General features: G+C 38.7%; 1 protein-coding gene across 1 annotated transcript; it reads left to right on the forward strand.

Moving 5' to 3' along the window:
• Nucleotides 1–1014: 1014 nt before the first annotated feature.
• LOC118651782 (sucrase-isomaltase, intestinal-like) lies at nt 1015–91968 on the forward strand. Its single transcript, XM_036301330.1, has 23 exons — nt 1015–1087; nt 6001–6520; nt 9407–9509; nt 9739–9887; nt 20487–20655; nt 20981–21077; nt 21452–21564; nt 52165–52290; nt 53088–53219; nt 54886–54999; nt 56535–56651; nt 59101–59185; nt 74876–74993; nt 79181–79349; nt 80849–80965; nt 81899–82047; nt 82778–82862; nt 84224–84280; nt 86028–86158; nt 87681–87769; nt 89725–89774; nt 89964–90122; nt 91853–91968. Exons 1-23 carry the CDS (start codon nt 1015–1017, stop codon nt 91913–91915), a joined length of 2985 nt encoding a protein of 994 aa, XP_036157223.1. The 3' UTR covers nt 91916–91968.
• The last annotated feature ends 28094 nt before the right edge of the window (nt 91969–120062 follow it).

A 120062-nucleotide genomic window follows, 5' to 3' on the forward strand; every position in this document is an offset into this window, starting at 1 on the left:
GTCTACGCCTTTGGGGACCCCTGGACCCGCTGGGGTTGGACCCCAGCACCTCCTTACTAGAATCCAGGCTTCTCCTTCTGATAATTAACTAGTCCAGTCAATTGTTGTGACAGACTGATGAAGGTCTTTTGCCTTCTCCTCCCAGGATCCTTCCTTTCCACTTAGAAGAAAAGTTAAACTATTCCTTTCCACTTTATTAAGTTAAAATTACTTCCAGTAAAAATACAGCTCTTAGCCTTGATAACCCTAAAGCTGAGACTTTGTGGTTGGGAGAAAATGTCACGTGCTGTGGTTTGTTAGTGAGGGAAAGAATACTGGAAGATACTTTTCTATATTTCACCGCATATGGAGTTGCCCATTTGCTTATACGTAAGGTAAAGCACTGTTGAATACTGATGAGTTATACAATCTTATGGCTTTGGTTTAACTTGAGTTGTTTTCTACATAAACTCTTTCTCCCAATACTTTTATGCTGACCCTTAAAGTACAGTGATTGAAATTTTTGCTCAACTAGGAATAACTTAAAAAACCACAGAATTGGAAATTTTGAGGTTTAGAAAGAAAAAAAAAATGTAATTCATTGGCAAATTCTCTTACCTAGTCCTTAATTCCTTCAGTAGGTCAAGGGACCTAGGACATGTCAAAAAGAGAAGGTGACTTTTCACTGACATTGGTCTTCTTGTGGATGGTAATGTTATAGCTATAACATTATATATAGATCTTCATTCTAACTCCATGAAATAGTCAGGGCAGGTGTTGTATCCATCTTACATTGGAAGAAACCTTGACTCCTAGAAGGTAAATGACACCCATTACCACAGCCACCAGAGAGCTAGAATAAACTCCAGGCCACCTGCATGCTAGTCTCATGTCTTTCCATTACACAGTAGTGCTAGCCACTGGTAACCTTGTGGGAAGACTTTCAAGGACTTGTTTTTGGCCTCATTGCTCTGTAGAAAAAATTCAAGGCTAAACAATTTATTCAAATTGTTCCATATAAATACGTCACATGCCATGAGCAAGTGTCACTTTTCTCGGACCATGAGGGCCATAAGGTTTCTCCGTGTTTGTTCCATGGTTCTGGCAGGTAAGGAACGTACCTTTTGAAAATGTTTCTTTTAACAAATTTTTAATCAACACTTAATATAATAAGAGTGTTAAATAAACCTATCTAATCTGTAATATATCATATCTCTTATCCTTGATGGGTTTCCAAAAGAAATTTAAGGGTTTTCTATTTATTAATGATAACCTAATTCATTAATTAGATATTTTTTAGCATATGCCTGTTTCTAACCACTGAGAACACCAGCCAGGGCTGGTATTTAGTTAAAAAAAAAAACACAAATTTTCATCATCAACTACTTGGCAATCCTGTAATAGAGTTTATGTGAGAATCGCAGGATAATGTATGATTCCTTCTCTCAGTTCTCAATTTTCAGTGTAATCAATATTCAGTTTTTTTCTGGGCAATCATGCATAAACACTATTTATCTATCTGTGTGTTTATCCATTGAAGTGTCCTTTGTCCTGTGGATTGTTCCATCTAATGCCACTGAAAACCACTTCAAGTTGGTGCCAGTAAGGTGTGGTGCTTTTCTTTATTTCTTGAATATAAAGATGTCCCAGCCTCCTCTTAAACATTCCTTACCCTCAAGGGAGTCATTTTCCCTAAGGAATGAGTCTTTCTTTTTAATGAGGTGTGGCAGCTAAAAGTCATGTTGTTGATGGTAGAGAAGCTTCTTATTGATGGGTTGTCATTGCTTCTAGTTTTCTCAGTGGTCAGTGGTTGGAAACATGCCTGTTTATAAAAGAGTATGATTAATCATTATTTCATGCTAATATTTTCAAGTCAAATTATGCTTAGTGTTTTGAATTATTTAAAAAATTATATAGTTACAGTTTCTTATGCTGAAATATTGTTTCATAGAAACATAACATAATTACTCATTTGCTTTAGGCAGCAATATATTCAATATATTCTTAGGTTCCAAAATTAAAATATCAGTATTAATATTAACAATGTGACCACTGGGATTCATGTTACAATTTCTTTGTGGTTTTCCCTTTAAGTATAAGTATACCATTAGAAATATAAAAATATTTGCTTTAAAATCATGAGGTAATTCCTTTTGTGTGTGTGGACATGTTACCAACAGAATAAAATAAGCAAATGCATCTGTTTTAGCATGTGTCAATTTTTTAAAACACTTCTTTTAAAATCAATTTTGTTTTCCTGAAAATTCAATTAAAACATTGGCATGTTTTCAAGAAAAACTATATGACAAGATACAGCTAAAGAGTGATCCTTTTCTTCCTCACCCTGTTTCTTTTTTTCTCCAATATGTAATTATTCTTATTTATTTTATCCTTCCATTGTTTCTATTTGAAATTATAAAGAGATGCATATATATATATATATATATATATATATATATATATATAGTATCTCCTACCACATTTTTACAGAAAAGGTTTCATTCAGAAACACTATCCTGAACCTTGTTTTTTTCTACTAAATATACTCTGGAAATCAGTCTGTATAATATATGCAAGTTTCTCATTCCATTTTATGATTTATGTGCCCATCATTTAATTATTCCTCTATTGAAGGATATTTTATATATTAGTTGCCATTACAAATGATGTTTCACTAAATATCTTTGTGTATCTTTGGGATAAATTCCTAAAAAATAGTATTTGGTCAAAAAGTGAAAGCATGCATAATATGTTAGGTATTGTCAAATTCTGTCAATAGCATTGTGCAATTTTGTATCCACACGCCAGCCATGTACTGATGATAAGGCTCATTTTCCAAAAAGTATGTTTACTGATTTGAAGGCAGTTCTGAGGCAAGTTTTCCATGGGCCTCACTTGCAAAAACATAGTTTAAAAATTATCCTATACTAGAGGCCCATTGCAGGAAGATTTCTGCAAGAATAGGGCTTCCTGTGGCCTCAGGGAAGCAGAGGAAAGAGCGAAACCACCGAGGCGGGCTTCGCTCCCGCCTCCGCCGCCCCTCTTGCTTCCCTCCCATCCTAGTTGTCTTCAATTTTTGCTCCGTGCCTGCATATGCAAATTAACCGCCATCTTTGTTGGGTTAATTTGCATACTCATCTGATTGGCTGGTGGGTGTAGCAGAGTGACACCAACTTGCATGTTTCTCTTTTATTACTGTAGATAATAAAAGGATAACATGCAAATAGACCTAACGGCAGAACAACCAATCAAAGCATAATATGCTAATAACTAGGGTCCCAGTGCACAAATTTGGGCACATTGAAAGGAACTGTGGGCAGCAAGACTGTGGTAGGCACAGGGGCAGGTCTCGGCCCATCCTCTGCGTCCCCGCCTGCCCCCTTCCATCGCAGTCCTGGTCCCGTCTGCCGGCAGCCCCACTCCAGCTGCCACCGTTCCCATGCACTGATGGCGCCGGCCCTGCTTGCACCCACTGACGGTGTGGAGCAATTGGGGCCAGTGCCAGCAGCGGGTGCAAGTGGGGCCAGCACTGTCAGTGGGTGCAAGCAGCAGTGGATGCCCCGATTGCCCCTCAGGAGCAGGGGGAGGTGGAGAAACACTCAGGAGCAATCAGGGCTGGCAGCTGCCACTTGCACCTGATGATAGCACCAAGTGATCAGGACCAGCACTGGGTGCCAGCAGAGGTGCGAGTGGAGCAGGCACCAGCAGCAGGTGTGAGCGACTGGCAAGACCATGGTGCATGAGAGCAAAGAATTTTCAGTCATCACCAGAGGCTCACCCCAATGACAACGACTGGCACCCTGCCTTGGTCTGGTGCTCCCGCTCACCTGCTCCACCATCCCGCCGCAGCCAATGCCCACCATGTTCTGCACTCTGCTGCCTGCTGCCAATGCCTGCCATGTTCCACACGCCCCCTGGTGGTCAGCGCATGTCACAGCAACCATGTTGTTCAGTTGTTCAGTTGTTTGGTTGTTCCATCGTTTGGTCTCCTTGCATATTAGGGTTTTATATATATAGATGCATATTAGGGTCTTATATATAGAGATATGCTAAGGCTGCTCAACAGCTCACTGGATGTGCACTGACCACCAGAAGGCAGACAGTCGATTGGTCGACCAGTTGCTATGACATGCACTGACTACCAGGGGGCAGATGCTATGACCGATAGGTTAGCTTGCTGCTGGGGTCTGGCCGATGGGGACTGAGTGAGATGGGCCGGACATGCCCTGGAACCCTCCCGTGGTCCCTCCCCAGCCTGGTTGTGCACCGGTGGGGTCCCTCAGCCTTGTCTATGCTCTCTCACAATCCGGGACCCCTCGGGGGATGTCAGAGAGCTGGTTTCAGCCTGATCACATATCACCCTTGGAAGGGTGTCAGACGCAGGGCTCATGGCTGGTGAGTACTGCTGTGGGACTGATTGGGCAGGAGCCCGCAGCAGGCACAGTAGGGCCAGGATGAGTGGGAGTGGCAGGTAGGAGCTGCAGGCAGCATTGGACTGCAGGTTTTGGCCTGATCCCTGCAGGCCACCCAGAGGGACCCCACCCATGCATGAATTTGTGCACCAGGCCTCTAGTTTATGATAAAAGACATCAGAATGAAGAGGTGAATTGTATCTGTGTTTAGATGTTTTATCCGATTTATGGAGAAAAAGATTTATAATCCATGACATTTATTGTATTAGTACAGTAAAACTCTCACAGATACCCAAAGTGATGAAAGCATCCCCGTCTCCAACACAACCCTAGGACTTTTAAAAATAGCAAGCCACAAAAGAAAGGATGAGAAAGTACAGCAGTATTGTGGCATTCTTGTGGGGTCCAATATCTGATAGGAAAAAAATTGATTCATTTGAAATATGGTATTGGAGGAGAGTACCCTGGACCACAAGAAAGATGACCAGGTGAGTCCTAGAGCAAAATAAGCCTGAAATATCACTGGAGGCACAAATGACAAAACTGAAGCTGTCCTACTTCAGGCACATCCTGAGAAGGCAGGGTTCTTTCGAAAAGACAATAATGCTGAGAAAAATTGAAGGCAGCAGGAAAAGAAGACCAAATATGAGGTGGGTAGACTCTGTAAAAGAAACCACAAGAATGAGTCCATAGGAGCTCAGCAGGGCTATGGAGGACAGGACACAGTGGACATCTCCCATTCATAGGGTTGCCAGGAGTTGGAATTGACTCAACGACACATAACACACGATACCTTGTTAGTTTAGAGGAAACATGTATTGATATTTCTGCACTATTATTATTGAAGACGGACAACTGCTATCTAGACTATAAATGAAGGAAAGTATAGCAAACAGAACAGGCAAGTTTACTGCCTTCTGTGAAATTCATTTGGTAACATTTAGAAGATGATGATGGGTAGATGCCTAAAATTGTGGAGATAGTGAAGAATGTGCACACTGAGAATATTAGGAGCGATAAAGTAAAATGTTAGTGCTTAATTTTTAAGGGACAAGGTTTTTTTGTTTTGTTTTGTTTTTGTTTTTTTTTGCTTTGCTTGCTTTTACCGAGGCTGATAAATTTATAGTACATACTGTTTTTTGTTTGTTTGTTTTTTGTGTGTTTTTTTAAAGTAAGCGTTTTTTATTAAGTGGTTCATTTTCTTCAACCAGGTTTTTCATATCATTCATTTTTTTATTATTTATTTATTGATTGATTTTTTACAGAGAGGAAGAGAGAGGGATAGAGAGTTAGAAACATTGATGAGAGAGAAACATCGATCAGCTGCCTCCTGCACACCCCCTACTGGGGATGTGCCCGCAACCCAGGTACATGCCCTTGAATGGAATCAAACCTGGGACCTTTCAGTCCGCAGGCCAACGCTCTATCCACTGAGCCAAACCGGTTAGGGCTATAGTACATACTGTTTAAATCCAGTAACTATTCCACTCATAATCTAAGCACTTTGACTTTTTTTTTTTTTAAAGTTCCACCAAAGTATCTTAATGATAATTATGTTGTCTAGATATTTTTTTGCACTTACGTTGCCCTGTTTTCCTTCTTGATTCAGCTCTAGTCCAGTCTGTGAGTTCAAGTTCATGCTTGGCACCTCTAGCCCCCCAACTCCGTAAAGACTGTCACCCTGATCCCGGAGCTTCCGAAGCCAGTTGTCTGGCCAGGAATTGCTGTTGGTCTCCATGGAAAACCCCAGGCATCCCTTGGTGCTTTGAGAAGGTGGATTCGTGTTCTGTAGTACCTGAACCGCAACGAATTGATTGTCATCCCGAGTCAGGAGCCAACGAAGCGGCCTGTATGAGCCGCGGATGTCACTGGTGTGCCTCCGACAACACCACCGTTCCGTTTTGTTTCTATAACTCCGAAGAAGAAGCCGCTTGTTCCATGAAATTCCCCATTCAGAACCGCGTTGATTGCCATCCTCAACCAGGAGCTTCTCGAGAAGTCTGTGAAGCTAAAGGCTGTGTCTGGTGTTCTACAACCGTCGCCAATGTGCCCTGGTGCTTCTACCCTGCCGATGGTCCACATGGTTACACCATCAAAGATGTGCCTCAAAAAACAGCTCAAGGATGGAGGTATACACCTTCCAGAGCTTTTAACAGCCACTTCTACCATCAGAACTTTCTGATGCAGCCTCATGGGTTTCTTTGGTACACATATCACCTCAGAGATTTCATTCTATTTGTATTGGCTCTATCCTGAGAACTCTGAGCCTTCATGGTGAATCAGAAAGCCTAAAAGACATCATGGCTTTTTGCTTCCTAATTGTTTTTACTTCGAAATCACTGTCAGAGTCCCCTGTCGAAGAGTAGGTTACGCCTCTCTTTCTTGTTTCTCAATCAGTTGTGTGGGCTCTGCCAAATAGCCGGGAACACTCATTATTTTGTGGGCTGGGATGATTCCTTGCAAATAGGTTAGGCTATGGTAAAACTCTTGTCTTTTGTGCGATCCTGTCAATCTTTTCCTCTTTTTGTTGCCTATCTTTTGTGAAGCATGACACAGCACTTAATTTTCGGTGAAATGATATAGAAAGTCAGAATGAAAAATTGCCCTGCACAGCCACTATTCCAGAACATCAGAAATTATACTTTCACATCATAAGAGTACTTCCTCTCATTAATAAGTGCAAAAATAACTCAATTACAAGCGATAGGCTTAACTTTTATAAGGAGAACAGAATAAATTGTCGTTTTCCTTTCATCAAGATTCTTAAGAGAAAAGCCACATTTAGTAGGTTAAGTCTCACTTAAAAAACTCATTCCTATACTGATTTTCAGAGGCTAGATCTTGATTTTGAAGATACTTTTTGGGCAGTGTATAGAATGTATAGAATTCTGGCATTTACTCAGTTGGACCTCCACAGAGCGTTATGAAAGTTGACTTTACTTCAATTTCCATTTGGAATTTATGAGCTATTTTCTCTTTACATCGCTAGACCAAGGCTTGAAACTGTCAAAATGTATTTTCCATTTCTGTTTTTCACCAGGCAGTGATAGAAAATGTAGTGATGGTGGTTTGGAGTAGGGATTTGGAGAACCATTCTCTTTAAAGACAAAGACAAGAAATGACAGTTAAGACTCTAGCTCGGTGGTTCTCAACCTTGGCTGCACATTAGAATCACCTGGGAATCTTCTTAAAATCCTGATTTCTGGGCCTCATCCTCTGGAAATTCTGTTTCTTTGTTACTAATGTTGTGGCCTCACCCCATAACAAAGAAACAGAATTTCCGGAGGATGAGGCCCAGAAATCAGGATTTTAAAAAGATTCCCAGGTGATTCTAATGTGCAGCCAAGGTTGAGAACCACTGCGTCTAGCTCAGTGGTTCTCAACCTTCCTAATGCCGCGACCCTTTAATACAGTTCCTCATGTTGTGGTGACCCCCAACCATAAAATTATTTTTGTTGCTACTTCATAACTGTAATTTTGCTACTGTTATGAATCATAATGTAAATATCTGATATGCTGGATGTATTTTCATTGTTACAAATTGAACATAATTAAAGCAGAGTGATTAATCACAAAAACAATATGTAATTATATATGTGTTTCCTGATGGTCTTAGGCAACCCCGGTGAAAGGGTCGTTCGACCCCTAAAGGGGTTGCAACCCACAGCTTGAGAACAGCCGGTCTAGCTGGAAGCAGAAGGGTGAGGTCTGGGCTGAGAGGAACTGGTTTATGTCAGAGTGGGACAGGGTAATCTTGGAAATATAATGAATTCTAAATTGAAAGTAGAGAAAAAAATATCATCACATTTTGATTTTATTGCTTCTGGACCTTGAAAATGCTCTACAATGAATACACCAGCCTATTATATGGGCTCAAATATAACTTGATTGAGCTAACTTACATTATATGTTATTTTCTCTTATTCTAAGTTAGCCTTGGTTTGAGTTTTTGCAGATTTTAGCAGAGACCATCATGGGAAATTTTTCGAAAACAGTTTAAAATCTGAAATTAAAATAATAAGAGCTCAGGATGAGTAAGAGCAGTGAACCATAAAATAAACTAAATGTCAGATAAATTAAATTATAACTATATTAAATTCTGACTTGAAACAAAGATTATCCAGAAAGGGGAATTGTAAGAGAAGCAGAAACACTGAGCAATTCACAAAGGCTCCAAATGTCAGTGTCTTCACTGTCTGGGCAGCCTTTGGCTTATTGGTAATGTGTGCCTAGCCTTGCACTTGACTCTGGGCCTGGGAGATCTTGTTATGTCTCGATTTGACCATCAGATCATTTTGCTGAATTTATACAACATCTCAAATATTAATGGATTCTTTGTAAGTCAGGACAGAATGTTCCACAGCAAAACAATGTCAGTAAGTGGTCCTTTTCCATGATAGACCTAAAATAGTGTACCTAACCAAGAATGTACCTGAGCCTTCTCTCCCTGAACCTAACATTGGAAAGCTGGGTTAGAGTGAGTGATAGTGGTGACGGCACTGAATTGGAGATTCTAGTAGCTGGACATGTGTAGTTGTTTCACACACATTTGTATGCAGGATGAGGAGAGAGGACAGAACTGGGAGGAGAGGGGCTGTGCCCAGGGCTTTGGGTACATGACTGCCCATTAATTACTTCTAAGCCTGGCTTTTAGAAGTCATGGACAGCCATCCCAATTGAACATGACAAGAGATTTCATTCTACTACAGGGCAGATTGTATCAATATCAACTAAGTCAGGTGGCCATGTTTTTTATTTTGTCGTTGAAGTTTTTCCTATTCTTAGAGATGTATCAGGAAGAAAATCAGTTGATTTATTTCCATTTCAGTGTTTCACATTTACTCTTCAGTGTTTCTTCTCTGAGTAAAACATTTCTCATCTGAATTTTTGTTTTCTTTGAAAGGATAAGTTGTTTACCTCCCTGTTTATCAACATTTATTTTAACTGAGGAATTCCACTCATCTATAAAAATAAATGTGCTTCATTTGGGTTAATAAAAGTGGTTTGTCTTATAGGGTAACATTAATCAAACGTGGTACTATATCCCTGTTTGGAAATGATATTTCCCCAATTGTAATGGATGTAGAATTTCAAACTAAGGATCGTCTTCGATTCAAGGTAAGTATAACTGCTAGTCTGTATTTATCATGAATACAAACCTTGTTAATGGGAAGTTTTAAATGTCATAACATTATTTGATTGAGTACCTCACATAATATCTTGTTTTGGAGGTAACTACAATTTACTATTTCACTTATTTGTAGCATTGCAATTAGATCATTTAAAAAATTAATACAATTATTTGATTATTAAAAAATTAATAAAGATTCTATTTAACTTGTTTTAGGTTTATGATCCTAATAATAAACGATTTGAAGTTCCACTAAATATTGAATCTTCCTCAAATGTGTCTTTTGAACCCAACTATGATGTTGAATTTATAAATGATACAACCCTTCAATTCAGAGTAATAAGAAAGAAGACAAGAACCATATTGTAAGTACTACTTACATGAATATGCTCTTAGTTTTGTTCCCAGAAACAATGCATGGAAAAGTTATGGAGGATATGGGATTAACAAGCTGAGAATATTAGAAATATAAAGTTTAACTTAATGCTATGTTTTAGGGTAAGATAGGGTAGGAAAATATTCATGTAGCCTCCTGTTAAATTATGTATTCAGAATTAAATTATGAGGAATTGAATTATAAACTACTTACAGCATTAAAATTATGTGTTCCCTTCCAAAATTGAATTTATTTGGACTGGTACATGGTACACATTCTGTTAATATCAGCTGTTATAATTTTTACTGGTTTTACTATTCATCAGCGGTGTTATTTTTGAGCACATGATAATAAAAACACATGCCTACTAATCTAAAGTAATATTAGTAATTTTTTATTGATTTGGGGCTTGTCATCTTTATGCAAAATAATATAGTGCCAATTTTTGCTTTGAATTTCTAGGTATATCTATGTCATCTTGACCATTCACTTCCTTTTTTTAAAAATATATTTTATTGATTTTTTTACAGAGAGGAAGGGAGAGGGATAGAGAGTTAGAAACATCGATGAGAGAGAAACATCAATCAGCTGCCTCCTGCACACTCCCTGCTAGGGATGTGCCTGCAACCCAGGTACATGCCCTTGACCTGAATCGAACCTGGGACCCTTCAGTCCGCAGGCCGACGCTCTATCCACTGAGCCAAACCAGTTAGGGCCATTCACTTCCTTTTAATATATACTGGCCTTGAATTAACATGAATTGTAATGTGGTTATACCTATACAGAAAGTAAAGCTATCCTTGGTTCAGTAACTCAGATAATCAGCTTCTGGTTCTAATAGTGCTGCAGCTTTCAATGTTTATGCTGCCCACTTAGCCATTCTTATTCTATGAGGCCGTGCTGAGTTCCTAAGTGTGGTGGATTTTAAATGACCACAAATACTTTACATGTCCTCCTGGTCAAGAAGGGAAGTCTATTTCCTCACCTCTTGATTCTGGGCTGGTCCTATTTATGCTTTGATCAATAGAATGCAAAAGAAATGACATGTGACTTCTAAGATCTGGCCTCAAGAGGCCTTACACCCTCTTGAACCATTTTTCGCATCATGTGATAAAAGTCTACATAGAAAGGGAGGCCCAGACATTTCACTTAGACCAGCCATTCCATGTGAATCCCCTGTCTTATGAGTGAGACCTTTGTATGCCATCCAACCACAGCTAAGCTGACAGCTGGTTTCTTTCTGACCACAAGGTGCACCAATCCCAATTTATGTCCATATTAGAGGTAAGACCAGAATCATTGCCTACTAAAGGTTTACACTAAATTTTGGGGTGGTTTGATATGTAGAAATTGATAACTAGGAAAATTTGTTACAGTGGCACTCCCTAAAAACGGGCTGTCATTGGTAACAAAAACATAAATCATTTGTTGTTCCCTGGCTTTAGGACCTAATGACAAGCAGAGGCTGGAAAATGGTGAAGAGGCTGGTGGGATGGTGAACAAACTATTAATAGAAGCTGAAAGGATGGTTACCCACGTTGCTTATATCTGCCTACAATAATTTGGAAGTTAGAAAACGTATCTAATGAACTTGTGTATCTGACACAGATTTCTAGGCATAATCTTGAAAATATTAATTGACCTCTTTTAACTGTGCATAATGTTATAGGAAGAGAGAAATAAACTAAACAAAAAACCATACAAATTTTAAGCAGGATTTAGAAAAAAAAACACATCAAGAGCTTTTGGATCTGTTGATTGGAATATGAAATTCCTTCTGATTCTCAGTCCTTCCAGCCAGCAAAAGACTCCCAAAGATAGAAATGGTCTTAGATAAAGATTGACAGTGTGTGACTATAAAGCCTTTTTTGAGACTATGGAAAGATTTTGTATTGTGCCTGATAGAACTAGATAAAAGTGTCTCTCACAATCTTAAAGGCATTTTCTCACAGTGCTTTGCCCATAATAAAAGGGGCTTTTTCTCTAAAAGACCTATAGATATGGCTTTTGGGGTATAAATCATATTTATAGAAAACCCACAAAGGTTTTAAGGGCATTGTATCAGTGTGGGCTGGAAGAGTCAGAGATACCTCTGACTCTTTATGAAAAGATACCTCTGATGCTTTACTTTCTATGGCCAGTAAGTAGAATTAGACAGCTACTAGCTGTTTTTTATGATGAAGGCAGGACCTCTCAAAGCATGAAACCAGAAGCCCTGAGAAGGTCCTAAGAGTCACAAAACAATGGATTAGGAACCAATTCTTAAGGACTAAAACTGGGCCTACCCCCAGAGTAGGGGCCCTGATAGAAGGTGTCTGGATTTCAGAATTTCTGTGGACTACAAATTGCTATGTGCCTCCTAATCTTTCCTTTTGTTTTTATTAAGAATAATTATTGCAATTCTCCCATCTTTTTTCCATCATTGTGTGTTTGTATGTGTGTGTGTGTGTGGGGGAGGCAGATATTTTGTTTTTGGAAAAGGTGACTGCCCTGGAGGCGCCTCATCGTGACCATGAGATTATGGATGATGTTATAATGGCTTGAACCTTTTGAGGATTTTAGGAGGAACAACTATATTTGCATAGGAGTGGAATGTAAATAATTGCTGCCAGGAGGTAAGCTATACTAGATTAAGATATCTATAAGGCCTTTTCAACTTTTCCCATCAGGTGGTAGAGTCTAATTCATCATCCCTGGATCTCTGTTCCCCCTGTAACTTGCTAGAACTAATACTAGTAGAATGTGGCAGAAAAGCTCTTGTGTGATATCTGGTCCCCAGCCTTAAGAGATTTTACAGATTTCACTGTTGTATCCATGGAACACTTCTGTAGCATGTGCAGAAGCCTTTGATGAAAGGCCATTTGAAAAGAGAAGCCCAGTTATCCTGCCTATTCCATCCATTTTAGCTGAGTTCCCAGATTAACCAGCTCTAGCCAGGCCCCAACTGGCTGCAACTGCATGAATAATTCCAGGCAAGACCAGCAGAACTGCACCAGCAATTGTGAGGAATGAGGCATTTTTAATATTCTAATGCACAAAGTTTTGGGGTGGTATGATACATAACAATAGAAAACTGATACAATAACTTTGAACAGCTGGCTCTCGCCTGCATGTCTTGTTCACAGTGGGCAGGGTAAAAGAGAATGTGGTGGGTAACAAGCTCATGGTCAGGAATGAAAACCAGCTCAAAGCACTTGCCTCATAGAACCTGGAAGCGGTAATATAACCTTATCAGGGATAAAGCAAACATTCAAATAGAGCACATTCACTGTAGTAGAAAGTGTAGTCTTGGGTCAGATGAACCTGGGTCCGCAGCTCTGCTTTGCCACTTAGTTTGCTGTGTGAATTCAGGAAAGTAACTTATATTCTCTTAGCTTAGCTTTTTGTTGTTGTTGTTCAGGTGGGTTTTAATAAATCTTGAATGAAATAATATAAGCAAAGCTGTGTTCTCTATAAATGGTAGTCCTTCACCCTTTATCACAGGTACATATTTTATCTTCTTATGAACACTTGACATTTTTTTATGAATGTGTTTTGTTTGTTTTATGTGTTTATCTTCTACTAGAACAAATGATCCTTGAGGGCAGGGACTCCATCTATTTATTTTACTTCAGGGTTGGGGAGCACATGAGACTTGGTTGGAAAGTTTGTAAGGAAGACATTCTGAGAAAAGGGAAGTGTGTGGAAGGCCGCCTGCCCTATTTATCAGAATTCTGACTTAGGAGAGTGCTGAAGGCAGTGCCACTAATTATTAGTTGACCTTTCCAAACAAGTCTGTACATGTGCAGACCCCTGGGTGTTTACTGGAATCCTTATACTTAATCTTTTGTGTGTTCTTGCTTAAAAGACACTACAAACACATGTGTCTTCCCAAGATTACTTACCCTACTGATTGTATCTAAAAGATAAGCTTTATCTCAACCTGCTGTTATAGTAAAACCCTAATGAGGCAGGCAATTGAGGCTCTCTGGTTCCTTTAGCTGGACAGCCCCTTAGCCCTCTCTTTCACAGCAAACAGTTGTGTTGCAGTAATCCATTCATCTATCACTCGGGGTCTACTGGTCAGCCCCGGCACTTCAGCATCTCTAACACATAGATTAATTGGTGCTCAATAAATACATGCCAACTTACTGGTTAATTATGAATTTGAATATACTGAAATTTCTGGACTTCTATGTATTGAGAAAGACACATACAGACAAAGTCCTCTATAATTTCATCTTTTCTCCTTATCTCTTTTGTCTGCACTTTCTCCCTTTATAATGCCCTGGCTTTTCTATCCCCTTTTCTTCTTTAGACCTCTGAATCTCTATTTAAACCTTTGATGTGTTCCAATTTCATATTGTCAGCTGCCTGTCAGACAATAGGAACTTTCTTATTCGGCTAATCCTTCAACCTTACAATGTTCAAAGCTTACTTCATTCTTCCACACCCCACCCAAATTTCCCAGTGTCCACCTTTATGCATCCTACTCCAAGCCAAACTGGACTACTGCCTTGCCATTTCTGAGATCTACCCTAAACTTTTCTTTCTTTCCACATTTATTCAGACTATTTCCTCTTTCATTTTTTTAAAAAATGTATTTTTATTGATTTTAGAGAGGAACAGAGAAAGAGAGAGAGATAGAAACATCAATGATAAAAGAGAATCATTGATCAGCTGCCTCCTGCATGCCCCCCATTGAGATTGAACCCGCAACCTGGGCATGTGCCCTGACCACGAATCAAACTGTGACCTCTTAGTCAATAGGTTGACATTCAACCACTGAGCCATGCCGACTGGGCTATTTCCTCATTCTTGAATGCCTTTCTCTTCTGCTTCTGCTTATCAAAATTCTCCCCAAGTGTAATCTACTTTATTCATAAAATTTGTCTGATCGCACTTCCATATGTGGAAGTGACCTCTCTTTCTTTGTAGCTGAAGTAGAACAAAATCTGTATTTTTCTTTAAAATCCCATACCATATTTCACATCATATTCATTTCACCTTATTACCTCCCTCTGGATTTTAATTTCCTTTATGGCAGAATCAATGTCTGGCTTATTTTTATCATTTTCATATATTCAAGCATGCAGCAAATGTTCAATAAGCAAATATCAGTGCACACTTGTCCACTATCCTCTAAGTACATTTTAGATATGCTCAGAAATAGCGAGACATAGTTAGACTGAAATTAGAGAAATAGGGAGTTTCTTCACCTAAACTAAAGAAAATGCAAAAAGCATGTCAGGAAGGAGGTTGTGAGCAATGTTGCTGATAGGTTAAATCAGGTGAAGACTGAGAATTGTACATGGGGTTATACCAACATAGTTCATTGCTCATCTTTTTTTTTTTTTTTATTGTGGTAAGAACACTTAACATGAGACCTACAAATTTTTAAATGTACACCACATTACTGCTCACTATAGGTACAATGTTGTACAATCTCTGAAGCTCACTCATTGTTCCCTTTGACAAGAGCAGCTCCAGTGGTCTTGTGGCGGGTAAGGACTGAGAGGAGTATCTTCAAGTGAGAGTGGGGAGAGAAATTGGCAAGAATGACGGTGAGCGACTGTTTTGGAAACTTTAATTTTAAGGAAGAAAGAAATGAGGTCAGGAGAGAGAATGTAAGTTTTTTTTTTCCCCACTTAGGATGAGAAAAATAACAACGTGTTTATAGTTTGATATGAAAGACAGTGTAAGAAAAAGTGTAGAGAAAGGTCGGAGTCTAGTGAATCACTAGATGAGTTAATCTGAGGAGCACAGGCAGTTCATTCATCCTAACAGACTAGGAGGTCAAGTCAGAATACAGGGGCACAGTCCACGTGGTAGATGCTCAAGGTTTAAAACCAAATTCTTTTGAAATTGCTTAGACTGAAGGCTAAAAGGAGCAACTGGGGTCTAGCCTGTTTGGACTGTCATGCCACACCTTTTAGGAAAATGTCCCAGCTGCCTGGGGTCTGGTTGTTGAGGACATGGGTCTGAATGGTGCTTTGATACCCTCTCTGGCTGAATGGGAGCCCGAGGAGCCCAATTGCCTTAAGTCACGATGTTCCTGGGGGTGCTGCAATTCATGTTGTGGTAAACACCTCCTTCTCTATCTCCTTGCTCATCCCACTCCCATCAGACAGCTTGGTTGACAGGGCTTTCTCAGGGGTCTGTGTTAGCATGAACTCAAGGGAAAGTGAATTATTGAACTTCCTATCACTCTGTATAAAACCTTTCCCATAATGAATATTCAATACATGGTGTTGCATCTTGTGCGTTCTTCAAGTACATTCACCTGGTTTTTGCTATTGGGAATAAAGAATAATAAAGAATATACTCACTATTGTCAGTAGAGCTAATTAGAACTGCAGAGAGAACGAAAGAAATGCAAAATGAAGGTAAGAGGAGTGGAAAAGGAGATTTAAATTCTGACAGGAAGAATGAAATAAGACTTCAGGGAGGAGTTGATTGTAGTGAAGCCTTATTTTTGTTTAAAAGAGCTATATAAGAAAGTAAAATTCTAAAGCAGTTCTATTTCACTTTAATTTTTATCTGATCTACGCAGTTTTCTTTCATTGATAAAATATTTAAAGGCAAAGTCTTATGGTATTATTCTATTTTATTTTTCATCTGGTATTATTTTAGTTGCACTAAAATTATTTTAGTTTTAATTGATCAATGAGAAGGCATTTGAACAATGTATTTGAATGTCATTTTAAAACTCAATTAACATTGTTGTCATAATACTATGTCCTTTTTTTTTTTACTTGTTGGAGTCTAGTGGTCCTAATTTTTAATGCTTAATGTAGGTAATTTCCAAATAAATAATGGAATTTGCTCCTTTATTCAGGAACTCTTTTTCCTTCCGTTTGCCTTATTTTATAAGTATAAATATATATTATGTAATTATATGTATAATAAGTGTTCGTGAAGGGGAATGAGAAATAGGAAAGAATAATGGTTAATACGGCTTATGAAAATCTTAAGTGACTGCATATTCTCTGAATGGTGCTAACCCTTTGAGAACATTGAGAGTTACAACAAGAAGCAGAAGAGGTCTGACAGAGCGTATGCCCCTTAAGTCAGTTATTCCAGACCTAGAGAACTGGCGGTAGCAACTCACAACATGCCACAAACTTCTGACAATTAGCTCTTTCAAAACAACTGACATGTGAATTCCATGGGTAATGATTAGGTTCCCTTTTAAAATATATATATTTTTATTAATTTCAGAGAGGAAGGGAGAGGAAGAGATAGAAACATCAATGATGAGAGGGAATCATTGCGACTGCCTCCTGCATGCCTCCTACTGGGGATCAAGCCCACAACCCAAGCATGTGCCCTGAGAGGGAATTGAACCATGACCTCCTGGTTTATAGGTTGATGCTCAACTGCAAAGATGGGCCATTTTTTTTTTCTAAGGAAAAGGGTATAAGTGTATCTATATATGTAAATGCCTAAGTGACCAGTCACTATGATGCGCACTGACTACCAGGGGGCAGGCGCTCAATGCAGGAGCTTCTCCCTGGTGGTCAGTGCACTCCCACAGGGGGAGCGCCTCTCAGCTGACCACGGGATGTGCCAGACGCCTGGCTGGTGAGCGCTGCTGCAGCGCATGAGCCTCTCCTCATCTCGACTGACTGGGCGTGAGCCCGCTGCAGTTGCAGCGGGGCCAGGATGAGTGGAAGCGGTGCAGCCTCCTGCAGCAGCCGGATCCCTACAGGCCACACCGAGGGAACCACAGGTGCACGAATCCGTGCACCGGGCCTCTAGTATTTAATAAAATATATATAGGAGAATTGCATCTCAGGTTTGTGGTTACAACTAATAAGACCGGTAGCAGCTTGTCCTTATTTCTGCTTGCCTTATATAAGTAAATGACACTTTAGATAAACCCAGGAAAACCAGGTGCTTCTATAAACAGTAGCATAGACTAGTTTTGGAAGAATCATTGACAACATACTACTAAAGCTTAAGCAATACCATTCTTTACAGAGAAAAGTCAAGGCCAAAGGATTTTTCTTAAATTACATTTTCTGAGAGGTAAAGTAACCTTTAGGTTTTTGGCAAATTGAGCTTGAAAATAATTCCTTACCTCTAAGGAATGGTTACTGATCCTTAGAGATAGGTTCCTTTATGGTTAAAGCTGCTGGGAAAATGCTGAAATGCTTCCCTGTTAGTTAATAGCTATTCCCTGAGCTGGTCCCGTGTCCCTCCTGCTGTTCTGTCACCCTCCTTTGCTCTCAACTAGGACCCCACACATCTCCCTCAGTTCTTGCAAAGACCTGTCCTCTGGGGGGTCTTCAGCTCTCTGCATCACAGGGATTCTGATATCTCATCATGTGCTGAGCTAATTTTTAATTATTTTGAATACAATCCTTTTGTATAGTCTTTCTGAATGGTTTCTTTAGCAATTATTAAGTGCTATTAATATTTTTATACAGTCTTTGAGGCAGATGCTTAATAGTCAAAACAAGAGCACATTTTCCACTGTCATTAATTTTTAAAAACAATCTTTGAGGTAAATGATTGCTACTGATATGATTTAGTTACTTAGAAAGCAAATAATGGTAGCATGTTGGTCTTTATTTTATGTCTTTGTGGCTAGGTGAAACTTTCAATGAACTTTTAGGAAACTATCCTTTGAGGTTTTGATATTTATAAGAGAAAAAAATGAGAGAAATCTTGCTCTGAGTCTTCCGATGACCTGAAAATTTCAATGCGTGTTCTTGTTCATTAGGGTCTGAAAAACCTGTATTCAAATAAGAACACAAGAAAAAAAGATAATAAAGGCTTTTTCCCATGGGAAACAGATTTGATACGTGCCATTACTCTTCACACACGGAACTTACCTGCTCACCGTATTTCCCTGGACCTTCACCTTCTCAGGCTGGGATATGTGCCCTGGTCTGCCCCTGTATCAGCATGGACTTGTTTATCAACATGTATCCCGTTGTGTTGTAACTACCTAGTTGTTCCCGACTCTCATTCCTCTATGTATTTCTCCAGTGTCCAGTGCTGGGCACTCAGGAAATCACCCCTGAACGAGAGGGGGAGGGGGAAAGGAGGGCGAGAGAGACCTCAAAAAGCAACACGTTCCAGCAAACATTTTAGTGTGGCTACAAGCAGCAGTCTCCTCCAGGGTGTGCGGAAGTCTCCTCTGGCAGGGAACCCTGGAGCACGTGCCTCTCCTAGGAACAGGGTTGGGAAGTGGAGGGCAGTAGAGGCTGTGATGAGGTTGTGGGTTCGGGAGCAGCATGGGGGCCGCTCACCTGTGGCTGTGGCTGTGTGCTGTCGCGGCCTCCACCACCACTCTCTCCTTTCCCGTGGTAGGTGCTTTAACCCTGGCTCTCACAATGCACACGGGTGTTCTTGAACAAAAGGCTTCTTTCATCCTTTACCTTTGGGAAATGTCAGTGCAGCAGTCAGCTCTCGGAGATCCGGTCTGCACTGCCACTTACTCAAAACTCTGAAAAAGTCTCACAGAAAAGAATCTAGCTCAGTTTGGGTAACCCAACGATTCCCAAGTTTTATCTGAACACAGACCACTTTTATTTCAAGAAAGACCTACTTTCATCTCAACGGATAGAATGCTGCACAAAAATTTGAGCACCAAAACTGACTGAATCCTGGCACTATTATTTGGGTAATTTTGGGCAAGTTATGGAACTTTATTCTTTCTGTGTCTCAGTTTCTTTTTTCAAAAAGTCATTATTAAAAATATATTATTTTATTTTTTCCCATCATCATTTATCGCCCCTTTCCCCCTCCACCGCCCGCCCTCCCCCCCCACCCCCCTACCACATTCACCACACTGTTCAAGTTTCAGAATTCTTTCCTTTGTTTCTCAATCCCTCCCTGCTAGCCCTCTCCCCAGAGGTGTCTACCTGCTCTCTATCAATGAGTTTGTCTCTATTTTGCTTGTTAGTTCAGTTTGTTCATTAGATTCCTCATATGAGTGAAATCATAGGGTACTTGTCTTTTTCTAACTGGCTTATTTTTCTTAGCATAATGTTCTCCAGGTCCATCCACGCTGTTGCAAAGGATAAACTTTTCTTCTTTTTTATGGCTGAGTAGTATTCCCTTGTGTAAATACACCACAGCTGTTTTATCCACTCATCTCCTGATGGTCACTTTGGTTGTTTCTAAATCTTGGCTATTGTCTACCACCCTGAAATGAACGTAGGGGTGTTGTTTTTGTTGTTGTTGTGTGTGTATATGTAAATAAATTCCCAGAAGTGGAATTGCTGGGTCACAAGGCAGTTCCATGGTTAATTTTTTGAGGTAATGCCATACTGCTTTCCACAGTGGCTGCACCAGTCTACATTCTTCATTTTAAAAACAGGCATAATAGTGCCTCCCCACGGGAATATTGTGAGGATTAAATGAAATACTGTATATATTACCCCCAACATTTAGCAAATACTCAACAAACATGAATTGCCATTTCTTCAGATCCCTCACATCCCATCTTTATGATCTCATCCCCCTTTAAGCTAACTTTGCAGGATTTTTTTTGACAGGAATTTAATGGAGAAAAGAGTTTTTATCAAAGTTTTATAAAAGTTTTTATAAAAAGAGCCACCCAGTCACTGTCATTCTGCTTCTCTGTCTGGCACAGGTGGGAAACGACTCTTGGAGGCCTGATATTTTCTAACCAGTACATGCAATTGATGACCTCTGTCCCATCGACTTCCATCTACGGATTTGGTGAACATGAACATCCGTCCTTTAAGCATGACATGAATTATGTTCGATATGGAATGTTTTCCAGAGATCAGTCGCCAGTGGTAATGTGTGGATATAGATTCTTAATATTAGAAATCTGTCTTATGGAAAGGGAAAAAGGGAATGAATGCTAAGAATGATTTTCTATAAGGTCCTATAAACCTACTCTCAGAAATAATTTGGGTTTATACTTAATTGGTGATAATGGCAAGTTTGAAATTGACATCCACTCAGTTTTTCACCAGTTTGACTTTTACCCTCACTAAATATATGACACTTTTCTTTTTTTTTTTTTTTTTGACATGTCACTAATTGCTACTGGATCTCATTGAGATAGGAAAATTAAATTGTAATTCATGAAAAACAATATTTCTGTTTGTGTTGCAGGCACTTAGCAATCTCTATGGAGTTCATCCTTTTTATATGTGCATTGAGAAAGACTTTAATGCTCATGGTGTCCTCCTCTTGAATTCCAATGCCCAAGGTAATGTGGTCGTCTGGTTAAATCATAAAGAAGCCAATGCACAACTTAAATGCTGCTTTTCCCCTTTTCTCCCTTTAAAAAATGCTTATTAATCAGAACAATATAGAGTGAGAGAATGTCTACAATTTAACATTTTGTTTCAAAATGGAAAGGTTTTAGTGAACCACATACAGTCAGCCTAATAGATTGCAGAATTCTATTAAGACACAGTACTATAGAAATCAGAAGTCCTTCAACAAGCAATGTTAGAAATTTCAGTGCCTAATATTAGATAGACAACCTAAGTAGCATCTAAATGGCAGAAATATTAAAATAGTGATCTCTGCCATTTATATTATTTGTACTTATTCTCTATTTTGCTTTGTTCTTTCCAGATGTCACTCTGAGCCCATCTCCTTCTTTAACATTCAGGACCATTGGAGGAATCCTTGATTTCTATATGTTTCTTGGCCCCACTCCTGAAAATGTTATCCAGCAGTACACAGAGGTGAGTACAGCACAGCAATTCACATTCAAATTTTCTTTGTCCTGGCTGTGAGGGAAGGGGGAGCAATTAGCAACTAGTCTTTAGTCTTCCAATCTCCTAGCTGTTTCCACATTTAGGTAAAGCCTTCTGACTTGGTTACCATTTCATCTCAGCTCCATTACTTCTGATCCATCATACCCTGTGCCACTTGACTCTCTCCCAAAGAATTCATCAGCCAGCCACTTGATTCTCTGGGATCCAATAGAATTGGGTGTTGAGGAGTCAATGTTTGGAGGAAAGCCTCCTGATGGGACAGAACTCCTGGGGAATTGTGCAGTAGTGACCTTGGTTTATCATCCATACTCAACCTTTCTTTTTGCCCTCCTCTAGATCAGAGGTGGGGAACTTTTTTTCTGCCGTGGGCCATTTGGTATTTATAACATCATTCATGAGCCATGCAAGATTATCAACTTAAAAATCTGCCTGCTATATTTGGTGAAACATTTAATGCCTTGGCAGGGCCAGACAAATTATATACGGTCTGTGGGCTGGACATGCCCCACCCTTGTTCTACATCTTTCCTTTCTAGATCTAGGTGGAGATACTCCACCTCTGTCCCCTGCCCCTACATCTATCAGCCATTTGGTACACAAATGTAGCCAAGGTACAATGCCAATTTGTTGCTCATCCCCCATCATACATCATTCCTCAAATGATCTCCCTAGCGTGAACTAGTCAAATACTACCAAAATCCACAGGGATGTCTGCAGTTCCTAACAGGAAACTTGCTAACCCTGAAAAACTGTCTAACAAAATAATTGTAGGTGTTAGAGTAGGTGGATGGGAAAGGTAGGGTGAATGTGTTTTGGTCCAGGGGAGGGTCTTAGCAGAGCTGTTTAAATACTAATTACTAGAATGCCTTTTGTTATGGCTGTCACTGAATCTGATAAGCAGGAAATTCAAAATGCAAAGACAAGGCCTTTGTTGGACAATCATGGGAGGAGAAAGGGGACCTGTCCCATCAGATTGCTCAGTTCTCCTGGAGATCAAGAAGTGCCTGAGGGAGGTTCCTGGGCCCAGCTGGAAATAGGCTTGCACCAAATTTTGTGGTTTCAAGGGATTCCATAAAGATGCATCAGTTCTCTTTCCCAAAGTCTACAGAAGCTTCATCAAGGGGTTTAGAAAAGATGGGATTGAGAATGGAGACAAGAGGGGGGTTGAGGAGAGAGCTACTTAAAGCTGAAAGTGACACCATCCTCCTTTTCTTGTTGCTTGCTTGTTTCTGTCCTCCTTCATTCCAGGGGACACCTGCAGCAAGGGTCCCCTCTGCCTAGAACAGCTTTGGTTTGATTCTCAAAGCCTTTCAAATCACTAGCAAAGGATGTGACAAAAATGAAGCAAAAGTTAATCCCATTTACCTTGTCTCCTGAGCAATCTCTCCCTTCTTTGAAACTGACAGCTTAAAAGAAATAAACTTTTCTCTTTCATCTTATATCTCTCTCTCTCTCTCTCTCTCTCTCTCTCTCTCTCTCTATATATATATATATATATATATATATATATATATATTACACAAGTGTCCCCTTGGGAGTTCGACTGACCGGGAGTCAATCGCTCACTATGACGTGCACTGACTACCAACCAGGGGGCGGCATGGAATGAGAGAAGGCCCTGGCCAGCAGCCAGCAACCACTAGGGACCCTACCCGTGCACAGATTTTGTTCACTGGGCCTCTAGTTGTTGATAATATAAACCTCCCTTAGCCCACTTAGTACTCTAGGAGAGGTTATATACATCTGCATAGCTTAGATTTCTAGTAAGAACACTCCTACAGAGGGCCAGGGTTTGAATCCTGTCTACTGTTGATGTGCGGTGTGATCTTGGGCAATTCCTTAACCTTCCTGTGCCTCTCATTCCCTGCATCTGTAACATAGGGATAATTGTAGTATCTACCTCATATGATTGCTGTAAGAATCAAATGTGACAATAAACATAAAATACATTTAATCACCCATGAAGCTCCAAAAAATTCCATATCACGGACACTTATTTTATTAGATTTCTCTGAAGCTGCTGATTGCTGTCTTTGAAACCCACTTGCTAAGCTTTTGAAACAGTATTTTCTGGTTTACCTATCCCCCTCTAGCTTCTTTTTCTTAATCTCCTGACAAATGTTTTATTCACTCAGTCAGTGTCAGTATTCCTAGCAGTATTCCTCAGCGTTCTGTACTCCTCAAGGACAGCTTTTCAGCAACGGCATCACCTACTGCGCATGCACTGAGGAGTCACACGCCCTATCTCCAGTCCAAAGCTTTTTCGTGAACTCCAGCATATTTATTTTTGCCTATTGAAAATGTATACTTCACATTCCACAACCATCACAACGTATTCTATACAGAATTAATAATCTCTTTCTAAACTTCTTACTTTAACTAGATCTTCCCGTTATCATTTCCTGAGTTAACAGAATTACCAAGAACCCAATCATCCAAGAAAGAAACTGAAAAACTATCTTCTTCTCGATCCTTCATTGTCTGACAGCCCATGGATTGATTCTGTCCTTTTATTTTGTCTCTGGTGCTCTTGCCTTAATGAGCTTTCATCTTTCTCCTTGGAAGGTTATACTAACTAGAGAGCTGGTTCTCTTACTTCCTGTTTGGTTTTCCTACAAACCATTCCTCATTCATACTTTTGTCAGGAGGATACTTCTAAAAAGTTAACCCTATCTTTCACTCCTCTGTTAAACATCTAACCGTTATCTAAAGCCGTGGTTCTCAACCTTCCTAATGCCATGACCCTTTAATACAGTTCCTCATGTTGTGGTGACTCCCAATTTCATTGTTAAAAATTGAACATAATTAAAGCATAGTGATTAGTCACAAAAACAATATGTAATTATATATGTGTTTTCTGATGGTCTTAGGAAACCCCTGTGAAAGGGTCGTTTGACCCCCAAAGGGGTCGTGACCCACAGGTTGAGAACCGTTGATCTAAAGCATCATTGGCAACTAAAAATATATGTATTGCAAAACACATATGTAATTTTAAAAATGTTAGTAGCCAATTAAAAAATGTAAAGACAAGTGAAATTCTATCTAGAACATTATCATTTCAACCTGTAATCAGCCAAAAAATAATAATGAGGTATTTTATATATTTTTATACTAAGTCCTTGATACCTGTTGTGCATTATTTTATACTTAACATCACATTTTAAGTTGGGCCAGCCATATTTGAAGTATTCACAGCCATATGTGGCTAGCAACTCCCATACTGGCCTACATAAGACTAAAGGATAAAACATCTAAATTAATTTGCATGGCTTATGCAGGCTTTTAATTAACTGCTTCCACTCTGTATCTACAGCATCATCTCCCATCAACTTCTTTTCAAACTCTGCACTCCAGCCCTACTGAAAATGTTCAATGTCTGCTATGTTCTTAGCACACATGCTTTCCCTTTGCTTGGAAAAATGCCCATCTCATCACCTTGGTGATTGGCTTGCTCTTTGTACCACGTTTTCTGTGAAATCTTTCTCCTACTGTTGATGATCTACACTCCCACTCTATATGCATCCTTCCTAGTTCACACACAGTATGAATGGAAGCTTTGTTATCTAGTGACTTCTAGTCCTGCCTTTCCAACCAGTCCAGGTCCTCTCTCCAAACCTATGAAAACAGGTATTATGGAATTTATCCTTGGCTGGCATAATGAAGAGCCCTGTTTGAATCAGTTTTTTATTTCCTTAATTTTAACCCATGTTCTGAGCAATTTATTTTTATTGCTTTGGGTATAATTTACAAATCTACTTTTTTCTAACAAATGTTCAAAGCCACATGAAATTAAATTATTGGTAGTTATTTATATTATTTTTATAATGCTAAGCCCCCAACGAAATTAATCTTAAGGAAAGGAGACTATGTGCAATTTCAGTTAATTAACTTACTAATTAATTTACATTCTTTAATTAGTTTTTCTTTATTCTTTAGCCATAACACAAATGACTTAACAACTTTCTAGCATGCTGGGACACTAAAAAAAATCTTCATTTACATAGTTAGAAAGAACATCTACATTTCCAAATAAGCATGCCTTTGTGACTATTCTGGATTGTTTAAAATGAGGTCAATGAATATATTTCTGAATAAGTTTATTTTTAATTACACATTACTATGGAAATTTGTTCTCCATGAAAAAGTGTCAAATGATGCAGAAGTATACTCCCAAATCCTCCTGCCTGTAGCTGTCACAACCACTTTTAATAGTTTTCCAAATATTCCTCTAGAAATTTACTATGAATTTATACACATGTATTTATATTTTCCACTCATGTATGAGTAGGATAATGCTAGAACTATTTATTTTTGTGAGGTCGTCTTTTAACTTACCTCTGTGTTAGAGATCTTTCCATATGAGTACTTATAAAATCTATATAATTTTTTTAGAGCAGTTTTAGGTCCATAACAAAATTGAGAGGAAGTTACAGAGATTTCCCATATACCTCCTTCCTCCCCACATGCATAGCCTCCCCCATCATAAACATCACTCACTAGAATGGCACATTTGTTACCAAGGATGAACCTACATTGTCACAGCATAATCACTGATGTCCATAGTTTACCTTAGGATTCACTCTTGGTGTTGTACATCCTATGGGTTTGGACAAAGGCATATTGATATATATATTTATTATTATAATATTATACAGAGTATTTTCATTGCCCTGAAAATCTTCTCTTTTCTGCCTGTTCATTCCCGTCCTCCATCAGCAGTCATGTCTCCATAGTTTTTCCTTTTTCAGAACGTCATACAGTTAGATACAGTATGTATGTACTAGCCTTTTCAGATTGGCCCCTTTCATTTGGCGATGCACATTTAAGATTTCTCCATCCCTTTTTGAAGCTTAATAACTTATTTATTTTTAGCACTGAATAATCTTCTACTTTCTGGATGTACCACAGCTTATCTATTCATCTACTGGACAGATTGGTTGTTCCAAATGTTGGCAATTGTGAAGTAAGTCGCTATAAATATCTCTATGCAGGTGTTTGTGTGGACATACATTTTGACCTCTTTTGGGTAAATACTAGGAAGCACAATTGCTGGATCATATGGGAAGAGAATGTTTAGTTTAGTAAGAAATTGCCACACTGACTTCCAAAGTGGCCTCCAAACCAGCAATGAATAAGAGTTTCGGTGGCTCTCTAGCCTCACCAGCATTCGAAGTTGTCATTGTTCCAGGTTTTGGGCATTCTAATAGGTGTGCAGTGATGTCTCTCGTGAGTTAATTTAGATTTCCCTGATGACATATGATGTGGACGGTACTTCAGGGACTTATTTGCCATCTGTATATCTGGTGAGGTGTCTTTTAAGGTCTTGGGACCATTTTTTTTAAATCCTGTTGTTCGCTTTCTTACTATTGAGTTTTAAGAGCTCTTTGTGTATTTTGGTAACTGTCCTTTATCAAATGTGTGTTTTTCAAATATTTTCTCTCAGTCTGTGACTTGTCTTCTAATTCACTTGACATTGCTTTTTGCAAAGCAGGACTTTTTAATGTTAATGAAATCCAGCTTACCAATTATTTCTTTCATGGATCGTGCCTTTGATGTTATATCTTTCTTCTTTTTAAAAGTTGTACCAGCTGACATTTTAATGTTTTCCTATCGAAGAGAGTGGAGCAACAAACATCCTTGTTCAAATGTCTTTGGGCACATGCACGCTTCTGCAGGATATATGTGGTGAAATGCATGAGTGAAGGACATGCCTATTTAAAATTTTGATAGCTATTGCTAATATCCCTTCAAAAAGAAAAAGACTATTAATTTTCATTTGTGTCTAGAATACAAAGGGTAGGAAATGGACTTTAAGACACTGAAGTTTGTTGGTGGCAGGAGCACTGGGTTCAAGCATCAGAAGAACTGGCTCCTACCCCCCATTCGGGTGCTCTAATTAGCTCTGTGACATGGCATGAATCACGTAACCTTCCTGTCTCCCTGTGTCCTTTAAACTCCCCAAATCCTACTAGCTACAGCGTCTAACCCTGGCTTTCAAGCATATAGTAGAATTCAACAGGTGTAACATGCAATTTATGAAGACTGCCTTTTCTAAACCAATGTGATAAATCTTCTTGCCTGCATTCGGTAGAATGGAGCCAAGTGCAGAGAGAAACTGAGACGTGCAAGACGCACTCAGGTTCTCAGAAGCCAGGTCTGCACTGGGTGTCTTGCTCCCCCAGGGCTGCTTTGGCTCAGAGCCCTGCTTTCGGCTGAAGGTCTGAAGCTGGGAATGAGTCCAGGCAGGCAGCAGACAATCAGAAAGAGAGGAGCAGGCCCAAGGCGTGGCATGTGTCCACTCGACAAGCTTTCTGAGAGAAAATGCTGTGTGGCCCGACTAACCGGTTTCTCAGTATTCACAGGTGGAGATTTTCCGTAATTCAAGAGTTTTATTCCCCACACTGGTGCCAGCACAGGGTCCAACCAGTGACTCGAGTAAACACTGTCTTTTACCAGCATTACTAATACCACTGTAAATGTTTGCTTGGTTTAAATACAATAGCACTGCAAGGTGGTGAAGATAAAATCAACTCACGGGAACCTGATCCCAGGTTTTGCTAGAAAAGTGAGAAAGTGAATAGAAGGTCAACCGCATGTAATTTAAAAAAAAAAAAATTCAAACTGGAATTCTGAGATGAAACTGAAAGAATGCAGTGATGCCAGCGATGTCGGCTATTTTCTAGGCCGCTGCTTCTTCAGTGTTGCTGCACATTAGAATCTACTGATTTTGAGAAAAATTGACATGAGGTGGAAGGTGGAGGGTTGTGGGGAGGGACTCCCAGAGATTCTGATTTAATTGACCTGGGGACTGGCCTGGCACTAGGATTTTACAAATCTCTCCAGGAGATTCCAATGCTCACACCAGAGAGCCAGAGTTCCAGCCTTGTGCTACCCTGTGTGGTAGCCACCAGCCCCATGTGGCACAGAACGCTTGGAAATGCGCCCAGGTCAACTGGAGACAGGCTCAAAGCCTTCGTGTAGGAAAAGAAAGTGACATTGCTAATTAATATGTTATTCATACCATATTTTAATGTCAATAGTACATACTACACATTAATTTAACAGTATATTAATACCACTTATTAACATGATATTAACAAGATTAATAACACTATTATATTGATAATTACATGTTTATAACAATAAAATACTATTTTATATGACTTGCATGTTGAAGTGATATTGTGAGTTCAGATATAGTGGGTTCAATAAACTATATTACTAAAATTAAATTAAATTTTACCCGTTTCCTCTTACTTTTTAAAATGTGGTACTAGCCCTTGATGGTTTGGCTCAGTGGAAAGAGCGTCGGCCCGAGGACTGAACGGTCCCAGGTTTGATTCTGGTCAAGGGCACATGCCTGGGTTGCAGGCTTGATACCCAGTATGGGGCGTGCAGGAGGCAGCTGATCAATGATTCTCTCCCATCATTGATGTTTCTGTCTCTCTCTCCCTCTCCCTTCCTCTCTGAAATCAATAAAAATACATTTTAAAAACTGTGGTACTAGACATTTTAAAATGACCAATGCGGATTATATTTGTGTCTTGCATTATGTTGCTATGGGACAGTGCTGGGTGTCATCGGCCCAGGCAAGATCTCTGATGCTGCCGTATGTTCACATATTGGGAAGATCCAGGACACTAGTTATAAGAGGGGGAGGGGTCCACTTTATGTTTGGGGCCATTTCTTTTTCTCATAGCCACAGAAATAGTTTTCTGAATAAGATTTAGTCTTTTACCAGCATTACTAATATAATTGTCAATCTAATGTCATCTATAAACTCTTCATTTCCCTGTTGTAATATCAAGGTAAATTCATCAAAATTTGTTTGTTTTTAAAAATAAGCTTAAATATTGCAAAGGAGATTATTCTCAAAGAGTCCTTTCCTATGGCTAAAGCTCTCTATAAAATCGCTGACTTCCTCTGGAGAATATAATGGCTGTGGAAAGAAATTCACTGGCTTCGCCAAAGAGGAAGAAAAATCTTGTGATCTTGAGTCCTAAGGCATCAAACGGCCTTTTTTTCCCCATAAAATTTTTATACCAAAGAAGAATTTGAGAGGCATAATAATAGTCAATATTGAACCAATCTACTAGAACTTTCATCTCACCATTTTTCTTAATAGTCAGTCCTGTTTTCTAGCAGTGAGAAAGCCAGAAAACAAAATTTTCTAAAAACGAACTTCCAGGGCTAGAAGGTTTATCTAAAATTTATCTGGATAGGAAATCTGTGAATGAAATCCTCCTTTTTTGTTAGATAATTAGTGCATTGCTTTGTAAAGTTTGAAATTTTAATAAATTTTATCTTGTCCTAAGCCTTTGTTCCTGTCAGCTATGTTCCGTGATGTGTATGAAAAAGGTGTAAGTTCTCTTTGCCCTTTACATTCTTTCTAGCTGTGCTTTCCTCTCCTTTCAATAGCTCTTGAACTAGAAAATGAGGAAAGGCACAAAGCACATTGTTTTGGGAGAGAATGTACTATTGTCTGTGTTTCCAGTTTTATAGTTCTAAAAATTGCCTAGCCTTATAAAATGGAAGCTATAATTCACATTTAGGTGCAGAATTGAAGAGCCACCAGATTGCTGAATTTTGTGACACCAAGGAAAAATTCTTCCAGGGATTGTTTGAAATGGTCCACTTTGCTCAATAGTCACCAAGAAAATCATTGTTAAGGACATCATGCAGACTTTAGAAAACCAAAATTAAATAAAGCCCATGGCAGTATATCAGTTTGATGGGTCGGTCCCCTGAGTAATTTTGATTTGGGGTCTTTTTGTCTTACAGACATGATCTTGGAAAGATCTGACCTTGGAAAGCTTAGGTATCAGAAGTCTTAGAGTTTTAATAGATTAGACTTCAAGATTCCCTTTTGAACCTTGCTTTTTAAATGGCTACATGGACAATATTAAACTTTATTGGCATATACCTATTAGTAAGTTAGATTTTCTGACATGTTTACAGTGTCTATCCTAATCCCCCATATTTATTCTTCTTTTCATTTTTTGGTATCTATGTATCTCAAGAATATCTGAGTCTCCCATATGCCTCAGTTTTGTGTGAGCTTACAGGGAGCGTTTGGGATTTTCTGAGAAGGCAAATCCCAGGCAGTTCAATGTTAGCTCCAGACAAACCTCAAGTGCTGAATCTTTGCTTTTCTCTATATGACTCCCATGGATTTGGTCAATTGATGTACCTGTCTGAGCTTTAACTTTCTTAATCTTTAAAATTCAGTTTATCACTTTCCCTTACATAGTTTTCCTCAAGAGTAAATGTATCTCTCTGTCTAGGTAGGGTTATATATACAGTAGGCCAATGAGTGGTGACTCTCATTCTTATTATGAGGTGGTCCATGTTTGTCAGAAATGCAGAAGATAATGTATTTGTTTGTTTTGGGGTTTTTTTTGTTTCTTTGTTTTGTTTTTTTTGCCTGATGACACTGCACTGTATAAGAGAGATACAGTTGAGTGTAGGACACTTTCCCTGAAGCTAACTCCCTAAATTTAACTCCTGTTTCTGTCCCTTACTGTTTGTGTAATGTTGGGCAAGTTGTTTAATCTCTTGGCCTCAGCTTTCTCACCTGCAAAATGAATTATTCATAGTACCTACCTGATAAAATTATTGTAACTATTAAAAGTTAGTACATATGAAGACTCTAGAACACAGTTCTTAACATATAGAAAAGCTATATAAGCATATATTCATCCTGGCACATCTAGGTACTTATTAAATGTATTATTATATAATTGGGTCATGGCCAGGGACAGCTGTTAAAGTGACAGTTTGGGGGGAGGGGATAGAGAAGAAAGGCTTTTGAATTTCCTTTGGACACCAAATGTACTGGGTTATGGCTAGTCAGTAATACATGGATTAGAATGATGAGTTTGTGTTACCAAAATTATGGAAATTATCCAACTTGCATTCTCCAGACACTTTAACATGTATTTTATGATTTGTTGCATATAAAAACTTAAGAAATATTCAGGACAGGCATTACTATCTCCATTTTAAAACTGAAGAAACTGAGCTTGATGAAGTTGAATTGAGTTGCCTAGGAACACAAAATAGAGAGCCACATAATCATGGCTTCCAAATGTAGTTATTTTTATCTTCCAATTTTGGTTATTTTTATCACTAGATCATACTTGCTACATATAAAATGGTGTTGGTAAATGGCCATAAGTATTTTAGTGGATTTTCCAACATGTTTATTTAACTTCACTGTTTTAATTTCTTCCCCAAGGAAACTTCTATACAATCTATACTGACATATGTTTGAAAAGATTTTAAGTATTGACATCTTTAATACTGTCAACAATAAATAAATTTAAAATATATATGTAAATAAAATAAAATGAAAATATTGTAAGTAGTAGGTCTTTAAAACTATAGCTTTAAATTTTGAAGAAATTGTTAGGGACATTTCTATCACATGAAGTTTTTGTAAGCAAAGCTCTTGGGAATATGTTTTGTTTGTTTCTTTTCCCCCAAAATATATAACCTTCAGGTAACGGATGTTGATATATTCTAGGTGCTTCTAAAAATCTGTTTTAAATTACAAAAAGTTATTGTTTCTCTGAAGTCACATTGACCTCAAGGAAATGACATTTTTAGTTTGCATGGCATTGACAATACTTAATTTTCACCTTCATTTGAGAATTTGCGTAGTAATGCACAGATTATATTAGTATTCTTTTCATCTTCCAGGAGCAAGTCATTAAATATGTTTAATGAAAGGATTTCGTCTTCTTTAAGTTTCAAGATCTTTAGGTTAGGTTTATGCCGGGGTTCTTGTCCCAGCATCAAGAAGGGTTCAGGAAATCTGGAGAAGGCTGTGCATAGATTTTAAATAAGAGTCTGGAGACGAAAGATAATTTTGAAAGGCATTGGGGGTCAGAGGAGCTTAGCTAAAGGAGCTAAGTTCTAAGGTCTTAAGTCTTAGATCTAAGCAGACCTTAGGTTCTCCTCGTCCTCAGGACCCCATGCTTTTTATTAACACAACTTGTCCTGAGGCTAAGCAGAGATATACACTTCAAAGGGTCAGGGTTTCAGTACAGAGTTCATTGTCAGAATGGGGGGAATTAGCCTACGGCTGTGCAGGTGTTTGGCCAGTAGGAGGCAATCATTTGGAGATTAAGATACCCTTTAGCTGTCTGGCAGCCAAGAAATCAATTTAATGTATCCTATTCAGGTTTGGGGACATGCCTTCAGCCATTCCCAGATGCAGCCCTGCTGTACATGCTGGAATTGGTCTCCGGCAGGTTTACACTCGTTTAAGTGTTTATAGTATCTTAAAATCAGCTATTTAGGAATTGCTTCTATAGTGTTCCAATTTGGGCATGATTTCAGAATATTACTGAATTTTTAAAATTTACTTTAAATTTGTCAAGTTATCAGTCTCTATATCATAGCATATTTGGCTGCTGTAATCCGAACTCTCAACATCTGTCCTGTAGATAGTCAGTTGGAGAGGTTTCCTGAACGTTTGTTGCTATTTGAGTTTGAAATAAGGTCTCCTTTCTTACACAAGCAACCATTTATAATTTGTTGAAAGGGTGCACTTCAGTTGATAAGTCATTTTTTCAGAAACCACATGAGCACAGAAACACAGGGGACGTAGGTAAAAGGTTTTAAAAATAACCCAGGTACTATTTTCTACAACTGAAAGTTCTTTCAGTTTAATAACATCTGCTGATTTTCCCTACATGCTCCTTCAGGAGATGGATCAACTGATCTTTGCAGAAGCTCTAAGAGTCCTCGTATATAAATCTTTCTGTTCATTGCTATATGCTTCCCACAGTTATTTTTGGACCCACAAAATCAAATTATTGGTTTAGAAAAGTCTAAGGTTAAAGCCAGTTATTCTATCCCTGGGGCTCTTTGCAGTTCAGCCTGCCACTCGATCAACAGAAAAACACGTGATGTTAGAGAGCATTTTAATTCATTGCACTTTCAAGACCACACAGAGAATGTCCAGTGGTCTTTCAGAGCAGGGATCACAATTCAAAGCTTATGAGGCTGGACTGCTAAAATAACCTAGTGGAGTGGGTGGTGGGGAGTGTGGCTGCTTGGAGAGTAAACACTCCTGCCAAGAATGGGAGGGGAGGGTGTGTGGGGAAGAATGTGTTCCTGAATGGGGCACTATGTTCGTTATTTTTATTATTCTTTTAGGCATAGTAGTTCCTTATTCCTCTGAATGTCACCAATTTCCTGTTACCTTACTTGCTTCTCCTACTTATGTCCCTCCCGGGGAAGAAATGGCGCTGTTGCTCATGTGTGGTGCTTTCGTTGACATGGGCAGAGATGTGGAAAAGCCAGTCCACCTAGTCTCTTTGCTTCTGGCCCAGAGCCAGTATCTGACCCATCTGTGCTCAGGGCATGTTCCAGAGCCACTCCTACTCTTTGCAGGAGAGGTCTACTGTGTTTTCCTGTCTAATCAAATCCCTGTGTTTTCTTCCTTTCTGGGATTTCCCTTTGGTTTATGTTCACCAAGGGACCCTCTTGCAGTTTTCAATTGATAAACTGAATTTATAAAAAGTATCTTTTCTTTAACATTAAGAGACTTGAGGTAGGGAATAGAGGTTGCAGAAAGTCTGAAATCTTGAATCAGAGCTCTCCTATTTCTACTTTATAAAAGGTAGTCAAATTATAAAAGCCTAGAAATATGCTGAGTGTGGAACTCATGTCTCTCTCTTAAACAATCATTATTTTTTTCCTATAGATTATTTTGTTTTGGTATAGTCCTAAAACCCATATACTTATACAAAGCTCAATTTTTTTAAAAAATATATTCTATTGAGTTTTTTTTACAGAGAGGAAGGGAGAGGGATAGAGAGCTAGAGACATTGATCAGCTGCCCCCTACACACTCCCCACTGAGGATGTGCCCGCAACCAAGGTACATGCCCCTGACCAGAATCGAACCCGGGACCCTTGAGTCCGCAGGCGGACGCCCTATCCACTGAGCCAAACTGGTTAGGGCTACAAAGCTCAATTTTTTTTTCAGATGACCTTTTCCTTCAACTGCTCTTCCTTGTACTACATTCTACAATTCCTCTCAGCAATTAAAATAAACTTTTTTTCCCCTGAGCTTATTCTCTTTGGGTTTTTAAGATCTGAGGGAAGTAGAGTGTGAAACTAACATTTTAAAATTAAATAATGCTGATGCAAAAGAGTTGAGTGACTAATTTTAAAGCTCAATATACAAAAAACCATAGAGATTGAGAGGGTAGCAATAAGCAAAATTCAAGACCTATGTGAAGGAAAGTGATACATCTGTACTCAGCTCTAGTTATTTGCCACCTTTAATTTTTAGCCTCAGAAATCTGAGATCCTGAAGAACAGATCTGAGCATCTTATGCTCATAGTTCACATCTTTGTCTTCTTTTTATTTATGTGCCCAGAGTTTATTAGACCTACTGATATGTAGTTGGTGCTCAATTAATGGTTGTAGAAAGGAGGATGAGATCTTTTAGAGATTTAAATTATTTTAACATATAGAGGCCTACAGATAATTATTAGAATAACTGATATTTATTGAGCACTTAGGGGCCAGGTATGATTAATTGCTTTTCTGTATTATCTTTTTTCCCTTTCTTAGCATATAACCTCATTTTATTGGTGAGGACTAACTGATGGATAGAGAGTTGAGGACACATAGGAGATAAGTGACAGACCAAGGATTTGAATCCGGGGCTGTTTGACTCAAGAATCCATACTTGCAACTAGTCTACTTTTCAGCCAAATTGAGGAATTGAAGGCTACCTCTATAAACAAATAAGCCAACAAATAATTACTTGGGTCACTGAGGCAAAATCTCTGGTTTCCTTAGAGATGTGCATTTTAGGGTTTTGCGTTAGAGAAGAATCCCAAGCTTTAGGAAGCAATGGTTCTTTTAACTCAATGAATAGTGTCTTTTAATTCTTTGTTTTTCACATTATTATAGAAATATGTGTATATAATAATAAAAATCAAAGTTGCATACATTTGTTTAAAATTAATAGAGAACAGGCCATCTTTCATGTTTATCTCTAGTCTCACTCTGCTGAGGGAGGCGTTTTTACCATTTCTGCTTGTATTTCAAGTCCGGTGATTGTTTCCATACCTATGGTTGTTTCTATACATTTATAAAGTGCTTCTGTACTAGGATCCATTTTAGACTCAAGGTACATGGGAATAAATAAAAGTTAAACTCATTCTTCTTATGGAGATAACATTCTAGTCAATAGACAAATAAATGAGATGGGTAATTTTAGGGAGTGGTAAGTGCCATGTAGATAATTTGGTTGATTTGTTTGTTCATCTTGAAATTGTAGGTTTTCTCATTCTTGTTGTTGGGTTTTCTCAAACATCTGTGACCTCTGTGTGACGGATCTTACTTATGAATGCAGGATTAATCAGGTGGATGATTAGAGGTGGACTCAATTCTTCCTCAGTGAGAGGATCAGACTTGGGGTTGGGATTGTGGGTAGGGCTGGTTGACAGGCAGGCAGGCCAGCTTCACTTTAGGGTCTGTGGTTTTGAAGTAGGTGACAGCTGTGCTCCCCACCACTGGGCACTCTGATGTGCCTACCAATAGTAGAAACACATTGAAAGGATAATCTGGGATGTAGAGGTAAGATAAAGAAGTGATGCTTCCTAGGGAGAGAATTTTGCCTTTATTCAGACCCATTGGATAGTTTCTAGACTGTAATGTGGGTATAATATGAACAAATATTTTTCCCCCAGGAGAATACAAAATTTAGATTTTTATGTGTAAATTTCTGATTGCTAAATATGAAGCCAATCTTTTAAAAATTCTCATAGCCAAATGAAAAATGCTTCAGAACTATGGGTGTGACTTCTGCCTCAATCCAGTTATATATATATATATATATATATATATATATATATATATATATATATACAAAAGAGTGGAATGACTAATATTTGCCGGGAGCCGGTCCATCCTTGCTGTTTCAAAGGACCTGGCATATATGGCATACTGTTCTTAATATGTTTGCTCACCTTCTTGGCACTATGTGTTTTAACCAAGGTCTCTGAGAAAGGTTGTTTCCCCAGGTAGGGATTTTCCCCTGAAGTTAGGGAGGGAATAAAACCCCTCAACTAAGTGCCAGGTGGGTAATTAATCACTTTAACTACGAACAATCATGCTTAAGCTACATAATCTTTACTCCCTGGAATAGAGATAAGAAACGCCCTAACCTTTGTAATAGAGATTGATAGGATTGAATCAACTGGTATAAATACAGATGTAACAAGACAGCAAGACTCAGAACTTAGAATACAGAGCTTAGAACACAGAACTAAGAAGACAGAACCTACACAGAACCTACAGACAGAAGAACTTCGCTGGAGAGAACATGGCAAAAGATCCTGGACTGAACCTGACTACAGAAATTGGCAAGAGAACCTAACTAGAACCTGGTGACTGAACCTGGCTGGAGAACCTGGAGAACCTAGCAAGAGAACATGGACACAGAACCTGGCTGGAGATCCTAAGCAGAACTTCGCTGGAGATCCAGACCAGAACTTGGCTGGAGATCCTGGCTAGAGATCCTGGCTAGGCTGCTGATCAACTGAACGCTGTCTCCGTGTCCTTCCTTCTTTGCCGACTCCGTCTACACCTTTGGGGACCCCTGGACCTGCTGGGGTTGGACTCCGGCAAATATTTATATCTATTATATATTACATATGTCATATATATTGCCATAACACACACAGAAAATAACAATACTTGGTGGAATGTTGTGGTAAACAGACTTAGGCTATTCACCTGACATGGAGCCTCTGGTTGCCTCAGGCCCCACTCAGCTCCCCCAAGAACTGAGAGGATCAATATCTCAACACACAAATAGCTAAAGTGACGGCTCATGGGTTTGTCCTTAAGAGTCCCAGTTTCCACCTGTTGTCTCAGTGGTCTGGTTTGAACACTGTCATATGGTCACCCTACTCATACCCATTCATGGCACACAGTGTTTGGGCAGTCCTGAGAGGTGTTTTTTGTTGGTTTTTTTTTTTTCTTTTGTTTTGTTTTTTGGTGATGGTGAGGGTCAGGGGGAGTTCCATTTCTTTAGAGAGAAATTCTTTGTTTAACCTAGTGCAAACTCTGTTGCTGCTCATGAAAGGAAGATGGGGCAGGGGCAGCTAATCAGATATTTTGATTTCTGTTCCACTGCATCCCTCCATTTCTGTAACTGCCTACTTGAGATTGAGTTGCTAAGACTCAACCAGAAGGAAATCTCTCCTCCATCCTGCATCATTTTTCCTTGTACTTTCTGGGTGATACCTCCCTCAACTCTGGTATTCAGGAAAAAAATCTCATCTGCTTCCTGTAACTTGTAAATGTTTTAAATCATGAGCTTGCTAATATGTCACTCCTATTTATCAGTACTTTTAGTGAATAGATTTTTCAAAATAATTTATTGTAATTTAAGTGGGATTTGAGAATAGAGAGAAGAAAAATATGGATGCTTAATTCAACATCATGATCCAAAGCTTTTACCACTCTTTCTGAATGACCTAATTGAAATTGGGAAAAAATTGGCCCTGAATTCTGTTTTTCTTCTTGTTCTCTTGATAGAAGGTTGCATGCTTAATGAGGCAAGGGCTTCTGACTGTACAGTTGTCTTCTGTTTGAAACTGAGTCATGGTTTATCAAGATTATTGATCAAATACTCTCAGAGATCTCCTCTGATCCTGGCATGTGGCAGTGGGTCATCCTGCCATTTGGATCCCAGGAGTTGCGAGGTTATCCAGATAAATTAGACCACGGCAAAGTCACAAACCTATCATCTGTGCAAAATAAGTGCTATGCTGGTCAGGGTCAGTTCTGCCCTTGAATCCTGGCTAGAGATCAGTGTAAGATTGGGCCTACTTAGATGTTCTTTTTATTCACCTTTCAAGGTAGATGTTAAGTATGATATTTTTAAAAGTTAGTGGAGTGAACTTACCCTGAATCACTCCAAAGCAGGCTCCCAAATAGACCTTATCAAATAGATCCGCCGCAAAGTGCCAGTGACATTTTATAATCGATGCTTGCCAGTGCTTTTGAAATCGGGAGTAGAAGAAAGGGAAAGGATTAGAAAAGCCTCATTTAAACAACAAGCTTTCTCCCATCTCTAATAAGCTGCTTCCTTTCTTGCCCGGGAGTTTCCTAGCAAATAAGTTGCTAGTGTTGCAGCAGGGACAGCATCAGCAGCTTTATCTTTCCCCCTTGTGTTTCAGTGAACACACACACAAACCTGGGATACTTGTCAATAATTGAATTTTGTTATCTAGACTGGGGTGTTCACCCTGTGCCACTAAACTCTTTAAAATGATCATGTCATCAATCACACAGACACTGCAGGAGCAACTGAGGGAATGGTTAGGGGAAAGACGGGCTTATGAAACATCCAGGGGGTAGAGCAGGAGGAGTTCTTGTTTCCATTTTTAGAGGCCAGTTACCAGAGAGTTGATTTTTATGGTGTCTCCTTGCTCAGCTGTTGGAGGCCATTTTAATTATTCTTTCCCTGAATCAAAATTATCACTGGGCTTAACATTGCAACATCACACAATATACATAATAGAGTCTTTTGTGAATGGATGGAAAGAAAAGTGATGCCACCCAGAGCGGGGGAAGCGGGGTGGTGGGGACGAAGGAGGGGGGAGAAGGGAGCTGTCCAGAGAGACTGTGATTTGATCACTAATCAATCAACAGGATTGAACCCTAAAAACTGTATAGCTGATTATTCAGTCCATAAAAAAATTAAATAGAACATATAGTTAAGACCCATAAATGACATATTCTCACCAAATCATTTTTGGGAATTTACTCAGGGTGTGGGTAGTAGGCACTTGGCTAAGTTGCTTAACCCTTGTGAGCTTTATATTTCCCATATGCAGAGAGGTACCATGATACCAGGCCTGCCTGTCAGACTTTCTGTGTCCATCTCATAAGAGAAAAAATTGAAAATCCTCTGGAAAGTTCTAAGATGCCATTGAATGTGAGGTAGCAGTAGTGGGTATTTTTATATCTTTGTCTTAAAACTTGACAGCTAAACAACTTGTTAATCCTGTGTCGTATAACAAGCTGTTACCTTTTCTGTATTTCCTCTTGCAATTTAAGCTGGCTGAACTGTTAACTTATCTCAGCTGCAGCTGAACACAGACGTCTGTAAGAAATTGATTCTCTTCATTCCAATTTCTCCTATCATTGATCAGTTGATTTCATAAGCTTAGCAGAGCTGGGAAATATTTAACAACAGAATTCTGATATTGGGAGGAGTTGAGTTCTTTGTTTATATTGCATTTTATTAGGAGATTCTTGATGGTTTTACTCACTTGCGATTTTTTTTCCTCAAGACGTTTTTCTGGTTCAAAGGAAATTACAAACTAATTTTCTGTCCTCTACCCAAATTCTGGTCCTCCTTTAGTTTGACTTCTGCACGTTGAACTTGTGAAGCTATAGTTCACATTATACGATAGAAAGCAATCAGCCTCGTGTGACTGCCCTGTCCAGTTTTGACAAATGTGTAGAGTGTTGCTTTAAGCTTCTATGTAATTTAGGTTTCCTGTGACTAACCAATACCACGATTGCATCTAATTTAAGAATGTTTCTCACACTCAGCTTTTTATAGTTCCCTCCTACATTTGTTACTAAGAAAACAATTTAGGCAAATATCACATCTTGAGTCATGAGGTATGTGTCTCCTTAGAATTCCTTGAATTTCAAAGGAAACTTCATGTGAATTCAAAAATGCACCGCACCCCAGTGCGCATACACACACACACACACACACACACACACACACACACACACACACACATTACCAGGCTGAAAAAGTGAAAAACACATATTTAGCTTTTGAGCTTTGAATGAAAAAGCATTGTGTTTCCAAAGTCTACACACAATTGGTTCACTGTAGCCAATCATAGAGGAGAAGGGAGTTTCCTAAGGGTCCTCCGCAGCCCCTTCGTTGACTGAATGAGGCTGGCTGGCTTTCTTAAGGTCCCACAGTGGCGGCTGATGTGGAGCTGGACTGAGTGCAGATCGTCAGCACAGAGCAGTGCCCCTCCCACTCCCTCAGGAAGCCCACCTAAATTCTTTTGCTGTTCCATGTGCCAAGAAAACTAAACACTGCAAGAATTTTTCCTGTTTGAATATTTCATTTCTAGACAAAGTTTGGTCTATTTGGCTACTGTGGAAATGTTGATCAATGGAGATGCAACTAAATCCGCTTCCTGCTGTAAAATGTAGGCTTTTTCGAAGCCCAGATACAAATGGAAAAATGCAGTCAAACCTTTCAAATGGTTATCAAATGAAATCAAAGGAAAAGAAAACTTTTCCATCTCAATGAACAGCTATGTTGTGACGTGTCAACTTGAACATAAATTTGTTAATTTATGAAAGGCAAATTGATTTTTCCTGCTTCTTAGAACTGACTTTAACCTCTGTGTTAAGTGCATCTTTCTAATTGAATGATTTTTGAGTAGAATAAAGAATCTGATGATTTGTTTAGCAGTAGGGAGAATTGGCCCACATCTTTGTTTAGATTCCAAGTTCTTGCTTAGTACTCAGGGGATTTTTGGTTAACAAGGATGTTTTTCTTCCTAATTAATACGTACAAAATTATGAGAGTAAAATAGACCTTCTTCAATGGGAAATGACAAATAACTGCTGAGCACTTCATCTTTGGTAGCCCTCAGCGTCTTATGTATTTATGTATGAATCAGGCCCACAGAAATTTGGGCGCAAGAATTTTTCTCAACATATGAGTGGATTATTTGGAAGTTAGTTTTTACTTCTTCTCTAGAAGAGACGGATTGATAGTGCTGTTTAAAGATTAACATTAAGAAATTACTTGAATCATTCCCCTCAGCCTGGTATTGCAGACACATCACCGTCTGTTCCCCCCTCTTTACTTTTTCCTGGAAGATTTTAAAGCATATCTCAGACAACATGTTTTTTCATCCATTAATACCTGAACTTTGTATCTCTAAAAGGGCCTTTAAAAATTAAAATGTAACTTCCATGCCAGTATCACTCAACAGCATTAATCAATCTAAGTCTTAAGTGTCACCTAAGTCTCTAGTCCTTCTTCAGATTTCCTCTTTTATCTCAAAGATTGTTTTATAATTAATTTGCTTGAATTAGGATCCAAACATTGGAACTTGTTGTTATATGTATTAAGCCTTTTATTCTTTTTTTAAAATATATTTTATTGGTTTTTTACAGAGAGGAAAGGAGAGGGATAGAGAGTTAGAAACATCAGTGAGAGAGAAACATCGATCAGCTGCCTCCTGCACACCCCCCACTGGGGATGCGCCCACAACCAAGGTACATGCCCTTGACCAGAATCGAACCTGGGACTCTTCAGTCCGAAGGCCGACGCTCTATCCACTGAGCCAGACCGGTTAGGGCAAGTCTTTTATTCTTGAGAAGGCTCTGTCCCCACCTTTTTGATGGTATTGATTTATTGGAGAAACCAGGTCATTAATCTTGTAGAATGTTCCATATTCTGTATTGGGTTGATTGGTTCTTCAAGGTGTTGAATGAGTGCCTCTATGCCATGTACCTTCTGTGAACTAGTAATTAATCTAAAGCCTTGATTAGATTCAGGGTCAGCTGATCAGCAAGGATGCACACATGCACGTGGTGCTGTGCACTTTGTTTAGTCCTGTCAGCCTGGTGCTCCCACTTACGATGCTGCTGAGCTTGCCTGGAGGTTCCACCTGACCCTTCCGTTCTAACTCCTGACTCTTCCTCCATCTCCGCACAGTCTCAGTGTCATCGATGGCCAGCACCTGGATCCATTACTTAGGGTTGCAGAATGCTGTGGGCTTTTGCTTCCCCTTCTCAGTGTGGTCCTGCCCACATGGGGCCTGCACCTGTCTTCCTTACGTCTGAGTGTTTCAGCCAGATGTAATGGCTTCCCTGTTTCATGTGCTTCCTAGCACAGTCATGAACGTCATAAGAAAATATAAGTACTTACTGAATGGAGTGCTGAGGCACGGCTGAATCGGGTTAGGACTGCATCATCCAGTGTCTGTGTTGAATCAGAGAGAGAAGCAGGCTCTGGCCTTGGTGCTGAGGCAAGCAGCCACGGGGCCCCGCCTCTGGGAGCTGTGTGCTCTACCCAGCACCTGGCTTGCAGCAGGGAGATGGGAAAGACAAGTCTTTCTTACCTGCCGGTCCCCAGTGGCTCCCAGAAAAAAAAAAGAAATTACTTGACTCAAATTGGTAATACATTTAAAATCACACTACACTCTCATGTGATGGAAGCAATATGGTGCAATGGAAAGAGCAAAGGATTTGGAATCAGAGCTGCTGGCTCACTGGGGAAGTAACAAATTCATTGAGCTTCAGTTTCTCAAGTGCTCAACTGAGGTACAAATTCTTATCTATAGATGATGGCATGAAAGAAGGTTTTTGAAAAGATATAATAGGACCTAGTCCAAAGGCAATTAATAAGAAAAACATTATTCTAATATTAAACTTTTAATTCAATGTAAGATAATGTAAGGAAAGCATGATAGGGGAAGGTCAAGTAGGTAGTGATGGCAAGCTTTCAACTTTTTCTTTTTATTATTTCTCAGGATACTTTAATGTTCTGTTTTAATAAAGTTTTAGTAAGGTTAAAACTCATAATGTAATTATTTTTTGTTAGCCAAGCTAGCGTCTATTAAATTTTGGCTTTAATTAAATGTCTTGGCCTGTAAGAGTACTGACTGTTGAGCAGATCAAAAGGGAAGAATTCAAAGCCTGGAAAGGAACGAAGGTCATTTAACTTGTCATGTGTTGGTACGCATGATTAGTAACAACGATCAATTTTCTTAGAACTTTCTTCAAAGCAAGCCTAAAATAGATATTTAACAGTAAAATGTCAGAAATACTCCTTTAAAGAAAGTAAGAAAATTTAAGCTCAGAAAATTAAGCTCAGAAAAAATAAGACCAACATTTTTACAACCCAGCTAATACCAGAAGCTCTCTGCCATTATCCAGGGTGCCTTGTTGGCAGTGTTTGTCTGCAACAAAAGCTTTCCAAATGCAGTGAAAAGGATAGAAGGCCCCATCCATGTTGCATATGCTCTGGGATAGGATTTGTAATGGCCTCTTTCCTTGCTAGATCAATTCCAAACATATATACCTAAATGCCAGTACCTCCGATCCAAATTTACCTTCTAGCAATTCCAGTATAAATTCTCCACTCTGGTCAAGCCCGTCTTTTGGCGTATATTTAATTCATTCCTGCCTGGTCCTCTTTGCACCTATTTCTGTTCACTACCCATCCACCTAAGACAATATAAAAGTTGCATTTCCTAGTTCTCCCATGACATGTTTCAGCTTACTCCAGACTATTCTAGTCTTCTCTTTTTTCACCGCCAACCCCAGGGCACTTTCTTTCTGTCCCAGACATTTTGACAGAGGATTATCTTCTGACCATGGAATTTAATATTTGTATCATGCATGTAAATCTTGACTCACTATCCAAAGGCTGCATAAGCCATTATCGGAGATGGGATCCAGTAACTAGATCCTTAGCAGAGCAGAAATTCAACCTGCAAGTTTTGGGAGAGCAGAGAGCTGGCATGTATCCACAGTGGAAGCAATTAGCGTCATGCTATAAAAGCGAAGAGTTCTTATAATCCTAGTATCTCCATCCTAGATATGATTAATGTACACATTGGCCATGCTACCTCCACCCAACGGGTTGTAAGTTTTGCTTATACAGTGCAGTGGGGAAAACTGGTTTGGGGAGGTACTTAAGTGACAATGACCATTTCTTTCTGAGTTTATCTGTGCTCATTTGCACGTCAGAGAATAATACGTACTTGAATTTGTATATTGTACAAAAGTTGTGAAAAGCAGGTTTCTGTCTTTTCACACACGGGCCTAAATGGTACTCTAAGAGTGAATTGTTACTGGTTTTCAGTATCTGTTTAAAAGTTGGAGATACACATTGCGGTTGCCATTATTACCACTTGCTTGTGACTGAATTTTTAATGAGAGCCTGACCTGAGGATGTGAATGAAATTCATGTAGCTCATAATAAATACCTTTTGTGGATAGGCTAATACATGCAGGATCAGTCTGGAAAAGATAACACAATTTTTTCCCGAGAGTTCACAGAAAGTCATAATAAGTTAATTCAGGACTGATTTTCTACTAGCTTTCATGTATATTTATAAGGTCTTTCCTTTTTTCTCTCACAGGTGGATGAAATAAAATGTTTTATTGAATTTTGATTGAACTCAGTGCTGGGCAGGGGAGATAGTATCTGTTAGAGGGAAAGGAAAGCCCATAGAGTTTCAAGCTGTGCCTCCTCAGTTTACCTAGAATTCAGTGTCTGTAAGATCTTTTTAACTTTTTTCCTAAGAGTATGTCTTAAAATAGCTCAGCGGATGATTTGGCCATCAAGTTCAAGAACTTGATGAGTTCAGAGTGTAGGAGAATGAGACACATTTTTACCATGAAGCATGTTGTGAGAGAGCTCAGTTTATAGAGCTCTTTCTAGTGGAATCCATTAGTAATTCCCCACAGAAACTCTATGCATTAGGCCTGCATGTTTTCCATTCAGCAGAAGGGGAAATTGACGTAGAGATGATAGTGGAGCATTTATCAGATTAGTAACACAGTTAGGGGAAAAAGTTTCCAAATCATGTACTTTCCAGTCTGTTGCTTAGCTTCCTGCGTCTACCTTCCTCCTTTCCAAATGTTCTATAAAACATACATATGGGTTAAAAATAATTAATTATAATTCTCCTCCCAGTTGCTATGGCAATGTTAGTTCCTTAATGCAACCTGTGTTCCTTCATGCCCTCTGACTTAATTTCCCACAAAGCAGCTCAATTTTAGAAATAAGGTCTTTTGAAAATAGGCATCAAGTATTATTATAGGATTTTTATGGTGTCCACCTGAGAGAATATCTGTAGGCTTAATGAGAGACCCTGGCCTTGTGACTGTGTTGGAAGATAGATTCCTCCTGCACTGGGGCCCTGCTCCCCACTATGGACATTTTATTTTTAGAGAAATCAGGGAATTTCAGATGAAGAAATATGTAGAGTAATATTCAGAATCCCCTTTTTCTGTAACTGTACACTGAAAAGAATGAATTCAGAACCTCTGTGTTCTCCCCCTCTTCCACACTTTATTGTCTCTTGAATCTTCCTGTTGTCTGATTATGCCTAAAGGGAAAAATAAGAGTGTTAAAATAATTTTATTCAAAATGACTTCTAAAGTGCTAAAAAGCAAAGATTATTCCTGCTGGCACTTAATGTAATTATAATGTGGTAAATGATAGGCAGTCTGGCCAATCTAGAAGGTAAGCGCCTTTCTTCAGTTGATAGATTCATTCCTGTAGTTGTCTGTAATTGTGTTAATATTTGAAGAAGAATATATTTTAATAAATTAAAACATTTCAGATGTTTATATGTTCACAGATAATAATTTATCAATTTAAAACTTAAGTTAATAAATTAGTAAATTTTTCTTCTTTAGGGAAAAATAGTTTAAATTTTGTCAAAAAAGTTTGGTGCTACTTATTAGCACATGAGAAAAAATATAACTGAACAAAGGCATCTATTATCTCTTTCTGACATGAGCATATATAATAAAATAGCTTCAGGAGTTCAACCTGTGTGTTCATTCCATTTTATTGTATCAGTAAAGCTTCCCTCGGTGAAGCAGAACCACTAGATGAGATAAACTTGTGATGGGAATTTGATCTTATGCATATGTGCAAACTAGTTAGTCCTCCAAATATCCCACGAGAGTCTGTTATGGTCCATCCAACCAGAAACATATAGAAAGAAGAATTCTGGTAAATGTAGTTCAGCTTACCTAAGCTGACATGTGACAAAGCCACTATAGGTGGTTTGAGATTTACATACTTCCTTTAGCCTTTAGGGATTAAAACAAGAAAAGGTAAAATGCCTCAATCTACCTCAGGTTTGCAATTGATCTTTTAAAATCAGAATTTAAAAATCAAACATTAGCACTGTACATAATATAAATTCTAGCATGGCATAAACTTGCCAAACAAATATTGCCTCTTAAAAGTAATGATCAATAAACCATATATTAATATAAATCACATGTATATGCCCTGTTGCTTTTAAGTAACATAATATAATGATTTAAAACCTTTGAAATATGGGAGTTGGAGGGGTCTGCATGCTGGTGAATTGAGGAATTTAACCTGCATTTCCTCCTATACAAAATGAGGACAATCATGCCCACCTCCCAGAATCACTAGCAAGCTAGTTGAGATAATGTACATACAGCTCTTAATTTTGTCCCTGGGACACAGTAATTGCCCGAAATTATAAGTATAATTATTATTAACAGTAGAATGTTCATCATTATTTTGTGAACATATTCCTGCTTTTATATGGAGAACCGTGATTGATAGCTTTGACCTGATTTTATTCAAATGGAATTCCTGACTTTACGGTGCCAAAAGGTGAATATAGAGATACTGAGATGTGTTTTTGATACCACACTGATTTTTCAAACCTTCCGACATTTAAACCCCCAGTGCTGAAAGGAGCGTTCTGCGCTCACTGGGGCTGGTTTGTGTGGACTCTAGCGGGCAGCAGAGGAAAATACCTGGTAGGCGAGAAGCAGGTGGAGACTCCTCTGTGCAGCACACACTTCTCTTGTCCTTGTCATTCCTGTGCAAAGCCGCTTGCTTCTAGTTGCAGATGGTCAAGAACGTGAAGCCAGAGAATAAGCAAATGCAACTTAGGGGAAATGGATGCAATTTACTTATGTAAGACGGACTTTACTCCCCAGGCTGGAGAAATTTATGGTTTGTAGCAGGAAGTAACAAGAGCAAGGAAAGTTATTCTGGCTGTATACTATAAAATGAGTGAAGAAGGCAATTTTTAACCCACCGTGCATTTGTTTCATCTGCCTGGTGAAGAAATATTGTGTTTATGTTGTCTTTTAAGCCATGAGGATGAAATTAAATCCCTCATTTTTCTCCTAGGAGAGCTTTTCTACTCCAGGGAAACAAATGTAAAATTTGATTAGGATAGAAATAGATTTAATAAAATATACCCTTACATTAAGACATCCTAAGACTATCGGGCTACACAGCATAAGGGAAATGGAAATGAAGGAGAGAATTTTATCCCTTATCTTCTCAGCAACTCTCATCAGGCATCCTAAAGAAATACCTGAAGACATGGGATGACTTCAGTGATATTTAAGAGGCAGTGGAAGTTATTAGACTGGGAACCGGAAGATCAAAGTTTGAGCTACAGCTTTGCCCTGTGCTATTTTTTAACCTGGTACTAATCATTTATGATCTTGGACTACAGCTTCCTGCAGTATAAAAGAGGGATGATAACATTTGTTCAGTTCACCATGTAGTATTGCTGGTAAATAATAAAATCTAACACAGGTATACACCTCCACGTATGAAGAGACAGAAGTGGCAGTAGATGCCCTATGAGCAAAATAAGAATAGTTTAATCTCTAATACTAAACTAATAGGAAAAAAAGTAGAACTAAGAACTGGCATATGCCTTGAAGAAAATATTTGAATTTACTTTAAGGCATAGTGTTATTAGTTAGGTCGGCATTTATTGTCTATAGCTAATAGACCATGCTTTTTAATGTCATCTATATGTATTGTATACTAGTATATAACATCATTGGTAATAACTATATGTTACTTATAGTGACATTTTCCAAATTTCAGGCCCTAGATGCCTAGAGAATGCTGGAAGAGTGCCTGCTCTGTGCTCTTCAATTAGTGTGAGGAATATTTCTTGACATACATTAGAACTTATGACATGGGGAAGCTGGTACACATATATTTCAGCTCCTGCAGAACAATACAAAGCATATTTCCTTGTTTACTTGGACACTCTGTACTGCTTCCTACTGTTCAGTGTGCTTTTGCTTCGTTCATGTTTATTTGAGGCTCAGCACCAGTCGGAACTCCATGATGCCCATGGCTCTGGTTTTTAGTCCTGCAAGCATATCTTGTTCTCAGCCTTTGTATCCTGGCTGTCTCCTCCTCCTCCAGTTTCTTCACTACCTTTTAGGGTAGGTGTTTGCTGTGCTACTGAGAAGGTAGAAATAAAACATTTACCAATTATTACAAGGTGAGGATGAAAGAAAGTGGATTTAAAATGTAGCAGCAGAGATTAACATTAAATGTGGTTGTATAAGAATCACTTGGCTTCTGGCCAGTGTGGCTCAGTGGTTGAGCATTGACCTATGAACCAGGAGGTCATGGTTTGATTCCTGGTCAGGGCACATGACCAGGTTGTGGGCTCGACCCCATTAGAGGTCCAGTAGGAGGCATCCAATCAATGAATTTCATCATTGATGTTTCTATCTCTCCCTCTCCCTTCCTCTAAAATCAATAAAAATATATATGTATTTTTAAAAATCCACTTGGCTAAGGACTAGGAGATTGAGGAGATCTAGCCGATAAGGTCTTTGGTGTCCACAGATGAGGCAAGTTCTGTGTCCAGAAATGGAGTCACAAAGGATAGACCTTGTACCTGCTCCCCAGTTGCTCACATTCTAACATAGTAATTCTTAAACCTCCCTCTGCATCAATCATACAGATGCCCTTTAAAATACAGATGTCTGGAGTCCACCTCTAGAAATTCTGATTGAATTATTCTGATCAAATTAGTCAATGGTGGGCTCTGGATAGAGCACCTATCTTTAAAAGCTCCCCACATGATTTGAATGGTCAGCCAGACCTGAGAATCATGGGTCTAACCAGTTCTGGTTTTAGTCTTTTGTGTGGTGTCAAATCATAAACATCACAGAATCTCCTTTTTGACTCAGTGTGCCCCTCTGTAAAACATGGATGATATCAGCGGCTCTTCATTCATTCCTATCATAAATAAACTATTATAAACTTCATATTCAGTGTTTGACATTATAATAGGGTCAGAGGGAGAGATGAGTCACAGTATCCACGGAAAAGTCTTTATAGAAAGGAAACTCTGAAACTGCAGACCGGAACCACTTTTAACACCAACTTGCTGTACACAGCGGATGAGAACTTTGTGTGCTAATTTATTAATGAAACCAGGACCTGACCCTGATCAACTGCAAGCTTCTAGCTAACAATCACATGTTTGTGCCTTTAGTTTAATCTCCCGGTGCACTTCTCTGTCTAGCAATCCCACTAAATGTCTTTGACTAGTCTATTTGCAATCCCACTCACAGAGACAGTTATTTCACACTTTATCTTCTAAAACCCCCAACACCACCTCCCCCAACTTTCAGCTGTCGGTGTGTCTTATTATTTTACAGAGAAAAATAGAAGCAATTAAAAAAGAAATACATTGTTTCTCAAGTACAGAATCAATCAATTTCCCTGCAAATAGGCCCATATAATTTTGCCTTTCTTCTTGTGAAGGTGGTTCCTGCTCATTTCTAGGCGTAACAATTCCTGTGCTCAAAATCCACCTGCTCTGTCAGTTACAGAAGCTCCTCTCCACGCTCAACTGCATCGCCAATTTACCCCTCTCTGCCAGGTCCTTCCCATCAATAAACCTGCATTAATAGCATCTATCTGAACAAAACTAAACAAGAATCTCCTATTAAGGACCCACACTGTCCTCCATCTCTTCGTTCCTCTACCCATGTCCAACTTTTTGAAAATGTCTGTGTGGGTTGTCTCTACTTCCTCACATCCCAATTTCACATCACACTCCAATTGGGCTATAATCCCCACCACTCTCTAAAAGGTGTTATCAACATCAAGATAAGTCGCCAAGTCTCTGTTCTCATCTACGTCACATGGTATTTTCTAGAAACTTCTAGAAACATCCTCTTCTCTGAACACCACATTGTTTTGGCTGTTCTACTCCATCCCTAATGGCTCATTTTCAGTCTCCCTTGCTGATGTCTTTAAATGTTGAGTCTCCCAGAGGTTAGTTGGAGGCTCTCCTTTGATCTCTGAACTCTCTCTTGTCATATCTCCTGATTTCATGACTCTAAATACATTTGTTACTGGCTAACCCCAATGCATACATCCATATTTCTCATGCGTGGTGCTCCCCCCCAACACAGCTGCTCATGCTCCTTCTTCAGTCTTTCCCATCTCAATGAATGGAATTGATTGTCCTGTCCTTCAACCCTCAAATTAAATGCCACCCTCTATTCCTTTCTTTTCTTCATTCTACCACATTACATCCATTAGAAAGTTCTGTTAGCAATGTCTCCAAAATGTATTCTAGTCTGACTCTTTCATTATCACATGTGACCTCCTTTGTTTGTCTCTCATCTCTGCCTGGACCATGTACCAGCCTTCTACCTAGTTTCATGGTGACCACCATTGCTCCCCTGTAATTTATTTAACTGAGTTGTCACAGTGATATTTTAAAAAAATTAATAGAGTATATTATTCACTTTAATGGCTTCCATTGAAATTAGAATATAACTCTCAACTTTCAAACAAATTAACTGTAAATAAGACTTTTTTGAGAAAAATGAGAGAAATTTAGATGAGCATTTGATGATATTAAGGGATTGTGGTTAATTTTGTTAGGTGTAATATTTTGGTTATGTAAGAGATTATTTTTAGTGACATATTTAAGGATGAAATGACATGATTTCAGGATTTTTTTTTAAAAAAATGCTGAAATGCCTCATCTTCCCCTCCCCCCAAGGTAGAGATATAAAGATGTGTGGCAAAATGTTAACTGTTAGTTCTAGTTACGTGGAGGGTTAGTGTACTATTGTCTCTTACATATGCTTGATAATTTTCATAATATAAAGTTGGGGGAAAAAGACAACTAAAAAGTTTCCAGCTATTTGTCATGGGGGACCTTTCTGATTGAATATCTGCCTACTTCTCTTGTATTTCACCTTCCCTTTTGTTGGCTGTAGTTCATCCACACTGGCCATCATTCTCTTCCTGTACACTTCAGGCCTGTGCACCCGCTGGTCCGCCTCCCTGGGGCATTCTGCATGGCTGGCTTAAGTCTTACTGCCAGAGATTTCTCCAACATTCCTCCACAACAGCCCCACAGGCTCTATTTCTAATAATCATGCCACTTTGTTTACATGTTTACTGTTGGTTTTCTTCTACTAGAATTCAAGCTCCAAGAGGGAGGGATCTTGGCTTTAAAATAGTGCATGGTGAATACTTAGTAAATACATGAAGCGGATACTACTCTTTAAAACATTTTAAACATGTAATCTTACTAATGTCAACAGATCTTAAAGCCAGGACTGAGAGGTGAACTCAAATTTCTTTTTATTGGGAGCCTTTAAAGTTCTATTACATTACTTCCTGGTGGAATGGACTAAGAGGGGTTGGAGAGAGAAGTCTGGGGAGCATACTCCCCCACTCACAAAATTTAAATAATTGCTTTTATAGGTATATGCTTTGGGAGGGAATTCCATGCCTTTAATTAAATTCTCAAAAGAGTTATTGAAACTCCAAGTTTTCATCATTATTTCTTTGGTTGTGACCAGGGACAACTTACAATGTTAGATGCTCATCACAATGTGAGAAATTTAAACTAAACTTGTCATCAAGTCCTGAAGACCCATGCTTGTGAACATTTAACTCACTTATTTGGATTTAATACTTTTCTTTTTACAGGCTATTGGACGTCCCTTTATGCCCCCATACTGGTCTCTGGGATTTCAGCTAAGTCGATGGGGCTATAATAGCATAGATGTGCTGGAAAAAACGGTTGAACGTTTAAGACAGTATGATATTCCTCATGTAAGTGTACCCCAAACACTATGGGGGAATTGATTGTAACAAAGAAATAAGGTGTAGTGATTAACCTGTAATCTATATAAAAAAATATATATTTGTGTGTTACAGTAGTCTGTCCTTATTTACAGGGGACATATTCCAAGATCCCCAGTGGATGCCTGAAGCTGCAAATAGTACCAAACTCTATGTATATTTTGTGTGGGGTTTTTTCTACGCATACATACCTTTTCATGCAAAGGAAGCACTATATGGTTTCTCTTTGGCATAACCAAGTTCGCAGCATCACTACTCTTTTGGGGCCATTATTAAGTAAAATAAGGGCTATTGCAACACAAGCATTATGAAACTAAGACAGTAAATATGATAGCTTACCTGGCTACTAAGTGACTAACAGGTCGGGATGTATGCAGCATGGATATGCTAGACAGAGATGATTCACATGCCAGGCGGGAAACAGCATGATAGTGAGAGATTTCATTATGCTACTCAGAAAGGCATGAGTTTAAAACTTATGAATTGTTTATTTCTGGAGTTTTCCATTTAATGTTTTCAGACCATAGTTGTTATTGCAGGTAACTAAAACACAGAGGGATTTTAAGTGGGGGGTAGGGATTACTGCATTTTCTCAGTTTCCTATAAAATATTCATTTTCATCCTCTTTTCGTACAGGATGATCTGAAACTCGCATCAATATTTAAATTTCCAATTCTATACAGTCACTCAATAGCTACTTATGAGTCTATGACAATGTTTGTTTTTCTAATGTTCGAAGGCTGTGTCTACACTGCTCTTTTGTACAGGATGTTCAGTATGGGGATATTGACTACATGGAACGGCAGTTGGACTTCACCTACGATAAAGCTAACTTTGCTGGTCTTCCCGAGTACATTAAGAAACTGAAAAATGATGGAATGCATTATGTTATTATTTTGGTAAATATTTTTTGAAGATCAAACATACAATATTTAAATTCATATTTCCTAAATTTCTAAAAGCATATACTACAATTAATTTAGCAAAAAGAATTTCTAGCACTAAAGTATTTTTGAGGAACAAAATTTTATTTAATATGGAATGATAAACATTATATTTTATTAAAGGATAATAAATTATAAGCAAGTTTTCTATTATTCAGTGGTACAAAAATGCCATCAACAAGTCATGATGGAATTTAGTCACAATTTTTAAAACTATAGTGTTCTTTCTTCAAAAAAAATTGACTTATACGTAGAAGGAACAATAAGGCTTTTCACAGGTCACATAATTTGTCAAGATTTGAAGGCTTGGTCATAAAAATTCTAAACAAATGATTATATAGTTATTGAATAAATGCATTGAAGTTAGGTTGCAGGAATATTTTCTTCATGTTGGGTACAACATTATATTTTACTTAATACATTTAGAATATAAAACCAAAAGTCATCAGAACTACTTCTAGGAGCATGACTGCTACCAAAGTTGGTTCATAATGAAGTGCTTGTCTCATTAATACCTCTTATAAAATAATTGTTCTATCTGTTATCTTAATGTAATGATAAAAATGTCTCTATGTGTTATAATCCCTAGATGACTCAATGGCGTTAGAGTTTTATGGACAGAGGGTTTTTTTGTGTGTGTGTTTTTTAAGATGGCTTATTATAAATGAAAGTACATGTATTTATTATCTAAATGACATTATTTAGCAGGAGTGTATGAAAAAATATTTAAATATAAATATATTATGATAGTAAAATGTTTAGCAAGGAAAATAGACTTGGAGTAGGGTCAATAAATATTTTTGGGGAAAAAATGAATATAGAATCATATATATTTTTCTTCTTGAGTCATTGTAAAACTTGACTTTTTAAGAGGGACAGTGACTTTAAGAATTTGCCAACTACACTGCTTCATTTTGTAGAGGAGAAACTTGTGCCCCCTTAAAATTAAGTGGCTCGCCGAGGCCGGTTTGGCTCAGTGGGTAGAGCGTCGGCCTGCGGACTGAAGGGTCCCAGGTTCGATTCCGGTCAAGGGCATGTACCTGGGTTGCGGGCACATCCCCAGTGGGGGGTGTGCAGGAGGCGGCTGATCGATGTTTCTCTCTCATCGATGTTTCTGACTCTCTGTAGCTCTCCCTTCCTCTCTGTAAAAAATCAATAAAATATATTTAAAAAAAAATATTAAGTGGCTTAACCAGGCTTTTTGTAGAATCCCAATTTCTTGATTTCTCCATCTAGGCTTTTTTATTTGTTTTACAATTTCATAGCCTTATCTCATATAAAAAGCGACAAACAAAAAAAAGTAGCATGAGTTGTATTTATCTACTTATATAACTTTTTCAGTGAAGAAAACTAGAGATTTTTGTTAGAAGCAACTGATTATGTTATTAACTTAACTCTACATTACTTGGCTCCCCATTTTGCAGCATTAAAAATGAATGAAAATAGAGAGTTCTTATATTTGTAACCATACTTAATAGCTGGGAACATATTAATGTATGCAGTTTAAAATATATTGTGCATGTGAATAATAGATACTCGTATTTTAAAATTTTTGGAAAGTTTATACTTAAATATCAATTATCAGACTATTACCAATTACAATGTTCTTGGGAATTTGCAGGATCCCTTTTTGACAAAAGATGAACCACAGGGTACTTATAGGCCCTATGAACTTGGACAGGAATTGGGAATTTGGGTCAATAACTCTGATGGGGTCACACCAGCGGTTGGCAAGGTAAGAACCTTGAAGAATAGATGAATACCACCTTCTATACTGAGTTTTTATTTCAAAAATCACAATTCATAAGGCATCAGTGAATTGATATCACCTGAGTTTAGTTCAAAAAATTATGTACAGCTTCTCAAGCTGAGTATTTGGAGCATTGGCCTGGATACTATGGATTTTTAAGAAATTCCTTAAGTCCCATAGAATTGGTGAGAAATCAAAAGGATCCACTTATATACACTGTAACATTCTGAAAAAGCACAGTTTAATAAGCATGACAAAATTATATTGATTGAGATTACATAGGAAAATTAAGTTTATGTAAATTGAGGAATGACACATATAAGATATTTCTTAAATGTAAGAACATTTCTTATTGTTTTCTTTTACACAATAGAAATACTTCAATGCTTTTGCTAAGGATCAAAGCAGTACAATATTATATAAAAAAAAATGTAATACTGACTTACAAAACGTATAAAGTGACAGTTATTCTTTTCCCAAAATATACAATTTATCATTTCAGTGTGTATTCCTCTAGATTTTAAATACATGTAGCCGTAGTTTTACATGGGAAATAACAGTATATAACATTTAAAACTTTTTAAAAACTATAACAATATTGTATATATATTTCCATGTTAATACATATGAAATTACCTTTTCTTTTGAAATAATATGAGATTCCACTGTTCTCATGTGAGGAAATTAGTTTAAGTGATTCTGAATGATGAACATTTTCTTGTTTCTCATATCTTAATATTACAAGCAATGCTGCAGTAAACATATTAATATATGTTTCATATTCTTATCTCGTGTCCATATATGCTTTTAAAAAACTTTTATTTCTTGATTTGAGACAGAGAGAGAAAGACAGAGAGAAACATCAATGATTTATTGTTATTTATGTATTCATTGGTTGATTCTTGTATGTGCCCTGAATAAGAATCGAACCTGCAACCTTGGTGCATTGGGATGATGCTGAGCTACCTGGACAAGGTCATATGTGTTCTTAAATTTAATTATTTCACCCAAAAATTTACATTAGAACTTGAAGTGACTGGACATCTGTGCAGCATGGAATCTTCCCATCTATAAACATTCTATATCTCTCATTGATATGTCTAATTTTGAATACTTCATGGACATTCTGTAGTTTTCATTAAATTATTATTATGGCTTTTGTTGACACCATAGGCATAAGTTTTTATTGCTATTATAAATGTAATTTTTATATTTTTAATCCCTATATTTGTATTCATGTAGATTTATGTGTGGAGATAAATGGCTAAAATATAAAAGAACAATAAAAATATGATTTCATGTACAATTTCATGGCTGAAGAACACTGGACAGGGATATGGGTTTCTATTCCCAGTCTACTACAAACTTGCTATGTACTTTTACTATGTACTTGGTTAAGTTATATAATTTCACTGATTCTCAAATTTTATTTGTATGACTCACAATGCCCCACTATAGCTATTTCTACACCATATTAGGTGAGTTATCATTATTTACTTTGACTTACTTGTCCGTTGTAGGCCTGGCCTCCAGGAGATTCAGTGTATCCAGACTACACCAACCCCAAAACAGCAGAATGGTGGATACAGATGTGCATGGAATTTAAAAACATTCTTGATTATGATGGGATCTGGATTGTAAGTCCAAATTTATTACTTAATTTTTTTCCCCTGGTAGAAAAGTAAAATGTTCACCTACTTCTCTTTTTTTCACTTTATAATAAGTTGAAGTGAAAATTTCCCCTCTCCTCTTTCTTGATAACCTCTGTCTTAACTGTTCTAATGCACCACTGGAGGGGAGAACCGCTGCCTATAATAGCGGCAGCATCTTGTTTGCTATCTTGATCCATGCTTCATCATACTCTTTATTCATTCATAATGGTTATACCTACTCAGTGCAGGGCACTGGGGAGGCAACAACTGGGGAAATAGGCTGAGAAACAAGCGTTTGTGTGGCCCTGACAGAGCAAGCAGTAGATACAATGGATACCGAGATGAAGGGCATTGAACTCAGGACAATTGAACTCAAGTCTGGGCAGTTCAGACTTAACCAATAAAGGTGATGGTTAAGATGAAGACTGGCCAATGAATGGGAATTAGTTTAGTGAAGCAGGGTGTGGGTGTGGGAAGTTTCAGGTAATAGGAACAGCATGTGCAAGAGTGCAGAGGAGAAAGACCACAGGGTGGTGTTGCTCTAATACTATTGGAAAATCACAAGTTGCATGCCTAATAGGCCCCACTCTGCCAGAGAGACACTTGCAAACAGAATCATGTGATCAGAAGATTGAATGAGGGCTAGACAACTCTCACTACTCAACAGAGGGGCATTTTCCCCTACATGCAGCATGATTTGTTGTTTTTGCCTTTGCTCATGCTCTCCTCCCATTTTTCTTCCTTTCTACATATTCAAACTCTATGAGCTGATCAACATGCAGCCTCCATATCCAATTCTCCATGAACTCTTCACTGTTACTCTTACTTGAGGTAATTCTTCCTCTCACTTGCAGAAACACTGATTTATTGAGTACTTACTCTATGCCAAGAGGCACTGAAAATACACTTAGAAAAATTCTTACCTTCAGGGAGCTAACATTTTAGTGGAAGATATACACAATAAACAAGATAAATAAATAAAATATATAGTATATTAGGTAATAGTCATTATTAAAGAGAAAAATTAATCTGGGAAGTGGGTGTCTTAGTTGATTCAGGCTATTTAGTCCATTCAGACTGATTAACTTATAAACAACAGAAATTTATTTCTCACAATTCTGCAGGCAGGAAGTCTGACATCAGGGTGCCAGCATGGTTAGGTAAGGGCTTTCTTCTAGGTTGCTTATTGTATTCTCAGATGGTGGGAAAAAACTAGGGAGTTCTTTGGGGTCTCTTTTATAAAAAGCACTAATCCCAATCAGGGAAGCTTTCACCTTCATGACCTACTCACCCCCCAAGCCCTTCCTCCTTGTACCATCACCTTTGGGTGTTTGGATTTCAACATGTGGATTTGGGGAAGGAGGGGCACAAACATTCAGACCATAGCACTGGAGTAGGAAATTTAGGAACTTTAGAAAGTTTGGAGTTTAAATAGAGTGGTTACGGAAGGTTATAATTGATAATAAGACCAGAGGCTGAGCCCTGGGGATATCTAAGGGAAGAGCAGTGAGACAAGGGAACAACACGTACAGAAGCCCTGAGCAAAATATGCTTGGCATTTTCCAGAAATAGCAAGGAGCTATGTGGCTTGAGCAGAGTAATCAGGGGGACAGTCAGAGAACACAAGGTCAGAGGGATGTTGAGGCAATATCACAAACTGCATCATGGACCAACTGTAAGATCTTCAGGTTTTACTCTGAGTGAGATGGAAAAATGCTGGAGGATTCTGAGCACAGATTTTCGAAGGATCATTCTAGGGCTGCACTGAGAATAGACTATAGGAAGGCAGAAAGCAGTGTGAAAACAGAGATGAATCCAGATTTTATGGAGCTTTATAAAATTTTGGCAGCTCTTTTTAAGAAAATTATTAAAAGTTACAAGTAAAATTGTAGGTATAAAATTATGAAGGGGTCATGAAACTTAAGGGACTATGAAACTTAACTTTCTTAGCTTCTGAATAAATCTACCTCTGGGCCCATGTGAAAGAGAGAGACCAGTTAAGAAGCTATTGTGACAATCCAGGCAAGAGACAATGGTAGTGTAGCCTGGCAATGCAGTGAATAAGACATCAGATTATGTATACATTTTGAAGATAGAGTTGACAGGGCTGATTGACAGATTAGATATGAGCTTCAAGAAGAAAGACTAAGCACAATTTGTGTCTATAACCATTGGAAGATTGGAATTACCTTTCACAGAACAGAAATGGTTGTACCTATTTCTGTTCTGTGACATTTACATACTCTTTGAGACCAAGGACACTATCTTGTTTATTGCTATGCCTCCTAGAGCTCTTAGCTTACCATCTCACACATTTAGATACTCAAAATGTGTCTGTTGAATGAAAGAATGATTTTTATGTGCTCTGCTTCCCTAATGGAAAGTAAGAAAACTATGCCCATTATTACTCATTGAGTTTCTATTTTTATGTGAGGATATGAATGAACCATCCAATTTTCAAAATGGCCAACAGCCAGGATGTGAAGAGAATCATCTAAACTATCCACCATATGTGCCTGGTAAGTACACTGAAAGTGTCAGATGAGTTTGAAACATTTTTATATTCCATCGGGGAAAAAAATCTCTTTAATGCCATCAGTTTGTCTTAGGAAAGTACATTTCCTTTTATAGCTCACCAATCTAGGAATAATCCAGGAAATTTAGAACATGGATGTGTACGTTCTGTATTCCTTCGGTGGTAAGGCCTTGAAATGTTTGTGAGTTGTGTCCTCACTTGTCTAAGAAGGATCCAAAGGCTTCTTTCCTTGGCTATCCTTATAAGAAGCAGGGAGCTAGATTTATTGATGTGTCACAGCTGATTCTTTGATGAGTGAGTTCTTCCCTTTGGCTGCAAAATGTTTGCAATTTATAATTTCCATAGTTTTTGCTATTTCTATAATTAATTGCCTACAATCGAAAATAGAATGCCATAGGAACGCTGTGAAGATTTGAGGAGTAGAGTTTTGCACTCAGAATGAGAGGCTTATCTTTGACTGCAGACTTCTAGTTTGAGGGATTATAGCACTTCGTTTAGAGTTCCTTTAAAATTACAGCCATGTGCAAGTACAGTGATTCAGTTCCCAGTGAAACTGGAACAAAAGGGAAAAGCAAAAACTGACATAAAATCCACCTCTCAGAGCTGGTAAACCCTAAATCCCACTCACATCCTTTGAATCCACGAGATGCTGGCCTCCCTCCACATGTTACTTGCAAGGCTGAAGAAATGGTGACCATAAGTTGGTCCCTTCTCCCATTATTCAGTGAAATAGCTAAATGAAAATATCAAGTAGGCAGCAAGATGTATAAATCTGGAGAGAGGCAATCTGGGCTTGAGATAAAAAACTGGGAATGATATGCATAAAAATGGTGTTTAAACTTACAGGGATTGATGAGTCAATGTATTGAGAATGTCAGAATGTAAAATGTGAACTTGACAAATGGGCCCTCCAGCCCTGAGCCTCGAGTAGACCCCTTACCGCAACATTTAGGCTTTGGATGGAAATAGAAATGCAGCTGAGAAAACCAAATGGAAGCAATTGGATAGGGATGAAGAAAGGCAGGAAAGAATCCCTCCTTGTGTCCCAAATGAGGAGATGAAGAAACACTCAAAACAGATGACATGATCAATTCCGTCAGATGGTGTCAAAAAGTTATACAAAATGAGTTCAGAACATGTCCAGAGCTCAGCAGTGCGGAGTGTGGCAATACTGACAATATTCGTTTCAGCGGAGTAGTGGGAATAGATACCAAACTACATTCTGAGTGGAAGGGAGATGAGGAGGTAGAGGCAGAGGTGCAAACAAGCATTTGGCAGGGTTGGCTCTGAAAGGAGCAGACAAATGGGGCTGTCACTGAGAAGAATGTGTGTAGAAGGGGATGTTGTTTAATTATCTTTGTTTTTTAACGAATGAGAGATACTAGAGTGTGTTAGTTTGCTGTCAGGAATGAGCCAGGAGACTGGACAAAGTGGCTAGTGTGAAAGAAGGAAGAGATAATTCAAGGACTGAAGTCGCTGAGAAGAGAGCCTAGGCCAGCATTCATTGTGAAGGGATGGGGCGGCAAAAGTGCAGGCGCACTTCACTATTGCTGGAAGAAGAGCCAGCATACAGATGCACATGGATGTGTGAGCTAGCTGATGGGAGGCTGAAGATCTTCCCACTAGAGAAGCTTCTATTTTAAAGATGTGTTCATCGGTGCAAGAGATAGGGAAAAGGAGGGTGAATTTGGGGAGTAGGGACTTTTAAGAGATAGAAGGTCTGTCCCAGTCAGATCTGATGGCGGCCAAACAAATTCATGGCTGAAGCGTGGTGGGATTCCCAGGCAGCATTGAAGACTCATTTGAATTCTTGAAGCAAAGGATGAGGAATAGAGAGAGAATGAAAGGGTCAGGTAGTGAATGGAATCACGCACAATAATTCCAGCAACAAGACACCTGTGCCCCACGCTGCTTAGTGGTATGGAAGCCCCCCCCCCACCACCTCCACACACCCCCCCCCCACACACACACACACTGAAGGCAGCCCGCTGGAGGACTGGCAACAACACAGATGTCACAATGGCCCCCAAACCTAGTACAATCCCTTTCTTTTGGCTACAAAATGGGGATATGAATTCAAAATTTGCAAGTTAAGAATTAAAAACATTCTATATAAAGCAGGTGAGTGGCATACAACAGGTGTACAAAAAAATAGCCACTATCGTATCGATTACAAACAATTTGGGAGGATTTAAATTGAATTCCGAGTACTTTGCCAAATACTAAAAATAAGCAATTAATAAAAGGATGATTATTATAATAATTTTCCATCATTATTGCTTCAGGATGTGAAGCCAGAAGTAGCTAAGACAGTCCTCATTTTCACCCTGACTAGGGTCATTCTTTCACATATGATGGCCTAATGCTTACCTACCTTACTCCTGGCTTATATTCTTTTAAAGAAAAAATCTATCACTATTTGGAACATAAAAAAAGGAAGGAGTATTGATCAGAGAAAAAAATGACTATTAATACCAACTTGGAACATGAAAAGTAGAAACAAGGCCAGTTAAGCTCTCAGATGCAGTCTTTTTAAAATAGAACATTGTAAAAGGCGTTGAAGGAATCTGCTTGTAGTCAGGACGAATGTTACCAAGACACTGAACTAAAGACTAAAGTCTGATGTGACATCTGATGAATATTTGTATCTCCTGTGCTATTTTTAACCAGTATTAAATTTCTTTTTTCCCCTCTCTTTTACAATTCAATAATCTAAGGCAGTGACTTGCAACCAGGGTGCTCCAAGAATTTGTAAAACATGCAATACCTGACTATTTAGTGAAGGCCACTAAATAGATTGTTAAATAAAAGAAATGACAACAGCCAACACAACTATAGCCATCTGATATGAATGAATCAAAATCGTCAGATCAGCAAAAATATATTTTTTCGGTGTGCTGCAGAATTTTATTAATTAGTTTTATGTGTGCCATGAGATGAAAAAGATGAAAAACCACTGATCTAAGGTTTTACCACTTTGTGTAGTCTCTTTGATTGGTAACTGTTTCTGATTGTATAAAGTTAGACTTTGAGATAATTGTATTCCAGTTAAAGTACAGGAGTTCGTAATTACCACTGCATTCCAGCAGATAATTATCTACATTTGTTGCATTTTTTTCTTTGTGGCCAAGCAGGCTGGCTTTATTATGATATAGTTAGTGGTTAAAATGTTCTCTCAGGAGTCAAAGAATATGATGAGGCTGCTGCCTTCATTTACAGGGGGTGAGAAAATTATTACACAATATCTAGATTCCTGCGTCTATTTTACATGCTCTACAAGTAGCTTTAACTTGAGCTGAGCTATGTATATAGTTAAATTTAAGAAATAAAAGAAAAGTGTCTCAGTTTTATTTTACATTTTGAAAAATCATTACAAGTTCCATTAGACTTATTCTCAAATGCATACATTTAGAAATTAAATGTCAAGAGGCTCTACATCTCTTTAAAAACACATTCTTTTCAAAATAATAACTGGTTGGGAGAAAAGTTTATAGTAGAAACAAAAATGCTCCAAATGGACGTGATTGTCTTGCCTCACCCACCCCCCACCCCCCTTTCCAGGGAGACCAAATCCTTTCAGTATTTAAGACCTTACGTGTCTTCAATATATCACAAAGACAGCTTTGAAATGATATTAAAATCTCAATTTTGAAGATCTAAAAGACAGGCAAACATTTCAAGGCCGCAGAATGTGGGTTAGAATTAGATTTCCTTGTGTATTAGACTCTTTCTATCCTTGTTGCTATGTTGAAAAAAATGCATTTAAAAAGTCATAAAAGCTACTCTACTTGCTATTACAGATCCCTGTCATTCCAAAGCTGATCTTATTGTTCTTTAGCAAGATACGCACAGCAGCTTCACCCTAAGTTGCAATAAATGCCTTTAAGATTAGGCTCCATAATTTTAAGCTAAACAAATAAACATAGAGTCCTAGCAGGAAAGTTGAGACTAGACTTAAAAGGTCTACATTGTACAAGGAGAACATGTAAAATAGGAAATACCTTTATTTCATATAAAATAATAACAATCGATAGCACTATTTATTATTAACATGCATATTAGTATTTTTTATTATTGATAATATAATAATTAAAGTATTAATTAAGAAAAATAAGGTTAGGGAAACTCACAGAATAGGTCCCTACTAAGAAACCCCATTAATGCTACAGTCCAAAGGCCCATCTCTGAGCAGACTTGTGCTATTGTTTTTTTAATATATTTTTATTGATTTCAGAGAGGAAAGGAGAGGGAGAGATAGAAACATCAATGATGAGAGAGAATCAATGATTGGCTGCCTCCTGCACAACCCCCACTGGGATGGAGACTCCAACCCAGACATGTGCCCTTGGCCAGAATCAAACCTGGGACTCTTCAGTCCGCAGGCTGATGCTCTATTCACTGAGCCAAACCAGCTAGGGCTGAGCAGACTTGTTTTAAGTCAAGCCTTGGTGATGTGTACTTTATAATATGTTCAAAGTCACCAAATTGTATACATTAAATATGGGCAGGTTTGTGTATATCAAACATACCTCGCTCAAGCTGTGTTTCTTTTTTTTCTTTTTTAAGAAATGGAAAAAGAGAAGAGGAAAGGCTAATACTTCCTGCAAATAGCTTTTAGAAACAAGAGCTGAAAATCTCACTAAAAATCTCAACTTTGACTCCACCTTACTCTTCTCACTCTGAGTTAACTCGGAGGGGAGAGTTCCTTCCTGCCCTGAGAGCTCCTTTCTAGAAAGCCCGAGTTTCTGCCGTCAGTGGGTGAGACTTACTCCCTCGTGTGTATGTGAAGCCAAAACTCCTGCAGCAAGTGAGAGTGCTAGTGAGTGGTACCTAGTCTTTCCCCGACTTAGCTCTGACAATGCTCAAGTTTTCTTATATAGTCGTCGTCTTTTCTGTTCTTAAAATCTTCAGGAAGAAAGTCATTATTTGGTTTGGCAAATTTTTCTCATATTTAACCTAAACTTTCTATTCTTTAAATGGACTTCCTTTTCAATTTTTTTTTTTTGTAGAAATGGGAGAGAATGTCCTAGTTGTGCTGTGTGAGAACTCTTTAGACTCTTGGTGAACAATCTTGTGCTCTGTTATGCACAGTACAAGGTGCTAGATCACCACCATCTATTCGATCTGTTCGAGGTTATGGGCATACAAACCAAACAGATAGTTGTCTCTAAGAGGCTCCGAGTCCAGCGAAGGTGACCATCGTGTAACCATAAAGTGAAATACAATCAGAGACTTCTAGGTGATGATGGCAAAGGAGGCCACACCCAGAATGTCAGATATCAATTAAGGGGGAGTGGGGAATTGAAGAAAAAAACACCAAGTTTTGTGCATAGCAATCAAAGAATGAAAGGGCATCCAGTCTTACACCATTACCTTCAAGAATGCCTCATCCCATTTCCCCTAGAAAACAGAGCCTGAGGCAAAACTTATCTGGAAAAGATGGGGTTCGTTTTTTTTGGGGGGGAGGGTGGAAGGATAGGAGGTGAAGCAATCCCCAGGCAGGATGGGTAAGGAAAAAAGGGAAGTGAGGCAGAGAAGGAAGGAAAGCAAATACAAGATGGCGTTTTACTGAATTGACAAGAAAATAGAACCATTGCTAAGCCATATTATTATTATTATTTTTATTATTATTATTATTATTTGTTAATCTGGTAAGTGTGAAATGACAGTTCATTGTGTATTTAATGATTATAAATAGTATTAAGCATTTTTTGTCTTCATTGGCTTTACTGACCTGTTCAATGCTTTTTTCCCCTATTTTTCTTGTGAGCCATTAGCTTTCTTTCTCCAAGAAAGAAAAATATGTGTTAAAAATATCTCTACTAATTTTTGGCTTATCTTTTCACTCTCTTTTTAGGATCTTTTGTTGAATAAAAGTTCCTAACTAAACTACTGTCAAATATATCAGCCCATTTCTTTATCAATTTTTCAAGTTAAGAAATACTTTTGAATTTGAGGTCATAAACATATACAGTTTTAAAAATATTTAAACAGTTTTGCCCTTTCACATTTTGGTCTTTAATCTACTTGAAGTTGATTCTGAGCAGTATGAGAAAACAGTCTAACTTTATTTCTTTTGTTAATCCTAACCTGAGGATATTTTGTCCATGGAATTCTAGAGAGAGTGGAAGGGAGGGGAGAGAAGGAGCGGGAAAGAGAGAGAGAGAAACATTGATTCCAGGGAGACACATTGACTGGTTGCCTGCCGGGGTCCAACCCCAGCAGGTCCAGGGGTCCCCAAAGGTGTAGACGGAGTCGGCGAAGAAGGAAGGACACGGAGACAGTGTTCAGTTGATCAGCAGCCTAGCCAGGATCTCTAGCCAGGATCTCCAGCTAAGTTCTGGTCTGGATCTCCAGAGAGGTTCTGCTGTTTATTGTCTTGTTACATCCGTATTTATCCCAGTTGATTTTAATCCTGTCAATTTCTATTACAAAGGTTAGGGCGTTTCTTACCTCCATTCCAGGGAGTAAAGATTATGTAGCTTAAGCATGATTGTTTGTAGTGATTAACTACCCGCCTGGCACTTAGTTAAGGAGTTTCATCCCCTCCCTGACTTCAGGGAAAAATTCCTACCTGGGGAAACAACCTTTCTAGGAGAGGCATCCCCTCCCTGACTTCAGGGAAAAATTCCTACCTGGGGAAACAACCTTTCTAGGAGAGGCATCCCCTCCCTGACTTCAGGGAAAAATTCCTACCTGGGGAAACAACCTTTCTTGGAGAGGTGACCTTGGTTAAAACACACAGCGCTAAGGGGAGCAAACATATTAAGAACAGTATGCTATATACGCCAGGTCCCTTGAAACATATGCTGTGCAGATGTTTCTTTCCTGCAGTGACTGTGTCAAGCAGCAAGGATGGACCGGCTTCCAGCAAATTCCCCCTTTTTTATTTTTTAAATGATAGCGCATGCAAATCAGTGGCCACCTCTCAGATTGGGCCATTTAAGTCTCGGAAGAAGAGTGGCAAGCAATGATAGTGAGCATAGCTATAAACATAGTGGATGGAGCGCAGAAGGAGCCCCATTCCTGTTGAAGGTTGCCAGCCTCTTCAGTCAAGGGATTTAAGCTGTCCTCAAGTTGTTGGTTTGATTGTCTTTGTTGGTCTGGCTAGCGGGCGGCATCACTGGCGACAGGCTTCCCGAAGCATCAGCAAGTTGAAGGACTGCATCAAAGGGCCCATCAGGGCCATGGTTGATGGTGGTGTCGATGTCCGAGGAGGAGTAAGCTGTGCCCTCTGGATCCAGCTGATATGGAAGATGGAGGGTAGTAGAAAAAGAAGAGAAAGCAAAAGAACTACAAGGCATGGAAGTGTTTAGAAAAAAGAGGGAGAAGAAAGGGAAGAATGCAGCATCCTGACACAGCCCTTTCCTTCAGCTGCCCCTTTCCCTGTGGTCCAAGGTAGAAATGGGAAACAAGTCCTGTTGCAGTGAGAGGGCAGCTGCTGTCAGCCAGTCTCTGTCTTTACCTGGGTCCCGATCTGAGCTGGGCATGGGAAGCAGGAAGCAGCCATGGGGACAGGAGACCTTCCTCAGAAGGGCCGAGTGTTCAAGCCCCTGCACCATTGGGGAGGGGGGTCTGTGCCCCACCTTTGTTGCACCCCAAGTTTTCTCCTACTGGCCCCCGACTGTGCCTGTCTTAGGTTGCCCCACCCTGTGGAGTCTTACCCGTCGTTGACTACCAGCCATCTCTGGGCCAAATAGGGTGATGTGAGGTTCAGTTTTGTCTCCTTGATAGCCTATGTCCCTCTGGCCTCCATGCCCAGCAACTGCCTTGGGATCCCCTTGCCTGCTGGCGGGGCTCTGGCATTGATCATAGGGAACTCAGGTTTCTTCTCTAGAGAGGGCCCAGCTTACGCCATTGGGCCAGAGACAGATCCATGGTACCAGCCACCATGCGGCTTCAACCTCAGCATGAACAGAGAGCTCAGGCAACAGTTATGGGCAATTGGATTGTAAGAAGAGTGTCCCTCTTGACACAAGGGTAAGAGGGGCCAATACAGGACAAAGGAGAGTCCTGGAACAGGGCTTTCTCAGCCCAGGATGTCAGGCTCTTGGCCCAAGACAACTCCATGTATGGGGCATATACCAAACACCCCTAGTCACGGCATAAAAGGGAGATGCCCTTCCTGGAACAGTAGGGTAGGGAGATTCTAGAAAACGCTGTGTTCAGGAAAGAAGGAGAAAGGCCAAAGAACCAGCAAACAAGTAGTTAGATTTTTAAAAAAAGAAAAAGGAAAGGAGATGTGGGGCAAAGCTGGGACATGTGGAAAGACAAAAAGGAGGCACATGTGATCCTCCCAATGGACAGATTGTTCCAGCTCAGGGCTGCACATCTGCTGCAGACGGGCACTGGTCAGGTGTGCTATGATGAGGCAGAGATGGCGGGCGGTGAGACATAAGGTCGGACTAGACGATCTGGAATCCACACAGGTGAGTCTGCATCCTGTGGAAATATACAAGCATATCCTCTCCCCTGGGTTAAAAGTACATCAGGTCCCTTCCAGGCTCCTGTAAGCAAGTCTCTCCATTTGACGAGGGCTTTAGGTTTAGTTAGATCAGGGTTCCAATGCCTGTACATCGGGGAATTTCCCTCAGAATCTACATTTAGTATATTAATTACAAATTGAGCATGTTGTAGAACATGATGAGGAGAGGAATATTTAAACTCATTTTCTTGTAATTTTTTAATTTGTGTTTTTAAAGTTTGGTGAGCCCTTTCTACTATTGCTTGGCCTTGAGGATTGTAGGGTATTCCTGTAGTATGTGCGATGCCGAATGTAGAGCATAAGTTTTTGAAAGCTCTAGAGGTATAGGCAGGCCCATTGTCAGTTTTAAGTGCCCTTGGTATTCCTAGGTAGGAAAAGCATTGGAATAGATGTTGACTTACATCTTTAAAGGCTTCTCCTGTACGTGCAGAAGCAAGGATAACATGAGAAAAGGTATCAATACAAACATGCACATAGCAAAGTTTGCCAAAAGATGGGACATGAGTAATATCCATCTGCCATAAGTCACAGGGTCTAAGTCCTCTTGGATTAACTCCAGTAGCAGGGCTAGGAAAATGAGTAGGACAATGGCCGCAGTCACGCACAATACTTCGAGCAGCTTCTCTAGATATGCGATAATATAGACGAAGAGCAGAAGCATTTTGATGGTGAATGGCATGAGACCGCCGGGCTTCTTCTAGAGCTGTACAAACTACTGGGCGAGTTAGTAAATCCGCCTGATAATTTCCTTCGCTTAAGGGTCCTGGTAGGCAGGAATGAGCTCTAATATGTCCAATATAGAAAGCCTTTTCTCGTTTGTGAATGCAAGTTTGTAGCTGAGTTAACAAAGAGAAAATGGCTGTTCTTCCTTGTGGGAGAGAGGCGGTCTCAATATGAGGAAATAATTTAACTATATATTGAGAGTCAGTGTACAAGTTAAAGGGAACCTGTTGCAATTGTTCAAAAGCATAAATGACTGCCAAAAGCTCTGTTCTCTGAGCTGATGTCTCTAGAGTTTGTTGAACATGGGTTATTGAGTCAATGATTGTTACTGCCCTACCATTAGAGGAACCATCTGTGAATACTAAGGAGGCAGGAGGTGATAATGGTTCTTTTGAACATTTAATAGGAAATATAAACGGATGTAGGGAGAGAAATTGCAATATAGGTGATCTTGGCAAATGATGTAAAATTTGTCCTGGGAAGTTACCTATAGCTATTTGCCACTCTTCTTCAAATTGTAATAGTGTGTCTAATTGTTCTCTTTTATAAGGTATTATTATCTCAGTAACTTCTCTTCCAAAGAGTTCGATACTGCGTCGTCTACCTTTGATAATGAGAGTGGCCACTAGGGAGGGATAGGGTGGTACAATCTTCCTAGGAGTGACAGGTAAATGTATCCATTCTAATGGTCCTTCCTGCCACAAGCATCCCGTAGGAGTATATTTAGTGGCTAGAATAATTAAGGCCCAAGATTTGGAATAATCTAGATACTGTAGTTGCTGTTTATTGATGGCCTGTTCTATTTTTGCTATAGCCTTTTCTCCTTCTACAGTTAATTGTCGGGGAGACTTAGGGTTAGAATCTCCCTTTAAAATGTCAAATAGAGGTTTTAAGTCAAGAGTGGTTATTTTTAGATATGGCCTGACCCAGTTGATATCACCTAATAGTTTCTGATAATCATTCAATGTGTTTAAATGATCTTTTCTTAATTGTAGAGGCTGATGGGTGATAGTAGAGGTATGTAATATTCTGCCTAAGTATGAAAAAGAAGGTTCAGTCTGAATCTTTTCTGGGGCTATTTTTAGACCATGTTCTTCTAAAGCAAGGATGGTCTGAGTAAGAATTTCCTGTAAAGTAGCCCGATCTTTATGAGCTAGTAAAATATCATCCATATAATGAATAAGATATAGATCTGAAAATTTCTTTCTAATAACTTGCAATGCCTGATCTACAAACTTTTGACATAATGTAGGACTATTTTTCATCCCTTGTGGGAGAACCTTCCATTGGTATCTCTGATAAGGCTGTTTAAAGTTTTCTGATGGTATGCTGAATGCGAATCTTTGACAATCAGCTGGGTGAAGAGGTATAGTGAAAAAACAATCCTGTAAGTCAATAACAACAACACAATACTCCTGTGGAATTGCCACAGGGGAGGGCAATCCAGGTTGTAAGGAGCCCATATCTTCCATGGTGGCATTTATGGCTCTTAGATCTTGCAAAAGTCTCCACTTGCCTGATTTCTTTCTTATTACAAATATGGGTGTGTTCCAGGGACTATTTGATGGCTCTATATGTCCCTCTGCTAATTGCTGATCAATTAATTGTCGGGCTGCTGATATTTTCTCAGATGTTAAGGGCCATTGCTCAACCCATACTGGTTGTGACGATTTCCAGACTATGGGATCAGCAGTCCTAAGGGCAATGGCCCCAATTACAGATCCTGTCGAGGAGTGTGAGGTATTACTTTCCTTTCCTAATCCCTTTCCTGGATTAAATCTCGTGTCTAGCATCTGTGATGTTACTCTATCACTGGGGCTATATAATACAACTCCCATTTGAGACAAGATATCTCTTCCCCATAATGTAAAGGGGATAGTCGTAATTACATAGGGACAGAATGTTCCTGAATGTTGATCTTCATCAGCCCAAGTTAAAATCTGAGAACTCTTTTTTACATTAGATGCCTTGCCTAGTCCTACTAGGGAAGTGGAGGTGGTGTGCGTGGGCCATGAAGAGGGCCAATCCTTCCCTGCTATGCAGGAAACATCTGCTCCTGTATCCAATAGACCTTCAATTGGTTTTCCCTGAATTTGTAAAATTTTTGTAGGTCTAGTAGCATGGATTTCTTGTATCCAAAATGCTGCATCACTAGATCCAAAGCCTCCGGCCCCTCTAGCTTCCTGGGTAACAGCTGTCCCTATTTTATGTATTGGTAACAGGATTAATTGGGCAATTCTCTGGTTGGGCTGAATCTGTATAGTTGTGGTGGGTGGGGAAAGTAAAATCTGTATTTCTCCTGTGTAGTCTGCATCAACAACTCCTGGGATGACTAAGATCCCCTGTAACGAGGTGGAGCTCCGTCCTAATATTAAACCTACAGTTCCCTCAGGCAGTGGCCCAGACACTCCTGTAGGAATGGCTGCTACTGGCGAGTCTGGGGTTAGTACTGCATGGGTGGTTGAGTGGAGGTCCAATCCTGCACTGCCTGGGGTTGCCCTGAAGAGGTCACTGACTGATCGAAATTTGCAAAGGGGTTGAAGGTTGATGCCCCTATTATTGCAGGGGCCTGGGGCTGGCCCCTTCTCAAGTTTCCCGATTGAGGTGATGGGATATAACCTCCTTGGGAGCTATTTGTAGAGTTTAAAGGCCGACCATTTTTATGGTATTTTGATCTACATTCCTTTGCCCAATGGAATCCTTTCTGACATCGGGGACAAACGGTTTTTGGAGGATTAATATTATTCCCTAATGTATTTCCAGGCTGTCGAGGAGCTTGCCATCTGGCCTGAGTATTATTATTATTTTTATTTGGGCATTCTCTGCTAAAGTGCCCAGATAAGCCACAAGAGTAGCAGTTCATATTTCTTTTATTACCTGTAGTATTGCTGGCTTGTCCTATAGCCTGTACATATTGAGGGTATGTCTCCCCTTTGAGAGCTGCAGCTATAGCTACACCCTGTATAAATGCTGGACTTACATCAGCACACTGTTTTATAAAATCATTTATAGTTCCTGTTCTGCGAATCGGCCTTAATAAAGCCTGACAGGTATTATTAGCATTTTCAAAAGCCAGTTGTTTGATTAGGATATCGGCTGCCTCTTTGTTATTGATTACTCTCTTGACTGCCTGTATGAGGCGAGAAAGGAAATCCTGATATGGTTCCTCGACCTTCTGTTTAACTTCTGTAAGGGTGGTTGTTTCTCCTGCTGTATAAGGTAGGGATTTCCAGGCACTTACTGCACAACTGGTTACTTTGGTAAGTGCCTCTGTGGGCATATTCATTTGCTCCTCAGCCGTGTTAAAATCACCTTCTCCTAATATCATGTCTAGGGTTATTCTTTTTCTGGTTTTTTCGCTAGTGGCTACAGCTTTCTTAGCAAGATCTTCATATTCAGTTTTCCATAATAAGTAATCGCCTCCTGAGAGACAGGATTTACAAACCTGTGACCAATCATAAGGAGTCATCCATTTACTGGCTAGGGTTTCTACCAAGGTTTGTGTGTAAGGAGCTAGAGGTCCATATTCAGAGCAGGCCAATTTTAATTCTTTAAGTACTTTGTAAGGTATAGGCTCCAAGGTGGGGTTTCTATTCCCACCAGACTCATTCTCATATGTAACTGGGAAGCAGAGTGAGAATTCAAGATCTCCATTAGCTTCAGCTTCTCTTATTGCCCTTTGAAATTTAGACATGGAGCTCATAGGAGCCACAGGACCTGGTTTAGGCTTCCTTTCTAATTTGGGGAGCCTGTTTTGAATGGGAGGGCCATTCTCCTCTTTACTGACTGGAAAGGAACAATGGTCATGTTTATGATATTTATTCTCCTCCCGATCAGTAGGCATAGCTAAATTGCTTTTAGATTGAGCTGAAGACAATGATGATGTGTCCTCTCTGGGTGGAGCCGAGGGACTATTTAAATTTTGAGAAAGTTCAACCGTTTTTGCCTCTGGTGCCAAGGTGTCACAGATTGAATCCCAGAGGGAAAAGAAACATGGCAGGACCTTGTCAGATTCATGGTGTTTCTTTAATTGCTTTCCTACTTCAACCCAAGTTTTTAAATTAACAGTTCCATCCTCTGGAAGCCATTGACATACTTCTTCTATAAAACTTTCTGTCTCACTGGGAAAAACCTCAACTCCAATTCTGCTAGTAAGCATATGCGTTAAAAGATTAATACAGAGTCTTTTTTCTTTAGACTCAGTATGACCCATCTTGTCAATCTAAGTTCTGTACTAACTACCCGCTTACCCTACTTATTCTCTATGGGGGGAGGGGGGGTCTGCAGCACCCTACGGTGCAGTCCTATCCGTCCCAAGTACGGGGGACTTACCTAAGGGAACCCTGTTCGGGCGCCAGATGCCGGGGTCCAACCCCAGCAGGTCCAGGGGTCCCCAAAGGTGTAGACGGAGTCGGCGAAGAAGGAAGGACACGGAGACAGTGTTCAGTTGATCAGCAGCCTAGCCAGGATCTCTAGCCAGGATCTCCAGCTAAGTTCTGGTCTGGATCTCCAGAGAGGTTCTGCTGTTTATTGTCTTGTTACATCCGTATTTATCCCAGTTGATTTTAATCCTGTCAATTTCTATTACAAAGGTTAGGGCGTTTCTTACCTCCATTCCAGGGAGTAAAGATTATGTAGCTTAAGCATGATTGTTTGTAGTGATTAACTACCCGCCTGGCACTTAGTTAAGGAGTTTCATCCCCTCCCTGACTTCAGGGAAAAATTCCTACCTGGGGAAACAACCTTTCTAGGAGAGGCATCCCCTCCCTGACTTCAGGGAAAAATTCCTACCTGGGGAAACAACCTTTCTAGGAGAGGCATCCCCTCCCTGACTTCAGGGAAAAATTCCTACCTGGGGAAACAACCTTTCTTGGAGAGGTGACCTTGGTTAAAACACACAGCGCTAAGGGGAGCAAACATATTAAGAACAGTATGCTATATACGCCAGGTCCCTTGAAACATATGCTGTGCAGATGTTTCTTTCCTGCAGTGACTGTGTCAAGCAGCAAGGATGGACCGGCTTCCAGCAGTTGCCTCCCACACGCAGGGCTGGGAATTGAACCTGTAATTCAGGTATGTGCCCTTGACCGGAAACTAAACCTGCAACTCTCCTGTGCTCAGGCTGATGCTCTAACCATTGAGAATACTGGCCAGGACCTTTTTTTTTTTTGGTATGTGGAGACGGACTTGTCCCAGAACCAATTAAAAGGCTATTTTTTTCTCCCACTGACCTGCACTACTTATTTTTTATGATAGATATCTACATATACTTTGTGTTACTTTTAGACTGCTATTTCTGTTCCATTGATTTTTCTTTCCATTTACCAATTTGACACTGTCTTAATTTCTACTGCTTTATAATGAACCTGGAAGTAATGTGGGAAATAGACTTATCACCTTGGCCTTCCTTCTTCAAGAATGTTTTCGCTGTTGGACATTAAATCCATAAATCAATTTGGAAAGCACTGACATTTTTATAATACAGAATTTCCAATAGAATGAGTATGGTACTTTCCCCCTTTATTTGTCTTTTAAAATTACTTTTTACACTGTGCTGTGTGAGAATTCTTTATACGCTTGATGCACACTCTTAAAATTTTATAATGTCTTTAGGAAGGTTTAGATTTATTTGCTTAATCTTATTTCTCTTGGTTCTCTATATTTTTGACACTATTTTAAATGCCTCATTTTAGTCATTCTACTTTGTATTTGTTGTTGCTTTATAAAGTGTAAGTGGTTGAGTTTTGTATATTGATTTTTTTATCTAGAAAATGTGCTATACTATAATACTAATTCTCCTAGTTTACCTGTTGATTCTTTAGGATTTTATTTCTCCGTAGACATTCACATCATATGTGAATTGCACATAGCATTGGTTCTCCCATTCTATTCCTTTTAGTTTGGGTTTATTTTTCTTTGCCTTATTTCACTGAATAAGAATTCCAGTACAAGACTGCACGGAATTGGTAATGGTAGGCACCTTCTTCTTCCCAATCTCAATGACATCATGTTTTAAATATTTCACAATTATCTATGAATTTGGCTATAGGTATTTTTGTAGAAAACCTTAACAAAGTTAGGGTAGTTTATTTGATTACTATTTTACTGAGAGGTTTTTGTCAAGAGTAAAGTTCAATTTTATCAAACACTCAAAAGCATCTGGAGATAATTGAATGCTTCTTTTAAATATGTTATTATGTTGATTTTTAAATATTAGACTTTGTATTTCTGAGAAAAATCCATCTTAGTCTTGATACTAACAGCTAACTGTCTCATAAATTCAAGATACAAGTGAAAAATGTTTGTCATGTTAGTGTAACACTGTTGTCACTGCTTGAAAGATACTTAATGTCTTCAAGAAACTCATACACTAGTGAGGGTGACCAATATGTAAACGAACAAATAAAATACAATAAGGATATGTCAATTATGTTAAGAATGTTTATTTCTCTTATTCATTTTTAGATATCACAGGTGGCTTATTGGCGGAGAAAACGTTATGTCCCAATTCCAAGACTTATCTGGGATATCATTATGATATACATTCTCTGTTTGGCTGGTCCCAGGCAATACCTACTTTCTAGTGAGTAGTTTGTAAACCAAACCTCCTTGAAATGTTTTTAGTATCTGCACATTGTTATTAAAATGTCCTCGGTACACTGGAAGCTTGGCAGATAATCCTCTTCTCTCCTTGAATTAATAATCTCAGGTCGTAAGCATCCTTTCAGTGCCACCTGATTTATGCTGCCCCTCTGTGTTCACCATTTCTGCCTTTTCCTGTGTATATCTACTGGGAGACTCTCATAGGCTGCATTAGTAGAATTATATTCAAGGGTTCAAGTATAGAACACTGTGTTTCCATTTACTCTGCATCCATGTCTGTCTGAAACAGGTGTTCCTTCCAATTGAGGTTCATTAGTGTACTTCCACAGTTTGCTATAAGTATAGGCAAAATATATATGACTCATATAGTCAGCTTGTTTGATTTATAAAGCAAATTCTCAGGAGTAGTATAGGATCAAAATAGAACAGATTATTGCGGTATAGGATCAAAATAGAACAGATTATTTTTGCCATATACAAATATATTTCATTTTTATGCTTTGGAATTTAGCCATTGTCCTAGAGCCATGAGTTCAGGGACCTTAATGAAATCTATCTGGTAAGCACGATAGAGAATTACAGAGCTGAAGTGAACATAAGGGTCATTTAACCACAGTCTCTCTTACCAACTCCTGAAAAATATTTAGGTCTTAATTTGACAGAAAACAAAATTAATACACATATAGTAAACTTGATAGACAACATTCTGAATATATATTTAATGGGGCTAATTATAAAAAAACAGAATCAAGTGGCTTGCCACTATTTGAAGTTTATTTATCTTATTTTTAAAAAATGGTATTGAACTTATTTGGGGTGACATCTATATATATAAAAGCCAAGCAGCCAAATGGTGGAATGACCAGAACGACCAGAACGACCAATGGCTATAACGCTCACTGTGGCAGCCAACCGGCACAATCAGGGGTGGGGCCAGCCAGCCAACTACCCTCAGCCCCTCCCCCTGCCAGCCCCTCCCCTGATCACCCCCTCTCCCACCCTGATCACTGAAGTGTGACTTTCAGTGATTCTAAGTAAGTAAATGCTCTCCAGCCTTCATAGACCAGGAACCTGAATGATGAGTGACTAGGAGGAAAACTGCTCAGTCTGGACCATCAGTCAGGTGTCCAGGAGAGGTGCCCAGCACAACCACCATCTTCCTGTGTTCTCTCTCCACTGCTTACTGCCAAAGAGGGCAGCCACATCACACCACAGCCTCTCTTTAGGGGGTTTGTCAGCAGGGAACTAAACCGCATTACCTGTCTAGGGAGAAGCTTAGAAACAGAAGCTGTCAGTGTCCCTGACACTAAAGCTTCCTGACACTTTGAAGCTTCAACTCATCAAAAGCCGACAGCAAACGTGTATGCACCCTGCAAAGATCTTTGACACTAATAACTCCCCACTGCCAGCCCTGCCCCCGATCGCCCCTCCCCCACCCGATAGGGGGTGGGTGGCCGGAACCCACCTATGTATGAATTGGTGCACTGGGCCTCTAGTTTAATAAAATTATATAGGCTTCAGGTGTATAATTCTATAATACATCATCTATATATTATATTTTGTGTTTACCACCCCAAGTCAAGTCTCCTTCCATTACCATTTATCCTCCCTTGCCCTTCTGCTACCTCCCTCCACCCCCCTTTCCCTCTGATAATCCACCCTGCGGTCTGTGGCTATGCACTATGTGCTTTTTTTCTTTGCTTGGCCCCTTCACCCTTTTCACCCTTAATTTAATAACACATTTCAAATTTCTATTGAAAAGGCAAGGAATCACTTCTTAGATTTTAGAATGTACCACTCATAACTATTAGTAGGTTACCCAAGAAATTGTTAATTGTATTTAACTCATCAAGAAATTTAGGCAAGAAGAAGATGAAGGAGGAGGAGGAGGAGAGAGAAAGAAGGAGTAGTAAATGTAGACAAGTATTCCTCTTCTGTGTAAAATTATATTTCTGAGTACTTTTCATACCTCAGGGATAAAAAATGAATGTGACTTCCAAATGCTGAACTTAATGAAACTCAATGACAACTACTTCCCAGAGGCATAACAATAGTTTTAAGTGGAAACATTAGCAAGCTTTATCTAGAGAAGGCATAAAAGGTGTTTACTGAATTTATTACTACAGCCTCTTGTCATTCAATTTAATCTAATAATTTAAATCCCACTCATTATTTTACCCTTGAGAAACAAAATGATTTGTCATGGATTTCCAGGTAGATAAACAATGGCCTAAAATAGGGATTCAAGTTGTCTAACCTGGGTGAAGCAGATCGGGGACTGTAACTGCTAGGCAAGTTTAGAAAGTACAGGAAGGAAATGAGCCGTTACTAAGCACTTGTTATGGGCTAGCTGGTTGTGAGAGGTGCTTTCATATATAACTTATTTTCATTTATACATTATAACAACTCTGAGAAGTTAAGCATCATTAGCCCCATTTTATAGTCATTAAGTAACATGCTCAAAAGTTACATGTTATAATGACGAGCTAGACGAAGTTTAAACTACATCTGTTTAATTGCAAAACCTAGTTCAGTTAACTTCTTATTTATAGGTTAGATTTTAAAGTGCTCAAACATAGCACCAAATAAATTCTAACTTCTCCGTTGGCTATAATTTTAATTCTAACTCCAATGCAGGAAAAGAAATACTGGGAGAGCCTGGCACAGTCCTTATTCTCGAAGTGAGTGAAAACAGGAAATAACTATGTGACTTTGCCTAAGTAACTCATCTTATATTTGAATCTTTCCAACTCCTACAGAATGCAATTAAGAATATCCATCTTGCCCTAACTGGTTTGGCTCAGTGGATAGAGCGTCAGCCTGTGAACTCAAGGGTCCCAGGTTCGATTCTGGTCAAGGGAATGTGTCCCGCTGGCAAGTGGACATCTGCCGAGGGCTCCTGGGCTGCCAGAGGGATGTCTGATTGCCAGCTTAGGCCCGATCCCCCGGGGAGCGGGCCTAAGCCAGCTGGTAGACATCCCCCGAGGGATCCCAGACTGCGAGAGGGCACAGGCCGGGCTGAGGGACCGCCCCCCCCCCCCCGAGTGCACAGATTTTTGTGCACTGGGCCTCTAGTCTATATTATAAAAAGCCAGTGACTGTAATGCCGTAACGTTATAACGACCAAACGACCGGTCCCCAGGAGGTGCATTGATGGGTCTCATGCAATTTCACACACTGGGCCTCTAGTAGAGCAATAAGATTACCAGAAATAAGTCCTTGCCTTCAGGGAGCTTTATATTTCACTAGAGTTTAGCAAATTTTTCCATTATGAAAAGAGATGTATCAATTTTGTAAATAAGTCAATTTTTATAATGTATATTGTACATATGTGGATTGAAACAACTGTCAGATCTTCAGTGAAGTTACAGGATGGTTTGATACAAGAGGCCAAAAGAATATGAATGGCAATCAAGGTTAGAAGTGAAGTTGAAATAGAGTGGAGACCAGATTTTGATGTTAAAGAAAAACCCCCAAAGTGGTTAAACATACAAGTTAAATTCAAACAAAAACAACCAAAACAAAAACTTATAATAATGATACTAAATATCTACACATATGTTATTTTTTATATACATGTAAGGTTTCACTAAGGAAATATAATCAGTATCAAACTACAACTACTGGCATTTTCAACATTAGTATAAAAGCAGCCATTGCCACATATTAAAAAAAAAAAAAGCAGAATTTTAAAAAATGTTGATGCCTAGAACTCATTCCCAGATAGTCCGATTTAGTTGATCAACGATGATGCCTTCCTTTTTTTTTCTTTTAAAGTTCTCAGACATTTCTAATATATAGCCATGGTTGAGAAACCATATACTACCTGCCTGGTAGTATAACTTATAAGAAACATTTAGTGTGAGAAAATTTGCACTAAATGAGAAAATTTGGTTTGGATGGTTAGCAATGGCTTTTAACAGCTATTTCATGAAATGTGTAAAATAGTTTACATATGGCAAGTTCTCTTTTTGTTTTCTTCACTCCTGCCATTTCATGTTCACCCAGATTTATACATTTGATAAAATATTTAAATTACATGAAATAGGGACTTGTTCATGCGCTTTAAGATCATGTGTTGGTTTTTTGTGTTAGTTTTTTTGCGGGGTGGGGGGAGTATCCTTTGAGAACGCTACTGAAGAAAATGTTTCTTTTGTTTTCTCAAAGTGCTTCTCAGAACGCCACAGGAAAGCGAGCATTTGTTTTGAGCCGTTCAACATTTGTTGGGAGCGGGAAATACACTGGCCATTGGCTGGGCGATAACTTTTCACGTTGGCGAGATATGCATATGTCAATCATTGGAATGCTGGAATTTAATCTCTTTGGAATTCCATACGTAAGTTTTCAAATTAAACATTCAATCAAATTAAGGCCTATCTGTCAACCCATATTATTTGGGGGTGCCAATCTACTTCTATGAAGATAAAATGCACTCAAGTTGTTTCAGGACAGTATAAATAATATGCTTCATATAGTCACGTTAGCATTGCCCTCAACCTATATAGATTTCAAGAGAACCACATATTTCTTAATTATTTTTGTTTGTTTTGTGTTAGTAAGACAGTTGGTCACGGTAAAACTGGAGAAGTTTATTACCTCTGTCGTTCACTTCTATCTTCACCCCATTCACAATTCTTCTATAACCTTTTACTATGAGCTTTCTAGGTAATGTGTGAAAAAAGAAGGGATGGACAATTTGGAAGGAGGAATAGAAAGTTCACTCAGGGAGGAAGTGAAATTAAATCAGTAAAATGTTCCAAACACACAGCAAAATACTTTCTTATCTGAGCCCTAGTGATAAACAATTTAGCTATGAAGGAATTTGCTATGTTAACAAATTTCAAAGTTTTATTGTAGCAGATTCCCCATATCCAAATGACTTTTTACAAGAATAACATATAGGGCAATATTTGTCTTATTTTGGAAAGCTTCAAGTAAAATTGCTGTGTACTCAAATTCTCTGAGAATTGCATTTGTTGTTCAAGTGATGGATTAGGTACTTTCAAAGAATTGCGAAATAAATATTGAAAGTGAAATACAGCTTCAAGTTTTGTCTGGACTAGAAACTGACAGAGGCAAAAGTTATAATATAAGCAGACCCATAGAGGAAGGGAGCATGACCTGGTCTTTCTCCACTGAAAATTTTAGAGTTTTAGAAGAGTAGATTACACCCCTGTAGTTGTTGGTGTCAGTAAGACACTTACCGTGGTCACGGAAAAACATTTTTATTACAAGTGACAGGTTTTATGACTGCATGCTTTATTTCTTCATGCTGTTTTTTGCCTACAAACTTCAACATTAAATGAGTTTGGGGGTTAAATATAATATTTCTGAGAGAAAAAAAGAGTTCCAGAATAAAACAATTTGGAGACTTAGAGAGACCTTCCTTAGATATAAGGAAGCAAAGTATCTGTAACTTTATATGATAAAAGGGAGAGCATAATCAGATGCTATAATCCTGAGGCTTTTGCTCCCGCCTGAGTGGTTAGCCACTAAGAATTTGGATTAGCTAAATGTTCTACATCTTTAACTTCCATATTGAGGCAGGGACTTTATAGTACTGCACTTGGGCCGGGGGGTGGGGGAAGCATTTGTCAGAATATTGGATTACCTAAAGCACTTATACTGTATATAGCCCATAGCATATTTTTTAATCAAGGGGGGCAAGAGGGAATTATCACTTTTCTATTCCAAATGTTTTTCTCAAAGAGGATCTTTCCATCTTTAGATTCCACAGTAAAAATTAAAAATAATGTGTCCTAAAATTTTCAGTGCAGGTTTTATTGGCAAAAGTAATAAGTGATATATTTTGAGGTCATAAAAATCTTTCCCCAGATTGGAGCTGATATATGTGGGTTTAATGAAGAGACAACTTATGAACTTTGCCTTCGTTGGATGCAACTTGGGGCATTTTATCCCTTTTCCAGAAACCATAATGCAATTGGGATGAAGGTGAGTGAGCGTTAATGTAAAATGGTAGCTGCTATACAGTAGTCATATTAACTTGTACTTAAGAACTGGGATTTGAAAGTACATATAGAATCATAAAAATATGAATTAAATCAAACTTTTAAAACAAAGTTGTCAAAATATGTAATTGGTTTTTTAAAAAAATTATGTTATTGATTTTATTTTATTTTTTAATATGTTTTATTGATTTTTTACAGAGAAGAAGGGAGAGGGAGAGAGATAGAGAGTTAAAAACATCGATGAGAGAGAAACATCAATCAGCTGCCTCCTGCACACCCCCTACTGGGGATGTGCCTGCAAACAAGATACATGCCCTTGACTGGAATCGAACCTGGGACCCTTCAGTCCACAGGCCGACGCTGTATCCACTGAGCCAAACTGGTCAGGGCATGTTATTGATTTTATAAAAAAACTGTGAGAGAATAACTAAAAATGAATGTCAGAGAAATAGCTTCTCTAAAATTGTCCTTGAAAATGCATTTTTTACATAAAATAATTTATTATTTTTCAATTACAGTTGACATACAATATTATATTAATTTCAGGTGTACAACTTAGTGATTAGACATTATATAACTCACTAAATTATCACCCTGATAAATCTAATACTCCCCATGAGGAGCGAGCCTAAGCCATCAGTCAGACATCCCCCGAGGGCTCTCCGAGGGCGCAGGTGGGCTGAGGGACCTTCCCCCCCAAAGTGCACAAATTTCATGTGCTGGGCCTCTAGTGTAATATATTTGGGAAACAACTCTGCAATAACCTACTATTGTAAAAGGCTTTCAAGTTGAAAGAAATAATATTTTTTAAATGTTCTGTTTCTCCCTAACCACTAAAGAGAGGGGGGGAAAAAAAGTAACACTTAAAATTTCCTGTTTCAGTTAATAGGTCTATTGAAATGTTTCTCTTTTATAGGAACAAGACCCTGGGGTATTTGGAGAAGAGTTTGCTGCTATTTCCCGTTCTGCATTAAGGATTAGATACTTATTGCTGCCTTACTTATATACCCTCTTCTACCATTCTCATGTCAGTGGAAATACAGTGGTCCGAGGACTGATGCATGAGTAAATCACATTTAATAATTGTTCTAGTCTTAGATTTTCTTAGGAACCGGGTTCTCCTACTGAGAGAATTATGTGAGGGATAAATAAATATGCAAATCAGTTTTTCTCTCCATTGACTATGATTAGAAGTAGTTTACAGATTTGAAGAATTTAATTAAGAAGACTCTTTCAAAAATTTTCTAACAAAAATAAAAGTTGTGTCTTGCTGTCTAAAAAGTGTGGAATATAGAAAAAGAAGGAAACATGGTCCCTGCCCACAGAGTACTGGGAAGGTTGCAACTAACTGAGTTGAAAGTAACTGAGTATAATATGGAACATTATATATGTATGTCGCAATTATGTGGCATAACCTATAAAAATTCAAAGAAAGGCAGGGTCAATTTGAAATGGAATGGACAGCTTTATTAAGTAGATGGGATTGATGCTGAATCCTTAAAGGTTGTTTAGGATGCAAAAAGGAACAACAAAAACTGGACAATTTGATTGCTTGGCATAGTTTTGACCTTAGTTTTAATGCCCATTTATCTTCTGGTCAGGAGGACAAATGATTTCAGTTGCTTTACTAGATGATGAGATTTTATTCCTAAAACTCTGCTTGTCCCCTAAACCTTTCCCTGTTTTTATCTTTTTGGTGTTCTTGGCGAACCTGAGGTGGTTGAGTAAGACTTTAGCTATCTATGCAAAGACATTAATTTGATTAAATGAATAATTTTTCACCCTAAAAATCCAGATTTACATCAGATCCTCAGACTCATGGAATTGACAGAGCATTCCTTTGGGGACCAGCTTTAATGATTACTCCAGTACTTGAAGAGGTAAGGACCAGAGTTCTATACCAGCACAATATGGTTATTCACAGTAGTTTGCCTTGGTGCCATTTGATACTTACAACCAGTCCAGGCTTGCCATATTCTCCTGTTTTTCTTACCTCATTTTCATTCTTTTATTTGAAAACAATGTATTTATATATTTATTCTACCTAATGTAAAATATACCTCATGTTAAATAAGTCTCAATGAAACTGAAATATATGCTTTTGCTATTTAGAGATTCTGAAATTGATCTCAAGATAAGTTGCAGAAGTAAGATTTTGACCCCCAAATATAAATAGAAAAGAAATAAAGTACTTTGGTCACCTATGCTATGTAATAGCAGTAAAGTCTGAGAATATAAGCTGTTTTTATTAGCCTTTTTGGAAAAAACAAACAAACAAACAAATTCCTGTTTCAAATTAATTTTTCCTTCTCCTCCAGATGGCTATCTTACCCAGATTTTAGCCACAAAGAGAGGGAAAACATGACTATAATCTGAGAGAACTGGGGGTGAAAGCCACACATGCAGGAGAACGGGCAGGATGGATGTCATGAGAATGTGTTGACAACAAATCAGTGCCAACTTTCAGGACTAAGTATTAGGATTTCCAGAGGTAGAAAACAATATTTTCAAGGCTGCCTGTTCATTATGTCAAATTTCACTAGCTTTGAACTTGTCATAGTTACACAAGAACTGAAGTTGGGCCTTTATGGGATTCTTCAAAGCAACTATTTTCTCTGTTTTTGGATTGTTCTTGAATTCACCACAGCTCTATCTAAAAACACACACACAAACATACACAAGAATAATATAGGCCAGCTATAATAATGTGGTCTACTACCTATGTTTATATATACGCATATACATATATGTATATAAATCTGAAATGTACACATAGTAATATATGTAACATACAGAAGAATAAACCTGTACTTAGTAAGAATTCAAAATTTTTTTAAATAAATGGATAAATATTTCATATTTTACATTTTTAATAAGTACATCGCAATTGCCATTGAACTAAAATGCCACAAAGTAATTACCTGGTTAGTAATGGAATATATCTACATTATACTGAAACAATATTTTGAAATATAGCAAACTCAATTTGGCTTTTTAGAAAAAATTATCAATAGTGTACATTAATGTGCCATAATCTAGACATGAAACATATTTTCCGATAAATCGTGCATGTTTCATGGAGATTCTCTAGCCCCACTGCATAATCATGTCTGGGTTGACTAGTACTTGGTTTTAATGATAAATATGATAGGATTCAATATCCAGAGAACCAAATGTATTTTTACTAGAATACTTTAATTAAAAAGAGGATTGAAAAGGCATATGTTTTCTTTTTTCACAGGGAGCAAGATCTGTGTATGTATATTTTCCTGAAGTGTCCTGGTTTGACTTTTATACAGTATGTATTTTATAGAAAAAATAATATAATCTATGAACTCAGAGATTTACATGCTTTTTCCCCACTGTTATATATATATATTGATTTCAGAGAACAAGGGAGAGGGAGCGATAGAAACATTGATCAGCTGCCTCCTACTGAGGATTGAGCTCACAGCCTGGCCATGTGCCCTGACTGGAATCAAACCCGGGACCTCTTATCCATAGGATGACACTCAATCCACTGCGCCCCTCCAACAGGGGTTCACTAATTTTTATATGACTTCTAGAGCATTGGACTGTATAATTCTGATGCTGTGGTTCTTTGGGAAACCCTTTTAAAAAAAAAAAATTGTTTGCTCCTCTCAAAATGGTAGAATTCAGCCATAGATTGGCATATGTTTAAGATGAGAGATAGAATGATTTTTTTTTAGAAGTAGAGTAGACATTTATTTTATGCAAACACAAATTCTTAAAAGCAAATGACTCTACATAGTGATATTTTCTTGTAGCAGAGTGTAAGAGATACTATAATTTATGAATCTGATACTTTATCTTGCAAGAAGCAGAAAGCTTGCTCAAGTATGAGGTTTATTATGGGAATACATATGAAATGACAAAAGAAATCTTATGGAAATCTAAGACCAGCAACTCTAAAAGCACTGGATTTCCTGGAGAAATTCAGGATTCAATTGCAAGTTTGTAAAATTTCAGCCCATGTTGTGCCATTACCAGGACTCAGAATTCCAAGGTATCATTTTTGTCTTATTAACAACTGGTTTCCAAAGATCCTCAGCGTCTAGAGGACTCTATATTCTGGAGTTATATTTTGAACTTCTATTTTATAGTGGACATATTTCAATACATCCTTTGTGCTTCTATGATAAGTGGCGGGCTCTTTTCCATGCTTTATAGTTCAAATTCTTAAGAACGATAATTTCATTGATCTAACTACCTTTTCTGCATAAGTTACACCCAGTGGGGGCTATGCTCTCCATGAGGGGGGAGAACAGTGGAATGTGAGGGAAGCAATGTGGCTTCTCTCCTGTAACTGAGTTCTCTCCTCCCGCTCTTTGAGTATGTTTGGATGAGCATTAGCTCATTTCACCCAGCCTTCAGGGAATTTTTATGGGACTATGTTTAGATGATAAGGATAAGACTATTTCCACGTTTGAAGAAAGGACATACAATCTATTTTCAAATGATCAGTTAGTTGTGACTGGTGGAAGTGGTATTATGAATTCTCTATTCTCATGGTCAGGTTATTATAGTATCTTAAAAACAATTAAACCAATGGTTTTCAAACAATATTCTGGTAGAGATGCTTCCTACATTTCCTTAAATATTGGCATTACATTTCATGTTTTAATAAAATTGATTTTTAAAAAAGAGTATAACGAAAATGCTCACACAAAAGCATTATTACATTAAATTTTAACACTTTGGAGCCCAAAGTTAACTTGTATCCTTGTCGTTTAACTTTTTAGTAAGTAAATGTGGTTATAAAGTTGAAATGCTAAAATTAGTATATACTGATGAATGCTGCTTTCATGTGTTTTACAAAAAGGAGTTTATGTAAGTTTTTTTTTTTTCCTTTTTTTAAAAACACTGACGTAGACATTTAAGTCACCCTTTTCATTAGTAAATTCCATGGTGCTCTGTTGCATTTCAACAGAAGTTTGGATTTTAATTTCCCGTGTCTCCTGAAATCTATTACTTGTTACCAGTGATGTAATTGGCGTGGTTAACTCTGGCTTGTTCTGTGCTAGGGGGAGCAAGTATCACCTTCTTGGCTGAAGAAGTCTGTTGAAGTTCCTGCTCCTCTGGATGTAATTCCCCTTTTCATTCGTGGAGGATATATTCTGCCAACACAGTTTCCAGCCAGAACAACAGTGCTGAGGTAGTAGGCACATTCTGTCAGGAGACCTCTCCTTGAGCTCGGGATTTGACCTTCCTGTTGTAGTCAAACTTCCTTATTAGTGTCTGAGGAGGGGTTGTATATGAGTGAGAGACCGCTGACAGGAGGTGGCTCAATCAGTGGTGCAATGAATTATTGGTCTATGTATGTGTTTGTACATGTGTATGTATGAGTCAGTATGTTCATGTGTGTGTGTGAGAGAAAGGGAGAAAAAGAAGAGAAGGAACAGAAGAAAAAAGGAGAGAGATTAGCAGATGATGTGCTTGGGCATTTTATCCAGGTCTAAGCTATCTAGCCCTAAATATCTTCCCATTGTTATTTTAAAGATAGCCAGGGATTTTTAATTCATGAATTCTCTCCTAGGTTTTATATGAAGGCTAGGTCAGGATCCTCATGCTTTTATCCATTCAGGTTATGTTTAATTAGTCCTTTTCTCCCTCCATAGATATGTAATCAAAGACTTTGCCTAGCAAACAAGCAGAATTTTTAGTAATAATCATTATTTTATATTTCTATTTTACATCAAAGATTCATAGTAGCAGATCAAAATCTCTAATCGGCATTAATTGAAAATAAAATCATCTAAAAATATGCGTCATTATCAGAAAGGAGTTTTGGCTAGACATTTTGAAATATTAAAAAGTCCCTGAGGATCCCTTGAACTGTATAGTAGATATATAGTTTCTAAGCACTAACTTGCAAAATACATTCATTTGATTTCAAGTTAATATATTTTAGTTCATTTCCAAGAAAGAAGAGAGGGTCTCGTGCTTTAATTTTCACTTTAATAGAAACAATTTAATGAAATAAGTATATTGTATATAAAACCAAAGTATTTTCCTTAAGGTATTCTCACTATAACTCAACTTCTCCAAACGTAAGATTGTTTTATCACTTGTACTGTGCAGTTCTTTTCTCTATGCAATTTTGGGGTTACCAAGTGATTAGGATCAAATCCTTGAGTCCTGTCTCCATTGTGGAATCACAAGAAGAGGGCACATAGGTTCTGGCATCCTTGCTCTTCAGAGTTAATACAACTCCAAGCAGAGCAGACTCTCCGAATTACTATTCAAGCTCCGTTTTCCTGGAGTCCCTTTGGTCATACTTTAAAATCAGCTCCCAGGTTTCCAGACCCAAAGACTCGCAATTTTGTAGACAAGTTAGAGAGTGAGGGGTGTACCTTCAATAAGCATGTTATAGTACTTATTTTGTTATTTTATTAATTATATAAGCCTTTGCTTTTTTTTTTTAAGTGGGACACACTTAAGAGGCCTATGCTATTGAAATCACTCATTTCCCTTCAGATTGAGCAGTTCAGAGCAGAAATAAGTTACTTAAGGATGTTTTAAGTTTCCTATCACTGGAGATATTCAAACATAAACTAAGTGGAAATTTGGTAAAGGTGTTTAAGAAAAGACTCAACATTTTTCTAGGTGGTTCCATGAGATGATAGGAGTTAGGTCCTTCTCACTCTGAAAATACAAATTTTCTTCTTTTTCTATAGCCGGTTGAATCCTTTTAGCCTCATAATTGCTCTAGATGAACATGGAGAAGCATCTGGCTCCCTTTTCTGGGATGATGGTGACTCTATTTGTAAGTAGACAAACATGTACAACAGTTGGAATGTTCTGAATTTCAAAATGACTTCACTTAAAATTAAAAGTTGGAGATCTAAACCAATGCAGTAAGTTTGATATAATAGACACCATGGTAAGATTCTGCTTGCACCCACATTACTGTCCAGGAACCTGAAAATTTCCTCAGATCTGGCTACTCTTCTGGATTAATCCACACAGGTGAGACCATTATCATTAAGAAGGTGAAATACATTATATTTATACATTATCTCCAAGAAGGTAAAACAAATCACACTGTGGTTACTTGAGAGGAGACAACATTTACTTATTAGTATGCTACAATAAATTTTTTTCTCATTAATTTATTCTCACCTAGGAAGGAATAGAAATTCTAGTCTTAAGGAGTCAAACTTTCAATAGAAATTTGTAGGAACTTGGCTCTGGTGGCATAGATGTTAGGCTAGAGGAAGGAAGAACTGTTGAGAATCTATGGTGGGAGACATGAGCCATATTTTGAAGATTTATGTGAAGTAGAGGAAGGGGTATAGCTTGAACTGAGAAAACAGGTCAAGATTTAGCTGCTATGCCCAGCTGGAGTGGCTCAATTACTTGAGTGTCATTCTGTGGGCTGAAAGGGGTCAGGTTCAATTCCCAGTCAGAGGACATACTTGGGTTGCAGGTTCAATCTCCAGTCAGGGCACATACAGAAGGCAAGCAATCGATGTCTCTCTCTCTCTCTCTCTCTCTCTCTCTCTCTCTCTCTTTCTCTCTCTCTCTCTCTCTCTCTCCCTTCTTCCCTCCCTTCCTTTCCTCCTTCTCTCCTCCTCTCTAAGCATGTCCTTGGGTGAGAATTTTTTAAAAAAGATTTAGCCAGCTAAGGCACAATATCAATGGTTTTGTTTATTCATTTCTCTCCTATTATCCCCATTTTCTCCATAATCACATAGATCAGCAAACTATAGAAAAGACTTTCCCTGGAAAAATAGAAATGACTTATATTGTTAAGAAGATAGGTACTCTACATACAGTGATAAATATATTCAAAGCAGCCACATTTTGAAAATCATAAATGGGTTTTCAAGGAAATGGGCACTATTCCAAAGAGACAATAATGCCTGTGCATAGGTTACTGCTGAGAACATTTCTTCTGTCACCATATTAGTTGACTTTACATCCATCTTTCTTTCCTTGCCCCTTGTTCATAAGCAGGAAACACAGGAGGATAAACATTTTTATAAGGAAGGTGAAAAGGTAGAAAAAGAGAATGTGAAAAAGGAAATGTAAAGGTAAAAAGACAGATGCACTCCTAATTTTACGTATAGACAATATGGCTGGTTCTGTGGTAGGGACCGAGAGTGTACAGAGGCTGCTAATGCTTGTATTTTCATGGAAATCGGCAGTATTTTGTGTCCATTTTCATTCCTCCCTTCCCCCTGCCCAGTGAACACTTCAGGAAGCACTGATTAAATCACACTTGAAAGATTGTTTTTAAATTTTAGAGGACAGGAATTCAAATCAAAAGCGAACCAGGGAAAAAGACAGATACCTCTGTCTGTGATAATGAATTTGTGTATGGACAGTAAAGAGAAATGTGGAAGGAGGTTGTCTACAAAGTTTTATGCTATATCCCTCTGTACTAAATTAAAGTGTTGAGACATGTCTAAAACAAAGCTCCTTGCTCTCTATTTTTCCATATAAAGTAAATATGGAAAATGAGGAGGAACGTGGGAAGCATGATTAGAGGATGAGGTTACCTATTTTGCATTTTCCAAAGGCCATCATTAGAAATGTAAGTTTGATTATTCACTTTTTTCCCCCCTCAGCAATTGCTGGGTAATTTAGAGGATTCCAAGTGCAAGGTTTAGCCAAGACTTGTGGACATAGGAGTTTAATTGAGCAGAATTTAAATTAAAAAACATAGTAAAAGATAAAATTGACCTTTATTTTCTAATGCTAATACTTATTTTGCAGATTCTGTTGAAAGGGGAGAGTACTTCTATGTGGAATACAAATTCAGTAATGTAAGTGTAAACATTCAGTATTTGTTGTGACATAATAGCTCATTTATATGAAGAAAGTATATTTTAAGGGATTTCCAAAGTAAGAAGTTTTTAAAAGTATCGGCAATTCTCCATACCACTATAAGCTGTACATTTCTGTGTATTATCGTTATTTGTTTAACATTTTTTTCCTCTCTCCCTTAACGACAGAGAGCTCTGAAAGCAACTGTGATAAAAAATGGCTACAATGGAATCACTACTCTGACATATAGCACTATTCAGATCCTTGGTTTCACTTCAAAGCCAAATGTTATTTTTATGAATGGGAAAACCATCCCAAGCAACAGAATGCAGTATAATTCCAACGGGGTAAGGCTTAAACACTATTGACTTAAAAGGCAGATTTTCCTTATTAAATCTCTAGGGCTAATAATTGAATTTTCCCTGAATGTTACTTCCTTGCCAAAGACACAGATCACATTTCTAAAATAATAACTTGCATGTTTCTGAAACTCAAGGAAGAAAAATTAGCACAGAGTTATATTTCTAGCTAAAAGTATGCACATGTCAGGTCTAGAAACTTTGTTGTGTTAAATATCACAAAGGATGTCATGTAAGGCTGGGTGTTCCTCGCTAAATATAACATAAAGAAAGGATAAATGAGTGGCTAAAATAAATGAGAATAAAAGCTGATAGAAAATTGGAAGTGGAAGGTTCTGGATGGACTGTATTTCAATTCCTTAATTTAACAGATGACAAAACTGAGCATCCAAAGAGGTGAAGTTACTTATCAAGGTCATGTACTTTAATGATTGACAGAACTAAGTCTTGACCTTGAAACTTCTGACATTTCACAGCTCTTGCCTTCTATTCTGTTCCATTTGGAAATGAAACATTTATTTAATGGGCTCCTATTAAGAGTTTTAAAATCGTATTTGCTAAAAACATGCTTATAAATATAAGACATGATCCCCACCCCTGAAGAACTTAATAGCAAGCAGAATAGACGCCAAAGCCCTAAATAGGAGGAGGAATCTACATTGTATTTCTAATCTGAAGTCTTCATTGTATTTCTAATACCTTTATCACACAATGCAACATATGGTCTTTAATACTTACACAGAGCAGTAACACAGAACTTAAGAAACTGACTTTTCATTCCCTTCTGTAAAATTAAAAAGAATTGATGACAGGGTCATCTATAATAATAAAAGCATAATATGCTAATTAGACTGGATGACCTTCTGGATGACCTTCCGGAAGAAGCTGCGACAGCGGTGGGGGGCTGAGACAGCGGAGGCCGAGCCCCTTGCACAAATTTCATGCATTGGGCGTCTAGTTTAAATAATAATATATTAAAAACTTACTTTTTCCTAATTGAATGGAATTTCAATCTGGGGGATTTTGTTGAGTAAGTTGTTTGATATGCTAATCATAACAGTAATTCTTTATTTGAAGTTTTATGATTTACAGAAGACTTTAGCAACGTGAATTTGATTCACAACATGCTCCTGGGTAGATCTGTATGGCCAGTATTATCATCCAGACTTCAAAGAGGAAGAAACAATGTCTTAGAATGATGTTGCAATTAGTAAGGAAGTGACAGGAAATCAGAGCTGTCCTTCCTTTTCCCTCTGTGCTCTTTCTCTTTCCTGTTAATTGAAAAATGATTGATAGGTCAAAAAACAGAAACAACTCTATTGGGAAGTTAGTTTCACAAATTTTAGTTTCATGTATGTGTGTGGCTGATCTTGAATAAGAGAAAAAAATCCCAGAAGAACTTGATAAAGTTCTGTAGGGTACAAAGATCTCTTTTGAGTAATATAAGTTGTTTAATTGGAATATTCCATAAACTTATATTCTTAGAGTGTATGAATCACTTGATAACTCTAATTTACTCCAATATATATTATGTATTGGATATATTTTATATAAAATATACACTATACATTACATCTAAATAATTAAGTTATCCCTTAACACTTGATTACATTTGATTATCTTTATAGTATCATATGTTAATTCTAATATCTTCAACTATAACTAAATTTCTTTATATTATTTACATTTTCTAATTTATTTATTCTCTCTCATTACAGAAAATCACTTTATGGATATCTGCACCCCTTTCACAGGAGTTCACCATTTCGTTTGAATATTGAGTAATAACCAAAACAACAACAGTGAAAAATTATCTGCAGCAATCATTTAGAACACTTAAAAATTATTTGAATAAATGAAAATTATTGTTTAATTTGAATAGCAATATTATTAAAGTATTTCAATCTTGTGTGTGTACAGTACTCAAATTATCTGATGTTGTCTCTTACAAAAGCAGGGCAAAATGTTGGATAAAACTTCCCCTACCTTATAAGGACTGATAGATATTGAAATGATGAGCTGATGAGCAAGGTTATGTTTTCTAGTCTTCAAAGCAAATCTTTGAAAAACCTATTGGGATATTTCTAACTAAGTAGAAGGCTTAAGAGCCCAAAAGCTAATGGAATTCTCAGGAATTTTAAGAAACTGTTTACTTAACTTTTCAAAGAATTGGCATAATCATTTGCTGTATCAAGTTAAATATTCACTGGTGACTAGGGTATTGAGCTATGTGGAAACCAAGAGAGAGTTTAAGATCCCAAAGCCAAGTAAAGAAAGTCTTTCATGAAGGGGAATGAGTAGACCTCTGGGCAAATGGGCACTGAGAAGTGACCATTGGATTGGTCAAGGTGGATGTTGTTGGTGAACATGACAAGAGGGGACCAGGTAGACTGGACTAGGTCCAAGAGAATGTGGAAGAGGAGTGAGTAAAGTATGTCCTCGGGTTATGTCAAAGTTCCGTTCCTAGGGCGCGACGTAAGGCGATTTTCACCGTAAGTGGGAACCCACCTACATAAGAACCTCTGTCACTCCCATGGAGCACATACACAGCAGTAATGAAGTGAAACAGTAAAAAAATTTAAAAGAAAGATAACAATTCCTGACCTTTACTTGTGGTAAATACATAATGAAAAACAAAAAGCACATATGTACATACGTCGAAATGACGGAACTTTTTTTTTTATAAATAAATGGGAGATGGTGACATAACCATGAAATGACATACGTCGAGTCTGACGTAGCCCGAGGGCTGTCTGTACAGTTGCATCTTTAGAGAAGCTTAGTTGTAAATGGCAGCAGAGATGAGGCAGTGGTTGGAGGAAATGTGGGTACGAGTGTGCTGTGTATGTTGACTTTTTTGTTTGATTTAAAAATAAACTGTAGGCAATAATTTGCTGAGGTCTAAGATCTGTATTTAGTTGTACATTGTTTGAGGTTAAGACTGACCTCTTTGAGTAAAAAATAAACCAAAATAAAAATCCACAACACATTGATTAGAATGGCTAAAATCTTCTAAACACTGAAAATTCCAACTGCTGGTGAAGATGCAGAGCAACAGGAATCCTTATTCAGAAATGCAAAATGTGCCGAAACCGGTTTGGCTCAGTGGATAGAGCGTCGGCCTGCGGACTGAAAGGTCCCAGGTTCGATTCCGGTCAAGGGCATGTACCTTGGTTGCGGGCACATACCCAGTAGGAGATGTGCAGGAGGCAGCTGATCGATGTTTCTCTCTCATCGATGTTTCTAACTCTCTATTTCTCTCCCTTCCTCTCTGTAAAAAATCAATAAAATATATTTAAAAAACAAAACAAAACAAAAAAAAAAGAAATGCAAAATGCTAGAGCCACTTTGGAGGACGATTTCTTATCAAACTAAACATAAACTTACCATGTGACCCAGTAATTATGTTCCAAGCTCAATTGATTTGAAAATGTCCACATAAAAACCTGCATGCAATTTTTATAACAGTTTTATTTATAAATAACCAAAAGCTGAAACAACCCAGATGTCTGTCCTTCAATGGGCGAATATACAGGGGTGGGTATGGAAAAAGACATGCAGGTTATGATTATTACAGTAGTTTTATTAATTCTGTTTCACAGATTCATAAGCTGTAAACCCACTTTTGCCCACTCCTGCATATATGGCAATGACACCCAGTAGTAATGAACATACCCAAGACTCAGATCTTGTCTTCTAATAACATTCTTCAATAAAAGAAACTAGACATCCCTGGAGAAATGGCTATTTCTAGGGCTGGGACAGAACATATATAAAATGAATCTGGAGCATAATGTTGTACCAAAAGTAAAGAAGTTTGGAAAAAAATAACATGATGGGAATGTGTCAAAGAGACACAGGAGCCAACTAAATAAGTTTCCAAAGGCCAAACTGAGACCAATTTGAGCAACAAAACTAATACCATAGTATTGAATTTTAACCCTAAGTATAAAATAAATATCCATCAATCCATACTGAGATAGCTCAATGATTGGTTAAATAAGTAAACAAGAGAGAGAGAAAGAAATATGCCTCAGAGAGAATAATTCCAGATATTTTACAAAGAAACTTCAACTGTGGGCTGTGCTTAGTGGCTTCCTTCCAAAGAGAATATTAAGAAAAAGGGGGGAAGTAAAAAAATAACTATACAGAGAAGAAATATGACAAATACTTCCTCAGCCAGGTGGTCAAGGTTAATATCACCAGTGATGAGTGATGCTGATAGTACGTTTTGTGGATGGGTGGTGGTGAAAATGACATTTCACCTCGGTGATCTTCCTCCCCTAAACCTGTAATCCCAGTCAAATTGTGAGATAAACAAATCCAAATTGGGAGATATCCTACAAAATACCTGACCAGTACTCTTCATAACTGTCAAGTTCATTAAAATCAAGAAAACTCTGAAAAACTGTCATAGTTGAGAGTAACCTAAGAGAACAATGATGACAAATATCATGTGATGTTGGATAGGATCCTATTACATAAAAAGACCATTAGGGGAAAACTAATGATATCTGGTAAAATATTGAGTTTAGTTAATAACAATGTATCAATTTTGGCTAATTATGACAAATGGATCATAGTAATGTAAGATGCTCACAATAGGAGAAACTGGGTGTAGGATAGCTGAAGATTCTCTGTACTATCACTGAGACATTTCTGTAAAGACTTACTTTGATGCAAAACATTTTGTAAAATTACTTTAAGAGAAAAAAACTTATGAAAAAGAAAACATATGGAGCTTGACAAGAGTTCACATATTTGTCTGGAATTTGGCATCGACTTCCCAGCAGGAGTCACTGCAGTCACTGTTAAATTATCTCTTCAGGTCATCATTATCATCATTTCAGCTTCCCATTCGTTATGACTTCCTCCAAAGTGGCTGTGACACCAATATGGCACTTGTGCCTGGTTATCTTACGCTCTTACACAGTGTAAAATAATTATGGAAATATAATTATCTTTTTAATTTCAAGGGCTTCCAGCTGTTTACACTATTCTAATGAAACTGCTATTGATATCCAGATTGCTCTTGTATTAAATTTATGTTTGACCCAGAACTACAGAGATATGATAAATATGGTGTGGATATCCTTAATGATACTCACAGTGTGCAACTCCTAGAATGGTCAGCATGGTATAAATAAACTCATTTATTTATGAGGTCTGTCATGGGCCCCCGCTGTGACAAGCATGTGCTGATCACTAGGGATATGAAGAGAAGACATCATTTCAGACCTCTAGTCTAGTACATTTACAGCCTTTTTAAGGAGCCATGTCAGGGTCAACTAGAAAGGAGTGGGGGACTTGTGGCAAAAACCAAGTGTCTTGCCAACCTCTTCACAAGTCCCAGACACTGGTCCTGAGTTCGGATCCCCAGGTCCGAAAGCCTTGGGACAGGCCCCTTGCAGGGACTCATGCAGATCAAGAGAGACAGTGGGAGATTTTTAAAAATTCCACTCATCTTTGATGACCAAGGGAAAAGACACCAAACATTTCTCACTGTGGAGGAACATCTTACCCTATAAACCCAGAGATGTATGAAATTTTCAGGAGGAACTTTTAGAGAACTACATAAAACAAACGTTTCTTTTCAGGAGAGGCAGAACACACCACACAGCATGCCACTACTGTAAGGATCTTTTAAGGGGCTCCATTGAATTCTTAGCTCTTTAATAATGTAAAAGTTCCCTCATGCTGCGGTTTCCAAAACAAATGTGATTTTACAAAGAGAATGAATTTAAAACAGATCGAAACTAATCAGTTGACTATCACCTTAAAAATGTTCCTTGAACTACCCATTGACACTTTCTTAAACCAATCTCCGGGAAATATATATATATATATATATATATATATATATATATATACACACACACATTTTTATTGATTTTAGAGAAGAAGGGAAAGGGAGAGAGATACAGAAACATCAATGATGAGAGAGAATTATTGATCAGCTGCCTCTTGCACGCCCTACACTGGGATCAAACCTTCAACCCAGAGCATGTGCCCTGAAGGGGAATGGAACTGTGACCTCCTGGTTCATAAGTCGATGCTCAACCACTGAGCTATGCCGGCCAGGCTCTCCTGGAAATTTTTAAAACCTGAAATCACTTAGAGTTAGACCACAAAATCTTTTATGGGATATCCATCAATAACACCCTATATGGCTTCTTTTGCTTTTTGGTTCTACATAGTATATATAGACTAATGTATTTTATTTTATTTTTGCAACCCCCCCCTATTTATTTTCTTTATTGTTGATAAATATTATTAATGAGAGCATTATACAACCAGGAAACAGAACTCCTCTTTATAGGTGTCCCTTTTTAAAGACTCTGAATAAAATCACATATCAGTTGTATTACATGCTGGAATTATTTCTTTAAATTTTTTTCTTTTTTTTTTAATCTTTATTGTTGAGATTATTACAGATGTCCCTCTTCCCCCCCCCCCCCCCCATTGCCTCCCTACACCCATTTCCTGCCCCAGGCCTTCACTGCTCTATTGTCTGTGTTCATAAGTAATGCATATAAGATCTTTGTTTAATCACTTCCAGCCCCTCCACCCCATTCTCTCCAAGAGTTGTCAGTCTGTTCCATTTTCATGCCTGTGATTCTGTTTTATTCACCAGTTTATTCTGTTCATTAGACTTCTTATTTATTTTGATTTTTAGATTCAATTGTTGATAGGTTTGTATTCGTTGCCATTTTGTTGTCCATATTTTTAATATTTTTCTTCTTCTTCCTCTTCTTAAAGAATACCCTTCAACATTTCATATAATACTGGTTTTGTGGTGATAAACTCCTTTAGCTTTTTCTTGTCTGTGAAGCTCTTTATCTGACCTTCAATTCTAAATGATAGCTTTGCTGGTTGTGGTCCTTGCTGTTCATCACTTTGAATATTTCTTGCCACTCCCTTCTGGCCTGCATAGTTTTTGTTGAGAAATCAGCTGACAGTTGTATGGACATTCCCTTGTAGGTAACTAACTACTTTTCTCTTGCTGCTTTTAAGATTCTCTCTTTGTCTTTAGTTCTTGGCATTTTAATTATGATGTATCTTGGTGTGGTCCTCTTTGCGTTCCTCTTGTTTGGGACTCTCTGTGTGTCCTGGACTTGTAAGTCTATTCCTTTCATAGGTATGGGGAATTTTCTGTCATTTCTTCAAGTAGGTTTTCAATATCTTGCTCTCTCTCTTCTTCTGACATCCTCATAATGTGAATGTGGGTATGCTTGAAGTTTTCCCAGAGGGTCCTTATACTATTTTCATATTTTTGGATTCTTTTTGCTCTTCTGGTTAGGATTTTTTTGCTACCTCATATTTCAAATTGTTGATTTGAATCTGAGTCCTCTATTTTACTGTTGAATACCTGTATATTATTCTTTATTTCAGTCAGTGTATGTTTAATTTCTTGCTGGTCCTTTTCCATGTGTTTGGCATTCTCACTAATATCCTTGAAGGTCTCACTAAGTCCCTTGGAGGTTTTTAGAAGATTCTTGAATAACCTTATAACTGTGGTTTTGAACTCTATATCCAGTAGTTTGCTTTCTTCCATTTCTTTCATTTGTGACATGTTTCTTTGTCTCCGCATTTTGGCTCCTTCTCTGAGTTTGTTTCTATGTATTGGGTAGAGCTGCTATGTCTCCTTGAGTTGATAGAGTGGCCTTGTGTAGTAGGTGTCCTATAGGGCCCAGTGGCTCAGTCTCCCCAGTCACCTGAGCTATAGGTGCACCCCTTTGTGGGCTGTGAGGACAGTCCTGTTATAGTTGAGACTTGATCGCTGTTAGTGTCACTGGAAGGAATTGACCTTCATGCCAACTTTCTGTGAGAACCAGCTGTGACTACAGTGAGAGAGCTGTTATGCAAGAGACACTCCTGTGGAGCAGGATTTGCTTCAGTGGGGCTTTGGTGTTCACTGAGTCTGACCCCTGAGTGTGTCACTTATGGATGTGTAGAGTTATAATCTGGTATGGGCTGACACTGACCACTGGGTACACTGGCTCTTGGGTCTCCAGGGAGGTGCAAAGTCACAGCCACTGCTTGGGGCCACCCAGTAGGAGCTACAGAGAGATCTGCAGATTCCTCCTCTTTGTATCAGATGAGGCCCAGCTGTGAAGCAAGGCAGGCTGGTGCCAGGTCTAGGGCCTTTTACTGATAGGTTTGGGACTCCCTGATCCAGCTGCAGCTTGTTTGAGATTTTCAATGACAGGCTATTCATATGCAAAAGCCACTACAGGCAGCTTGGGTGGGGTTGTAAATTGGATGAGGCGGGGTCTTAGGGAATCACCAGAGTGGAGCAAATAGAGATGGCTGTCAGTCAGCCCTGGAACCTGGGATGTCCCAGGGTAGGAACAATGATTGCTGTGAGTGCCACCCCAAGTTCCTGCCTGGATGCCAGACAAATGTGTCCCCAAGATCCTTGCCCTGGTGCTAGAGCTCAGAGGAAACGGGTAAGTTCAGTTTGTGGTGCTGGCCTTTTAAGAGGAACAGCTGGGTCTCTAGCAGCCTCTGTATCACTGAGCTCCAGTCCCCACTGATTTTTACAGGACTGTAGTTACAGGACTTTTTTCCCCAGCTCTGGGACCCTGGGCTGGGGGTCTGGTGTGGGGCTGGGACCCCTTATTCTGCCAGGCGGCCTCCACAGAGATGATCTCCCTCCCAATTAAAAAAGTGGCACGTGTGGGTGCTGGACCTGCCTGCTCCGCACCTCCGACCAGCCTCAGTGTGCTTTCTCCTTCACTTCTCTAGTTGTAGGACTTCCCTTCCGCCAGCTTTCCGGTGGTTCTAGAATAGATGATGGTTGTTCTGTGTTTTAGTTGTAATTTTGATGTGATTGTGGGAGGCGGCGAGTACAGGGGTTTACCTACCACGCCATCTTGGTTGCCCTGTGTTTATTTTTTTCAGCTTAAAATGTTTTACTATAATTTAGATGTTTCCCCAAAAGAAAAAAAAATTATAGCATTAAAATTTATTTTTACTAGAAAAAAAATAATATTTAACAAAAACAAAGTTCAGTGAAGGTAGTATGGTTATCAAGCCTAACAGTACACAGAAAACATGGGATTAATTTACTTTCAAATGTATTCTGAAGATGACTGCCTATTCTGAACCCACAGAACATGTGAATTAAGACAGCATATATCAAAATAATATTATCTAGGTCCTTTTACAGCGCCAGTATATATAGTGGGATGAGCAAGATGAGGGCTATATCACAAAGTATATTTCACATATTGATTATGAATCAGTTTTCCTTATCTTCAAACAAAACAAGGCCCTCTGCTTATTTTTGTCAGTGTACTTATATAGAAAGCAAACTCACTCTGTTTTTTCACACCAAGAAAAACAAATGATACTGCAATTGAGGGAAATTAGTGCCAATTAAGACCATTGTGCAGCTGTGAACAAGGGCATGTTTAGATCGCTGCCTTTATGGTATGCTTAATAATGGCAAATCTAACAGTGTGATGTGTAAATCAAGACTTATAATCTTCAACAAAGTTTTAACTTTTATTTGACAAATTGTGCTATTTTATTCAGCTCACAAATTCGAACAGATCTGTGTAAATTATTTAAAATGCATGCTGGGGTGTTCATTGTACCATCACATTTTTCCATTTGCTTTCCCCATTCCATCTGTCTTTCCCCCACCCCAGAGAATTCTGTGTGCTAAAATAGATAATTTCTTGTGGTGTTAATTATGTACAAAAGAAAACCCAACTGTGAATGGACTGTCATCATTAAGGACTTCACAGTTTTATGCTTTAAGTATATATATATATATATATATATATATATATATATATATATATAGTAGTAAAGTGTTCAGAGCTAGGCAGACACAATAATGTAAGTAGCACAACCTACATCCTCAGACATCTTATAGATGGATATATAGTCAACTTACAGACATAGAGACCAAAAGGATTCCAAACACTGAACAAATACATATGAAATGCAATGTTTGTATTGCATAGAAATGTAGTATAGACCGTGTTTCTTGGGTAAACATCCCGGAGCGATGGGAAACAAAGAGGGTGAGGCTTTAGGAGTGTCTCAGAGGAGAGCTTCCAGGCCATGGCTCACAGAGAGGGCTCGGGCACAGCCCAACTGAATCCACAGTGCAGGAGACACAGTTTGGAGTGGGAGGCCAAGGTGGCCCGATTTTGTGGAGCAGAGGACCAGGGAGGAGAGAAAGCTGCTTTATACTTCTCTGAAAGCAGCCTAATGTTAGAGTCAAAGAAATCAAATATCGCTTTATAAATTGAATTTTAACCTACTGATCTACAAATCTAACCCACTATCAATCGTAATCAAATTCTAAAATGCTTCCATATTTCAAATACTATTAAAAAGTACGATTTCAAATGCACAACAGTTCTAACTAAAATCCCCTTCTGTCGCACTTTGCAGCTGAACTGACGGTTATACTTTATGGAATGTTTCACTCTCTTCAACTCCTCAAACCCCAGCCAGAGGCAAGAATGGTCCTGGCCTTTGCTCTGATGGTCCTTCCTTCTCCTCTCCCATCACAAGGCCCTCTAGAGCAGTGGTTCTCAACCTTGGCTGCACATTAGAATCACCTTTTTAAAATCCTGATTTCTGGGCCTCATCCTCCGGAAATTCTGTCTCTTTGTTACTAATGTTGTGGCCCCACCCCATAACAAAGAAACAGAATTTCCGGAGGATGAGGCCCAGAAATCAGGATTTTAAAAAGATTCCCAGGTGATTCTAATGTGCAGTCAAGGCTGAGAACCACTGCTCTAGATGTTCCCTGCCTGTTCTCCATTAGGAAAGCCCAGCAGCCACTGTCTCCTAAATCTCTCCCCAAGGGAGGGATGCTGAGTGGGCTAGTCTCCTAAGTAGTTTTGGTGGAGGAGGAAACACCTGCCTGTGAATAAATCTTGTCCCTCCCACAGAAAGATAAACTGTCATAGATACTTCTCATCCTTTTTAAAAATATATGTTTTATTAATTTTTAGAGAGAGAGGAAAGGAAAGGGAGATAGAAATATCGATGAGAGAGAAATATCAACATCAATCAGCTGCTTCCTGCACACACCTGCTGGGGATGGAGCCTGTAACTCAGGCATGTGCCCTGATCAGGAATTGAACCGAACTTCCTGGTGCATGAGTTGGGTCGATGCTCAACTACTGAGCCATACTGGCTGAGCTCATCCTTTTCTTCCTTCCTTCCTTCCTTCCTTCCTTCCTTCCTTCCTTCCTTCCTTCCTTCCTTCCTCCTTCCTCCTCCCTCCCTCCCTCCCTCCCTCCCTCCCTCCCTCCCTCCCTTCCTTCCTTCCTTCTTTCCTTCCTCCCTACCTTCTTTCCTTCCTTCCTTCCTTCCTTCCTTCCTTCCTTCCTTCCTTCCTTCCTTCCTCCCTTCCTCCCTCCCTCCCTCCCTCCCTCCCTTCCTTCCTTCCTTCCTTCCTTCCTTCCTTCCTTCCTTCCTTCCTTCCTTCCTCCCTTGTGCATGGAATTAAATAATCTTTTCAACGGGGTGCCCTAAAATAAAATTAACTAAATTTATGGCATTCTGCAAAAAGACCAGTGCTGATTTTGCAATTCATAGTATTTAAGATCACTGTGGCCAAACTGTTAATTAATTCAACTCCAAGTATTCCTACAGTCTTCCTTTGGAAAAAAAAAACAACACAGAAATTGCTAGAAAGGAATTTTGTTTGATAGTTTTCAGTCAAAAAGTCTAAAATATTGAATTTATTTAAAGGAAGCAAATGTAGGAGCAGAAATAACATTTCAAGCCTCTATTGTTTCTTGAATTTATTCATTTATTTTAATCAGATTCTATACACATACAGACAAAGATGCCAGATTCTTCCCACATAGGTTTTATTAGTAAGTAATGAACTTTCAATAGCTCTCATAACCAATTCTAAGTGAGAAGTACAAAGGTAATACTGAGCAGATAGAATTATTAACATGATGATAATAACTTATGAAAATTTGTTAATCTATATTGAAAAAAAGAAGAATTAAATGAGATCATTGCACATTTATATACTCTAGCTGCCAAGTTCTGCGTAAAATTTCTTAATTGTAAATTTTGAAGCATACATTTTAAGCTGAGTGCTATAATGGAGGATGATAACCTTATCAGAATTTCCTTGAGGAAAAAAATATTGAAAAATAAATACAAGACCACATTTACATTTAAATTCTTTGATATAATGTCACCATCCAAAGACACTCATTGAATCAGAATAATTTACAAATAAAAACATTTTGGTCTTTGAGCCTTGATTTTTTTCTTTAGCATCAAACACAAATACAACCTTAGCTCCTACCTTTAAGCTTGGATGAACTGCATAGCAGTATCTTATCACAGACATTGCAAAGGTAATTTATTTACACCTTCTTAGACATAATTAGTAACAAGGCAGGAACAGGGCATATCAAATAGAGGTTGCAAAGATGCACTACATGGATCAGTCTGATTTTCTATAGTAGTGAGCAGTGCATGTCCTAGGCCTGTGTAAAGATCCATATCTATATTGGAAGAAGTCATGAGATCTTCAGGAGGAGGAAGATGAGGAAAGGGGATGAATAATGGCACTATTGGTACCAAACGGAGATGGAATTGAGATGATAGAGTGCTCAGGATTCAGCATGAACTGTCTATTACCAGCATTCTTTGATAGCACCCCCAAACAAAAGACAGAAAAGCAGGTGTGGCCTCATGTCATAGCCCCTCTTCAGCACGTCCAGTCCTGTCTTTCTGGCACTATAAATCCCCCCAGTAGCAAATCAGAGATGATTTCTGGGCATCACTTGAACCAAATCCCCCTTAAAACTCAGCCTGAGAGCCAAAAATACCCGCACTAACACACCATTCACAGCACAAAATTCATAAAATGTGTACAATGGCAGAGAAACAGACTGTCCTTTAGGAGGACAAGTGAGAGCCTGACTCCCTCCAGTAAAAAAATCCAGGGAAGTGTTGGGGTTTGAGGGAGAAAGAAATGAGAGCGAGGCCAGTGGAGTCATTCATTCTTTAGTGAAGAGTATCTTGTTGCAAGTTAGAGAATAGAAAAGGGATGAGAATGAGTAGAAACAAAGATTTATGTTTAAAGTGTTTGTTTTCAGATAGTGTGCCATTTCTTTTACTATTGACTACGATTATTATTTTACTCATCTTTAAAATTCTTAGATGGACCAGTTTATCCAGCTGAACTATCTCATTTCATTGATTGATCTACTTCAGGGAATCTCTCTGTTAATAAATCTATATACTGGCGTGTCTCCATGTTAGTAATATGTCAGTAAAAATTAGACTTTTTTTTGTGAGAACACTAACCAAGAGCCCCATGACCTCTATTTCAAAAGAGAAAAATTACAGAATTAAACTAAAACCCAGTAAATATATATGAATAGCATACTAACATTTTAGGATCTACAGTGTTTTAAACACAGCTTCCTGATCACCAGTGATTTTGTAAAACAAAACAAAACACACACACACACATAACAACTGCTTTTTAAGCAGTAGCATATAGAATTTGCATGAAATGCCATGATAGCTACACAGAAAAAAGCCCAACCCAGCAATAAATACATTTTTTTATAAATAAGATATACAAAAATAATAATTATAAACAAGGAAATTTCTTGTAATACACTTTAGTTACTAAATAAAGTGGAGACTTAAAACTTGAAAATTGTGAATAAAGAGTTTAAATGTACTTTCACTTAGTATGGTTTTCAAAATGTCTAACACATGATTCTGGCAATCTACCCACTTGTACATGGAATGCAAATTTTTTTGCACATTCTTTTAAAAATATGTTGTATTGAGTTTAGAGGAAATTAATACACTTTTCCATATAAACATGGCCCAATAAAACGTGAATTAATAAGTACTTGCATTCTATACATTTTGGTACTAAAAATTAAGAATCATGTAAAAACAGATGAAATATGGTTATGATATGTAGTTGAGTTAATAGTATTGTATCAGTATTAATTTCCTGGTTTGGGGTATGTATTATCCTAATATACAAAAACCCTGGCTCCCACTGAAGCTCCACCAGTCAGTCCTGCAGTCAGCTGCTTCTGCTGTAGGCCTGGTGCCCTGCTGACTGCCGAGGGGGCTGCGAATCAGGGCCAGAGAGAGGCCTAAAGAGAGAATCAGGGACTGATCTGTTGCCTCTGTGGCAGCTGTTGATCAGCACTTGCCTCTCTCGTTCTCTCCCAGCCTGGCCAGCAGCCCCACCTCCATTTCTCTCCAGGGCTCCACTGGGGCTGTTGATCAGCCCTGCCTTTCTGACCAGGCCCCGCTGATAGGCCCAGAGATGCTGACTGGCATAGGAACCGACCAATCCGAACCAAATGTGAGTGTTATGAAGAACCAATGGCTACCTAGGAGGCAGAGCTCTTGACGCTGACTGGCATAGAAACCAACCAATAAGAACCAAATCTGGGTACTGTCGGGAGCCAATGGCTGCCTAGGAGGTGGAGCTTTTGACACTGACTGGCATAGAAACCATCCAATCAGAACCAAATTGGCCAGCAGAAGAGGGCAGTTGGGGGCGAGATCAGGCCAGCAGGGGAGGATAGTTAGGGGCAAACAGGCTGGAGTGGTGGGCAGTTGGGGGCGATCAGGCCAGCAGGGGAGGGCAGTTAGGGGTGATCAGGCAGGCAGGCAGAGGCAGCTAGGGGTGATCAGGCAGGCAGGCAGGTGAGCAGTTAGGAGCCAGCAGTCCCAGATTGCGAGAGGAATGTCCGACTACCGAAAGCAGTCGGACATCCCCCAAAGGGTCCCCAATTGGAGAGGGTGCAGGCTGGGCTGAGGGAACCCCCCTGCATGCACAAATAACCTCTAGTGGTTATATAAGATGTTTTCAGTGGGGAAGCAGGGTGAAGGGTAGATAAGATATTTACTTGTTTTTCTTTTTGTTTTTTATAACTTCTTGTGAATCTTAACTATCTATAATAATAAAAGTGTAATATGCTAAATCAGTGGTTCTCAACCTTGGCTGCACATTAGAATCACCTGGGAATCTTTTTAAAATCCTGATTTCTGGGCCTCATCCTCCGGAAATTCTTTTTCTTTGTTTCTTTGTTATGGAGTGAGGCCACAACATTAATAACAAAGAAACAGAATTTCTGGAGGATGAGGCCCAGAAATCAGGATTTTAAAAAGATTCCCAGGTGATTCTAATGTGCAGCCAAGGTTGAGAACCACTGTGCTAATTAGACCAGACAGCTAAAAGACCTTTCAGACATCATTCCAAATGTCCTTCTGGACAAAGCCGTGGTGGCAGGGGCCAAGGCAAAGGTGGTTAGGGGGTGATCAGGCAGGTAGGCGAGCAATTAGGGACCATCAGGCAGGCTTGCACAGTGGTTAGGGGCTATCAGGCAGGCTGTTAGAGTGGTTAGGGGTGATCAGACAAGCAGGCGAGTGGTTGTTGGGGGAGATCAGGCAGGCTGTTAGAGTGGTTAGGGGTGAGCAGACAGGCAGGCAAGTGGTTGGGGGAGATCAGGCAGGCAGGCAAGAGGTTAGGGGTGATCAGGCAGGCAGGTGAGGGGTTGGGGCGATCAGGCAAGCAGGCAGAGTGTTTAGGGGTGATCAGGCAGCAGGCAGAGTGGTTAGGGGCAATTAGGCAGGCAGGCAAGCAGTTAAGGGTGATCAGGAAGTCAAGCAGAATGGTTAGGGGCAATCAGGCAGTCAGGCAGGCAGAGTGGTTAGGGGTGATCAGGCAGGTAGGCGAGCAGTTAGGGGTGATCAGGCAGGCAGGAGAGTGGTTAGGGGTGATCAGGCAGGCAGGCAGGTGAGCTGTTAGGAGCCAGCAGTCCCAGATTGCGAGAGGGATGTCTGACTGCCTGTTTAGGCATTGGCTCGATCCCATAGGAATTCCTGTGGAATTGGGCCTAAACTGGCAGTCTGGCATCTCCCGAGGGGTCCAGGATTGAGAGAGGGTGCCGGCTGGGCTGAAGGCCTCCCCCCGGCATGAATTTCATGCACCAGCCTCTAGTCTATAATAGTAAAAGCATAATAAGCTAATTAGACCAGATGTCCTTCCAGACAACATTCTGGATGAGCCAGGGCTGGGAGGGAGGCCCAGGTCCTGGGTGCCAGAGGGAAGCCAGTGCCAGCAGCCAGGGGAAGAAAGGCCTACTCTTGCAAGAATTTCATGCATCAGGCCTCTAATTTCAAAATAAAAAAGTATCTTAAAAAGCACTATTAGGGAAGGCATTGTGTGGAGCATGTCTGGGTTTTCTTGGTGTTACTGACTTATAATATTGGGCTTAAATTAGGTTCACAAAATAAGTTATAACTATTCTTAGTATATATTAAAAGTACTTTGCCTTCAAGTTGGTTAGAATGTATTGATTATCATAATCTGATAACATTACTGAGATTAGGAACTAAACTATTTGTGTAAAAAAGAAATCTTCAATAGAATTGATATAACTTGTAGATCAATCTGAATTGGTACAGTGAATGTATTAACAATTTTTAGCTGAAAATATGTCTGTGTTCTGTAAAATATGGTGAATTCATTCTAGGTCTTTAAAGTCAAACCTCATACTGCAATGATTAGAATTTGTGTTTCTATAATTCATTTTGTAAGAGCCTTACTATTGCTAAATACATGTCAAATTTAGACTGGCCTTCTAGTGAGTAAAGGAGAATGAGGTAAAACAATTCATATTTATAGAACCCCTATTGTGCATCAAACACAATGACAGGCACTTCCATTTTCTTATTAAATCTATCTAATCACTGACTGCAAGTCAAGTATTATTATTCCCACTTGAAAGATGGAAAAATTGATGAAAAGAGACTAAACAATTTTTCAAATGTTTCACAGCTAGTGACTATTTCAGATCATAATTTAAACTCAGACCTGCATCTCTCATTTAGCCCTCACTGATTTAGCATGGTGACTGACATTGATTTTGATGCTAGCTTAGTAATTGCATTTGCCAATAGAGTCAATAAATCTTTGACTGAACATGGCCAGTGTGGCTCAGTTGGTTGAGCATCATCCCATGCACCAAGAGGTCAGTCCCAAAAGGGGGCTTGTAGGAGGCAGCCAATCTCTTCAATATTTCCATCTCTCTCCCCTACTCTCTCTCTAAAATCAATAAAAACATATTGAAATATATTTGATCTTTCCTAGTCTGGGAAAGTACTCTGTATTTTATTGATCATTTTGCCCTTCTAATCTTCCTGTAATTATGGGGGAATACTTGTACAGATAAGGACTAATTTCTACTTTAAGTTTTCCTGGGCCACTTGTAGTATCCTACTGTGTTATATATATAAGGGTTCACTCAGTGTTTTGTTTCCAAACACAATCTATTCCCACCACTTCCACAGAGAAAGGATCTATTTAAAAGATACTGGGTAGGTCACAGAATCTTCTAGTGAGTCAGAGAAGCAAACCTGCCAGAAACAATGTCCAACCATATTACAAAGGACTTTTCTAGCTAAACTATCACCACTGTTGCTGCTTGGTTTCTATGACACTCAGAACTGGACGTTAGAACCTCCAATATCGGTTCCTCTAACAAACCAATGCCTGCATCACACCAGCCAGAATGTAAATTTTTCTGACTGTAATTGCATGTATGTAATGCACATTTACACATGCAAGTCTTGTGCAGGTGTGTTTGATTTGTAAAATCTAGAATTCAGTGTCGTCATCTTGCATAACTAGAAGGCCAGGTCTACTTGAGGAAGCAGCTTTCAACAAGTGGCAAAAGCACACTTCTTCCTAGTCTTCACTGGAAACATTATAGTCACTTATCAGTGTGACTGTGCCTTGCAGAAGGAGAAACGCCAAGGAATTTCAAAGATAACAGAGCCCTGGCCCTGAACTGACATGAATCTGGAATATCTGAAATGCCTTCGTGCTCTATCGGTGAGAGCAGGGACTGTGGAGGCCAGGCGGTAAATGGAGTTTTGGCTCAAGTTCCTGTTGAAGTGGACCCCTAGATCTATGACCCTAGAGTTATTCACCAGGTTTCTGAATTCATAATTGGAATAGGTAACTCAGCACTTGCTGAATAACATATTTGTTAGCAGCAAAGACCTGCACTGACTATCTGATATGGCACCAATCCCCACAGAATCATCTAATCATCTTTCTTTTCATTATGGAAAGGGCAGCGATTTGATTTCAGTGGAGCAGACACTAAAAATATGGATTTGTTTTCTCTGCCCACAATGTTTTGGCCAGTATTATAATCTAAAGACCTAGTAAATGTTTTATTCAACATCATAATTTCCAATAACATTGATCTGATCAAAGAACTCCTTGGACAGCAAAATGATATCCATGAAGAAACACAAGTCTTATCACCTACACTATCAACAGAAGGAGACATGATAGGACTGTGCAATGATATATTAAAGACTAACTTAGGTTGCATATTTAATAACCAACTACGAGGAATTGATATGCTTCTCCAAAAGATTTACCAGGATACGTTTATGATGCTTTTGTCTCCCATATTCAGAATATATGGATCAGATAACTAAAAGTAGAAAAGTGATTGACCCTAAGCAAAAAAATAAAATAAAATTGTTTTTTGCTTCTAATACCCTCAAGTCTGAACTCTATTAGTTTAGAAGTCTTATATCTGAAGAATGCAACAAAAGGAAGAGAGTCATTGTACTGGATAAAGTAACTGGTTCCAATTATCAATGAAAAAGAAAGCTTTTGTCACACAGTGGGGATCAGAGGAAGTGTGGAGCTCAGAGGATTCTCTGGAGCACCTATTTTTTTGTTTCTTTATTTTGTTAATCCTCACGCAAGGATATTTTTTTCCATTGATTTTAAGAGAGTGGAAAGGGAGGGAAGGAAGGGGAGAAGTAGAGAGGAAGAGGAAAAGGTAGAGAAACATCCACATGAGAGGGACACATTGATTGGTTGCCTCCTGCAAGGCTGAGGTACACGCCCTTGACCAGGACTCAAACCTGTGACCCTTAGGTCCACAGGCCAATGCTCTAATCACTGAGCTACCAGCCAGGGCTGGGGCACCTTTTAATATTTCCTTTTACAGTGATAGAAAAAATAGATGGCTACATCTACTCTTGCAGTTAAGAACACTAATGATTTAGATCTTTCAGAAATAAAGGTTTGGGTAAACAAACAAAAAAAACTTACAACTAATTGAAGAACCATATAATAAGTATTAGAAAAAGAAAATGAAGAATATCAAAATGGCTTCATGACTGGTTCTAGAAATAAGGACCATATTATTTATGCATATTTTCTTCCTTGCTTTGTTATATATATGTTTTCATATGTTATTTTCCTCTCCACTCTCTCAATTTTATGTAGGATCTGTTAGTGACTTTTTAAAAAACCTTATTAATTCTTGGAAATGTGCACTTCCTTTGCTGTAGGACTCTGCTTAGATCACATGATGAGAGGCAATTATGAGAAATTCTTAAGGAGGGAAGGACAAACAATTATTCTCTAGCAGCAGCTGCAAGCATTCTCATGGACATCAACGGACAGCAGTATTGGGAGCTGTGGAAATGTAACCCTGCTTGCATCACTCTATCCAACCACCATTTCATAAATACTGGCAGGAGACATGAGACCCCTGGGTCAGAGGAAAAGAACTGTATTACTCATGGCATCGCAGGCAGCACAAGCTTCATGTTCACACCAGCTCCCCTGGAATAAATAAAGAGAAATATAGAGCTCTTATGTGATAAAACTTCATGATTAAATATTTAAGTGCTTTCTGAATTATATTAAAATTTAAATACAATGTTTATAAAAATTCCAACAGCATGAACAATGGCTCAGAACAATGAAGAGGGAAACTATAGGTGAGGAGAAGTAAACCATCAAAGCATCCAGGAAGAGAGGAAACCTTGGTCTAGATGCACTAGAGGGGCATTAGAGCAGAGATGAAAAACAGATCTCATGATTCAAAGTGCTTTTAGTTCTTCCATTCAAAGTCCATTTATTCTATCATACTAAAAGTTTAAATTTGTATACATTTTTTATCACGGAAAAAGATTAATGATTACTTTCTTCTCTGACCAACAGAGTTTCTTCCATTTAATCCTGATATTTTAAATGTAAGGAATTCAAAGGTAGCATGTTAAATGTACTTTTTATTATATACTAGAGGCCCAGTGCATGAATTTGTGCACAGGTGGGGTCCCTCTGGGTCGCCTGCAGGAATCGGGCTGAAACCCGCAGTCCAATGCTGCCTGCGGCTCCTACCTGCCACTCCTGCTCATCTGGGCCCCACTGCACCTGCCACAAGCTTGTGCTCAATCAGTCCCCATCAGGAGAGGCTCACGCCATCACCACAGCACTCACCAGCCATGAACCCAGTGCTGCGTCTGGTGCCCTCCCGAGGGAAGTGGCCTGCAAGATCAGCCGAAACTGGTTCTCTAACATCCCCCAAGGGGCCCCAGATTGCGGGAGGACACAGGCCAGGCCAAGGGACCCCCACCAGTGCACAATCAGGGCTGGGGAGGGACCGCAGGAGGGCTCCAGGGCGTGTCTGGCCCCATCTCGCTCAGTCCCGATCAGGGCCGATCAGGACCAGCTGGCTGGGGAGGGATGTGGGAGGTTGGCCAGTGGGGAGGGACTACGGGAGGGCTCCAGGGCTGCCGATTGGCCGGACCGATCGGTCAGACCCCAGCGGCAAGTTAACCTACCAGTTGGAGCGTCTGCCCCTGGTGGTCAGTGCACATGATAGCGAGTGGTTGAGTGGCCTTAGCATATCATTAGCATATTACACTTTGATTGGTTGAACAGTTGACCGGTCACCGGACGACTGGACACTTAGCATATTAGGCTTTTATTATATAGTATGAATATGATATCCGCGACTAAAATCACGTTTGGAAGCCTTTCTAATGGGCTGTGGTTTTTGTTAGTCGGCATCCTCTCCTGGTTTGGTTTCTGGTTACAGTGCTGCTATTTTCCTTCAGGGAGCTACCTCTTCTCCATTCTCATTCCATGTGTTTTGATGCATTGACACTTCTCAGCCCCAGCAGTGTGCCTTGGTGTGGGGAGTGGGGAGTGGGGTGTGGTGTTGGCTAACCAATCAGAGTATCACAGCTCCCAGTCCTGTGACTGAATTGAGATTCTGCATGGGTCCCAACCAGATCTAATGAAATGTAATCAGTTAGCTTTTTACCAGTTATCACCAAGAGAAGCAAGTTTTCTTCTCCAGTGTGACTGTTGGCATTCTTAATGAGAGACTGGAGCTGTCTAGGAGTATGATAATGAAGACAACAGAGGGGAAGGAGTGAACAATTTGAACTCCTGGGTCAAGCCCTGCTTCTAAAATGTTATTTAAAATATTATTACTAATATTTTTCAGTTTTTGATTTAATAAATTTTCTTTCTGTTTAAACCAACTGATCGAGTATTCTGTTACTGCAATCAAAAAAGAGTCCTGATTCAACCAACTATTTAAAGGTGAATAGAGTGAATACATTTTTTAGAAAGAAAGTGGAAAGATTGTATATGTTAATGTAATACACAAAATATGAATGTAATACTGGACAACTTCAGTGGCAGCAATGTTTAAAAGCTTTTAAATCCTATCTGCATTATACCCTATAGCTTTTTTTTTTTTTCAGACAAACAGTCCTTTCAAGAGACAGTTGCTTTTATATGCAAATTTCCTTAATAATTAAAAACTCATTTGAAGAACTCCATTTGAAGATGTATAATAACTCATACTCAAGATAAATATGTATTCACACTTATTAACTCTGAACAAAAGCCTGACTCATTTGTAAGAGGAATATACAAAGTGGATGAGAGTTGACACAATTTACTGAGCTACGAACCAATAACACATCCTATCTAATAATAGAGAAACATGGTAATTAACCGTACCTTCGCTACCATCGCCATTGGCTGATCAGCGTGCTTTGAAAATTAACTGCCAACAAAGATGGCGGCTAATTTGCATACTGCAGGCAGGGCGGGACACCGGGAGCTGCCATCCAGGCCCCTGTGTGTGACCCCAGGAGCCACCGAAAAGCCAGGCCGCAGACAAGGTGGCCCCCTGGGACCCAGGAGCCCGTCAGCGAGGTCTGCAGGTGAAGCAGCGATCAAGCTATGAGGGGGACAGTGGGGGGCAGAAGGAGCTACAGGAGCAGCTCTGGCTGGAGACTGAAGACTCTGGCCAGGGCGAGGAGCAAAGACTGAAGGCTCCAGCCGCAGCAAAGACTGTGTCCAGAGCGAAGATGGAAGGCGGTGGCCAGAGTGAAGGTCTGGATCCCGGGTGCCAGAGGAAAACTGGTGCTGGCAGCCAGGGGAAAGAAGGCCTATTGCACAAATCTTTGTGCAAAGGGCCTCTAGTCCTATATAATAAAAGGCTAATATGCAAATAGACCAAACAGCAGAACAACTGGTCGCTATGACGTGCACTGACCACCAGGGGACGCGTGCAGAACATGGTGGGCGTCAGCAGTAGGTGGCAGAGTGTGGAGCATGGTGGGCGTTGGCCACAGCATGATGGTGGAGCAGGTGAACGGGGCCGCCAGACCAAAGCGGGCGCCAGTTGCTGTCATTGTGGCAAACCTCTGGTGGTTACTGAAAATTATTTGCTCCCGTGCCCCACAGTCCCACCCGGGTGCTCACACCCACTGCCGGTACAGCCCACTCACACCCGCTGCCGGCACCAGCCCCGCTCACACCTGCTGCCAGCACTGGAGCCACCACTTGCACCTGTTGCCAGCACTGGAGCCACTGCTTGCACCAACTGCCGGCACCGGCCCCGCTCGCATTTGCTGCCAGTGCCCAGTGCCAGTCCCGATCACTCAGTGCCATCAGCGGGTGTGAGCGTGGAGGATGGGCCAAGACCCGCCCCTGTGCCCACCTCAGCCTTGCGGCCCATAGTTCCTTTTAAGGTGCATGAATTCGTGCACTGGGCCCCTAGTGTAGATAGAACACTCTTCTTCCCTTCCCAATTGCTGTCTTTTTATACTAGTAGTTCCCTGTCACTATCCACATATGTGATCATTTTTGTCCAGTGTGGGGACCTCATCATCACTGTGATTACCCATTTGAAACCTGGCTGCTCAGTTCCTGATCTGATTTCCTACTTATAATGATATACAATGAACATTTATCAAGATTCTGGGCTTCATTTGCAGTGACCTAGCTGCCCTCAAAGACTGAATGTTCCACTGGAAAAGGCTTGAAAATAATAAAAATAATAAATAGCTTTATAATATGATGTCAGGTAGTTAAGTGAGGTGAAATGAAATATAAAGATATAGGGAACACTTAGAGTGGTCAAGAGAGGACTCTCAGAACTGACATTTAAGTAAAGATGTCAATGGTCTAAGGCAGTGGTCGGCAAACTCATTAGTCAACAGAGCCAAATATCAACAGTACAACGATTGAAATTTCTTTTGAGAGCCAAATTTTTTAAACTTAAACTATATAGGTAGGTACATTGTTATTAACTTAATTAGGGTACTCCTAAGGCTTAGGAAGAGCCACACTCAAGGGGCCAAAGAGCCGCATGTGGCTCGCGAGCCGCAGTTTGCCGACCATGGGTCTAAGGGATGGTCCATGCAATATTTTGGGAGGGAACTAATGGGACAGCAAGAGTGTAGGGAAGCATGGGACTTGGTTGGAATGTCTGTAAGGAGGATTCTCCAAAAGGTTGGGGGCCTCTGAGGGACCTTACTGAAGGTGGCAGCCCCCACCTTGACTTTTCCAAACAATTCCAATCCCCCGGGTGTTTTATGAAAATCTCTATGTTTAGTCTTTAAAGACCCAACCTTGTAGAAGTAGACACTTTCTCAAGGATACTTACCCTGCTGATTGTATCTAGAGGTTAATTTTAGTTCAAGCTGTTGTAAAAGCCTAAGAAGGCAAGTGAACAGGACTGCTTTTTACTTCTAAAGTAAAAGAGTCCCTTAGCCCTCTCTTTCACAGAAACCTGTGTCGGAGCAATCTGTTCATCCGTCCCTCAGGGTCTGCCGGTCAGCCCCGGCACAAGAGTATTGTATCAGAGGCAGAGCTTGGGTGCTATGTTGGAGACAGAAGCCTGCTTCTAGAGAAGAAGAAACGAGTAATGGAAAACGAATTTGGAGAGGTAGCCAGAAGCCAAATACACATGGCCTTATATGTGGAAGCAATTTTGAATTTAATTCTAAAAGCCTTTGGAGGGCTTTGAACCAAAGGAGATATAAGATGGTTTACAATGAAAAAGGATTACTGTGGTTGAAGTGCAGAAAATACTAATAGGAGGAATAAGAATGATATGAGTGGAAGCAAGGGGCAGTCTTCGGGATTGCCTTAGGCAAGGAGAGAAATGGTGGAGTCTTAGATCAGAATGAAAAAGTGGCAGCATTTGTCACCTTGGTCACACACTCCTAAGGTTACACACAACCTTGTCATTAATCTTCTACTTAAAAATTCTGCTCTACAACCAAAAGTTCATATCATTTCAGCTGGCTTCATCAATTTGTCCAATGATGATCTTTCTTTGGCTTTGCTCCAGGCCATTGATCACTGTGCTCATTCCTGATCCATCACTCTTCTCCCCATTTTGCTATCCACTTTATCCAGCTTAGATTGTATGGTTTCTTATTAGTTAACATTGCTGCTAGCATCTCTAACACCCTGTGTTTTAGTTTTTCCATCTCACCAATCTGTTAAAAAAGGCCAACCTAAATTACCCCATTATTTGCTTTCTCTATTTTTTGTACCACAACTTTGTACCACCACCCAACACACACCACAGAAAAACCTGGCTATCATCCTTAATATTCCTTCTCCTTTATCTCTGATACCCATCTACAATATATCACCAAGTTCTTTCCATGTAGTATCCTCAATATCTTTACAGTTGATTTACTCATTATCTGCTCCTCTTCCATCTACTCTTCCTCTTATTTCTACTTCTCCAATTTCTCTCTCTCTGCCTCTCTCACTTTTTAATGAGGAAATGAACGCTAGATTTTAAGTGACTCATCCAAGACATTAACTTTCAAACTAGCAATTTCTGGAATGGAGATCATTAAATTCATATACTTGCAAGAAATATCTGTGAAAGTGTGTGTGTGTCCTTGTATATGTTTCTCCCTGGAAACAGATCCTTTCCTTTCTTTGCACTCTCAAAAGAATCTGATAAGGATGCAGATCTCTTTGAGAATAAATATGGATGCAAAATCTGATGAGAACATAGACTCAATGGCCTATTTTTTTAATTTTAATTTTCATTAAGTGGTTAATTTTGTACATTTAGATATTTTCATTTGATTAACTATAAACAATAAGGTATATACCTTCTTCTACCTTTAGACCTGGCTAAATTGCAGCTGTAAAATAATTAAAAGCTTTATTTCAGAGCATTTTATAATGAAGAATGGAAAGTTTTTTCCCTAATTACTCAAGAAATAGATGAATACTGATTGTAAACACACACACACACACACACACACACACACGCACACACACACACACACACACACACACTCAGTAAATACAAAGAGCTAAAAAGGAAACCCTACTGCTCCACAAATTATTCTCCTTGGAAGCACCCACTCTTTACAGTTCAGTGTCTATGCCAGTGACGGCGAACCTTTTGAGCTCGGCGAGTCAGCATTTTGAAAAACCCTAACTTAACTCTGGTGCCGTGTCACATATAGAAATTTTTTGATATTAGCAACCATAGTAAAACAAAGATTTATATTTTTGATATTTATCTTATATATTAAATGCCATTTAACAAAGAAAAATCAGCCAAAAAAATGAGTTCACGTGCCACCTCTGACATGCGTGTCATAGGTTCGCCATCACTGGTATATCCATTCAAACTTTTCTACGGATTTACATCTATATGTATGTTTAATAATATTTATTTTTTTAAATACATAAATGAAAGCATTCTATATATTTTTTTCTTGTGGCTTACTTTTTCTCCCTAAAAAAAAAATCATTAACATACAATTCTGTGCAAGTTTGTATTCTCTGTAACCACTTTATTTTAATAAATAGTATGAATGCACTATAATTTAACTCATCTCATGCTGATAAATAAGTAAATTGTTTCCAGTGTTTGTATTGCAAATAGTATTGTGGTGCACGTCTTGTACATGTAACATTGTAAGATAAATGCCTGTTTCTGCAGGATGAATTCCAAAAAGTGAAATTATTGGGTCAGTGGTTCTCCTTAAAATTGTATTCAGTACTACTAAATTGCCCTTCCAAAGGCTATATAGATTACTCACCCACTAGCAGTGAGTTTCAGGGTCCATTTCCCCACACAGATGGTAGTAATAGTTATTATCAATCCAATTCAGTTTTATGTACAAAAGTATATTTTTCTGATTCCTAGTCAGTTTGAATGTCATTTACAGATCTATGGACCATTTCTACTTCTTTTTTGAAATTTTATCCCTATTCTGTCTATTAAAATAATTTTTTGTAGACATCCTTTATACAGATCTTATTTTTTTATCCTATTAATTTCAGATATTCTCTTTCAGTTTTTTGCTTGTCTTTAATTTTGATTGTATCCTTTGATATAGAGAAGTTTTAATTTTGTGTATTTTTTATTTTTTCAATTATATTTATTGGGGTGACATTGGTTAATAAAATTATACAGGTTTCAAATATACAATTCTATGATACATCATATGTATATTGCATTATGTGTTATAGTGTTGTTTCTTGCTAAGAAACTTCTCCTGCTCATCAAAATTTAAGAAGTACATGTATATTTTGATATCTTGAATGTTTCCTTTTAATAGTATTATAAGCTTGTTTTATATATTTTTATTTATAATCTATTTAAAACATTTTTAATAGACTGTGAGGTAAGAATTATTTTTTAACATCTTTGTTAAATTTTTAATAGCATTTATTAGATAAACTATCATTTTGCTATTGATCTGAATTGCCAGTTTTGTCATAAACTATATTTCCATTAAACCAGGGCTTTTTAAAAATTTAACAATTCTTTTGACAACATAGTGGTATTTTTTGTTTGTTTTAATTAACATAACCTTTCATATATTTTAACATATATTATGGTATATGTCAAAGATATAATACAAATGTTATAATATAATAATTCTATATATTAAAGAGGTAATATGCAAATTGACCATCATTACAACACACAAGATGGCTGCCCCCATGTGGACACAAGATGGCCATCAGGGGAGGGCAGTTGGGGGCAACCAGGCCAGCAGGGGAAGGCAGTTAGGGGTGCCAGGCTGGCAGGGGAGGGCAGTTGGGGGTGACCAGGTCTTCAGGGGGGGTTAGTTAAGGAGGACCAGGCCTGCAGTGGAGGGCAGTTGGGGGTGACCAGGTCTTCAGGGGAGGGCAGTTAGGGAGGACCAGGCCTGCAGGGTAGAGCAGTTAGGGGGGACCAGGCCTGCAAGGAAGGGCAGTTGGGGGCAACTGGGCTGGCAGGGGAGCAGTTAGGCGTCAATCAGGCTGGCAAGGGAGTGGTTCAGGGGTGATCAGATTGGCAGGCAGAAGCGGTTAGGGGCAATCAGGCAGACAGGCAGGCGAGCGGTTGGGAGCCAATGGTCCTGGATTGTGAGAGGGATGTCCAACTGCCCATTTAGGCCCAATCCCTGTGGGCCTGTAGTATAATAATATAAATAATATAAATTATATAAATTTTTATGAACAATTTTCAAAGATTTGATTATTCATGCACATTTTTGATTCTTTTAAAATTTAGAACTCCCAAACCCTGATGGTATTTTACCATAATTGGATTTACTTTTTAGAATAATTTCAGCAAATGGGTTTTAATTTATTGGCAAAAGTAAAATATATCCAGGTAGTTGATATATTTGCCTTGCAATCCAATGTCATAGTTTTATTCCCAGGACTATTACATAGTTCTTATCATATGTATTCCAATTCTGGGACAAGAAAATATATAAGATGAACCTAAAACATCTTTTTATACCACAAAGCATGAAGCTCTCAAAGACTACTAGGGTCATAGCAAAAAAGACTCAGGAACCAACTTAAATGGATTCCCAGGGCAAAGATGAGAAAAAATGATAACCAATATAAGCAGTATCTGAAATGGCTTCTAACAAGAATATATTTTAATCCATATGCTCACAATGGCACTAAAAATGTTGTTTGTTAACTTGGGAAATTGCTAAGAAACTCATTATTTGGAAAACTGGAAAAATTGATTCCTATGCCTTTCCTATATAAACAGTGCTTTAAGGTAAAGTACCTGAGTAATTAGGGAGCTGTTTCTTTTATAGAAGCATTCCAGATAATAACCAAAGAATAATTGCCAGTCTGAAATATCTAATTAATTAAGTGCACAGCAATGATTATAATCAATGGTTGCTGACATTACATAAGAACATACATTATGTATATTCTAGCCAAAGTCTACATCATCACTTATCAAGTATTCTTGTCCTGATTTAAAAGAAAACTGAATCTACAGTAGTCCCCCCTATCAGTATTTTTATTTTCCATGGTTTTAGTTACCTGTGATCAGCCATAGTCTAAAGATATTACATGGAAAATTCTAGAAATTAGCAATTCATAAGTTATAAATTGCAAACTATTCTGAGTAACATGATGAAATCTCTCCAATCTTGCTCTGTCTTACCTAGGACATGACTCATCCCTTTGTCCAGAGTCTCCACACAATGACACTACCCACCTGTTAATTGCTTAGTAGCTGTTTCAGGTTATCAGATGACTGTCCTGGGATCACAGTGCTTGTGTTCAAGAAACTCCTATTATACTTAACAATGGCCCTAAAGCACAAGAGTAGTGATGCTGGTAATTCAGATATGCCAGAAAAGAAGTCCATAAAGTGCCTTTTATACATGAAAGGTGAAAGTTCTTGACTTAATGAGAGAAAAAATATCATATGCTAAGGTTGCTAAGATACCCAGTAAGAACAAATTTTCTATTTGTGAAATTGTGAAGAAGAAAAAAAGAAACTAAAAGTAGTTTTGTTGTTGCCCCTCAAACTGCAAAAATTATGGCCATAGTGCATGATTAATGCTTAGCCAAGATGGAAAATACATTAGATTTGTGCATGGAAGACACAACATCATCATGGCTCAATGAACTTCCTTCTGACTATTGTCATGTCAATGGAATTCTAATGCTACGTCACAATGTCTATGTCACTCAACTCACTTTTCTCATCATATAGGCATTGTATCACCTCACATTATCATAAAAAGAAGGTTGACTATAGTACAATAAGATATTTTCAGAGAAAGCACATTCATATAACTTTTATTATAATATCTTGTTATAATTGTTCTATTTTAATTATTGTTAAATTCTTACTGTGTCTAATTTATAAATTAAACTTTATCATGGCTTTGTGTGTGTAGGAAAAAAGTAGTGCATATAGGGTTTGGTACTATCTGCAGTTTCAGGAATCCACTGGGGTCTTGGAACATACCCCCCATATGTAAGAGGGACTAGTGTAATTAAGCCATTACATCTAACCTCCAATTTCTAAGACATACAGGGGGCAGAAGAACAGATTAATAGCTAAAGAAAAGGTATAGCCAGCAAAACAAAGACTTTGACAAACTCCAGCTAATTCTTTAAAATATAACACCTCTAAAGAAATCACACGAAAAAATATGGTGGAAAAAATAGAGAATACAACATAACTAAAATGTATACATGTTTTGATTCCTGATCCAATAAACTAGAGAAAATACTAAAAGACAATGGTTACATGTGAACTAACCAGATATATTACGATATAAGGACACTATTATGTTTTAAATGATATAATGAAAATGCAGTTGTTTTCAACTACATTCTGGGAAATTACTTCAATGTTCAGCTCAATAATATAATTTTTAGCCACATTTATATAGCAATTAAGCCTACTTGTTGAATTTTTTATATTTTAGTAATTGCTTTTTACATTTCCACAAACTCTTTCCTAAAAATTCATTAATGTTTTATTGAATGTA

This window comes from Myotis myotis, unplaced genomic scaffold (assembly GCF_014108235.1).
Source record: "Myotis myotis isolate mMyoMyo1 unplaced genomic scaffold, mMyoMyo1.p scaffold_m19_p_3, whole genome shotgun sequence".
NCBI lineage: Eukaryota > Metazoa > Chordata > Mammalia > Chiroptera > Vespertilionidae > Myotis > Myotis myotis.

What these genes read in the sequence shown, in the direction of transcription:
- LOC118651782 (XM_036301330.1), top strand. Translation starts at nt 1,015, where the DNA reads ATGAGCAAGTGTCACTTTTCTCGGACCATGAGGGCCATAAGGTTTCTC. An exon ending in AAGAAGACAAGAACCATATT is followed by an intron (nt 9,888 to 20,486) that starts GTAAGTACTACT and finishes TGTCTGGCACAG; the next exon opens with GTGGGAAACGACTCTTGGAG. An exon ending in ATTATGATGGGATCTGGATT is followed by an intron (nt 56,652 to 59,100) that starts GTAAGTCCAAAT and finishes TTTTTATGTGAG; the next exon opens with GATATGAATGAACCATCCAA.